Source organism: Ovis canadensis, chromosome X (assembly GCF_042477335.2).
Source record: "Ovis canadensis isolate MfBH-ARS-UI-01 breed Bighorn chromosome X, ARS-UI_OviCan_v2, whole genome shotgun sequence".
Classification (NCBI taxonomy): domain Eukaryota; kingdom Metazoa; phylum Chordata; class Mammalia; order Artiodactyla; family Bovidae; genus Ovis; species Ovis canadensis.
Genome location: NC_091727.1, coordinates 130,894,833 through 131,039,011, shown reverse-complemented (window position 1 = coordinate 131,039,011; position 144,179 = coordinate 130,894,833). Strand labels below are relative to the sequence as shown.

Genomic DNA, 144,179 nt, shown 5'->3' with positions numbered 1-144,179 from the left:
ATTGGCTATGATAGCTAAAGTTAAAGTTTCTGGCCATTGTCTGTAGGGGATGGACACTGATGCCAGGGGTATGGAACCAGGAGTCAACATATCCCCAGGTAGAACAGCCCTCTTTGCCTGGTGTCCCAGTGAGTGTTCCAATAACTACCGGGGGCAGTACACGAATTAGAACATTACCCCTATTCCTAATGGAAAAATGTTCTGTGGTCCAGTCTGCAATGTAGACAAGCATATAAATGAAAGGGGCTTCTTACACTCAATTTGGATCATTTTTATACTGATTTGGAAAAGCCACATGGGCACTGTTGCTGAATAAATGCACCTTCAATGTCCATACATGCCTACAGGAGAACCATGTGGATTTGTATCAGTAATACTGAAACAAGGTTGCCCTGGCTAGCATGTTTCTATGAGGGGGTTCAAATTTGTTAGCCATGGCCATGGAAGATTTTCTGTCCCCATACGGGCTTTCCAGGTGGCACAATGGTAAAAAATCTGCCTGCCAAAACAGAAGATGCAAGAGATGTGGGTTCGATCCCTCGGTGGGGAAGATCCCCTGGAATAAGAAATGATAACCCACTACAGTATTTTTGCCTATGAACCATGGACAGAGGGGCCTGGAGGGATACAGTCCATGGGGTCTCAAAGAGTCAGACATGACTGAGCTACTGAGCGTGAGCACAGCATATGTGGATGGAATGACAAGCCTCATACAATTCATTCAGCTGCTGCTGCCACTTGACTCAAGCGGACCATGGGGATATTTACCAAGATATGGTGCTAGATTCAGAGGTCATAAAGCTCATCCCCATCCCTGCACCTGTCAGGGTACCAGGAGTTCCACCCCAGATACAAAGATTCTTGCTTTCCTTCCATGGCCACATTATCTGCCTATTTTAATTCAGTAGTCAGTACCTTTCCCATTGACCACTTGCACCCAGATATATCTGGATGTTCCAGGAGGTCCATGGGCTGTGACACAATGGTAGAACTTTCAATGGTCCATGATATCACCTACTGCAGTCTGAATAGGCCAACACAAGTACAATCTAGATTTCACGAATTCTACCAATGGATCATTATCCTTGTGATCTGTGACCTACAATGTCCAATGACTAAAGTCAGGAGATAGTAAAAAGCAATAAGCTGGAGTCACTTTCACCTTGTTGTATGACTAAGGCCAGTGAAGGGGAAAAAAAGAGGAATGATTGGGGATTGTCAATGTGGAATCACTGATAAAGTGAACTGACATCTGTGTCCTAACATTTCCCAAGAAACCATTCCCTTTAGAAAGGGAATGTTCCCGGAGAATTCCCTGGTGGTTCAGTGCTTAGGACTTGGCTCTTTCACTCTTGGGCCTGGGTTCAATCCCTGGTCAGGGAACTAAGATCCTGCCGGACAAGAGGTACCCACCCTGCCCCCCCAAAAAAAAATAAAAGAAAGGAAATATCCCCTTGCTGGGAACAGCCTTGTATAGTGACCATAAAGTCTGATTGTAATGGCTAGTCTGGCAATATTCTAGCAAGATAGCCATGCCAGCAACGTTTTATAGTGAAAACTCTGATAATCCACTCCTTGATGATACCAGCAGCTAGAGCCTGAAAATGAGCATAGAATACCCAGTAATTGTCATGCCCATCAGTGCATTGTTGAGACTCCTTCACCATGAATGGCTTACATTGAAAGTGGCCAAAAACCGGCAGAACTTAGATTCAAGTGTTACTAGGGGCTTGCCAGAATCTGCTACTTATAGAAGAGTAACAATTTCATAGACAGAACAGGTTTCAATGGCTATTAGGTGCTAGTTCAGGTCAGTTCACTTCAGTTTCTCAGTCATGTCTGACTCTTTGTGGCCCCATGGACTGCAGCACGCCAGGCCTCCCTGTCCATAACCAACTCCTGGAGTTTATTCAAACTCATGTCCATTGAGTTGGTGATACCATCCAACCATCTCATCCTCTGTTGGCCCCTTCTTCTTCCACCTTCAATCTTTCCCAGCATCAGGGTGTTTTCAAATGAGTCAGTTCTTTGCATCAGGTGGCCAAAGGATTAGAGTTTAAGATTCAGAATAATCACTTCCAATAAATATTTAGGACTGATTTCCTTTACAATGGACTGGTAAGATCTCCTTGCAGTCTAAGGGACTCTCAAGAGTCTTCTCCAACCCCACAATTCAAATGCATCAATGCTTCTGTGCTCAGCTTTCTTTATAGTCCAGCTCTCTCATCCATACATGACTACTGGAAAAACCATAGCTTTGACTAGATGGACCTTTGTTGGCAAAGTAATGTCTCTGTTTTTTAATATACTGTCTAGGCTGGTCATAACTTTCCTTCCAAGGACCAAGCATCTTTTAATTTCATGGCTGCAGTCACCATCTGCAGTGATTTTGGAGCCCCCCCCCCAAAATAAAGTCAGCCACTGTTTTCACTGTTTCCCCATCTATTTGCCATGAAGTGATGGGACCAGATGCCATGATCTTAGTTTTCTGAATATTGAGTTTTAAGCCAACATTTTCACTCTCCTCTTTCACTTTCATCAAGAAGCTCTTTCGTTCTTCTTTGCTTTCTGACATAAGGGTGGTATCATCTGCATATCTGAGGTTATTGATATTTCTCCCAGCAATCTTGATTCCAGCTTGTGCTTCATCTAGCCCAGTGTTTCTCATGATGTACTCTGCATATAAGTTTAAAAAGCAGGGTAACAATATACAGCCTTGACACACAACTTTCCTGATTTAGGACCAGTCTGTTGTTCCATGTCCAGTTCTAACTGTTGCTCCCTGACCTGCATACAGGTTTCTCAAAAGGCAGGTCAGGTGGCCTGGTATTCCCATCTCTTTCAGAATTTTTCACAGTTTGTTGTGATCCACACAGCCAAAGCCTTCAGCATAGTCAATAAAGCAGAAGTAGATGATTTTCTGGAACTCTCTTGCTTTTTCCATGATCCAGTGGATGTTTGCAATTTGATCTCTAGTTCCTCTGCCTTTTCTAAAGCCAACTTGAACATCTGGAAGTTCACAATTCATGTACTTTTGAAGCTTGGTTTAGAGAATTTTAAGCATCACTTTACTAGAGTGTGAGATGAGTGCAATTGTGCAGTAGTTTGAGCATTCTTTGGCATTGCCTTTCTTTGGGATTGGAATGAAAACAGACATTTTCCAGTCCTTTGGCCACTGCTGAGTTTTCCAAATTTGCTGACATGTTGAGTGTAGCACTTTCACAGCATCATCTTTTAGGATTTGAAACAGCTCAACTGGAATTCCATCACCTCCACTAACTTTGACAAAACATCGTCCACTGGAGAAGGGAATGGTGAATCACTTCAGTATTTTTGCCTTGAGAACCCTATGAACAAGATGAAAAGGCAAAAAGATAGGACACTGAAAGATGACCTCTCCAGGTCGGTAGGTTCCCAATATGTTACTGGATATCAGTGGAGAAATAACCCCTGAAAGAATGAAGAGATGGAGCCAAAGCAAAAACAACACCCAGCTGTGGATGTGACTGGTGATAGAAGTAAAGTCTGATGCTGTACAGAGCAATATTGCATAGGAATCTGGAATGTCAGGTCCATGAATCAAGGCAAATTGGAAGTGGTCAAATGGGAGATGGGAAGGGTGAACATAGACATTTTAAGAATCAGCAAACTAAAATTGACTGGAATGGGTGAATTTAACTCAGATGACCATTATATCTACTACTGCAGGCAGGAATCCCTTAGAAGAAATGGAGTAGCCATCATGGTCAACAAGAGTCTGAAATGCAGTACTTGGATGCAATCTCAAAAAAGACAGAATGATCTCTATTCGTTTCCAAGGCAAACCATTCAATATCACAGTAATCCAAGTCTATGCCCCAACCAGTAATGCTGAAGAAGCTGAAGTTGAATTGTTCTATGAAGACCTACAAGACCTTCTAGAACTAACACCCAAAAAAGATATCCTTTTCATTATAGAGGACTAGAATGCAGAAGTAAGAAGTCAAGAAATACCTGGAGTAACAGGCAAATTTGGCCTTGGAGTACAGAATGAAGCAAGGCAAAGGTTAATAGAGTTTTGGCAAGAGAATGCACTGGTCATAGCAAACACCCTCTTCCAACAACACAAGAGAAGACTCTACACATGGACATCACCAGATGGTCAACACCAAAATCAAGTTGATTATATTCTTTACAGCCGAAGTTGGAGAAGCTGTATACAGTCAGCACAAACAAGACCAGGACCTGACTGTGGCTCAGATCATGAATTCCTTTGCCAGGAGCCAGTGTGAGGAATCCCGCCCGTGGCAAAGGTCATGAGGAGGGAGGCTTGACATTACTCAAAGGCGGGATCAAGCCTCAGGGTTCGCCCTGGACATTCTCGAGCATCTACCCCCAAAACCAGTCTGCCTACCTTACTGCATTATGCTTTCACCTACACTTCCGACATTATGGGGGGCTATCCCCCACCACTTCTCTCTGAAAAGGAGTTAACTTAGGACTCCAGTTAATAAATCTCCTGGGTGTGACAAGAGTGTTTCAGTCCACAAGCTCCTCTGATGGCTCTCTAGCCTGCCTGACAGGTTTGTCCGGCCACATGTGATTGTTCACAGCCTCCCAACCGTGAGAGGCACAAGATGCTATAAACTTTCTAAAAACAGATTCTTTTGAGAAGTTAGAAAATTATTAGTATAGTATTAGCAAGTTAGTTAAAAATTATACCAGTGGAGGGTTTCATTGTTGAGCCAATATTTGCTGCTAAGCCTCCATATCCCTTGCCCCTCATACACACTAATTGATATAACTAGTATATAGGAGAAATAAGTATTAACCTTGATATTAATCACGTTAAACCTTAGGCTAAATTCTTTGATTATAGCCCACTGCATCTTTGCCCTGTAGGAATGCAACTTTATCTGGTGCCTTCAGAGGGTGGTGCCTGACTTAAGAAAAATCACCTTTGGAGAAAATAAGTTTTTTAGTTGACTAATCATCATCAGAAAGGGTCATAAAATGTTATCAGGCCTCTTGGCCAGAAGATGATGTAAATCACCTGAGAACTTTGTATATCAGAAGAAAGGCAGAAAGAAAGCATGGTTTCAATAAGGGTCAGGACTGCTGACCCCGCGTGACTTTGTATCTTCCATTTATCTCTATGTATAACAAAAAGTATAAAAGTGGACCTAGAAAATAAAGAAACGGACCAGTTCCTGGAAAGACTGGTTTCCCCCGTGTGGTCTTTTCTCGTTCTCTTCTTTTCTGGCTGAATTCCCATCTGGAGCACGGAGGCTTGCCAAGCCTACAAATTTTGCCTGGGCTTCTAAGATCTGAATGGGGGGGCACTTTGTGTCTCCACTCCTTCGGGAGACCGGAAAGACGCCTGTGGCCTACGTAAGTGGTGCAAACCCCTTGTCTCAGGGTTTTATTGGTTCTCCATGTAAACCAAGTTCTTCAGCCTCTTTTCTCCACTAATTTTCCTACTATACTATTCTTTTCTAATCTCTCTCCATATCTTTAATTAAACAATTTTCCTCTAGACACCGACTTCATCCCCGCTTCGAATTACTCTGGATCCATGGGGGCTGGACCCCAGCACTCCTTATTGCCAAATTCAGACTTAAATTCAAGAAAGTAGGGAAAACCACTAGACCATTCAGGTGTGACCTAAGTCAACTCCCTTATGATTATACAGTGGAAGTGAGAAATAGATTCAAGGGACTAGATCTGATAGACAGAGTGCCTGAAGAACTATGGATGGAGGTTCATGACATTGTACAGAAGACAGGGATCAAGACCATGCCCAAGAAAAAGAAAGGCAGAATGGTTGTCTGAAGAGACCTTACAAATAGCTGGGAAAAGAAGAGACAGGAAAGACAAAGGAGGAAAGGAAAAATATACCCATTTGAATGCAGAGTTCCAAAGAATAGCAAGGAGAGATAAGAAAGCCTTCCTCAGTGATCAATGCAAAGAAATAAAGGAAAACAACAGAATGGGAAAGACTAGAGATCTCTTCAAGAAAATTAGAGATACCAAGGGAATATTTCATGCAAAGATGGGCACAATAAAGGACAGAAATATTATGGACCTAATAAAAGCAGAAGATATTAAGAAGAGGTGGCAAGAATACACAGAAGAACTGTACAAAAAAGGTTTTCACGAACCAGATAATCACGATGGTGTGATCATTCACCTGGAGCCAGACATCCTGGAGTGCGAAGTCGAGTGGGCCTTAGAAAGTATCACTGTGAACAAAGCTAGTGGAGGTGATGGCATTCCAGCTGAGCTATTTCAAATCCTAAAAGATGATGCTAGTAGACACTAGAAGTAGCCACCAGATGGCAGCAGAGAATGGAAGTAGTCTCTGCCAGCAGTGGGCAGAACTCAGTCAAATCGCTTGCTCGTAGGTAACCCAATGGAGGCCTATTGAGCTCATTCAATTCTGGTGGCAGGGCCACTTGCCCAATCTGATAATAAATCACCCCCCATGAATTCAGATAGACAAAGCCCAAGGGCTAGTGAAAATACAGCATGCCTGCTCTTCAGGAGCATTTTCTAGGGCAAGGATGACAGCTTTTAATTTAGCCCATGGTACCAACTGTTGCTCCCTTCAGTGAGTTCTTTATGACTGGCATTGAGGCTGAATGACTGCTGATGCCCAGAGTCACTATTACCTTTTATTTTGGCCAAGATGCCAGTAAGCCAGGGTCAAACATCCTTGGGGGCTTCTTAGAAGTGTGGTCACCAAGTAGCTAAAGACTTACCTTGTGATTGAATAAACATAGGTGAAATGGCCCTTAAAGAAGTAGCCCCAACCTTTCCATATTAACAAGTCATAGCTATAGGACTAGACTTGCCTCTCAAATGCATTTTCATTTAATAAGACTGTTGTACTTTCTCAACCTTGTTAGGATCTCCGTGGAACAAAATCCAAGATAGAGATATCTAGATGTGCTGTTACCTGGTAGTCCTAACTAAGGCTTTCATTCTCCACAAATGCCCAGTAGCAGATGAGTAGCTGTTGCTCAAATAGGGTGCAGTGGATGGCCCTGTCAGAGAGGCATCAAGTTCAGGACTCCAAGAGGCACTTCCAGGTGGAGGTAGTCTCCCTTGCTAGCTCTAATCAACCTACTTATCAGCAGCAGACACCTACAATTCTAGGGGACCCTTGGGGTTTTATAGGCATCAAATGTAAGGTTTCTATCTGCTACTCCTGGACTCCATTAAATTTGCTAGCTTTTCTGTTCAATGTATACACAGGGCACAAAAACTATCTAGGTGAGACATATTGTCTCTATAATACCCAAACAGTCAAATTGAGGTAGGAGATAGTATGCCTCTGGGCTGGACACCTGGTGTTTGTTAAGTGGAGTAGAATTCAAGCTTTGTTCTCACCCAGACACTCCAAAGACAAAGCTAGAGGCAAAAGTTGCTGCTGCTGCTGCTGCTGCTGCTGCTGCTGCTGCTGCTGCTGCTGCTGCTGCTAAGTCACTTCAGTCGTGTCCAACTCTGTGCGATCCCATAGACGGCAGCCCACCAGGCTTCCCCATCCCTGGGATTCTCCAGGCAAGAACACTGGAGTGAGTTGCCATTTCCTTCTCCAATGCATGAAAGTGAAAAGTGAAAGGGAAGTCGCTCAGTCATGTCTGACTCTTAGCGACCCCATGGACTGCAGCCTACCAGGCTCCTCTGTCCATGGGATTTTTCAGGCAAGAGTACTGAAGTGGGGTGCCATTGCCTTCTCATTCAGGCTACCTAGGTTCAATCCCTGGGCAGAGAACTAAGATCTCTATTCAGGACTACTCACTCCTCTCCTTTTGAGATCAAAATTCTGCTGGTTTTCTTTTTGGGCTTCCTTAGTGGCTCAGTAGTAAAGAATTCACTTGCCAATGCAGAAGACACAAGAGATACAGGTTTTGTCCCTGGGTCCGGAAGATCCCCTGGAGTAGGAAATGGTAACCCACTCCAGTATACTTGCCTAAAAAATTCCATGGATAGAGGAGTCTGGTGGGCTACAGTTCATGGGGTCACTCTTCTTTTTAGGTAGTAGCAAGCCATAGGGTGAATGACTCTAACTTTACTATTTTGGAGATTGGTCAACCCACATGGATCCCTAGAATTTGACTTGAGTGGCTGGTCTCTATATATTATCAGGATGAATGACCCACCCCTTGGCGTTCATGCATGTTAGCAACAACAGTTTTCACTCTGGCCCTAGATGCACCAACTGAATCTCTAACACTCCCGCCTTTTAGCAGATGTGTTCTCAGATTTCCCTCGTTTGCCTCATAGCTGCATCTTACAGATGTGCACCTTACTACTCTGTATGGCATCATGTTGTAAGTATAGGTGGCCGTTGTGCTGCAGCAAAAAGCCAATTCTGACTCCAGGTTGGAACTGTTTTCCTTGACTTGCTTTTCATTGCCTTTGTTATTATAATCATGCATAATGGCCTGCCTTTAGAGAGTCCTGCACCACCAAACTGTTAAACCAAAGTGTCTTTGTTCAGAACCCTGTCCACCTGTAGATGGCAGGAAGGAAGAAATTAACACATCCCCTACATTTCCCACCAGAGGCTTGCCATTCTAGAAGATATTTGCAACTGGTTCCAAATAGGAAAAGGAGTATGTCAAGGCTGTATATTCTTATTTAACCTATATGCAGAGTACATCATGAGAAACACTGGGCTGGAAGAAGCGCAGGCTGGAATCAAGATTGCCAGGAGAAATATCAGTAACCTCAGATATGCAGATGACACCACCCTTATGGCAGAAAGTGAAGAACTAAAGAGCCTCCTGATGAAAGTGAAAGAGTAGAGTGAAAAAGTTGCCTTAAAGCTCAACATTAAGAAAACTAAGATCATGGCATCTGGTCCCATCACTTCATGGCAAATAGATGGGGAAACTGTGAAAACAGTGGCTGACTTTATTTTGGGGGGGCTCCAAAATCACTGCAGATGGTGACTGCAGCCATGAAATTAAAAGACATTTGCTCCTTGGAAGAAAACCTTTGACAAACCTACACACTATATTAAAAAGCAGAGACATTACTTTGTCAACAAAGATCCATCTAGTCAAAGCTATGGTTTTCCCAGTAGTCATGTATGATGTGAGAGTTTGACTATAAAGAAAGCTGAGCACCAAAGAATTGAAACTTTGGAACCATGGTGTTGAAGAAGACTCTTGAGAGTCCTTTGGACTGCAAGGAGATCAAACTACTCAATCCTAAAGGAAATCAGTCCTGAATATTCATTGGAAGTATTGATGCTGACGTTGAAGTTCCAATATTTTGGCCACTTGATGCAAAGAACTGACTCATTGGAAAAGACCCTGATGCTGGGAAAGATTGAATGCAGCAGGAGAAGGGGACAACAGAGGATGAGATGGTTGGATGGCATCACTGACTTGATTGACATGAGTTTGAGCAAGTTCTGGGAATTGGTGAAGGACAGGGAGGCCTGGTGTGCTGCAGTCCATGAGATCACAAAGAGTCAGATACAACTGAGCGACTGAACTGGGCTTCCCTGGTGACTTAGACATTAAAGAACCTGCCTGAAATGCAGGAGACCTGGGTTCAACTCCTGGGTCAGGAAGATCCCCTGGAGAAACGAATCAGAGCAAACAAGTTTGTTAATCACAACAATCAGCAGTAGTATCAGCCTGGCAGCATCAATTTCCCTGCCCCCATGATCCACAGTGTGACACTCTGGGAGCACATGGTGGCTAGAAACACTGGTTTGCACAACAACTGCGAAACTAGGGCCAAGGGCCAAGTGACGTTCTATAGCAAGTAATTAACTGGCCAGTCACTATTCTCCAGAGAGTGAGTAGTTGTATAGCCAGTCATACTATGAGGTCATGTCAATAATGCTCCTTTATTCTCCTTAGTTTCAATTCAAAGCCTCAAGATCCACTCCCAAATATGTCCTTGGTTTGTGCCAGTGTATCTGAGCCTGAAGTGAAGTTGCTCAGTCGTGTCCGACTCTCTGCGACCCCATGGACTGTAGCCTACCAGGCTCCTCTGTCCATGGGATTTTCCAGGCAATAGTCTTGGAGTGGACTGCCATTTCCTTCTCCAGGGGACTTTCCCAACCCAGGGATCGAACCCGGGTCTCCTGCATTGTAGACAGACACTTTACCGTCTCAGCCACCAGGCAGTTTTCTACTTCCTTTGATTGTAAACTCTCCTCCTAGAGCAGGACCTTCACCTCCCTGCTCTGCCTGTCATGAGAACCAGCCTTGCTTAATGGGCTTGGAGCCAATGAAAGTGTGGAAGTTCTATGTGTAGTTTGGCAAGTATCTTGTGTTGGTAATACATCTGCAGGGCCTCCAAACATGAGGAGGCTGCTCTGCTCTAGTTAAGTCAGAGGGATGGGTATGGGAGGACTGTTTCTAGAATGATAAGGAAATCTGGTAGTTTAAGTTTCTCAGGTTCTTGCTGTAAGAAATAAAACTTAAAGTATCCATTTTCAAGGACTACTAAACTTTGAGTGACAGCCTGCTGATGTAATAGTAAGGGATACTAGTGTGGAAAAGTCTGTGCAAACAAAGGGAGAGTAAAATGCCTAGGATTTTCACAGGGGTTCATTCTATTGGTGAATCAAAAAATAAGAATGGGAATAAGTGTGCAGGATAGGTAATAAATCTAGGGTAAAGACTGTTAACCTTATAGTTGACTACGGGAAGATTGTTAACCCATTCAGTTCGCTCAGTTGTGTCCGACTCTTTGTGACCCCATGAATCGCAGCACGCCAGGCCTCCCTGTCCATCACCAATTCCCGGAGTTCACTCAAACTCATGTGCATCGAGTCCGTGATGCCATCCAGCCATCTCATCCTCTGTCGTCCCCTTCTCCTCCTGCCCCCAATCCCTCCCAGCATCAGAGTCTTTTCCAATGAGTCAACTCTTCGCATGAGGTGGCCAAAGTACCGGAGTTTCAGCTTCAGCATCAGTCCTTCCAATGAACACCCAGGACTGATCTCCTTTAGAATGGACTGATTGGATCTCCTTGCAGTCCAAGGGACTCTCAAGAGTCTTCTCCAACACCACAGTTCAAAAGCATCAATTCTTTGGTGCTCAGCTTTCTTCACAGTCCAACTCTTACATCCATACAGGACCACTGGAAAAACCATAGCCTTGACTAGACAGACCTTTGTTGGGAAAGTAATGTCTCTGCTTTTGTTAACCTGTAGTACTCAGCAAATGATGAACTGGGGGAAGGACTTGTGTGCCAAGAAGATAAATTGCTCCTTGTAATGACTCTGGATGTGCCTGCCCATCAGACACCCAATCTTGCAAGACTGTTAGTAAGGCCTCGCTTCCCATTGCACTTCATGTCTCTAAGTCCATTCCTTGGGTTTGGGTCAGTGGGTTTTATTTCCCACACTTGCATGCAAATCTCCCTATCGAAGGTCTTAAGGTCTTACTATTTTTCATGAAGGCCCTGATTTGGACATAAAAGATCTGTTCAAGTTATGCACCCCATGCCATTTGACAGCTCTACTTCTCTTACTGGTAGCTGCTGATCCTGGTTTTCAGCACAGCCTGCCCTGCTGTGGCCAGATAAGGATCTCTTTAAGCCTGGCCACAGAAGCCTTTTAGATTTGACAAGAATTTAGGGTTCATAATAGGCTGACCCCAGTCTGTGTTTTTTTCTTCTCATCTCTATTTTTGGTGACTTTTAAAATTATATATTTATTTAGACTGTGCTGAGTCATCATTGCTGCAAGTAGGCTTTTTCTAGTTGCAGCGAGAGGGGACTACTCTCTAGTTGTGGTGCATGAGCTTCTCCTTGTGGTGGCTTCTCTTATTGCAGAACACAGACTTTTGGGTGCTCGGGCTCAGTAGTTGCAGTTCTCCAGCTCCAGAGCACAACGTCAGTAGTTGTGACACATGGGCTTGGTTGCTTCAAGACATGTGGGATCTTTCCAAACCAGGGATCTTCCCAGTCCACAACCAGTGTCCTCTGCATTGCAAAGTGGATTCTTAAACACTGAACCAGCAGGGCAATCATATTTGTAGTAATTTTTATTGAAGTACAACCTACAGAAAAACAGTGAACAAACCACAAGTGCATATGCAGCTCAATGGTTTTTCACAATGTGACCACATCGGTATAGCAGCACTCAGAAAAAGAAACAGCGCATTGCCACATCCTAGAGTCCCCTCTCATGTCTGCTTCAAGTTACTAAACCTTCCAAGAGCAAACACTAATCTGACTTCTCTCTTCATGGATTAGTTTTCCCTAGTTTTGAGCTTTAAAAGGGGTTTTACTATACAGTCTTTTGTGACTGATCTCTGCTGCATTTGTAAGAGTTATCTAATTTTTTGTGTGTGAGTAGTTGTAGCTTGTTCATTTTCATTGCTCCACGTTATTCTCTGATGTGAATATACCACAATTTATCTAGAAATTCTATTTTTCATATGCATTTGGAGGGTTAAAATTTGTTTGCCTACTGTGAATAGTGTTGATGTGAACACTCATATGTGTGTTTTGGTGCATATATGCATAAAATTTTGTTGGATAAATAAGAGTAAAACTGTTGCATCATAGGTTATATAGAAATTCACATATATTGATGTTGTCAAATAAATTTCCAATGTGGTTGTATCAACTTTCATTTGCATCACTTCTCCACATTCTCACAAAACCATGATATTTCTATCATTTTTCATTTTACCTATTCAAGTGTGAAAGTAAAAGCATCACAGTATGCTTTAATATTCATTTCCCTGATCTTCATGAACAATGAGGTTGAAATCCTTTTCATTTGTTTATTAGTCATTTGTATTAGCCATTTTTTCTGAAGTACCTGTTTGTCTTTTCCCATTTTTTCTAATGGATTGTTTGCCTATGTTTATCAATTTTTAGGAATTTTTAATGTATTCTGGATATAATTCCTTTGCTGGACACATATAACACTAATAAACAGTCCCATTCTTCTATTTAATAATGCGCTGGGGGTTTTAGGTCAAGTAGCCAAGAAAAAGAAATAAAAGTCATGCATATTGAAAAGGAAGAAATAAAACTACCTCAGTTTGCAGAAAACATGGTCTTATATTTATATATATGATTAAATGTGTTTACATACATGTTAAATCACCTGATTTCTGAAAAATGTGACACTTAAGTATAGTGAGGAAACAGTGGTCTTTTTTTTGGGGGGGGTGGTCCGTTGCTTTTCTCTTTCTTAATGATGTTTTTTGCTGAACAAATGTTAAGTTTTATACAGTCTTTTTTCTTTATTGCTAGCATTTTATTTCTGCTGTGACCTGTTACAGAAAATGTTGCCTACTGCAAAATCATGAAGATATTCCCTATGTCTTCTTTAAATTATTTTTTACCTTTCACATTTATATATGCAAACATATCCAGCTGACTTTCGTTCATAGTTTGAAAAAAACTCTTAATTTTTTGCAGTGGATATCCAACTGACCAAAATAAAAGACCACTGCTCCCTCACTGTACTTAAGTGTCACACTTGTCAGAAATCAGGTAACTTAGCATGTATGCATATGCACACACACTCAATCATATACATGTAAGACCTTGTCTTCTGCAAATAGAAAGAGTTTTATGATAGACACCCAAAGACTTCTACATCCTAACCCCCATAATCTGTGAATATATTACCTTGTACTGCAAAAAGGACTTCAAAGATGTAATTAAGTTAAGGATCTTGAGTGGGGAGATTTTTCAGGATATTGCAGATATCCTGCAATACCTGAGTTGGCCCAGTGTCTTTGTAAGGAAGCGTCCTTGTAAGAGACAAGGTGATGTGACAATGGAAATAGAGGTTTGAAGATACTTTCTGGATGGCTTTAAAGACGGAAAAAGAGGCCATAAGAAAAGGAAGGTAAAATATGCAGTTCTAGGAACTGGAAAAGACAAGGAAACGGATTCTTTCTAGAGCATGGCCACCACTGATACATTGGAGGAGCATGGCCACAACTGATAACTTGGTTTCATCCCAGACAAACCCATTTCAGAATTCTGACCTCCAGAACTGTTAGATAATAAATGTGTGTTGTTTTAAACCACTAAAATTATGGTAAATTTTTTATAGCAGGTAACAGGACACTAATAGGTCCCTGTTTCTCCATCATATGTAGAAACAGAAGGAAATTAACAGTTTTTCTACATAAACTATTCCTGAGGAAAAAGAAGAGGTGGGAACAATCCTCAATTTTTTCCCCACTCTGCACAGCTTATGGAATCTTAGATTCCCAACCAAAGATTGAACCAGGGCCCTCAGCAGTGAAATCGCTGAGTCCTAACCACTGGGATGCCAGGGATTTCCCAATTCTCAACTCATTAAATGAGGCCAGCATTACCATGAAATCAGATAACAAAAGTCATGACATGAAATGAAAATTGAAGTCTGATATGACTCATTAATTTAAACATATTTTATGGAGGAAAATGGATATATGTATATGTATCACTAAGTCCTTTTGCTGTCTACCTGAAACTATCACAATATTGTTAATCGGGTATATGCCAACATGGGGCTTCCCAGGTGGTTCAGTAGTAAAGAATCTGCAATGCAGAAGACCAGGGTTCAATCCCTGGGTCAGGAAGATCCCCTGGGGAAAAGAATGGCTACCCCACTCCAGTATTCTTGCCTGGAGAATTCCATGGAGAGAGGAGCCTGGAGGGTTACAGTCCATGGGATTGCAAAGAGTCAGACACAACTAAGCAAGCACACACACACACTCCAATATAAAATAAAAAGTTTTTTTAAAAAAACATACATCAGTAGAATAAGCCTACAATATATAACAAGAATAATATGCTATGATCAAGTAGAGTTCATTTCAGGAACAGAAGTGTGGCTTACTTGCTTCCCTTCCTCCAGATACAAGTCATCATGTGGCTCCCTCTACCATGAGCATAGGCTGACAGTGAACAAGGTAGAAAATCAGAAACAGGGTTAGCAGTGACATGCCTCAGTGTCACAGAGCAGAGTCAGAAATGTGAAGCTAAGAGATTTAAATATACTTTATTCCAACTGCTTACTAAAGCATATTTCATTCAAAGGAAACAAGTACTTCAACTAATCTGCCTTTCTTTTGAAACATAATTAATGAATGTGGAAAAAAGGTGCTGCATCAAAAGAATTGCAATCAGAATTCAACCAGAGACCAGGAGTTTTATTAAGGAGTTTGTCCCTTATGCATGTAGCAATGGGGAGCCATTTATACGGTTTGACTAGTGATGTAATAAGTTAAGGGGCTTCCCTGGTGGCTCAGCAGTAAAGATTCTACCTATAATGCGGGAGCCTCAGTAGACGTGGGTTTGATCCCTGGGTCGGGAAGATCCCTGGAGGAGGGCACAGCAGCCCACTTCAGTATTTTTGCCTGGAGAATCCCATGGACAGAGGAGCCTGGTGGGCTACAGTCCGTAGAGTCACAGAGTCAGACACAACTGAAGCAATTTAGCACTGCACAGCAATAACTTATAAGCTTTCCTTTGGCATAGTAATTTCCTAAGTGGTGTTCAGATACCTAGGATGTATGTAAATGATCCATTGGAGACCAGGAAAAAATGTATTAATATTTCCATTATATTCATTGTATCTCACAATTCATTTGCTTCAAAACTTGTACATTTATAATTTACCTTCCCCAAATTTCCTCAGTATATGTAGACATATTACACATCTTTTCAGTTCAGTTCAGTTCAGTCGCTCAGTCATGTCCGACTCTTTGTGACCCCATGAACCACAGCAGGCCAGGCCTCCCTGTCCATCACCAACTCCCGGAATTCACCCAAACCCATCTCCGTTGAGTCAGGGATGCCATCCAACCATCTCATCCTCTGTCATCCCCTTCTCCTCCCGCCCCCAATATTTCCCAGCATCAGGCTCTTTTCCACAATACTGCAAAAATATTTATTGGAGAGGGGTGCATAATCAAAAAGGTTTACAAATTTTGGCTCTACAGAATCCAAGATCACAGAGCCCTCACACTATGGCGTGTCATCTGAGGACACAAAAACAAGGGAGGGGATGAATTAACTGGTGACTCAGCCTCTCAGCAGAGGCTGCCAGTGGCTCTGACAACATCTTTGATCAGACCTTACATTTGCAATCATATATTCAACTCCTCTCCAATACCCTCACATACACACATGCTCACAGTGATGGCAGACAACCAAATTATTTTGATGCAAGTATCACACACCTCCTGCCTGTAAACATCCAAGTTAAATGTTTCCCCTCCCAGGGTGAGATGGTCTAGTCCGGTTGTCATAGAGACCAAAAGTACCTCAAGTCTTTATGGTTGACAGCAGTTTTCTACACCAACTAGATACTGCAAATTCATCCTCAGAGGCAAAATTTTAATCTCCACCTCAGACACCTGAACCCCTCAATCCAATAAATTAATGAATAAACATTAGAGAAAACACTAGAAACTTACCAGGGTACATGCATTAGAGGAAAAATATTTCTATATAAAAATTTAAGGAAATCGCTTTAGATAGAGAGCTTGAAACATTTGGCTTTCCTATCAGACATACATCTGCATTCTAGTCCCAGTTCAGCATACATTTACAAGATGTCCATAACATATGCTGGGCCTGAAGGGAATGTCAGAAGTCAGTCAATCTGAATTCCATTCTCATTTCCACCAGGTATCTATCTAATGATACCAGTTTTCTAAGAGAAGGATAATAAAAGTAATATCGGAGATACTTTTCCAACTCCCTGTGTTAACGCAAAAGATACAAAGAGACCAAAATAGCCCAACTTCTACTTTTCAGGAGCCTGGAGCAAAAACAGGGTGTTGGGAGCAAAAGCAGGGTACTGTGCATGCCTGCTGCATGTAACACCACCTAAGTCACCCCTCCAGCCTGACCCCTGGACACTCCTCTACCCTCATCCCATATAAGGAACAAGTTTGCCCCACCCCCACCCCAAGAGATAGGGAACAAGGGAAACTTCCCAATAAAGCCTTGTTTGAAGTACTTGTCTGGCATTTAGTCAACTTCTGTTGATTGGGGAAGGCCAAGAACCCTGGTCAGTCACTGAGTGCAGTAGCAGCAGCAACTCCAGAGTATTTACCATGTGCAGGGTATGATGTGAATCATCTCATTTCAGACACTCACTGCTTCAGGACTACATTAAAGATGTGTGCATGTTAAGAATGGGGGGAAGGGAGCTAGTTTGAGATAAGCCCAAGCCACGGTCTATAGTGGGATTTGGAAGTCAGGTTAAATAGTGCACACTCTACCTACAGGGCATTAGAAAGCCATTGGGGGATTTTGACAAGGCAGTGACTAGATAGAGGGTGATTGCACCATGACATTGTTTCTTCTCAAGCAAATAGAGTTAGTGGAAATGACCACATTTAGCACTGGGGTTTCAGAGTGAAATCGCTTGGTCGTGTCCAACTCTTTGCAATCCCAGGGACTATAGCCTACCAGGCTCCACCGTCCATGGAATTTTCCAGACAAGAATACTGGAATGGGTTGCCATTTCCTTCTCCAGTGGATCTTTCTTACCCAGGGATCGAACCTGGGTCTCCTGCATTATAGGCAGACAGTTTACCGTCTGAGCCACCAGGGAAGCCCAGGGGTTTCAAAGCAGTATGCTAAATATCAGTAGTGAATCTCATGGGTCTTTCTAACTATCTGACACTCAGTGTCCAAACTGAAAATGACAGGGCACACCTCACATATGGAGTGGTCATGGGTGCATGTGTCTTACAGCAAGGCAGTGGAAAGCTCAGGTCTATGATGCCATGGCAGGTTCATGTCCACTCCTGGTATACAAAACTTGGTGCAGCTTGTTTTCTGCTCCATCTGATTCAGCTGAGATTTGCTAGCTGGTAGTACCTTCAGAGTCTGTTGACATATGAGAAAGGCACATCTCCACCCATCCCCCCCCCCGCAGGAACCCCTGTTTTGTGCTTTGGAGTCAGAGGCACTGGACCTGTACAGACTTGGGATCTATTCTCTTCCTGGTCTTAAGACCCTAAAAAACCCTAGCTTAGAAGTTTGATGATCTTTCATCATGAGTGTCACTGCTAGGTGCAGACTTACTGAGAATTCTACTTTGCTTCTTATATACCATTGTCATTTTCTAGGTCTCTGTTTTGCTCCCCACATGCTATCAACTGCCGGGGTCCAGCCCCCGCAGGATCCAGGGGAACCTGAAGGAAAAACAGCGTCGGCGGATGATTTAGAGAGAGATAAGGAAAGAATATTGTAGATAAGAAAGTAGAGGAGAGAAAGAGGCTGATATTCCTTGGTTTACATAGAAAGCCAATAAAACTTCGAGACAAGTTTGCCCTGTTCATGGAGGCCACACGTGCCTTCCCGGTCTCCCGAGGGAGTGAAGACGCAGAACGTCTTCCTGTTTAGGTCTTAGAAACCCGGGCAGATAAGTGAACACAGGGAACCTCTATGCTCCAAGAGATCAGCCTGAAAAAGAAAGTAAGAGAGAAAAAAGAGAAAAAAGAAAAACACAGGGTGACCAAGCTTCTTCAAGTGAGGCCCATCGTTTTTATTTTTAAAAGGGTCTTTTATACTTTTACTTGTACATAGAGGGAAATGAAAGATGCAAAGTCATACAGAGTCAGCCCAAACATTATATCTGTTTTGTCTTTATCGAAACCAGGATTTTTCTGCAAACCTTTCCCATAAACAATATTGTGTACATTATCTTCTGTCCTTGGAGGCCTGTGAACATTTTATGACCCTCTTTTGATAAAGGCTTCTCAACCAGAAAACTTATTTTCCCTTGAAATGTTTTTTCTTATATATCTAATCTATGTCAGCCTCAAAAAGTATTAAAGAGAGTTACATTCTCAGGAAGCAAAGGTGCAGTGAGTTACAAGAAAGAACCAATTAGCTCAAAGTCTGATGTGGTTAATTTCAAGGCTACACTTGTTTTTCTTACTTTCCAACTATGTTAACTAATGCACTCCCAGGTGCACAGTGGATAAGAGATATGGGAACTTAGCAACAAGCTTTGGCCCAATAATGAAATCCTACATTAGCACTACTCTAATAACTTTTAACTCTTTGAAAGGCTCTATGTTTTAGGCTTTCTGTGCCTCTCACAGTTGGGAGGCTGTAAATAATCATATGCGTAGCTGCAAGAGTCTGGTATATCTGCCAAGCAAGCTAGAATGCTAACAGAGGGGGTTTGATCTTAAATATTCCTCTCATGTTCAGGAGACTTATTAGCTATAGCCCTAAGTTGATTTTCTCCAGAGAAAGGTGATCAGGAATAGCCCCTTGTTAATGTCAGAGGAGTTGGTGAAAGTTATGAAATAGTAAAACAGACAGATTCTGGTTTTGGGGTAGATGTTCGAGAAAGCCTAGGGAGCCTGTTGAGTTCTGAAGCCTTGCTTAACAGTTCTCTTCCACATGAGTTTTGTCATGGGTGGGATCTCCCGTGGTGGCTCCCAGCAATCAACTCTAGTAAATATCTAGTAAGAAGATAGTATAGATGAAAAGGCATAGGATTGATATCAGGAAGATACATTGGTACCTTCCTATTTCTTTGCAAAGCATCTCCTTCAAGATCTCCAGTTGCTAAATTATGTCTACCTGAAAAATGACACTGCCACATGATACTCTGTTTTGGACCTTCCTAATATTTCTTACCAGACAAGATTTTTCATATCTCTTTCTCCTCTCAGATGCCTGAATTGCCAAGACTTCCCATATGGGCATTTTTACTAACAGGAATTCTTGGATGAGAATCACAGGGATAACTTTATATTAGGGACTTCTGGAAGGGAAATTAAGTAAACCACTTATAAACTAAACCCTGGTAATAGGTACTGGGCTAGATGCCCCTTTGGGATAATAGTTTCAGTTCAGTCCAGTTCAATCACTCAGTCATGTCCGACTCTTTGCGACCCCATGAATCGCAGCATGCCAGGCCTCTCTGTCCATCACCAACTCCTGGAGTTCACTCAGACTCATGTCCATCGAGTCAGTGATGCCATCCAGCCATCTCATCCTCTGTCGTCCCCTTCTCCTCCTGCCCCCAACCCCTCCCAGCATCAGAGTCTTTTCCAATGAGTCAACTCTTCGCATGAGGTACTGGGCTAGATGCCCCTTTGGGATAATAGATTAAGGCAGGCATTGATTTACCCATTTCATACCTGAGAAAACAGAGTCTTAGAGAGAGGATAAATGGTCTGCAAAATGCTACACGGGTGTTAAGTGTAAAAGCCAGAGTACAAATTATTCTCCGGTTGTATTTGTATTGGTGCAGCTTAGGGAGTGAAGAATGAGCAAAATTTCCAGAAAGTAGAAAGTAGAGTTGCTAGTATCCTTGCAACTCTAGGACCCTCTGGCTGAGAGATTTTATTGCAAACAGCAGAAATGACTCCTCAAAGACACAGGATTCCATCTAATTGAAAGGTGATACTGCCACTTGGTCACTGTGGGCTTCTCACAAGTGAAGAGGCAAAAGAGAGAGCTTTGAGTAGAGTAAATTATAGTGTCATGAATTCCTGCCACACAATGGAGGCTAGAATAAATATGGATAGAACTCAGGTTATTTCTTAGGATGCTTTTTAACACCACTATGACCAGTGTTAAAAGTATGATCTATCTGGTTCATTTAACTCAAGCACATTGGAGATTTATCCCGGGGATATTACTACTATGATTGTGCCTATAGATGGAATATGAGAACCTTAAGCTGGACCTCAATATATTTAATTTCTAACCATCAAACTCTGCATGCACTTGTAATTATACCAAGTTTTCTTTGATTCCTGGACCTAATAATTTTTTCCTTAAAAATAGTTAAAGAAAAAATGATGTCAAATGGCAAATAGGGAGTCCCAAGAATCTGTTCCTGCACAGAAGCAATTATTAAGATGCCAGAACTGTCAGAGTCAAATTTTTTGAACTCTCATTGTTGTCCAGTCACTAAGTCATGTCTGACTCAACAACCCCATGAACTGCAGCACACCGGGCTTCCCCGTCCTTCACTATCTCCCAGAGTTTGCTCAAACTCGTGTCCATTGAGTTGGTGATGCCACCCAACTATTTCATCGTTTGTTGCCCCCTTATCCTGCCCTCAATCTTTCCCAGTGTCGGGGTCTTTTCAGTGAGTTGGCTCTTCGCATCAGGTGGCCAAAGTATTGGAGCTTCAGCTTCAGCATCAATCCTTCCAATGAATATTCAAGGTTGATTTCCTTTAGGATTGACTGGTTTGATCTCCTTGCTGTCCAAGGGACTCTCAAGAGTCTTCTCCAGCACCATAATTCAAAAGCACCAATTCTTTGATGTTCAGCCTTCTTTATTGTACAACTCTCACATCCATACATGATTACTGGAAAAACCATAGCTTTGACTATTTGGGACTTTGTCAGGAAAGTGATGTCTCTGCTTTTAATACGCTGTCTAGGTTTGTTATAGGGCTTCCCTTGTGGCTCAAATGGCAAAGAATCTGCCTTCAGTGCAGGAGACCCAGGTTCAGTCCCTGCCTCAGGAAGATCCCCTGGAGAAGGGAATAGCAACCAACTCCAGTATTCTTATCTGGAGAATTCCATGGACAGAGGAGCCTGGCGGGCTACAGTCCACGGGGTCACAAAGTGTCAGACACAACTGAGCAACTAATACAAACACACAGGTTTGTCATAGCTTTTCTTCCAAGGAGCAAATTCTTTTGATTTCATGGCTGCAGTCACCGTCTGCAGGGATGTTGGAGCCCAAGAAAATAAAATCTGTCACTGTTTCCAGTTTTGAACTCTGGATTCTGAAAAAAAATAACTTACAACAAACAGAAGACTGCTTAGTATGGAAAGAGGTTTCAAATTTCAGGAAATGAATGTTGTTGTGTCACCCACATTCCACCACATTCCATGGTAGATATGGGAATGACAGACTGAGTTCCTGGCACAGGTTGTTGGTACAGAGGGGAAATATGGACCTTTTTCTCACAGAATAATAGTTGTGCATTTGACCTTTCTGACAGTTTTCTGAGATGTCAGCTCGTAGACTTGCCTTTGTTTTGCTCCCCACTTAGAACTCTCTTAAGACTGGGACAGTTGGTCAAAAGCATTTAAAGGCATTTAATACCCACAGTCACCTGAGGCAAGGGACTGGACATTTGTTTTTGTTGTTGTTGTTATTGAGTTGTAAGAGTTTTTTATATATTTTAGGTATTAACACCTTATCCAGTATATTTTTTGCAGATACATTCTCCCACTCCATAGGATGCCTTTTCATTTTGCTGATTTTCTCTTTCTCTTGCAGAAGCTTTTTAGTTTGATGTAGTTTCACATGTTGATTTTTGGCTTTGTTGCTTGTGCTTTAATGTCATGTCTGAAAAAAAATCATTGCCAAGACAACGTCAAGGACATTTTCCCAAAGTTCCTTCTAGGAGTTTTATGGTTTCAGGTCTTGTGTTTAAGCCTTTAACCTATTTCAGGTTAATTTTGTAAGTAGGCAAAATAGGGATCCAGTTTCATTTTTCTACCTGTGGTTATCCAATTTTCCCAGGACCATTTATTGAAGAGACTATCCTTTCCTTATTGAGTATTCTTGGTTCCCTTGTCAAATATTAATTGACCATACACACGGGATTTATTTCTGGGCTCTCTATTCTGTTCCACGGATCCATGTATATATTTTTATGCCATAATCATACTATTTTGATTACTATAGTTGTGTAGAATAGTTTGAAACCAAGAAGTGTGATGCCTCTGGCTATGTTTTTCTTTTTCAGGATTGCTTTGGTTATTTAGGATCTTTTGTGATTCTATACAATTTTAAGATTTTTTTTTGCTATGTCTATGGAAAACAACATTAGAATTTTGACAGGTTTGGTTAGTATGGACATTTTGACCATATCAGTTCTTCTAATCCATGATCACAGGATATCTTCTAATTTATTTGTCTTTCCTTCAATTTCTTTCATCAGAGTTCTATGATTTTCAGTGTACTGATCTTTCACTCTCTTGGTTAAATTTATTCTTAAGTATTTTGTTGCTTTTATGCTATTGTAAATGGAATTGTTTTCTTTATGTTCTTTTCAGATATTTTGCTGTTATTGTATAAAAATGCAACTGACTTCTATATGTTGATGTTATATCCTGAAGCTTTATTGCATTCGTTGATTACTCCAACATTTTTTTTTTTTGGTGAAGTCTGTAGGATTTTCTCTATGTAAGATCATATCATCTACAAATATTCACAATTTTACTTCTTTATTTCCTATTTGGATGCCTCTTATCATCTTGCCTGATTGCTCTAGCTAGAACTTCCAGTACTAGTAATATGTTGAATAAGAGTAGAGAATGGAGCACTTTATATAGTTATGGAGAATGTTCCATACGCACTTGAGAAGAATGTGTATTCTGCTGCTGTTGAATAGAATGTTCTTTATATACCTGTTTAGTCCACTTGATCTAAAGTAAGGTTCAAGTCTAATGTTTCCTTGTTTAATTTCTGTCTTAATGATCTGTGCATTATTGAAAGCAAGTTACTGACACCCTCTAGTATTATTGTGTTGTTGTCTATTTCTCCCTAATATCTCTTCATATATTCTTAATATATTTAGGGATTCTGATGTTGGGTGCATGCATATTTACATTTGTTAAATCTCCTTGATGAGTCAACCTCTTAGTCATTACATAATGAACTTATTTGTCTTCTGTTAATCATTTTTGGTATAAAGTCTATTTAGTTTGGTGTCTTATAGCTTCCCACCCTTCCTTTTGGTTTCCACTTGCATGGAATATCATTTGCTATCCCTTTTCTTTTAGTCTAAGATTGTCCATAGAGCTGAAGTGAGTCTTTTGTAGGCAGTATATAGTTGGGTCTTGTTTTTTAATCCATCCTGCCACTCTATACCTTATGACTGAAGAATTCAATCTATTTATGTTTAAAGTAATTATTGATATGTAAGGACTTATTAATGCCATGTTATTGTTTTCTGGCTGTATTGTGTTTCCATCATTCCTTGCCCCCCCCCCACTTTCTGTCTACTTTTGTGAGTTGGTGCTTTTCATGTAGTTTATTTTTCTGATTCACTTCTCTTTATCTTTTCTAAAGCTATGATGGGTTTTTGCTTTGTGGTTTTTAAGGCCTAGATTTCTTCTATTTTTCTTAAAAATGTATTTATTTACTTTTGGCTGTGCTGTGTTGTTGCACAGGCTTTTTTCTAGTTTCAGAGAGTAGGGGCTACTTTCTAGATGCAGCATGTGGGCTTCTCATTGTGGTGTCTTCTCTTGTTGTGAAGTTCAAGCTCTAGGTGTGCAAGCTCCAGTAGTTGTGGCATGAGGGCTCAATAGTTGAGGTCCCCAGCCTCTAGAGCACAGGCTCAGTAGCTGTGGTACATGGACATAGTTGCTTCATGGCATGTGGGATCTTCTGGGATCTGGAATCCATGTCTCTTGCATTGGCAGGCTGAGTCCTTACCACTGAGTCACCAAGGAATCCAAAAACCTCTTATATTTTAACAGTCTACTTTAAGCTGATAGTTACTCACTTTGCACACACAATAGCTCTCCCCTTTTATGTTTTTGATGTCACAATTTACCTCTTTTTATATGGTGCAGTCATTAACAAATTAGTCACTATAATGACACCTTATATTATTTTCCTTTAAATTTTATACTATAGTTAAGTGATTGATACATCATCATATCATTGAATTAGAATTTTCAAAATTTAACTGTATATTAACTTTACCACTGTGTTGTATATTTTCACATGTTTTCATGCTAACCATTAGTGTTTTTTCATTTCAACTTGAAGGCAGGCCTCATGGTGATGAACTCCCTCAGCTTTGTCTAGGACAGTCTTCATTTCCCTTTCATTCCTGAAGGACAACATTGACAGATAGAGTAGTCTTGAATGGCATTTTATTCCTTTCAACAGTTTGAAGATATAATTCCACTCTCTATTGGCCTGTACAGTTTCTTTTAAGAACTATAGTGATTCTTTAGTGGATATGCCTGTGTAGGTTACAATCTTTTTTACTTCCTGTTTTTAGAATTTTCTGTTTGTCTCTAACTTTTGACAGTTTTATGTTTCTTAGAGAAGGTCATTTTTGATTGAGATAATGGGGTGATCTATTAGCTTCATGAACTTGGACATCCAAGTTTTGCCCCAGGTTTGGGATGTTCTGAGCGATTATTTCTTTAAATAAACTTTCTTCCCCTTCTCCTTTTCTTCTCCTTCTGGAAATTCAATTTTGCAGTGCTCCTTAGATCGCATAGGCTTTCTTCACTCTTTCATTCTTTTTCCTTTGTTCTCCTCTGACTAAGTTATTTTGAAGTTCCTGTTACCGATTCTATATTTTGTTTGGTCTATTGTACTGATGTCCTCTATTGCATTTTTTTGTTTCATTCAGTGAAATCTTCAGCTCTAATATTTCTGCTTGGTTCTTTTTTGTGTTTCTTTTTCTTTGTTAAATTTCATTTTGTTCATGTATTATTTTCCTGATTTCATTGAATCGTCTCTAAGTGCTTTTTGTACCTCATTTCATTTCCTCAAGATAACTATTTTGAATTTTTATCAGGTAAATCACAATCTCCACGTCTTTGGGCCTGGTTACTGGAAGATTATTATGATCTTTTGATGATGTCATGTTTCCTTGATTTGTCATGCTCTTTGGAGTTTTCTATTGCTGTGTTTTGAATTTGAAATAGGAGTCACCTATTCTAATCTTTAATAACCGTCTTTAAGGGAAAAAACTCTTCATCAATCCTGCTAAAACTCTGAAGCTTTCTTAAACCTTATATGGATATGCCTCCTCCCCATGCTTTTTGTTCTCTCTTGTGGCATAATTTTTAATCTTGTATGTCTTCATTCCATCTTACAACAAACCAGGCTGGCTGCTGATAGCCTATTTTGGTTTTTTGTTTGTTTGTTTGTTTTGTCTGCATGGCATGTGGGATCCTAGTTCCCTGACCAGGGTTTGAACCTGTATCCCCTGCATTGTAAGTGCATCTTAACCACTGGACCACCAGGGAAGTCCCTGATATCCTCTCTTTTGCTTTCTCATAAGTGGTGCTAGAATTCACATTTGTGGTTTTTTTTTTTTTCCCTTGCCATAGTCCATCTTCTGAGCATACTCCCTGTCTACCAGGACTTACTTTTGCTTTTACCCTTGAGAATATGGACAAGCAGCTGGTTTCATACTGAGATAGATGACGACTGGGCACTCGGGACATTGGGAGTGCCTGCAGGCCAGGAGGGGGGTTCTTCCAGTGAGGTTTTCCCAACAGAAAAAATCCTGTGTGTTTGTAGTTGATTGATTTCCAAACAGAATATCAAGAATGCCAATATTATCACCAAATGTGCTTCATTCTGAGGCCTCTGCTCTTAGGTGCTACCTCACTGAGTGCTCACATGACTTCTTCATTGTGCACACACAGTGAAGGAGAAAGAGAACAAGTTCGCTGGTCTGTTTTCTTGCTCAGTCACTTCAGTCGTGTCCAATTCTCTGCGACCCCATGGACCACGGCCCGCGAGGCTCTTCTCTCCATGAGATTCTCCAGGCAAGAGTACTGGAGTGGGTTGCCATTTCCTTCTCCAGTGATACAGTTTTCTTATAAGAACACTAATCCTATCAAACTAGGGAACTGTCCTCCTGAGCTTATCTGACTGTAGCTATTTCCCAAAGGTCCCATCTTCAAGTACCATCACACTGAGAGTTAGGGCTTCACCATATGAATTTAGGAGGGAAGACAAATACTCATAACGTTAGGCAACATTCAGGTAAGTGTCACATGAATTCTTTACATAATGACAACTTACTAGATTTACCACTAAAAGGAGATTACTAAGGAGTATTGGCAGCAGCAAGCACAAAAGTATATAATGGGTCTATTGTACATACTTTTAAAAATTCATGGCTTTGGTTAAAGAAATGATGGGACAAAATGAATAGGTAAGTTTGAATCTCAAATTAAACAGTGAATATTCCAAAAAGCAACAGTTAACTCTTACTACAAGTCATTACTTATAGTGCCCAGAAGTAAATTTTAAAACCAACTGCCTATCTCTATATTGTTACTTATCTGTCTAGTGATATATTTATCTTGGCATGGATGCCTTATAGGGTTTTCTGAAAAGTAAACTAGTTGCATGATCATGGATTGGAATGGTTTAACTATTTTTAAAAAGCAAATGTTGATACCTAAAAAAATTCATGTTAAACCTCAGTTGCAGCTAAGTGTATGAGCCCCACCTAGAGTAACCTTCAAAACAAGAAACTTCTAAGGAGTACTTTTAAGTGAATAAAACATTGATCAATAGACAATGAAATCATTTTAATGGTGCATGAATAGTCCAATGGAGAAAGGGAGTAAGTAAAATTTTGCTATGTAGAGTGAAATCAAATTTTAAAGAATTAAGGAAGAGGGATTTCCCTGGTCGTCCAGTGGCTAAGACTCCATGCTACCAATGCAGGGCCCTGGTTTCAGTCCCTGGTCAGGGACCTAGATCTCACACGCCACAGCTAACGAACATGTGGGCTGCAACCAAGACTTGGTACAGCCAAATAAATAAATAAATAATTTTTCTAAATTGGAGGTTTACATTGCTGTTTTGCTCTCTGTAATACAACAACATGAATCAGCCGTAAGTATATGTATGTATACACACACACACACACACACACACACACACACACACATATATATATATATATATATATATATATAATATACACATACATATACCCCCTTCCTCTTGAGCCTCCGTTCCATCCCCACTTCCTCATCCTATCCCTCTAGGTCATCATAGAGCACTGGGCACCAGGCTGGGCTCCCTGTATTATATAGCAGCTTCCCCCTAGCTATCTATAGTGTATATATGTCAATGCTGCTCTCTCAGTTTGTCCTACCCTTTCCTTCCCCTGCTGTGTCCACAAGTCCATTCTCTACATCTGCTTCTCTATTCCTGCCCTGCAAATAGGTTCATCAGCACCATCTTTCTAGATTCCAAATATATAATTAATATACAATATTTGTTTTTCTGACTTACTTCAGAAAGTAAGTATAACAAGCTCTAGGTTCATCCACCTCAGTTTAGCACATTTATTCTTTTTATGGCTGAGTAATATTCCATTGTATATATGTACCTCAACTTCTTTATCTCTTCATCTTCATCTGTTGATAGACATCTAGGTTGCTTCTATGTCCTGGCTATTGTAAATAATGCTGCAATGAACACTGAGGTACTGGTACCTTTTTGAATTGTGGTTTTCTCAGGGTATATGTCCAGTCGTGGGATTTCTGGGTCATATGGTAGCTTATTCCTAGTTTTTTGAAGAATCTTCATACAATACATATTCTTTAAAAGGGAGGACTCATATGTACAACAATTTACCCTTTGCACAACATATGTGTATCTGCCTCAGTTCACCCTTTGTACTAATCAGATACACTATTACCCTATGTTAAGTATACTCTGATATCAAATTTTTTAAGGAGATGCAGACCATAGTCTCTAAAATTAAGTAATTCAGGAGAGTTAATTAACAAGTTGAAGCCTCCCTGCTTTGATTAATCTTGATTGAAGACCAATTGATCAACATATTCTCTTCTGTCATTCATTGTTTATTACCCTTGCTCTTGACCAACATTGCAGCTGGTTTAAGTCATTACCTTTTGGGACAACCCAACATGTTATCTTTGAGGGGTTTGAGCCCTTTGTTGCCCTGCCATTACAAGTCACTTTTACTGTAATTGTTGTCCATTCACTGCTATCATCAGACATGGAATAACTAAAAGAGATCCCAGTGGGTCATCTGAGTGAGAAATATATTCTATCCTGCCTCCATTATGAAGCAGAAGCTCTAACTTCTCATGATAATCAGAGAGAGTTATGCCCACTAGTAGAGTAACTGCTTTCTTTGCTTTCTCCTCTATCAAAATGAGAAGCCTAAAGTTACCACTGGTAGTTGTAGTTTCAGGTTAGGTAGAACCCTTAATGTGTTTCCTGGTGGAAGCATTCCCCATGAGAAGCAGATTTGTGTATGTAGAAATAAGAAATACAAATTCTGTAAGTGAGTCATGGAGTTGGTTCCCAGACATGTATTCTAGATATTAGAAATACAATGCTACATATAATTTGTTGATATCTAAGTAGATATTATTCATTGTGAAAGACAATATCCCAACATTGCAAGGTGTTTTCCTCTGTCTGGTGCCTTAGCTGTGCCTTTAACCAGCCATTCAATCAGTTAATCTTGAGGTCTATGGTATATTAGAGGACCAGTGCATCCTTGTGGTCTTGTGGCCATTGCCACACCTTCTTCACCATAAAATGGATCCCTTGAATCAGGCATTTTGTAAATGTCACATTATGATGCCGGCAGAGAAAGCAAGCTAAACTCATATCTGGATAAGGTGTCAATTTTGTTAAGAGCAATTCGCACTATCCTCCATGGCAGAATGGTCTGAAATAATCAACTTGCCACCAAGATGCTAGCTTGTTTTGGTAGATACTCCATGTTTTTGAGCCGATGTATAGCATCCATCCTTACCATCATGGCTATTCCACTTATAGGCCCATTGTGCAAACACTGAGGTGGCCAAGGATGGAGGCTGGCTGACATGGACAGGACAAGTCAGCAATCAGGTTATTCAATGTTAGGCATCAAATATGTCTGCCACACCTGGACTCAAAGGTGTCTTTGCTAAATGGAGTCACCAGTCTCATATCCATGACATTGCCAGCAGCAACAGCAACATGTATTCCATCTCACACATACATTATGTCAAAGCCTTTGACTGTGTGGATCACAATAAACTGTGGAAAATTCTGTAAGAGATGGGAATACCAGACCACCTAACCTGCCTCTTGAGAAATCTGTATGCAGGTCAGGAAGCAACAGTTAGAACTGGACATGGAACAACAGACTGGTTCCAAATAGGAAAAGGAGTATGTCAAGGCTGTATATTGTCACCCTGCTTATTTAACTTACATGCAGAGTACATCATGAGAAATGCTGGACTGGAAGAAACACAAGCTGGATTCAAGATTGCCGGGAGAAACATCAATAACCTCAGATATGCAGATGACACCACCCTTATGGCAGAAAGTGAAGAGGAACTAAAAAGCCTCTTGATGAAAGTAAAAGAGGAGAGCGAAAAAGTTGGCTTAAAGCTCAACATTCAGAAAACGAAGATCATGGCATCTGGTCCCATCACTTCATGGGAAATAGATGGAGAAACAGTGGAAACAGTGTCAGACTTTATTTTGGGGGGGCTCCAAAATCACTGCAGATGGTGACTGCAGCCATGAAATTAAAAGACACTTACTCCTTGGAAGAAAAGTTATGACCAACCTAGACAGTATATTCACAAGCAGAGACATTACTTTGCTGACTAAGGTCCGTCTAGTCAAGGCTATGGTTTTTCCAGTAGTCATGTATGGATGTGAGAGTTGGACTGTGAAGAAGGCTGAGAGCCGAAGAATTGATGCTTTTGAACTGTGGTGTTGGAGAAGACTCTTGAGAGTCCCTTGGACTGCAAGGAGATCCAACCAGTCCATTCTCGAGATCAACCCTGGGATTTCTTTGGAAGGAATGATGCTAAAGCTGAAGCTCCAGTATTTTGGCCACCTCATGCGAAGAGTTGACTCATTGGAAAAGGCTTTGATGCTGGGAGGGATTGGGGGCAGGAGGAGAAGGGGACGATCGAGGATGAGATGGCTGGATGGCATCACGGACTCGATGGACGCGAGTCTGAGTGAACTCTGGGAATTGGTGTTGGACAGGGAGGCCTGGCATGCTGCGATTCATGGGGTCGCAAAGAGTCGGACAAGACTGAGCGACTGAACTGAACTGAACAAGTCAATCTAATTGGCAGAACTGAATTTATCATTAGAATTCTAAATGCAATTAGGAAGATAGAATGGAGGTTTAGCTAATCAATCCACAATATTTACTATTATTTATTAGAAATGTATGTATTTTTACCCATAAATACAATTAGCTTATTATTTTGAATTATCTTTATAAGATTTGTGTTAAGGCTATGCTAGTTTCATAAAATTAATTGAATCTCTACACGTTTGTACAGGTATTATATCTGAACTAAGCATTATGGACTATGAGGGGTATGCCTTGACGTATGCCTTGAGGGGTATGCCTGCTTCTTGTCCATATAATTTTTGTGGCCTAAGAGTTGTTTTTAAGTCTTATGGCCTAAATTGACCCTGATGACTTAGAATTATTTTCATCCTGGTGGTCCAAGGGGTGGTATAAGTCTTTTTTACAGGCTTATGGTTTGTTTAACAGTTCATTGTTTCAAAAACAGACTTGGCTTCAGTCAGCAACATGTGCCAATAACCACACCTGCACTTCTTATGAAGATGTAGCTTTCAGATTTGCCATACATTGTTTTCGTTTTTTCTTTCTTGCTTCCATATGTCCCCATTTCTTTAATGTGGATTAACTTGAGGTTGTCAGTCTTCTGTGGAAAAACCACATTAAGGTAATCTTTGACCTGAGTATTTTATTTAATACTAAATTAGTCTGATTTTCCCATGATATATTTTAATAATTTGAAACATTTAAATGGGTATTTGTCCTTCCAAAGATCTCTCAATTTTATTTTTTTTTACAGTTTGAGGTTGAGATCCAGCTGGGTTTTCCAACCATAAACTATTCCAGTTTATTTCTTAAATTTTTATTGGTGTATAGTATGGCAACCCACTCCAATATTCTTGCCTGGAGAATCCCATGGACAGAGGAGCCTGGAAGGGCTACAGCCCATGGAGTCGTGAAGAGCAGGGACATGAATGAGTGGTTAACACTTTCACATTTTATAGCTGATTTTCAAAATTGTGTTAGTTTCAGGTGTATAGCAAAGTGAGTCAAAATCATTACAGAGTATTGAGTATAGCTCCCTGTGCTTCCTGGATAGCTCAGTTGGTAAAGAATCCATCTGCAATGCAGGAGACCCTGGTTCTCCAGTGGGAAGATCCACTGGAGAAGAGATAGGCTACCCACTCCAGTATTCTGGCCTGGAGAATTCCATGGACTGTATAGTCCATGGGGTCTCAAAGAGTCGGACACAACTGAGTGACTTTCACTTCACTCCCAGTGCTATACAGTAGGTCCTTATTAATCTATTATATATAGAGAGAGTATTGTGTATATGTCAATCCCAGTCTCCCAATATTCCCCTTTATTTCTGCTTGCAAACCAGCTAATTCTTTCTTGAGCTATTCTTGTCAATTGAATTACTCAAGCTCTTCAGAGAAACAGAACCAATAAGATATATATATATATATATATATATATATATATATATATGTATATATTATAGATAGAGAGGGAGAGAAAGACAGAGAGATGGTGACAGAGAGAGAGAGAAACACACACACACAGAAATTTATTGTAAGCTTATGCTATTATGGAAGCCATGAAGTCCCTCCATCTGCTATCTGCAAGCTGGAGGACCAGGAAAGCCAGTGACATAACTCAGTCTGAAGGACTAAGAATTGAGGGGCTGATGGTGTAATTCCCAGTCTGAATCCCAAAACTTAAGAACCAGGAGTGCTGATATCCAATGGCAGGGGGAAAAAAATGATTGTTTTGTCAAAGCAGAGAGAGTGAACTGCCCTTTCTCTATCTGTCCGTGCTATCCAAGCCTTCAACAAATTGATAGATGCCTACCTACATTGGTGATGGTAGTTTTCTTCACTCAGTCTCCTGATTCAAATGCTAATCTGTTCTGGAGACTCCCTCACAGACACACTCAGAAATAAAGTTTTATCAGCTATCTGGGCATTTCTTACCCCAAACAAGTTGACACATAAAATTAACCATCACACCAATCAAAGCCAGCAGCTATTGACAAACACTGCCATCACTATGACAAACAGTACTAACATCTTATTTTCTAGATTCTTCCCCATATTTCCCCACTAGCATTGCTTTCCAATCTATTGGAGTTACAAATTCCTTAATTATATATGCTGAGTCTACTGCAAGTTACAATTTCACCACATTTTTGCCATTGAAAAATCCTACCACAAAACCACTTAGCCAATGTTATATTTCAGAGTTTTGTTGTGGCAGTACTCTGCTTCCAGTACTAGTTTTCTGAAGTAATCAGGTTATAGTAAGCTAGGGCTTCCCAGGTGACTCAGTGGTAAAGAATCCACCTGCCAAGCAGAATTTTGATCCCTGGGTTGGGAAGATTCCCTGGAGAAAGAAATGGCAATGCACTCCAGTATTCTTGCCTGGAAAGTCCCATGGACAGAGGAGCCTGGCCAGCTACAGTCCATGTGTTTTGCAGAGTTGGACAGGACTTAGTGACTGAGCACGCACACACATACAAACGTATGTTAACAAATAGTCCTATCATCTCAGTAGCTTAACAGAACAAAAGTATGCTTTTAACTCACACAAATTACACTATGGATTCAGGTAACTCTCCAGAGTTATCAGGTTTCTTTGAATTTGAGAAGCTATAGCATCTGAACACAAAAAAACGGTGGTAAGAGAGTTGTATATTACCAATTAAGTGTTTTTACCTGGAAACAAAAGATATCACTTCTGTTCATAGCCCCTTGGCCAGAACTCACAAGGTGGCCCTTACCAATTACAAGAACACTAGGAAATATATCCTTGCAATTCCTTGGACAGAGGAGCCTGGTGGGCTATGGGGTCACAAAGAGTCGGACATGACTAAGTGACTAACACACACACGCAACATGCATAAAATAGAAGAGAACCAAATATTTTTGAGCTTTCGTAATGTATACCTCAGATACTACCAGAAGCAGTATAGCTTATAGGTAAAGAGCACATCTGGAGTCACAAACCTTAAAGTCAAGCCCTAGCTTCGCTATTTGCCACCTGACAAATGGCTTAAACTCTGAGTCTTCGTGTAGATAATAATACCTATCTAACTGGATGGGCTTGCCTGGTGGCTCAGTCAGTAAAGAATCTGCCTGCAGTGTGGAAAACCTGGGTTCAATCCCTGGGTTGGGTAGATCCCCTGGAGAAGGGCATGGCAACCCATTCCAGTATTCTTGCCTGGAGAATCCCCATGGACAGAGGAGCCTGGAGGGCTGCAGTCCATGGAGTCGCAAAGAGTCAGACATGACTGAGCAACTAAGCACATCTAACTGGATAACTTTATCTTAAATGATACTATGCTTATACAATGCTTGGCACAGTTCCTGGCACACAGGAAGCATTGAATCAATTGTTCTATATGCTGCAGGGTGCACAATGACATGGTGATCCACTTAGCTGTGATTATGACCATTAACAGCTGCAGCAGATAATCCCACTGACACCATGGCAGTACCACTTGTAACATACAGATTATGACAGTTCTCTGTCATTTACCAGTTTCTGACAGACTGGGAAATTATTGACACCGTTGCAACCTCTGCAATAGACTAAAGACTATGATGATTGGAATGTATTGACAAGAAGAAAATTAATGTGATAGAGGCTATTTCATTTTGCTGAAACATCATAAATTTTGTAGAACGGTGGTCATTTACTATAATCAGGACCTATTCCAAAATTACAAGCTAAAATAGAAATTTGAAAAGGAAATACATAGCAACAGCAAGCAAATAACCCTAAAGAGCCTCTCAAAAGAGCTGTTTGTATTATTCTTTTATCTGGCTTCTGCAAATGCTATATTACCATACCTCCTAAGTAATTTTATCCAACCGTTATCTGTCAGCAATTAGGATTTCTTTTAAATTAGAACCAATCCTTTTAATCACAAAGTTTTAATCACAAAGTTTAATCACAAAATGTTGACTGTGGTTTTCAAAATAATAAAGTATGTTTAACAATACAGAGCTCAATAAAACACTATATCTGAAGATGAATACTTAAAAGTACATTTTTGTGACTTTAATGTAAAGTATTTTAAAAACATAATTTACTTTGATTTCATCATTTTAATGTTTTAAATTTTGTGTAGGTTTTAAATGTACATAAAATTTTAGAAGAGAAATAAACATATAATTTATCATTAATAGATAAATATTTATAGTCAATATTTTACTGGAAAGAGCGCATTGTTTAAAGAGTATGGAAATCACTCTTCTAAGTCCAAGTTTTTAAAGTGTGTTCCTCAAAATGCCTCTGAAATACCAAATGATCTACGGGTGATTTCAAAGAAAAAATCATGTTTATTGCATCCATTTCACAAAGATTATATACAATGATGGAGAAAGAAATGGCACCCCACTCCAGTATTCTTGCCTGGAGAGAGGAGCCTCGCGGGCTACAGTCCATGGGGTCTCAAAGAGTTGGACACGATAGAAGCGACTTAGCATATGCAATAATAAATAAAACTTCATAATTCATATTATTGGAATAATGTTTGGCCCTTTTGGTGGAAGAAGTGTATACTACAAATAGAAATTTTTCTGTGAAATGACTCTAAATTAAACATGTTTTATATTCATGTCACTGAATATTCAGGTTTATGCAATGTATTAATTTTTCTGGGGCTTCCCTGGTGATCCAGTGGTTAGCAATTCACCTTGCAATGCAGGGCACACTGGTTTGATCTCTGATCCGGGAAAATTCCACATGCCTTGGGGCAACTAACCCCATGCACCACAACTACTGAGCCTGCACTCTAGAGCATACAAGCCACAACTGCTGAGCCCAAGCACCACAGCTACTGAAGCCCGCGCACCCTGGAGCCCATGCTCTGCAACAAGAGAAGCCACCGCAATGAGGAGTCCATGCACCACAGCTGACAGTAGGCCCTGCTTGCCACAACTAGAGAAAGCCCAAGCACAGCAATGAAGACCCAGCACAGCCAAAAAACAAAAATATATTTTTACTTTAAGATGATACGTTAATTATAAGTTTTAAGCTTATATTAATAATAAATAATAAAAATATTTTTTCAAATATATATCCATATCAAATTAAAAGTTTTCAAATTTGTATATTTCTTCAAGCTGTGATCAAATGTTCTTCCAGAATTATAAAATTAGCATGTGTTTACTGAAAACAATGAAATTAAATAATATGTTGACCTTATAAAAATATATATAATTTCACCCCTTTTCCTTCTTCACCTGCAAACTCCAGATAACCTTCTATGCATTATTCCACACTTTTTCATATTCAGTGTGTGTGTGTATGTATTTAGCTCAATATATCATGAATATTTCTTCTTCATTAACATAGATACAATTCTCTGTAGTACAGAAAAGAGAAGAGATATCTTCTAGCCTTGTCATGTTGTTGAGAGCTTTGATTAGTCTTATAGGATGGGAGGAGAAAATGCATAAAAGGTACACGAGCAGTCTGGCGATATTCCAGTGAAGCTCAGTATCCTTGAGACTCGCACTTTCCCTGCAGTTCAGTTATTAATAATATGATCATCTTCCTCCTGTTCCTCTGGCCTAACTAATATCCAACAACTTGGAGGTGAGACAAAATGACAGCCAATGAATAACAAATTATGATGCTTCAAAACTGGGTGGGAGGCAATTTTATAAGTAATTTTAATGGGCATCTTCTTGACTACTAAAGGAGTTAGGATACTTTTCCTATCATTATTTCTTTCTTTTTTTGTTGTTTCTTTTTTTTAAATATAAATTTATTTATTTTAATTGGAGGTTAACTACTTTACAATATTGTATTGGTTTTGCCATACATCAACATTAATCCACCACAGGTATACACATGTTCCCCATCCTGAACCCCCCTCCCTTCTCCCTCCCTGTTGTTTCTTTTTATAATATTTCTCTATTCATTTATTTATTTTTGGCTGTGCTACGCATTCATTGGCTCATGAGGGTGGTGAGCGAGGAATACTCTCTAGTTGCAGTGCGTAGGCTTCTCATTGTAGTGGCTTCTCTTGTCATGGAGCATGGGTTCTAAAGCATGGACTCAGTAGCTATGGCACATGGGCTTAGTTGCTCCACAGCATGTGGGATCTTCCTGGATCAGGGATTGAACCTGTGTCTCCTGCATTGGCAGGCATATTCCTTACCACTGAGCCACCAGAGAAGTCCTGATTATTTATTTTTCTTCTTTTTTTGGTCATGCCATGCAGCATGTGGGATCTTTAGTTCCCCAAGCAGAGATTGAATCTGTGCCCTTTGCAGTGGAAGTCCTGGAGTCTTAACCACTGGACTGCCAGGGAATTCCCTGCATTCCATTTTTAAAAAGAGGAATCAGGAGAGTTTAGGTAACTTGGCCAAGATAAAACAAATAGTAAGTAGGAGAATGAGAATTTAAATTTGTGTTAGTCAAATTAAAAGCTAGCTTTGGCTCAGATGGTAAAAGAATCTGCCTGCAATTCAGGAGACCCAGGTTCCATCCCTGGGTCAGTCAGATCCCCTGGAGAAGGGAATGGCAACCCACTCCAATATTCTTGCCTGGAGAATTCTATGGACAGAGGAGCCTGGCAGACTACAGTCCAGGGGATCACAAAGAGGCGGACACAAGTCAGACACGACTGAGTGACTAACACACTTCAATTTCTAGTTAGTTAAATTGGATGCAAACTATCAGTTCAGTTCAGTTCAGTCGCTCAGTCGTGTCCGACTCTTTGTGACCCTATGAATCGCAGCATGCCAGGCCTCCCTGTCCATCACCAACTCCCAGAGTTCACTCAAACCCATGTCCATCGAGTCAGTGATACCATGCAGCCATCTCATCCTCTGTTGTCCCCTTTTCCTCCTGCCCCCAATCCCTCCCAGCATCAGTCTTTTCCAATGAGTCAACTCTTCACATAAGGTGGCCAAAGTACTGGAGTTTCAGCTTTAGCATCATTCTATCATATCTATCTATAGATAGAGAATATATATATGTGTATATATATATATATATGTATATTTTGGTGATGCTTGTCTTCTGAGATGTGGTAGGGATGAAAGTGAAAGATCCCCAACCAAAGAGAAAAGATGAGTTACAATTTCTCATAATTCTCCAGAATATAGGCGACTTTGGAAAAGGATAAGGGTACATGAAATAATTTCAACAGCCTAGGGTACCACTCGATGCAAAGAACTGACTCATTAGAAAAGACCCTGATGCTGGGAAAGATTGAAAGCAGGAGGAGAAGGGGATGACAGAGGATGAGATGGCTGGATGGCATCACCGACTCTCTGGACATGAGTTTGAGCAAACTCCTGGATTTGGGGATGACAGGGAAGCCTGGCGTCCATGGGGTCAGAAAGAGTCAGACATGACTGAGTGACTGAACTGAGAGGGGTACCACCAAAGAAACTGGTTCCTCCAGAAAACTGTGTCTGGTTAGAAAAGGAATAGCACGACCTTAACCATGTGTTACCAGATGTTACAACAGCACCAGCACAGATCAGTGATAAGATTTTTATCCAAGCTATTTTGTCTAATAGTACTGTTTACCACTTCCATGGTCTTTTAGCATTTAGAGCCATGATTCTCAAACCTGAGTGGGCATCCACATCACCTCAAAGTGAAAGTGAAAGTTGCTCAGTCGTGTTGACTCTTTATGACCCTATGGACCACAGTCCATGGAAATCTTCAGGCCAGAATACTGGAGTGGGTAACTTTTCCCGTCTCCAGGGGATCTTCCCAACCCAGGGATCGAACCCAGGTCTCCTGCTTTACAACAGGATTCTTTACCAGCTGAGCCACGAGGGAAGCCCAAGAATACTGGAGTGGGTAGCCTATCCATTCTCCGGGAGAACTTCCCGACCCAGGACTCAAATGGGGGTCTACTGCATTGCAGGCAGATTCTTTACCAGCTGAGCTACCCAGGAAGCCAATACATCAACTATACCTCAATAAAAAGCTCTTATGCTTTTAATGGATTTTATCTTCTTACTAGGTGGTGCAGTGGTAAAGAACTGACCTGCCAATGCAGGTTTGATCCCTGGGTTGGGAAGATCCCCTGGAGGAGGGTATGGCAACCCACTCCCGTATTCTTGCCTGAGAAGCCCATGGACAGAGGAGTCTGGCGAGCTACAGCCCACAGGCTGGCAAAGAGTAGGACACGGCTAAAGTGACAACACACACGGACGCAATATACGTGAAAGTGATAACATGGGTCGCCTGTGTACGTGCGTGCTAAGTCGCTTCAGTCCTGTCCGACTCTGTGACCCTACAGGCAAGAATCAGAGAAGGCGATGGCACCCCATTCCAGTACTCTTGCCTGGAAAATCCCATGGATGGAGGAGCTTAGTGGGCTGCAGTCCATGGGGTTGCTAAGAGTCGGACACGACTGAGCAACTTCACATTCACTTTTCACTTTCATGCATTGGAGAAGGAAATGGCAACCCACTCCAGTGTTCTTGCCTGGAGAATCCCAGGGACAGGGGAGCCTGGTGGACTGCCATCTCTGGGGTCGCACACAGTCGGACACGACTGAAGAGACTTAGCAGCAGCAGCAGCAGGCAAGAATACTGGAGTGAGTTACCATGCCCTCCTCCACGGGATCTTTCCGAGCCAGGGGTCGAACCCGCGTCTCTTATGTCTCCTGCATTGGCAGGCAGGTTCTTTACCACTAGCGCCACCTGGGAAGCCCCCATTTACTTTCTGTCGCTGGCCCAAAGGGGACTTCCCTGGTGGCTCAGATGATAAAGATTCTGCCAAAGGCCCTGCTCCTCTCCCACCCCTCCCCCAAAACTCTGAGCTTTGACTACTTGCTTCCGGCTTCCAGCCCAGTTTCTCTTCACCATAGCCTCTGGGCACCCTCCCTACTAGAAGAGTCACGAGGGCTCCTCCCCTCCCTCTGGTTACTTTGCTTTGGAAACCGTGGGGACCAGAGCTTTTCCGGCTTCTCCAATCCGGGCATTCCAGCCGGCTCTAAGTAAGAGAACCCACCGCACAACCACGTGTGTTACTGCCTAATAATAGTTCCTGGGATACAGAAGCCCGCTTGGCGAGGGCCAGGGCCAGAGAGCCGAGGCACACATGTGTAAAGTCTTTGTAGCTTCGCGACGGGGCGGAGCCTTACCAGCCCCCTGGGGCCGAGTAACCTTTAAGGCTCGCGCGCGCGGTTTCTTATTCTTTTAGCTTAGGACCCAGCAAGCTGACTTTTTAAAGCGAAGAGGGTACGCAGTTACCCAGCAATGTCTGGTGAGAAGGGTCAGCCTCAGACCCATCCCAGGCTGGGGTCAATATGCCGTACCCGGAGAGAAATGGGACTGTGGTCCCGGGAGTTGTGGTCCGAAGGGTCGGTGCCTTAGGGCGCCAGTCCTGGATCCAAAAGGTTCTTGAGCAAGTAAATAGATTCACCTCGCCAGTGGGTCACCCCATCGGAGGTGGTTCCTGTCGTAGTTTTGGCCTCCAGAGATACCTGTTAGAGGATGAGCCACGCGACGTGGCACCTAAACCTCCGCTTTACTGCTTTGATGTGACAATCTCGGACGGGGTGTGCCAGGAGAAGTGCTACCTGGACCCCAGCCTGAATTCTCTCGTATATAAAAATATTCTCAAAGTTGGCATAGAAGTGAGAATTTCCAGAGTCTCATGCATTTACAATGAGAAAAGAATAGGCCAGGGAATCTTGTGCATAAATAACGTTCTCTGTGGGGAGTTGCTGGAGTCTCTCTACAAACTCCCTTCAGAAATAGTGCGCACCGAGAGGTCCCCGAAAGACCTTTAAGAGGTGGAAAAAGTCATTACCTGCCCCTGTGGAATAACGAAGATCCGTATGGAGATATCTGGCTAAACAATAAGCAACCAGAGGAGCACAATTTTAACAGTAAGTAATTGGAGAGAACGCCGGAGGGGTTAAAAAATAGTTTTTAGGAATTCACATTAATGGAAAAGGAAACGAAGGTGTTTGGGTCTTGTTAATTATAAGCCAGGAGTGGTAAGAGACAAGCTTCGCAGGATGACGGAGAGACGGTCGGTCGCTTAATGAAATTTACACAGCTTGTGTCTTGGGTTGATTGTAGAAAGGGGCCATTTCGGCAAGTGTCTTGCATGTGGTTTAAATTTAATCTGACGAACGTAGTCTCCTTGCAGTCAGTGTTCCTCATGTGTTTGTTATACGTTTGACGGAGTGAAATTCATTTTAGTTGTATCCCCATTCCAGCCGTGGAAGTAGTACTTTCTGTGTTGTTGGAAAGCTTTGAATTTGGCATAAAAGTTGTAAAAATTTGGGGTTTGCCTTTTTAAACTTTGATTCAAAAAAGGATGTTCCGTGATTTATTCCTTAGTTTACATTTAATGAAATGCCATTTTTATACCGTTAACTGTAGCAGTTTCGTAAATACTGTGTTTGGAATGTGTGATTTTTGTGGAAAAGCTTGAAATTCTCATTTTTGTGTTTATTACTTACCACGAACAAAACTAATCTAAGTTCAGTTTCGTAAGAAGGAAGTTAACCTGATAATGCTGGCTCCTTAGTCACCAGCCACTGCTCTAAAATACATTTTTATCTATAAGAGATGTAAATGAGCAGAATTATAGGTATGTAGGTATATGGAATAGAGAAGGCAGTGGCAACCCACTCCAGTACTCTTGCCTGGCAAATCCCATGGACAGAGGAACCTGGTAGGCTGCAGTCCATGGGGTCGCACAGAGTCGGACACGACTGAAGCGACTTAGCAGCAGGTATATGGAAAGGGGAAGAAATAAAGTGCAAAAAATAAAGGCGAAAGTACTGGAGCAAGAAAGATAATTTTCTGCATTTACTGCTTTTCAGGTTTTTTTTTTTTTTTTAAACGTTGCAGTAGGAATGCTATGATGTGTAACAGCAACAGACTTGAAAAGATAATTGAGATGAAAATATGCAATTGAAGTAATATCCAGTTATAAGAAAAAGAAGATGGCTGTAGAAATGTGTAGCTAAGGATGATTTTAAAAACTTAAACTTTAAAAAGAAGATACTCATTTCAGGGATGAAATAATGAAATTATTTTTTTTAATCTCAAGCATGGAATAAAGCACTAATGCATTACTACTCTGTTGAATATTTTTATTTTTAGAATTGAATGTACAAATGAAAAATTGGTGCTCTAGAAGAACTGAGAATAATAATTTGTAAAATGTTATTTAATTTCTCTGATTATGAAAGTAATATCTATTCATTATTTAAACCATATTTTTCTTGCAAAAGGCAAGGTCCATGTGCTAAAAAATCCAAACTTTATATTTAAAAGTATATTGTATTAAAAGTGTAAGACCCAAGTACAGTAAAGTGTTAATGACAAACCTAGAAGTATTGGTGTTCTTTCAGGTTTGTTGTATGTTTGAAGTTTTTAATGATAAAATGTCTGTGGGAGACGGCAAGGGTGGGATGATTTGGGAGAATGGCATTGAAACATGTATAATATCATATGTGAAACGAATCGCCAGTCCAGGTTCGATGCATGATACAGGATGCTTGAGGATGGTGCACTGGGATGACCCAGAGGGATGGTACGGGGAGAGAGGTGGGAGGGGGGTTCAAGATGGGGAACAAACACGTGTACACCCGTGGTGGATTCATGTTGATGTATGGCAAAACCAAAATAATATTGTAAAGTAATTAACCTCCAATTAAATAAATTTATATAAAATAATAATAAAAGGTTTGGATGGAGTAAAAGACCCTTCTTACTTCCTCTTATGGCTTCAACTTTCCACTCAAAATGGGGAAAAGTGATTATATTACATTTTATGATTTGTTATTTCTACTTCTCTCAAGTGTCTTTAACACACATCTTTTTATACACTTTTCTGTAGTGGGGGTGTACCATAATTTATATAATCATGCCCATTTTAATGGGTAATTTATAGTTTTAGGCAGTTATTAGTTTTTCAGTTTTGGATCCAGTTCTGAACCTCATTAGGATATGCCTGTGTTTGTTTACTATGTTCAAATATTTCTGTTAAATGGACGGCTTCCTAGCAGTGAAATTACTGGGTTAAAGAGTATTTGAATTTTAAAATGGGTATTGACAAAGCGGTTTCTGAAAAAGTGGGTTCTTACCTGGAGAATCCCAGGGACGGGGGAGCCTGGTGGGCTGCCGTCTCTGGGGTTGCATGGAGTCGGGCATGACTGAAGCAACTTAGCAGCAGCAACATATTTAGTAGAGTGCCCATTTCCCCATTTTATACTATTGTTTTAAATTATATCTTTTTTTCTATTTAATTTATAGAATTTCTTTGCTAAGGGCAGTAAGTTTTTACCTGCTGTATATTGCAAGTTATTTTCTTCCACTCTGTCCCTCTTCTCTTAGATTTGTTGTGTGATTTTGTGCTGTTTAAACTTTTCTATTCAGTATACTGTGTACACAGTAAAATAGAAAAATCTTAAAAATACAGCTATATATACATCTGTGTAACTATCCCCCTAGATCAAGATACGGAGCATTTCAGGAACCCCCAAAGTCTTCCTCTTCAGGTTCAGTATCCTATTCCAAAAGTAAACGATAATACGTCAGAGACAGCTTTTTAAAATGCAAGTTAGGAGAATTCCCTGGTAGTCTAGTTGTTAGGACTCCACTTCCACCGCCCAGGTCCAGGGTTCCATCCCTGGTCAGGGATCTAAGATCCTGCAAGTAGAGCATGCGGGCAAAAAGTAAAATGGAAGTTAGACTGTGCCACTCTCCTGCCTAAACCACTCCCCAGGGTTCCCCATTGCACTTAGACAAACATCTAGACCACCCACCAGGATCCACATGGCCTTATGGCGGATGCAAACTCTTTCTCTAAAGAGATAGTAAATCTTTTTGTCTTTTTGAGACCTATGGTTTCTGCTGCAGCTATTGAACTTTTATGGAAAGCAGCACAGAAAGTGTGTAAATGTATGGGTTATTTTATTAACAAATCCTGGCTGCTGCTGCTGCTAAGTCGCTTCAGTCACTTCTAACTCTGTGCGACCCCATAGACGGCAGCCCACCAGGCTCCCCCGTCCTTGGGATTCTCCAGGCAAGAACACTGGAGTGGGTTGCTATTTCCTTCTCCAATGCATGAAAGTGAAATGTGAAAGTGAAGTCGCTCAGTTGTGTCCAACTCTTAGCGACCCCATGGACTGCTGGCAGCAAGCTGTATTTATCCTGATGACCGCAGTTTGCGGAGCCCTGCTGTACACAGCTGCAGCCTTCCTTACTTCTCTCCTGCACCATGTTGTTTCAGCATACCGGCCGCCATTTTTCCACCCCGCCCACCAGCCGCCTTTTTAATTTTTTTTTTTTCCCCTTGCCGTTTTCGGTTCAGACACTAAAGAGTCTGCCTGCAGTGCAGGAGACCCAGGTTCAGTCCGTGGGTCAGGAAGATCCCCTGGAGGAACTGGGAACCCACTCCAGTATTCTTGCCTGGAGAATACCATGGACAGAGGAGCCTGGTGGGCTACACTCCATGGGGTCGCAAAGAGTCTGACACGACTGAGCGACTAACACACAAGCTTTAAACATCCAAGCTTTATCCTGCTGCAGGGACTTTGTGCCTGCCTTTTCCTCTTTTTGGAAAGTTCTTTCCCATCCTCAGGTTTCAACTCAAATAAAACATTTTAAAAGGGTTATTTAAATATGTATTCCCTCCCCTTTTATGGTTATTGTGTGTGAGTTGCTCAGTTATGTCCAACTCTTTGCAACCCCATGGGGTGTAGCCCGCCAGTCTCTTGTCCATGGGATTCTCCAGGCAAGAATACTGGGGTTGGTAGTCATTTCCTTCTCCAGGGGATCTTCCTGACCTAGGGATCGAACCTGGGTCTTGTGCATTGCAGGTGGACTTTTTACCATCTGAGCCACCAGGGAAAGTAGAGAGTCCGCCTGCAACGCGGGAGATGCAAGAGACCCGGGTTCAGCGCCTGGTTCGGGAAGATCCTCTGGAGAAGGAAATGGTTATCGACTCCAATATTCTTGCCTGGAGAATCCCGTGGACAGAGGAACCTGGAGGGCTACAGTCCATGGTGTCACAAAGAGTGGGACACGACTGAGGGACTAACACTTTATTGTTATTACACCACTGTAACAGAATTGATAACACTCAGAAATTATTTTGTTTTCTTTCTCCTCCCTCTAATGTATAAGATCCTTGGGGGTAAGCACTCGTGTTTTGTTATTTTTTTTTTTCACTGCTGTGGTCTATTTTTTTTATAGGCAGGAAAATGTGTGGCACATAGTAGGCAGTTGAGAAGTGTTCATTGAATAAAGGAATGAATGAAATAGATTACATTCATAGGTTTTCTGATGTTGAACCACTACTGTTTCTACTTGGTCATGCTTGTCATTGTTATATCTATATATTCAAGTGAATTTGATCCATAAGTTTTGTTATATTTTAGGAAAGTACTATTTCAGTTCAATTTTGATACCAGATTAATTAATATTATTCTAAAGAATGAGTTAGGAAGCTTGCCTGTTTTTCTGAGCTTAGAGAAATAACGTGTTCTTTGAAGGTTTGGTGGAATTTACCCCCAAAACTATTTGAACCTGGGACCTTGGGTGAACATTGGGAGTTCGGAAAATGATTTTCTTATCAATTTGTGAGAAAGTAGTAAAACCAGTAACGCTTCTTTTGAGTCCATTTTTGAGAATTTACATTTCACTAGGAAATCACATTTCACCTAAATCTCAGAGCTGTACATAATCTACATGTTTTAATCTCTATCTTGTCAGTTACATCCCCTGATATGTTCCTAATGATCAAGTCTTCACCCTTTTTCATGATCAGCCTTGGCAGAGGTTTGTCTACTTTCTTGTTATTCAAAAATAAGACTTTTAGCTTTACTAATTAAAAGTCTGTATCAGGGAGATGTTTCTACTTTATTTGTACTGTCATCTTTAATTATTTTTACATCCTTTGTTCATTTTTTATTTTTATTTTTGGTACTTCCTTCTAGAGTTGAATGCTTGGTTTATTTATTCCCTTCTTTATTTCTTCCAAAAGCTTTAACAGTTCTGAAATTTCGCACAGTTACTGATTTTGCTGTATACCCCAGGTTTTGAAGTATAGAGATTTTATTATTACTCATTATTCATATTTTCTGATTTTAAATTTGAGTTTCTGTTTACCCTGAAAAGTTTAGAAAAAGTTTGCTGATTAGCTATGCAGTTCCTTGTTATACCAGGTTTTAAAATTTTTTTCATTAAAACATTCCATATCCTTATTTTAAAATCTATTTTATTTGCCCATTTCTTTGAGAGGAATATTGATTTCTCTTTATGAAGGTGATTTTTTTCATTTCTGCTTATATTTCTAAAAGTTTTAGGTTTAGATCTTTCCGTAATACGCAAAGTTTCATAATGAGTATATCTTGGTGAATTTTACTCTTAACAACATAGAATTTCTCTTAGTCCCTTTTTGCCTCAAATTATATTTTGTCTGATAGTACTGTTTACCACTTCCATGGCCTTTTAGCATTTAGAGCCATGATTCTTAAACCTGAGTGTGCATCCACATCACCTCAAAGTGAAAGTGAAAGTTGCTCAGTCGTGTCCGACTCTGCGACCCTATGGACCACAGTCCATGGAAATCTTCAGGCCAGAATACTGGAGTGGGTAACTTTTCCCGTCTCCAGGGGATCTTCTCAACCCAGGGATCGAACCCAGGTCTCCTGCTTTACAACAGGATTCTTTACCAGCTGAGCCACAAGGGAAGCCCAAGAATACTGGAGTGGGTAGCCTATCCCTTCTCCAGCAGATCTTCTGGCTGCAGAACCTGGGTCTTCTGCACTGCAGGCAGATTCTTTACCAACTGAGCTATGAGGGAAGCCATATGACCTCAGAAATTCAGATTGCTGGATCCTGCCACCAGTTTAAGATTCTCAGTACATCTGCCCTAGAATTTACATTTGTAACACATTGATTCTTCTGGTGCAAAGGCCACACTTTGATAACCACTGGCTTAGTGTAAATTTCTTTGCTCATCACTTTATTTCCATTTTTTAAAAAATGGTTTTTGCCATACATTCACATGAATCAGGCATTGGTGTACGTGTGTTCCCCATCCTGAGCCTGCCTCCCACCTCCCTCCCATCCCATCTCTCAGGGTCATCCCCATGCACCAGCCCTGACCACCCTGCCTCATGCATCAAACGTGGACTGGTGATCTATTTCACATATGATAATATACAAGTTTCAATGCTGTTCTCTCAAATCAGACTTGTTTTAGGTTTCTCTGTATAGCTAAGCTTTTTCTTTTTTACCCAAATTCTTTTTCTTTCAAGAGATGAAGTTAATCGTTAAATTTTATGTAATTAATGATGTTTATACTTATTCTTGCAGTCCTACTTTATTATATGCTATGCATTATTTTTTTATAAATTCATTTATTTTAATTAGAGGCTAATTACTTTACAGTACTGTATTGGTTTTGCCATACATCAACATGAATCCACCATGGGTGTACATGTGTTCCCCATCCTGAAGCCCCCCCCTCACCTGCCTCCCCATACCATCCCTCTGGGTCATCCCAGTGCACCATCCTCAAGCATCCTGTATCATGCATTGAACCTGGATTGGTGATTCGTTCACATATAATATTAGACATGTTTCAGTGCCATTCTCCCAAACCATCCCACCCTCGCCCTCTCCCACAGAGTCCAAAAGACTGTTCTATACATCTGTGTCTCTTTTGCTGTCTCACATACAGAGTTATCATTACCATCTTTCTAGATTCCATATATATATGCGTTAGTATACTGTATTAGTGTTTTTCTTTCTGGCTTACTGCTCTAGTTTCATCCACCTCATTAGAACTGATTCAAATGCATTCTTTTTAATGGCTGAGTAATACTCCATTGTGTATATGTACCCCAGCTGTCTTATCCATTCATCTGCTGATGGACGTCTAGGTTGATTCCATGTCCTGGCTATTATACGCAGTGCTGTGATGAACATTGGGGTACATGTGTCTCTTTCAATTCTGGTTTCCTCGGTGTGTATGCCCAGCAGTGGGATTGCTGGGTCATAAGGCAGTTCTAATTCCAGTTTTTTAAGGAATCTCCACACTGTTCTCCACAGTGGCTGTACTAGTTTGCATTCCCACCAACAGTGTAAGAGGGTTCCCTTTTCTCCACACCCTCTCCAGCATTTATTGGATAGACTTTTGGATAGTAGCCATGCTGACTGGCATGAGATGGTACCTCACTGTGGTTTTGATTTGCATTTCTCTGATAATGAGTGATGTTGAGCATCTTTTCATGTGTTTGTTAGCCATCTGTAAGTCTTCTTCGGAGAAATGTCTATTTAGTTCTTTGGCCCATTTTTTTGATTCAGTTGTTTATTTTTCTGGAATTGAACCACAGGAGTTGCTTATATATTTTTGAGATTAGTTTTTTGTCAGTTGATTCATTTGCTATTATTTTCTCCCATTCTAAAGGCTGTCTTTTCACCTTGCTTATAGTTTCCTTTGTTGTGCAGAAGCTTTTAATTTTAATTAGGTCCCATTTGTTTGTTTTTGCTTGTATTTCCACTATTCTCGGAGGTGGGTCATAGAGGATCCTGCTGTGATTCATGTTGGAGAGTATTTTGCTGATGTTCTCCTCTAGGAGTTTCATAGTTTCTGGCCTTACATTTAGATCTTTAATCCATTTTGAGTTTATTTTTGTATATGGTGTTAGAAAGTATTCTAGTTTGATTCTTTTACAAGTGGTTGACCAGTTTTCCCAGCACCACTTGTTAAAGAGATTGTCTTTTCTCTGCATCTGGTCCCATCACTTCATGGGAAATAGATGGGGAAACAGTGGAAACAGTGTCAGACTTTTATTTTTGGGGGGGCTCCAAAATCACTGCAGATGGTGACTGCAGCCATGAGATTAAAAGACGCTTACTCCTTGGAAGAAAAGTTATGACCAAACTAGATAGCATATTCAAAAGCAGAGACATTACTTTGCCAACTAAGGTCCGTCTAGTCAAGGCTATGGTTTTTCCTGTGCTCATGTATGGATGTGAGAGTTGGACTGTGAAGAAGGCTGAGCGCCAAAGAATTGATGCGTTTGAACTGTGGTGTTGGAGAAGACTCTTGAGAGTCCCTTGGACTGCAAGGAGATCCCACCAGTCCATTCTGAAGGAGATCAGCCCTGGGATTTCTTTGGAAGGAATGATGCTGAAGCTGAAACTCCAGTACTTTGGCCACCTCATGCGAAGAGTTGACTCATTGGAAAAGACTCTGATGCTGGGAGGGATTGGGGGCAGGAGGAGAAGGGGACGACCGAGGATGAGATGGCTGGATGGCATCACGGACTCAATGGACGTGAGTCTGAGTGAACTCCGGGTGTTGTTGGTGATGGACAGGGAGGCCTGGCGTGCTGCGATTCATGGGGTTGCAAAGAGTCAGACATGACTGAGTGACTGAAACGAACTGAACTGAACTGAACCTCCTTTGTCAAAGATAAAGTGTCCATAGGTGCATGAATTTCTCTCTGGGGTTTCTCTTATGTTCCATTGATCTATATTTCTGTCTTTGTGCCAGTACCATACTGTGTTGATGACTGTAGAGCCTGAAGTCAGGCAGGTTGATTCCTCCAGTTCCATTCTTCTTTCTCAAGATTACTTTGGCTGTTTGAAGTTTTTTGTATTTCCATACAAATTGTGAAATTATTTGTTTTAGGTCTGTGAAAAATACCATTGGTAGCTTGATAGGGATTGCATTGAATCTATAGATTGCTTTGAGTAGTATACTCATTTTCACTATATTGATTCTTCTGATCCATGAACATGGTACATTTCTCCATCTATTAGTGTCCTCTTTGATTTCTTTCACCAGTGTTTTATAGTTTTCTATATATACGTCTTTATTTTCTTTAGGAAGATATATTCCTAAGTATTTTATTCTTTTGTTGCAATGGTGAATGGGATTGTTTGCTTAATTTCTCTATTTTTTCATTATTAGCATATAAGAATGCAAGCAATTTCTGTGTGTTGATTTTATATCCTGCAACTTTACTATATTAATTGATTAGCTCTAGTAATTTTCTGGTGGAGTCTTTAGGGTTTTCTATGTAGAGGATCATATCATCTGCAAACAGTGAGAGTTTTACTTCTTTTCCAATCTGGATTCCATTTTTTTTTCTTTTTCTGCTCTGACTTCTGTGGCCAAAACGTCCAAAACTATGTTGAATGGTAGTGGTGAAAGTGGGCACCCTTGTCTTGTTCCTGACTTTAGGGGGAATAATTTCGATTTTTCACTATTGAGGATAATGTTTGCTGTGGGTTTGTCATATATAGCTTTTATTATGTTGAGGTATGTTCCTTCTATTCCTGCTTTCTGGAGAGTTTTTTTTTTTTTAATCATAAATGGATGTTGAATTTTGTCAAAGGCTTTCTCTGTATCTATTGAGATAATCATATGGCTTTTAGTTTTCAATTTGTTAATGTGGTGTATTACATTGATTGATTTGTGGGTATTGAAGAATCCTTGCATCCCTGGGATAAAGCCCACTTGGTCATGGTGTATGATCTTTTTAATGTGTTGTTGGATTCTATTTGCTAGAATTTTGTTAAGGATTTTTGCATCTATGTTCATCAGTGATATTGGCCTGTAGTTTTCTTTTTTTGTGGCATCTTTGTCAGGTTTTGGTATTAGGGTGATGGTGGCCTCATAGAATGAGTTTGGAAGTTTCCCTTCCTCTGCAATTTTCTGGAAGAGTTTGAGTAGAATAGGTGTTGGCTCTTCTCGAAATTTTTGGTAGAATTCATGTGTGAAGCCGTCTGGACCTGGGCTTTTGTTTGCTGAAAGATTTCTGATTACAGTTTCAATTTCTGTGCTTTTGATGGATCCGTTAAGATTTTCTGTTTCTTCCTTGTTCAGTTTTGGAAAGTTGTACTTTTCTAAGAATTCGTCCATTTCATTCAAGTTGTCCATTTTATTGGCATATAATTGCTGACAGTAGTCTCTTATAATCCTTTGTATTTCTGTGTTGTCTGTTGTGATCGCTCCATTTTCATTTCTAATTTTATTGATCTGATTTTTCTCCCTTTGTTTCTTGATGAGTCTGGCTAATGGTTTGTCAATTTTATTTATCCTCTCAAAGAACCAGCTTTTGGCTTTGTTGATTTTTGCTATGGTCTCTTTTGTTTCTTTTGCATTTATTTCTGCCCTAATTTTTAAGATTTCTTTCCTTCTACTAACCCTGGGGTTCTCCTTTTCTTCCTTTTCTAGTTGGCTTAGGTGTAGAGTTAGGTTATTTAGTTGACTTTTTTCTTGTTTCTTGAGGTATGCCTGTGTTGCTATGAACTTTCCCCTTAGCACTGCTTTTACAGTGTCCCATAGGTTTGGGGTTGTTGTGTTTTCATTTTCATTCATTTCTATGCATATTTTGATTTCTTTTTTATTTCTTCTGTGATTTGTTGGTTATTCAGCAGCGTGTTGTTCAGCCTTCATATGTTGGAATTTTTAATAGTTTTTCTCCTGTAATTGAGATCTAATCTTACTGCATTGTGGTCAGAAAAGATGCTTGGAATGATTTCAGTGTTTTTGAATTTACCAAGGCTAGATTTATGGCCCAAGATGTGATCTATCCTGGAGAAGGTTCCGGGTGCACTTGAGAAAAAGGTGAAATTCATTGTTTTGGGGTGAAATGTCTTATAGATATCAATTAGGTCTACCTGGTCTATTGTATCACTTAAAGTTTGTGTTTCCTTGTTAATTTTCTGTTTAGTTGATCTATCCATAGGTGTGAGTGGGGTATTAAAGTCTCCCACTATTATTGTGTTATTGTTAATTTCCCCTTTCATACTTGTTATCATTTGTCTTACATATTGCGGTGCTCTTATGTTGGGTGCATATATATTTATAATTGTTATATCTTCTAGGATTGATCCTTTGATCAGTATGTAGTGTCCTTCTTTGTCTCTTTTCACAGCCTTTGCTCTAAAGTCTATTTTATCTGATATGAGTATTGCTACTCCTGCTTTCCTTTGGTCTCTATTTGCATGGAATATCTTTTTCCAGCCCTTCACTTTCAGTCTGTATGTGTCCCTTGTTTTGAGGTGGGTCTCTTGTAGACAACATATATAGGAGTCTTGTATTTGTATCCATTCAGCCAGTCTTTGTCTTTTGGTTGGGGCATTCAACCCATTTACATTTAAGGTAATTATTGATAAGTATGATCCCATTGCCATTTACTTTATTGTTTTGGGTTCGGGTTTATACACCCTTTTTGTGTTTCCTGTCTACAGAAGATCCTTTAGCATTTGTTGGAGAGCTGGTTTGGTGGTGCTGAATTCTCTCAGCTTTTGCTTGTCTGTAAAGCTTTTGATTTCTCCTTCGTATTTGAATGAGATCCTTGCTGGGTAGAGTAATCTGGGCCGTAGGTTATTTTCTTTCATCACTTTAAGTATGTCTTGCCTTTCCCTCCTGGCCTGAAGAGTTTCTATTGAAAGACCAGCTGTTATCCTTATGGGAATCCCCTTGTGTGTTATTTGTTGTTTTTCCCTTGCTACTTTTAATATTTGTTCTTTGTGTTTGATGTTTGTTACTTTGATTAATATGTGTCTTGGGGTGTATCGCCTTGGGTTTATCCTGTTTGGGACTCTCTGGGTTTCTTGGACTTGGGTGATTATTTCCTTCCCCATTTTAGGGACGTTTTCAACTATTATCTCCTCAAGTATTTTCTCATGGTCTTTCTTTTTATCTTCTTCTTCTGGGACTCCTATGATTCGAATGTTGAGGCATTTAACATCGTCTCAGAGGTCTCTGAGATTGTCCTCATTTGTTTTAATTCGTTTTTCTTTTTTCCTCTCTGATTCATTTATTTCTGCCATTCTATCTTCTGCTTCACTAATCGTCTCTTCTGCCTCCCTTATTCTACTATTTGTTCCCTCCAGAGTGTTTTTGATCTCATTTGTTGCATTATTCATTATATATTGACTGGTTTTTAATTTCTTCTAGGTCCTTGTTAAACCTTTCTTGCATCTTCTCAATCCTTGTCTCCAGGCTTTTTATCTGTGATTCCATTTTGTTTCAAGATTTTGGATCATTTTCACTACCATTATTTGGAATTCTTTCTCAAGTAGATTCCCTATCTCTTCCTCTTTTGTTTGGTTTGGTGGGCATTTATCCCGTTCTTTTACCTGCTGGGTATTCCTCTGTCTCTTCATCTTGTTTATATGGCTGTGTTTGGGGTGGCCTTTCTGTATTGTGGCAGTTTGTGGAGTTCTTCTTATTGTGGAGTTTCCTCGCTGTGTGTGGGGTTGTACGGGTGTCTTGTCAATGTTTCCTGGTTAAGGAAGCTTGTGTTGGTGTTCTGGTGGGTGGAGCTAGATTTCTTCTCTCTGGAGTGCAACGAAGTGTCCAGTAATGAGTTATGAGATGTGAATGGGTTTTGGCAGCCTGTATATTGAAGCTTTGGAGAAGGCAATGGCAACCCACTCCAGTTTTCTTGCCTTGGAATCCCAGGGACGGGGGAGCCTGGTGGGCTGCTGTCTGTGGGGTCGCACAGAGTCGGACACGACTGAAGCGACTTAGCAGCAGCAGCAGCAGTATATTGAAGCTCAGGGCTGTGTTCCTGTGTTGCTGGAGAATTTGTGTGGTATGTCTTGCTCTGGAACTTGTTGGCACTTGGGTGATGCTTGGTTTCAGTGTAGGTAGGGAGGCGTTTGATGAGCTCCTGTCGATTAATGTTCCCTGGAGTCAAGAGTTCTCTGGTGTTTTCAGGATTTGGACTTAAGCCTCCTGCTTCTGGTTTTCAGTCTTATTTTTACAGTAGCCTCAAGACTTCTCCATCTATACAGCACCTTTGATAAAATATCTAGGTTAAAGTGAAAAGTTTCTCCACAGTGAGGGACACCCAGAGAGGTTTGCAGAGTTACATGGAGAAGAGAAGAGGGAGGAGGGAGTTATAGGTGACCCAAATGAGATGAGGTGGAAGGAAAAGAGGAGAGAGCAAGCTAGCCAATAATCACTTCCTTATGTGCGCTCCACCGTCGGGACTGCTCAGAGATGTTCACAGAGTTATACAGAGAAGAGAAGAGGGAGGAACACGACAGAGGTGACCAGGAGGATAAAGGGGGGAATCAAAAAGGAGAGAGACAGATCCAGCCAGTAATCAGTTCTCTAAGTGTTCTCCACCATCGGGAACACACAGAGAGATTCAGAGAGTTGGGTAGAGAAGAGAAGGGGGAGAGAGGAGATAGAGGCGACCTGGTGGAGAAAAAGGAGAGTCCAAAGGGGGAGAGAGCAGTCAAGCCAGTAATCTTGCTCTCAAGTAAAAATGGGTACTGAAGATTGGGTTCTTAAAGGTACAGAATTGATAACCAATACCTAAAAGCAAAGATTAAAAATCTAAAGTAGAGGTTGGATTTTCAAAAAATACAATATTAAAGAAGAAAAAAGTCACAAACATTATAATATATATATATATATATATATACATGAAGTCTGCTTTAAAAAATAGGGTCTCTTTTTTTTGCAAAGTAATAGTAGGTTATAAAAATTAAAATTAAAAGAGTAATAGAGGGCTTAAAATTTTAAAAAAATTAAAGAATGATAGTAAAAATATATCTAGGACTTTCTCTGGTGTTGTTGTGGGCAGTGTGGGGTCAGTTCATTTTTGGATAGTTCTTTGGTCCGGCTTATATTTCTCAAGATCTGTAGGCCCCTTCCTATGTAGTGGGTACTAACTACAGGGTTTTAATCTATTGCACCTGTCACTTCCAAGGAGGTTCCCTCTGTTTTAGCTTCTTCTGTTTGCTGGTCTCGTCAGTGTCTGATTTCCGCCCTGACACAAGGGGGCGGTGGTGGGCACTTTTTTAGGCTCACTTGTTCAGTCGTGCTGTGGGGAGGGAGGGACGCTGCAAACAAATAACACTGGCTTGTGTTCGCAGTGTCTCAGCCACACTGGGTTTGCCCCTGCTCACGGCGTGTGTGCTTTCCCTGTCTACACTGCTTAGGCTCTAGGTTGCTCTGCCAGGAACTGTCTGAGGCCAGCCCTGCGTTGTATGCACGTCCCAGGTCTAAGCCGCTCAGGTTCAGGCACCTGGGTGGTCCTCAGAGACACAGACTTGGTCGGGCCTGTGTTTTGTGCCCTTCCCAGGTCCGAGCAGCTCAGGTGACCAGATGTTTGGCGAGCACAGTCACTGTGACTTATCGCCTCCCTTGTCCCTGTTGCTTGGTTTTCTGGGTGTGCAACCGGCGCACCTTTTCAAGTGGATGTTGACCGTCCAGTATCCCAGGAAGTCTTAGTTAGTGACGAAGCCTTCTTGCAGTTCGGTAGATAATGCCTCTCTGGGGCTGCGATTGGCCCCTTCTGGCTCTGGCTGCCCTCGCCTACCTGTCACCATAAGGGGGATGGTCTGCAGCCGCCTAGCTCTGCTCAGTCCTTTGTTCTGTGATCGGGCCTGACGGTGTCTTAGGTTAGGGCTTTTCACGTAGCTCTAGTCAGTTCTTTGTTCTGTGCGCAGGCCTGGTGGTGTCTTAGGTTAGGGCTTTTCTAGTGGTAGCTATCCCACAGTCTGGTTTGCTAGCCCAAGTTAGTTCCCTCAGATTGCCCTCGGGGCATTCAGACCTGGTCTGTTCTCTAAGCAATGCAGCCCGCGCCTCGCTGCCCAGCCCCTGCTTGCTAGTGGCAGTTACAGGCATCTGTGCTGCTTCTCCACTGGGGGAGTTACCGTGGGCATGTAATCTGTGGGGTTTGTTTTTTTTTTTTAATTTTTAGTTTTTTATTTTTTAAATTTTAAAATCTTTAATTCTTACATGCATTCCCAAACATGAACCCCCCTCCCACCTCCCTCCCCAGAACATCTTTCTGGGTCATCCCCATGCACCAGCCCCAAGCATGCTGCATCCTGCGTCAGACATAGACTGGCGATTCAATTCTTACATGATAGTATACATGTTAGAATGTCATTCTCCCAAATCATCCCACCCTGTCCCTCTCCCTCTGAGTCCTGGGAATGCAAACTAGTACAGCCACTATGTAGAACAGTGTGGAGATTCCTTAAAAAATTGCAAATAGAACTACCTTATGACCCAGCAATCCCACTTCTGGGCATACACACCGAGGAAACCAGAATTGAAAGAGACACATGTACCCCAATGTTCATCGCAGCACTGTTTATAATAGCCAGGACATGGAAACAACCTAGATGTCCATCAGCAGATGAATGGATAAGAAAGCTGTGGTACATATACACAATGTGGGTTTTAATTTATTTGTTTTTCCTCCCGGTTATGTTGCCCTCTGTGGTTCCAAGGCTCACACAGACTCGGCAGTGAGTGTTTCCTGGTGTTTGGAAACTTCTCTTTTTTAAGACTCCCTTCCCAGGACAGAGCTCCATCCCTACCTCTTTTGTCTCCCTTTTTGTCTTTTATATTTTTTCCTACCTCCTTTCGAAGACAATTGGCTGCTTTTCTGGGTGCCTGATGTCCTTTGCCGGCATTCAGAAGTTTTGTGGAATTTACTCATCGTTCAAATGTTCTTTTGATGAATTTGTGGGGGAGAAAGTGGTCTCCCCATCCTATTCCTCCACCATCTTCTATCTTGTCCATGCATTATTTGTTTTAACTATTTGAAAACATTTTTATCTTAGTGATTTAGGAGTAATATATTTTTATTCTCTTCAATGTTTTAGCATAATTATTTGAACGTGCATTTGATGTCAATCTCCAGAATTATTTAGAGTTTTTAATATTCTCCTGTGCAAGATGTTTAGGACTCTAGTTAATTATGATGCATTTTGGCATACTGCTACATTGGATTTTAAAGTATTTGATTTAGGATTTTTGCCATCATAAATGTTTGGGATTTTTAGTTCTCTTTTTTACTATTTGTTATAATTTTTAAGATTTATCTAAGTTTATCAAATGAATTGGTACAATTTTTATACTTACTGTGCTCTAGAACAACTGAAGAGAAAGCTATTCTTTGAAAATTGTTAACCATGTGAATCTGGTCCAGTTTGGAAGGTCATTATTAGGAACTTTTTCATTTTCTTCCATGGTTATTGATCTGTTCCAGTGTTCTTCTGTTCCTTAGGGCAACAATATCGGTAATTCATATGTTTCTAGAAGACTATCAATTTCATTGCTGTTTTCATGTTTAGTGCTATATAATCATATAATCTTTAAAATTATTTTCTCTATGTTTATAGGTGATCACATTCTGGGTGTTATCTCTTTGTTTGCTTTCTTCCTGATTGCACTTATAAGGTTTTACTTTTTTATTAATTTTTCCAGGGAATTGGACTTACCAGTCATACTGTTTTCTAATTCATTATTTTCGGTTTTTATCTTTATTCTTCTTTATATTCCTTAGACTTACTCTTTTGAAGTGGTTCTCAATGTAATAATAATATTAAGGCTTTATTTTCTTTTTTTAAACTCTCCTTCTGAAGTATAGAGTGGAGTTTTCCAGAGGCTGCATGTCAAGGACATTGAAACAGACTGAATAAATGCCAAAGAAAATATTATTTATCCAGCTGTATTCTTTTAAGCTAGATACTAAAGAGATCTGCAGAAATGTAAAACAATACCACTCTTCCCACTACATTTTTGATTTTGAACAATGTACTCATTTTTCAAAAATATATCTTTTTACTATGTATAACAGATTTATTTTGTTTTAAAAGAATTAATTAAATATTTTTATTTCTTAGTTTTACTATGTAATATGGTAAGTATTGGTAAATATTACCCACATAAACAGAAGCTTATTGAGGTCTTCAGTAATTTCTTAAGACTATAAAGGGGTCCTGGGACCGCCAAGTTTGAGAAACACTATTGCATTGTTTATTAATTTTTATATTGAATATGTAGTCTATTATTTTCATTCTTTCCTTTGATAAAGAATCCACTTATTTATTTCTATGAATTTACATGGATTCACCATTGTCTATGTAATTTCTTTTTAGATTTTAGAGATATGTATATTCTATGAAATTAATGAGGTTTTTTTGTTGTTGTTTTTACCCAATCTGGGAAAATGTTCTCCAGACAGATGTCATCATGGCTGTCTGGACTCAACTGTAGCAGAAAAAGTAGCTCTTACAACTCTGGTTTTATAAAAGTGTGTAGCTTTTGAAGTTATTCCACTTGTAAAGGAGGTGTATGTGCCTTCATTGGTCAAGAGTGTTCCACATACACTGTAGGTAATTCAGAAGTGAGGGACGATTTGCTTCACCATATTAAAAAGGAAATTACTTAATTGTGTCATATCAAATACTAGTCTCTGTGATCCTGGACTAGTAATGTTTTGGGAGAATCTGGAGGGAAATTTATACAAGATACCTAATACTGAAAATGGGGTGGGTATTAATGGTAGTGTTGTAATTATAAAAGACCATTTAAACTCTTACTGAAAACAAATTATGAGAATACTTTTAATACCAAAGTTGGGTTGGTGATACATTATATAAATAAAAATGGAAGTGGAGGATGCCTTAGAGAAATAAATGAAATGTTTGAACAAATACCAGTTCAGGTTTTAAAAGCTGGGACTGTAGGCTATGAGAGAAAAATGTGGAGAAAATTGCAGATGGAATCCCTCTTAGCCCAAGGAAGAATACAATTAGAAATACAAATTAATCTTTTAAAGATGATGAATAGCTTTTAAACAGTTTTGGCACTTACCAACAGGCTTGGAGATTAAAACATTTCCAAGTAAATTATATGGCATATAAAAATGTAATAAGTGCTATTGGTATGTAGAAAAATAAAATGGGATGGAGATAAGGGGATTAGTTTTCTATGGGGGTGGGGAGTTAGAGCTAGCATCACTAAGAAAGTGACCTTTGAGCAAAACTTGAAGGAGAAAATGTCACTCAGATATCTAAGAGAAAGACATTCCAGACCCAGGGAACAGCAAGTGCAAAGGCCCTGATACAGGACCATGTCTGGAATGTTTGGGGAAAATTGAACTTACACATATGAGACTAAGGTGGGGGCAATAAAGAAATATATCATGAAAATTCTATAAATTAAATGTGTAAGTGCTTAGTAGTCGGAAAATATTCCATGGTGTTGAGTTTTTTCTTAAGGAAGGTAAGTTTTGATCCGAGTATTCCAGGAAGTAATTACACAGTTTGACAAAATAGAGAGTATTATAGATGGACAATTCCATCTAAATGTGTCAGTTAACATAGGTATTTACCTATATTCCAGTCACATAGTAAATCATGGGTATGTGTGTGTGTGTGTATTGTCACCCTGCTTATTTAACTTAAATGCAGAGTACATCATGAGAAACGCTGGACTGGAAGAAACACAAGCTGGAATCAAGATTGCCGGGAGAAATATCAATAACCTCAGATATGCAGATGACACCACCCTTATGGCAGAAAGTGAAGAGGAGCTAAAAAGCCTCTTGATGAAAGTGAAAGAGGAGAGCAAAAAAGTTGGCCTAAAGCTCAACATTCAGAAAACGAAGATCGTGGCATCCGGTCCCATCACTTCATGGGAAATAGATGGGGAAACAGTGGAAACAGTGTCAGACTTTATTTTTGGGGGCTCCAGAATCACTGCAGATTGTGACTGCAGCCATGAAATTAAAAGACGCTTACTCCTTGGAAGAAAAGTTATGAGCAACCTAGATAGCATATTCAGAAGCAGAGACATTACTTTGCCGACTAAGGTCCGTCTAGTTAAAGCTATGGTTTTTCCTGTGGTCATGTATGGATGTGAGAGTTGGACTGTGAAGAAGGCTGAGTTCCGAAGAATTGATGCTTTTGAACTGTGGTGTTGGAGAAGACTCTTGAGAGTCCCTTGGACTGCAAGGAGATCCAACCAGTCCGTCCTAAAGGAAATCAGTCCTGAATATTCATTGGAAGGACTGACGCTAAAGCTGAAACTCCAGTACTTTGGCCACCTCATGGGAAGAGTTGACTCATTGGAGAAGACTCTGATGCTGGGAGGGATTGGGGGCAGGAGGAGAAGGGGACGACAGAGGATGAGATGGCTGGATGGCATCACTGACTTGATGGATGTGAGTCTGAGTGAACTCCGGGAGATGGTGATGGACAGGGAGGCCTGGCGTGCTGCGATTCATGGGGTTGCAAAGAGTCGGATACGACTGAGAGACTGAACTGAACTGAACTGACACATATATATATATATATGTATTTAACCATTATTATTAAGGTTACTGTTTATTGCTAAGTTTTGTATGTGAGAAGTATATAGACTGGCTTAGCTTGTGAGAAGGAGTTGATTTGGGTCTGCTCTGGGTACCATTTTTAACTAATAAAATAGAATTTTGAAATTACTATGACATGTTTTTTCTTTTTTGTATTCTAGATACCAAAATAATTTCCCTTTCTCACCTTGAGATGATGTGGTCTAATACAAAGAATTTTCCTCCATTGCTTGTGAGAATCTTATATAAATCAAGACTGCAATACTATAGAAAACCTGATAAAAAGATGATTGAGCCATACCAAGTATGAATTGTGATAAGATGTTATATGTTAATTTATCAATCATAAATTATAACTTGCAGACCTGATATCTTCATTAGGATAATTTACGTTTAAATAACATGTTAAAAGTTCAACTTAGTAATGTAAATAATGAACATTAATATATATTTCAGGGTATTTTTCTATATAGTTTCTTATACATAAAGGAATTATTTCTGTATTAGTGCTCTTTAGTTTCCTTGATCCAGCTAGTCTCCTTCATACCTTTTTCTGGATCTTCAATGTTTTCCTTTTTTACTGAGATTTCTATACCAGCATATAAATATTAGTAATATATAGTCTCTGTGGGCATGCTCACTTGCTTCAGTTGTGTCCAACTGTTTGCAATCCCATGGACTGTAGTCCTCTGTCCATGAAATTTTCCCAGCAAGAATACTGGAATGGGTTGTCATGCTTTCCTCCATGAGATCTTCTTGACCCAGGGGTCAAACCTGTGTCGCCTGCATCTCTTACACTGCAGCCAGATTCTTTACCCCTGAGCCACCATGGAAGCCCACATATATAGTATAATTTTCCATTTTAAAAAAGGAAAACAATCTTTGACGTCAGGATACCTGTATTCTCTCTCTCCTTCTGGCAACTCCTTGAAGCAGTCTACACTAGTTGTTTTCACTGCCTTGCCTCCTGTTCACTTCTCAACACAATTAATTTGGCTCTTTTCTTCAGCTGGTCACTCACTATAGAGACCTTAATTGTCAAATCTATCTGACACTTCTGTTATCTTGACTGTGCATATGATGCTGATTTCTGTCCCATTTTTTTTAAACTTAACATTTTACTGTATTTCCACATTATCAAAAATTATTTTGAGTGCTTTGCTAAGCTTTTATAATAAAAGTCATACATACTTCTAGGCAATTTGCAAAGTGTATAAAGATATATAAAGCTGATAAATGATACCAACCCAAATCCTACCACTCAGTGAGAATCACTGTTAATATTAGTGTGTTTTATTCCCCCATTTTGTATGTATAGATCATATATATACATACATGTATGTATCTCTCATATATGCATATGTCTGTGATAGCATATCTATGTCATATATACCACATATATGCATATGTGCATTCCTATCATGTATTTGTTGTCATTTAGTTACCAAGTCATGTCCAAATCTTTGTGATCCCATGAACTATGGCCTGCCAGCCTCCTCTGTCCATGGGATTTCCTAGGCAAGAATACTGGAGTGTGTTGCCATTTCTTTCACCAGGGGATATTCACGACCCAGGGATCAAACCCGTGTCTTCTGCACTGGCGGGTGGATTCTTTATCGCTGAGCCACTAGGGAAGTCCCCTATCATATATTACGTATAACTATGTCATATATCATTGGAGAAGGCAGTGGCACCCCACTCCAGTAATCTTGCCTGGAAAATCCCATGGATAGAGGAGCCTGGTGAACTGCAGTCCATGAAGTCTCTATGAGTCAGACACGACTGACCGACTTCACTTTCACTTTTCACTTTCACGCAGTGGAGAAGGGAATGGAAACCCACTCCAGTGTTCTTGCCTGGAGAATCCCAGGGACATGGAAGCCTGATGGGCTGCTGTCTATGGGGGGTCACACAAAGTCGGACACGACTGAAGTGACTTAGCAGCAGCATTTTCTCAAATTTCTAAAAGTTCTTCATTCATAACTTTTCATCATTACAGAGTCTCTCATATTACATCATAAATTATTCAGTGGTTCTCCTATAATTTTGCTTCCTCATTCTTAAAAAATAAAATTTGAACACCATGTAGGTTAAAGTAACAAATATGCATTTATTAGGTAAAAATATATGTTTTACTTTTTTTTTCCTAGACCTTTCTGGAAGTCGCTGGCAGCTCAAGCACAGTGTCTGTGATTATGTGGAATACCCTGTGTCCTGAGTGGTACAAAAGTCTGCATGTTGGTTTAGTTCTTCTGCTTCAAAATTATTCTGTTAAAAAGAGTTATCCATTCAGGATGCAGCCTCTTCCTGTGGATCCACAGATCAAACTAATTTCTACAATGGGTTAAGTATTCAGTGAATTTGTTATTTTATCAGTATTTTGTTTGCATAAATTTGCAAAGTACCATATCAGTCAAAAGAACTTAAAAATTACTGAAGCTGTTAGAGCCTGACAAACCTTTAAATTCCTTTATCCATAAAAAAAATTTTGAGCAATCACTTAATAAGTGTATTTATTCATTTATTAAGGAAAAGCATCTGAGATTTTTATTATTGATTAATGAATGAGTGCCACTTTGGATTTACTTATTTTTCTTTTCTTTCATTTTTGTATTAAAATATTAAATTAGTGACTCGAATATAGTTTTTGTTACTTCAAGGTGCCATTTCAAAGGGCTTTTGTCAACATTCTATTTTGAAATAATTTCGAAATTACACAGAAGTTGAAAGAATAGTATAAAGAACTCCTGTATGCCCTTCACACAGATTCAGCAGTTGGCAACATTTACTTTATCATTTCTCCACAATAGATAGATAGATAGATAGATAGATAGATAGATCTCACCTCTGAACCATTTGAGAGTAAGTGGCAGCCATCATATATACATATCGCTTTACCTCTAAACACTTTGGTGATATTTTACTCTCTATTTCCTAAGAATAAGAACATCCTATTACACAGTCACAGGTCACAGTATAGTTATCAAAACTAGGAAATTTAAAGTTGATATAATAATGTTATATAACTTATGATCAGTATTCAAATGTTGCCAGTTATTGTAATCTTGAAAGGACTCTTCCTAATTAGTATTAAAATCACAGTATTGATATCTTGGCATCATCCTTAATATTTGGGGAACATTAGAATTAATATATTAAGTGATTGCTTAAGGTATGGATATGACTTCTTTGAATTTCCATTTTTGAAAATTGTAGGACACGTCAGTCAACAGTTTTAAGCACTGTTTGTGGTTTGTCATAGTTTTATACTGGACCTATATTTCTATGTATTCTGAACTCCCTAGCTGACCTATTAGGGTTAATTACATAAAGAATGTTCAGCTAATGTAGCCTTTGTTCACTGTTTACTGAAACATATATTTAGGACAATTTTGTATGATTCTGTATTAGTGTCTACCGGCTATAGACATCAATCTGGCTGGGTGAACAAGATATTAATTAATTTGATACGACTAGTCCATTATCACTAGTCCATTACTCTTTATCATAGGAGAAGATAAACTGATTGCTGTTGATATTTAATTAAGAAAACGTAGTGAAAGCTGGCAAGAGGAAGCTAATTCTAAACGTGTATTATTGTGTCTGCCAATTTATAAATTCTTTCCCACAACCATGCATCTCCAAGTGACAAAATTGCTTTTTAGTGAAAATTGAGACCTTCTTTGTCAATAGCAGATAAGGTAAGTGACTTCGTTGATGTCATATAATTGATCACTGGCATAGTGAAAATTGAAACCTAGTTCTCCTGACACCTAACCTAGTGTTCTTTTTACTAAATACAGTGTTTTCTGATATAAAGAAAATTAACTTCAATCACAGTTTCTATGTGGCTGTGGACAAATCTAGAAATGAGTCTGTACTAATAGCTGATTCTAAACCTTAAAAACATACGGAAAGTGGGACAATAGACAGCATGTGGTCAGTAAATAATAGTTATTAAAACATAGCAGTGAAAGTGAATTGAGCTCTATGCTACCTCTGCTACATAGAATTATAGGGCCAGATTTTCATAATATAAACTCTCTTTTTAAGATATGCTGCTGCTGCTGGCACTTCAGTCGTGTCCAACTCTATGCGACCCCATAGACGGCAGCCCACTAGGCAAAGCTATTTATACTTTTAACTGAATAATTACAAATATAGAAATCATTTTTAAAATGGGAACTTTAATGAGAACATGTTTACAATGCACCTTTTAGTCTTTAGAACAATTTTACTTATCAGTGTTAGCATCAGTCTCTGTTATCCCACACCTTTTTAATAAGTAACAGGACTTTTTCCCTCTTCATCAAGGGTCAGTGAGCTATTTCTATAAATAGCTGAATAGTAAATATTATAGGATGTATAAGCAGTATAGTCTCTTTCACAACAACTCAGCTCTGTCTTTATTGAGTGAAAGCAACCAAAGATAACGTGTCAATGGATGGGCATAGCTGTATTACAGTAAAACTTTTATTTGCAAAACACAGGCAGCCATCTACAAGCCATAGTTTGCCTAGTGTTCTTGTATAAGTGGATCTCAATACTACTGATACATTAGCATCATTTGGGGAGCTTTAAAGATCCATGACCATGAATTATTAATACTTATTTTTAGGAGGGGACCACACATTGTTGTATCTCTGAAACTCCTCAGTTGGATTCTAATGTACAGCCAGGGTTGAAAACTATTGATCTATGATTTTTAAAAATCTCAATGTGATTAATCATCTTTTAAAGGGAAAAAAAAGCTCTATAAACTGTGGTAGGCACAGGGAACACAAAGATAAGTAATATAGAATTCTACCCTTAGAATTAATCTAACACATAGATAGAGAACCTGTGGACACAGCAGGGGAAGGAGAAGGTAGGACGAATTAAGAGAGTAGCATTGAAACATATACATTACTCTGTGTGAAAAAGATAGCTGCTGTATAGTACAGGGAGCTCAACGAGGTCCTCTGTGATGACCTAAGGAGTGGAAAGTGGGGGATATATGTGTACTTATAGCTGATTCATGTTGTTCTACAGCAGAAACCAACACAACAGTTATCCTCCAATTAAAAAAAATAATTAGCCTAACAGGGTAACAGATACGTAAGATGAACAAATTACATGAACATGAAAGACTGCTGACAGTAAATGGTAAGAAAAAAGGATGACTGGAAGGGGAGAGGAAAGGAACAGAAATGTAGTTGAGGAAAGAGTGAATGGTCTGGAGAGTAGGAGAATGGGTTGAATTGGAGAAAACGTAAGTAAGGGTTAGGGATAAGAACAGGGTAGTTTAAATATTCTGAGAGAATACATGAGAAAGAGTATGCAATGAGGGCCAGTTTGGTCAGTACAGAAATAAGGATCTGTGATACTATCACTGCCTGCTAGGTGTTGATGTTGGAACACAAACCGTTGGGGTAATTTAGCTTGGTTTATTTTTTCATGCTTACACACATCATTGTAAGTTATAGAAACTAATGTAATTTTAAAGAAACTAAATAAATGGAAGCTTGTGAAGATGAAAATTCTGTTGTAAAAAAAGGACATATTTGCTGGCAATGTCTGATTTTTGTATATTGCCTTTTTGTTTATTGTTCTGTCCTGTCTTATACAAAATAGTGTTCAGTTCACATGCACAAATGATAAACCTTTTAAAGTCTTGAGATTTTCAGACTGTATTACATAATACATATTGAGGTAATAACCTTAAGTGTTTAGGGTTTGGGGTGAAGGAAGTTTTTAATTCATTTGAAATCCTAGCATTTTAGAGTTGGGAGGGACCTTGAGTATAACTAAGTAACTATGGCTATGAAAGTGGTTTGTAAAATGCAAACTATTTTCTAAGCACAAGGTAATACCATGTAATATAAACTTTCTTCACTCATATATGAAAAGGTAAAAGAGAATTTTGTAGTCACATGTTTGGTAAGAGGCAAAATGAGAAAGCAGTCATCTTCATTCTGGTTTAATCTTTGTTTGCTACATAGCAAATCCTTAGAAAAATATTGACATTAAAGAAATAAGAAAGCCAGATAGTTCTATGACTATTAAAGTGAATCAGAGGTTTAAAATAATCACACACACACCCACCACCCACCCACCAGGCAGGTATCATTGTATAGGCAAATTCTAGCAAACATTGAAGGAATGTGTCATTCCAAAATTTCCAGAGAATAAAGAAAGAAGGTATACTCTCTGACTTATTCTTTGCTACCAATATAACCTTGATAATCAAAACCAAATAAGAATTTTATGAATGTGGAAAACTAAAGGCTACCTTTAGCTATGAACATATATACAGATATACAAAATTGAAGGTTAGCAGACTGAATTGTTATATGTTTAAAAAAAGTGATTACACATTGTGACTAAGTTGTATTGTTTTCCAGCAATGCAAAGTTGATTTTACTTACAAAAACAGACAAGTGTCACTTCTACATTAATAGATTAAAGAAGGTTGTCCTAGCAGAGCCATAAAAGTCATTTGCTAAAATTTTACACACATTCATAAATTTTAAAAAGAAAATAGCAAGAAAAGGAACTTTCCACAACTGATAAAGGATGTTTGCAAAACAAAATGAAAACAAACACAACTCTTAAGGGGAAAATTTAGAAACACTCCAAAATTTTTTTGGGGGGCCATGCCTTGTGTCATACCAGATCTTAGTTCCCCAAACAGGGATTGAACCTGAGCCCTCTGTAGCAGAAGGGCAGAGTCTTAATGACTGGACTACTGGGGAAGTCCTGAAACACTCCTTTGTAAAATGGGGACCATTGATGGTCTTTTATTACTATTTCTGTTCAATGTTGTACAGGCTGCCCTTGCCAATGTGGGGATGCGTGAGTGCCTGTGTGCTCAGCTGTGTCTTGATTCTTTGCGACCCCGTGGACCTGCTAGGCTTCTCTGTCCTTGGAATTTTCCAGGCAAGAATACTGGAGTGGGTTGCCATACCCTCCTCCAGGGGATCTTCCCAACCCAGGGATGAAACCCGCATTGGCAGGTCAGTTCTTTACCACTGCACCACCTAGTAAGAAGATAAAATCCATTAAAAGCATAAGAGCTTTTTATTGAGGTATAGTTGATGTATTGGCCTCCTGGGTAGCTCAACTGGTAAAGAATCTGCCTGCAATGCAGTAGACCCCCATTTGAGTCCTGGGTCGGGAAGTTCCCCCAGAGAAGGGATAGGCTACCCACTCCAGTATTCTTGGGCTTCCCCAGTAGCTCAGATGATAAAGAATCCTGCAATGCAGCAGACCTTGGTTCGATTCCTGGTTTGGGAAGATCCCCTAGAGGAAGGCATGGCAACCCACTCCTGTATTCTTGCCTGGAGAATCCCATGGACAGAGGAGCCTGGCGGGCTACAGTCCATGGAGTTGCAAAGAGTAGAACACAGCTGAGCAACTAGGCACAGCACAACACAGTTGCTGTATTGCTGTACAGTATGTTAGTTTCAGGTGTCCTACATAGTGACTTGACATTTGCATACATTACAAAATGATCACCATAAGTCTAGTGACCACCTGTCCCCAAAGAAAGTTATAATGTTTTTATAAAGTTATTATAACTTCTTATTTTGTATATTACATCCCCTTGGCTTACTTATATAACTGCAAGTTTGTACCTCTTAACTCCCATCATCTATTTCATCCCCCAACCCCTGGCAACAGCTGATTTAGTCTGTGTATCTGTGAGTCTGTTTTTATTTCGCTTGTTGAATATATTTTAAGATTCCACACATACGCGAGACCATATGGTATTTATATTTCTCTATCTGGCTTATTTCACATAGCATAATATCCTCTAGATCCATCCATGTTTCAAGTAGCAAGATTTCATTATTTTTGATGGCTGAGTAATATTCCAGTGTGTGTGTGTGTATGTGTGTGTGTGTGTGTGTCACACACACCACATCTTTATCCATTAGTCTGTCAATGAACATTTAGGTTGCTTCCATATCTTGACTATTGTAAATGACACTTCAGTGAACACTGATGTGCATGTACCTTTTTGAATTAGTGTTTTTGTTTTCTCAGGTAAATAGCAAGAAGTTAAATTGCTGGGTCATATAGTAGTTCTGTTTTTAGCTTTTTGAGGAACCTCTAAATTGTTGTCTATAGGGGCTGCATCAGTTTACAATCCCAACAGTGCACAAAGGTACCCTTTCCTTTACATACCTGCCAACATCTGTCATTTGTTGTCTTTTATGATGATAACCATTCTAACAGGTGTGTGGTGGTATCTCATTATGGTTTTGATTTGCAGTTTCCTAATGATTAGTGATGTTGTGCATCTTTTCATGTCCATTGGTCATCTTTGTGTTGTCTAAGAAAAATAAATATCTATTTAGGTCCTCTTCCCAGCTTTTAATTTAGTTTTTTTCTTTAATATTTGTATAAATTCTTTGTCTATTTTAGATATTAACCCCTTATTGAATTATCATTTGTAAATACCTTCTCCCTTCAATGGGCTCTCTTTTCATTTTGTTGATAATTTACTTTGCTTTGCAAAAGTTTGACGAGGTCATATTTGTTTACTTTTGTTTTTTTCCCTTGCCTGAGGAGACAGATCCAAAAATATATGCTAAGATCAATGTCAGAGAGCATACTGCCTCTGTTTTCTTTTCAGAAGTTTTAGGGTTTCAGGTCTTGCATTTAAGTCTTTAATCCATTTTGAGTTTTATCTTTGTACATGGTGTGAGAAAGTAGTCCAGTTTGATTCTTTTGCATATAGCTGTCCAATATTCCCAATGTCATTTATTGAAGAGGCTATTTTTCCCCATTCTTGCCTCCTTTGTCATGGATTAATTGACCATATAAGCATGGATCACCAGGGCTATGTGCTTAGGGGTGCCTCCTATGTGGGTTGTGTGAGCCCTCCTATTGTGAATGACTACTGTGGACATGCTGGTAGGCAGGGCAGCCCCTGGCCTGGTTGGCTGCCAGACCCTACCTTGTATGGAGGCTGCTGGCCACTGGAAGGTGGAAGCCAGTCCCTGGGCAAGGGATGGGATTGTCGAGTGCGTCCATGGCTAGTGCCAACCTGCTGGTGGGTGGACCTGGGTTACTGCAGGGCTAGCTGCTTGGAGAAGGAAATGGCAACCCACTCCAGTGTTTTTGCCTGGAGAATCCCAGGGATGGGGGAGCCTGGTGGGCTGCTGTCTATGGGGTTGCACAGAGTCGGACACGACTGAAGCGACTTAGCAGCAGCAGCAGCTGCTTGGTATGGAGGTGTCCCAGGACTGGTGCTGACCAGCTGGTGGGTGGGTAAGCCAGAAACTTCTGCCATAGGGCAAAGCCCCAGTCATACCTGACCCACAGACTCTGCTGTGGACCTTCAAGGATGCAGCAGAGAATGGGGGAGAGGCTGCCCTAGCAGTTTCTTTCACCTTAAGGACACCTCTCTTTTCTGTGTCATCCCTAACTTTAACTCTTGAGAAAACGCTAAATATTGGAGGATCAGAAAGAGGGCATCTGGTGTATTGAGACACCCATTCACATTTTGATAAGTCCCCCAAGGTGCACCTCGAGGTCTCTTGATGTTTTCCATTTGAGGAACGGATCCAGTTCTAGTTCAGGGCTTTCTCCCTGTAGACAGGACACCCAGTTTGCAAGGCGCTGCTTTGCACAAATGTCACAGGCTTAGTGGGACCTGGAAGTCACATTTGGGGCATTCTTGCCATTTGGTTTTTTTAATTTCTGGGTATCTCTTTGCCATTTGCTTTTTTGGGGTAACTTCCTGCTGGCGTGATTTGGTTTGGTTTGTTTGCTTTGAGTACACAGATATTTTGTACTAATCGCTTCCTCTAAGGTTCCATCTCCAAGTCCCCTAGGAAAAATCCTAAGTGATTGGTAGACCTATGGTTATGATCCAATGAGGAGAAAAAAACCTGATAAAACTTTAAGAAAGGCTTTCTAGGGGGAAACTTGCATTTCTGTCTTTGAGATGTAAATGTTCTATGTGATCTTCCTAGGATATTCTGTGTTTGTGTGTTTGTATGTATGTGTTTTGAAAACTCTGACCTTTTGGACAAAGGTCACAGGTCTGATGGAACTGGGAAGCCATGTTAATGTGACTCTCTGGCTGGAGAAGGCAATGGCACCCCACTCCAGTACTCTTGCCTGGAAAATCCCATGGATGGAGGAGCCTGGTGGGCAGCAGTCCATGGGGTCACAAAGAGTTGGACACGACTGTGCGACTTCCCTTTCACTTTTCACTTTCATGCATTGGAGAAGGAAATGGCAACCCACTCCAGTGTTCTTGCCTGGAGAATCCCAGGGACGGGGCAGCCTGGTGGGCTGCCGTCCATGGGGTCACACAGAGTTGGACACGACTGAAGTGACTTAGCAGCAGCAGCAGCTGGCTGGCTAGGTTTTGGTTTATTCTGGTTACTTTGGTAACGCACAGACATCTGGTACTAACTGCTTCCTCTAAGGCTTCCTCTACGTTTTCTTGTTTCTTTCTCCTCAGATCCCTGCAAACAGGCAAGTGGCTGTGGAAGCAATTGAGGAACTCTGGCCAGAGTTACTCTCTGGTGTGTTCCAAAGGCCCTGCAGCCCACTGTGCCATAGTATCTGCTACCCAAGCAAGTGAAGGCTCTCCTTTCCTTCTGCCTTAAGTAGAGAACCAGGCCAATTAAAATTGTGCAAGCACAGGTCAGGCACTTAAAAGCCAGTAGGGTGCCTACTGCTTGAAGACTCCCTTGACAGGATAAGGGGGATCACAGAATGGACCAGGCTACTAGGGTATCCACCCCCAACAAGACAACTTCCATGCAATGCCAGATACATCTGGTTCAAGCATAACACTGAGCCCACTTTTCCCTGGCCGCTGCCTTCCTGGCAAGACTATGAGGTGGATTCCTCAGCCTATCTTTTCTATTACCTTCACCTCTTTCCCCCTTGGTCCAGACTGATTTACAGGAGGCTAAGTGTTGCCTCTGAGCCTTCCCAAGAGGCTTTCTTCCATAAGCTAGAAAAGGAAAAGTAAACCTTTCCAACATAGGTAAATTGGTATGTCAGTCCTTCAGTTTCATTGAGGTAGCCACACAATTCTTTTTTTTAAAAAAAAGGAAAAACAAAACTATCCTTGTTTTACAAATGTAATCTTTACAGGACCAGAAGGGTGGCTCCAAAATTAATCCCAAACCCACCAATCCTTTTACCACTTCCCAAATCCTCCATGTTTATCTTAAGAGGCTTGTAACTATTTTCTAAAAGGGGAAACAAAGTCATCCTAGGAAGAACTTGCCTGTATCTTTGAGATGCAAGTGTCCTATCTGGTCTTCTCAGGACGACTCATCTCTGCTGTCTTTTAAAATGTAAATTTTAGAAGGAGTAAACTAGAAGTTGGCTTGTCCAAGGTAAATAGAAATCCTAAATGCTTTTTCTGCAAATATTTAGCCATCTAGCCAAGTGAATTTTACTTGTTTCATCTGTCAGAAACCCAATTTTAATGCAACTTCTTTTGTAAACTGATCGGTTTTACATTGCTGAACCTGACTCAGGACTGAAATCTTAAAATAAGAACTGAGGTCTCTCTGTGTGTGTATGTATCTTTGACTTTGGATAACATTGCCTTGGTTGATTTGTAAAAGAGCTGTATTTAATTAGCTTAAATAAAAGTAAGTGCTTACAAACCAAACAATTCAAAATACAAAAGAAATTAAGCTAAGTGAGTTTCAGGCTCACATGAGCTGGGAAGTATTTAGAATCAAATTAATATCTGAAATTAATGTTTGTTATTACAAATTTTGTCAGCAAGGAAAGGAACTTGCTATGAAGAAACTTTTAAGGACAGAAAATGTAAATGAAATAGAGTTTTCGATAAATTCTATTAAGGGTAATAGTGGCATAGTGGTAAAGAATCTGCCTGCCAATGCAGGAGATGCAGATTTCATCCCTGGCTTGGGAAGATCCCCTGGAGGAGGAAATGTCAACCCACTCCAGTATTCTTGCCTGGAAAACTCCATGGACAGAGGAACTTGGTGGACTACAGTCCATGGGGTCGCAGAGTTGGACACAACTGAGCATACAATATTAAGAGAAAAAAAATGACATTATATTCCTATATCATCCTATAAAAATCAATGCCAGACATATCAAATGCTTAAACATGAAAGGCAAAACTTTTAGAAGAACTTATAGAAAGTATGTTTGCCTTTAGGATAAGGAAGCATCTTTTGGATAGCACAAAGAAATGGTAACCATAAAAGAAAGATTAATAATCTCAACTACATTAAAATTAAGAACTTGTGGGACTTCCCTGGTGGTCCAATGGCTGACTCCACGCTCCCAGTGTAGAGGGCCCAGGTTCTTTTCCTGATCGGGAAACTAGATCCCACAGGCCACAGCTAAGAGTTTACATGCCACAGGTAAAAAAGATCCTGCATGCTGCAACTAAGACCCAGCACAGCCAAATAAATAAACAAAATATTTTTAAAAGGATAAAACAAATATTAAGAACTTTTGTCCATCAAAAGACACCCAAAAAAATTCAAAAACTGGGTGAAGATATTTGCAATAGTATAATCAACAAAGGTATTCAGTATATATAAAGAACTAATACAAATAAGAAAAAGACAATCCAGTAGAAAAAATGTTCAAAAATATTAGGAGGTATTTCACTAAAGAGGATGCATAAATGAATTATAGGTATATGAAATGTTGTTGAACAAAATTAGTAGTAAGAGAAGTACAAAATAAGACCACAACAAATTGCCATTTTGTATCATTAGATTGACAAAAAATAAGAAAGTTAGGAATTTCCCTGGCTGTCCAGAGATTAAGACTCTGTGCTTCCACTGCAGGGGTCACAGGTTCAGTCCCTGGTCAGGGAACTAAGATTCCATATGCTGCATGGTACAGCCAAAATAAATAAATAAATTTAACAGAACCAAAATTTGGAAAGGATGTGGCTCAATGGAATTCTTGCACATTGCTGCTGAAACTGTTAATAGTTTAATATTTAATATTTAGTAAATATTAATAAATATTTATAATATTAATAAACTAAGTGAGGAGTTAATAAATACTACTTTAGAATAGTTTGGAATTATCCTATAGAGTGACTTCTCTGGTGGCTCAGACAGTAAAGCATCTGCCTACAATGTGAGAGACCCTGGTTCGATCCCTGGCTTGGGAAGATCCTCTGGAGAAGGAAATGGCAACCCACTCCAGTACTCTTGCCTGGAAAATCCCATGGACAGAGGAGCATGGTAGGCTCCTACAGTCCATGGAGTTGCAAAGAGTCGGACACGACTGAGCGAATTCTTCATCGTATAGAGTGGAACATTTGCATATTTTATAATCCAGGTTTTCCCTTCTGGATATAATACCTTAGAAAATATTTGCCTGTGTGTACAAGATATGTCAAAAAAAAATTCATAGTGACTGTTCATTATGACAAAAGCTGGAAATAACCCATATGTCCAGCAATATGATGAAGAGTAAATAGAATTGTAGTATATCAACACCCTGAAACATTATTCACAGTAGAAATGAGAAAAAAAAAATGCTACGTGCAGCTGCATGAATGAATTTTAAGACCATAATTTTAAGTGGGGAAAAAAGTAGCCCTAGAATAGTACATTATGGTATTACTCCATTCATTTAAAGTTCAAAAACAAATCCAAATAGTGTACTATTTGGGCAAAAACACTTAAGTGATTTTTTTTAACCTTTTAAAAAATTTAAGTATATAGTAAAACACAAAGATGAGTGGATGTGATAATGTCAGAATAGATAGAAGAAAGCTATTGAAAATGATCTAGTTCTTAGGTTTAGTGGTGGACTCAAAGCATTCAATCTGCTTTTTGCTGTGTGATATATACATGTGTATATTATTTTATATGTATATCATATTAAAGTAATATATTTCTTTTTCAGAAATCTGCCTGAATATTCGAGATCTTCCTAATATAATTATCACCCCAGAAAAGAAGGTGAAACCAGAATGGAGATTGCCAAAATTAAATCACCGTTTTGTTATGAGGTAAAATAGATTCTTGTAAAATATCTCAAATATTAATTTTCACTGTTACTCACTGAAACAAGGTATTATAATTTGCTCAAAATCTACCCCAAATTATGGTGTAGCAGTTAAATAGATATGCATTTTCATTCATATTTGTAGAATGCTCTTTTGCTATTTAAAAATAAAATATCTATTTAATAATTTTTCTTCTTTTAGATGAGAACTGGATAAGATGCCAAATAATTGTATCTGTGATGTTATTGGAGTTTTGGTTTTTGTAGGAAGGGTCCAGCGGTTAAAAAAGAAGGGTAAGCTTATGATATTGAAAATCATAAAATGTATTTCAGTGAATAATTCTGTGTTCATATGTACATAATCCATTGTCTTCATCTATTCTAATATTCTATCCATATAGGTAGCCATGAAGATTTTTGGTCATATTGCTGGATTCACATTGCTGACTTGACTTCAGAACAACCATTTATAGTGGAGCTGTTTTCAACATCTCAGCCAGAAATCTTTGAACATATTTACCCAAGTACTCAGTTAAAATATTATTAACATTTTATATTTGGAAATGGGAGCAATAACTGAAAAAAAAATAGTAGAGTATACTAACTTACAGAATGCCATGATACTGAGCTAGCAAATTCAAGCAGTCTGATAGCACATATAAATTTTTTTCTATATTAATATTATAAGTGGTATTGTAGATATTAACTGTCTTCTGGTTTTCTATTCAGAATTTGGGATTGAAACTAGTTTTTCAGAAAACAGGTGCTCTTATTAATTCTCACTTTTAGCATTTTAGACATAAAAGGTTGAAATTCTGTGAAACCAAAGCATAGACTTTGTATCCATTTGGAAACTGAATTAATAGACCCCATTTAAGACAATGAAGACTTTACTAATGTAGAATTATCTGGTAGAGGATTGGGAAACTATGTAATTAAATAATGACAGTGGTAAGTATGATGTCATTTGAGTATGAAATTAATATTAGGTTAATGGTGTTATACCACCTGGTCAATATTTTACTTACTTTGGTGTTGATTTTTCCCCTTATATTTATTCATATACATAGGTATTTTTTCCACTACTTTTATTTATTTCAAGACATTTAAGTATGTCCTACTATGTATTTTATGTAACAACTTAGTCTACAAACCTATTTTGATGAGGAAAAATATATTTAATACTTTCTTATAACAACTTCAGTGAAATTTTTCCTTGTTTGAATTTGTCACATAAAGCTATTTTAGATGCGGTGAGCTGTTTTCCAAATGAGTATATGAATGAAATACGGATTGTTAAATGCTTGCCAAAATTGGGGAAATTCCCAGTCTTGACTACATATATTTTTTTTGATCAGCAACAACATAGAAATGGTAGAACATCAGGAGACCTAGAGACCATATACAGGGCTCTTCTGCTACCCCTTTATTCTCTATTGTAAAATGGTATTACCCACTATTCAGATATTACCTCATTAAAATCCACCTTATGCTTGTGAGATTAAAATTTTAAAATATATGTATATGAATAGAACTAAACATTACCCCAACTATGATTGGAGGGGAGAGCAGAAAGAGAATTTTGACCAAAACCAAGGTATGGGTTTCCAAGGTAAGTGGGGCTATGACCTTTCATATAACTTCTCTCAGGGCATAGATGGTTGATAGTGATGATCGCTCATGACAATTTAGATGGGTTTTATGGCCAGATCCCTCTCTCTGTTTAGCCACTATAGCTGTTTTAATAGCTAACTGACACATGTTTTGGCAAATGATCTTTCACAGAAATTTTGCCATGTAGTCACATTCTATTTCTTACGGAAACATGAAATATATCTTTTAAGAAAAGTCTATATGAAGCTTCGTGAGATTTACTCTAGTACAAGAGTTGGCAACAATCACTATTCATTTTCATCTTTTGACCAAGAGTGAAGGAAAAAACTGTGAAATAAATGGTGAGTATTAAGGAAGCTTGAGGCCTATGAAGAACATAACTAAGGATCTTCTGGAACAGTACCAGAATCCTTTGGTAGTAGGGCATCTATTTTACTTTGTATGTGTGTGTGCTCAGAATCACAGGCTTTGGCGATACATGGTGCTGTGGAAGGCCCATGGTGTGTGCATGCTGGGGCACCACTGGCCCCGGGCCACCTTTTTTACTTTTCATTAAGGAGAGTGAAGAACTAAGGGGAAAACTTTTTTGCTGCTTACTATATATTAGTTGCTCATAGATGTTACTTAATTTTGTACTTACAGTTACCTTTTAAACAGGTGATGTTTTTACAAATTTATGGGTGAGGATATAAAGGTCAAGAGAGATTTTAAACAGCTAGAAGGTGTTAGGTTCAAATGTCTTATTTTTAGCAACCATGAACTTAGAATTAGAGATTTCTTTAGTATTCTTATGTCAGCATCTTTAATCATGAATACTCACATCTTTGTATAGTTTTTGAAATAAATGAAAAACAATATAAAGAGAATTATTCTTAGTCATTTGAACAGATTTTATTTCTTTTCATTGCTCCAAAATAAAAAACTAGTAAATGAGAGATACAGGAAATAAATTTATAGATATTATCATGCTCCAGGGAAATATTTATTCTCAAATGAGAGCTTACTGTTGATAGGAAATTGCAAGTATTTATATTTATTTCTTCATTTCCTGATTTGTAAGACAACTGTTTTGGCACATAGTAAGTTAAAATTTTAAAGATATTTTTGCATAAGTAAACTCTTCCTAAATAACCTGATAGTTACAAAACAGTTGATAAATTTTGAAAGTGGTTGAAATCTGAAGACATGATAACCTCATTTTCAAGGATTCTTTTTAGTCTATCTAGTTGGTGAGGAAAGCCAACAGAAAAGAATACATGGTAGAAGCCCTGTCTTTGAGATTTAAAGTCTAATTGAGATAAACACAATTAAAACACTTGCATAAACAAGTTCACATTAATAGTGTGTAGCCCTATCTGATGGAAAGAGTGAGAGTAATTTCAGGGATCAGGTTAGATTGGGTTAATCAGTGAAAACATGGAGAAGCTCAGTTTTTTTTTTTCTCTGTAGGAAATAACGGTTCACACTCAGTTGTGTGGCCAATTAAAAGACTTTCACTCTTCAACTGTCCAGCAAGCAGGGCCTTCATTTATGTGCAGCTGCTGTATTAATACTTCCTAAAGGAAAAGTGTTAGATCCTTGTTGCTCCAAGTGTGGTCAAAGGGCTAACAACAGTAGTATCACTAGTGCTAAGATCTCACTAAGCAAAGAATTTCAGGCCCCACAATAAAACTACTGTATCTGAATTTACATTTTACCAATTATCCCGTGATTCCTGAGTTCAGTAAAACTTGAGAAGCACTCTGTTAGATTGTGATCTAGGTATTTCCCTTTGAAATGCATAAATAATTTCATAAATATTTTCTTTTCCTTCAGTGACATATTTCATGTGTACACAGCTGAAAGTTGTCAGAAATGATGATCAAGTACCTAAACTGCTTTACCTCACCACTACAAATGAGAGTCACATGTTTATTACTGGTAAGCAATTTCTTTGTATATATTTAATTGGAAATCTAATATATTTTCTCTTCATTAAATTAAATTTTCTATTATAACATTCAACCACAAGATAGGCTTATTTTGAACTCCTTCACTATAATATTGGTTTAACAAAGAATATGTGTGTGCGTGTACACAGTAGTTGCTCAGTTGTATCTGACTGTTTGCAACCCCATGGACTAGCCCACCAGGCTCCTCTGTCCATGGGATTCTCCAGGCATGAATACTGGAGTGGGTTGCCATTGCCTTCTCCAGGGGATCTTCCTAACCCAGGGATTAAACCTGGGTTTTCTGCATTGCAGACAGATTCTTTACCATCTGAGCCACCAGGAGGCCTCAATAAAGAATATACAGCCTATGAAATCTATTGCTTCGAGATGATTTACAATTCAAGCAACAATTTTCTGACTTTCTGAAGAATTTTATGTCCTTCAGTTAACTTTAATTCCTGCTTAATGTTAAGTTAGATAATCATAAATGGCTTCACAGATTGAAGACTGTTTGGCCCTGTATCACAATAAGGATTCAACTAACAGTAGTTTTAAACTGTTAAAATGAAAATGTATGTTAAATTTTGGTCCTCAGACTTGCATTTTACTTACATAGCAAGCAAAGTCTCACTGCTTATCTACAAGTTTATTTTTTTTCCCATTCTCTCTGATAATGTGGGCAAAAAAATCAGATGAGTGAGAGAGTACTGTGAAATGTTTTACTTACTAGAATGCTACCATCTTGGTAATTAGGAAATTTGTCAAAGAAGAGTCCTAGGAAGGATGTAATACACATCTTTGTTTATACCTCATTTTATAAATATGAGTAATATCAGATCTAATACATACTAATAATATCAGATGTAAATGACACTTAAGTACATTTCAAAAGCATGAGTTTAAATGCTGAGCTATATTCACAGAAAATTTAGTTCATATGTGCTATCATACCTTCAGGTTAATACATAAAAATTGGTTTCCTAAGAAGATGCTAACCAGTTGGATAGTTAGAAAAGTCCAGACTATTAGTTTTCTTTTTCTTCTGGCTTTTTTTTGATATCCTACAGACAGCTACAGTGTAGTCCACAGAAACTGTAATATGTTCGGTTTCCTTCTAGAGTTAGGATTTATTTACCATCTTTGATAATTTTATATGCATATTCAGTATAATTATGTGCTACATAGTGAATAAGTTGACTTCTTTTCTTGGTGACATAAGATTGATCTTATATTAAAATGTTTTTATACACAAAAAAGTCCAGGCAGTTTACTACAGTGATTTTATTTTCTCCTTATTTTTACCCTTCATGCAATGAGGTCATAAAGGCCAGCCGTATAACGATGATGCCAAGGTAAAAAACTTTATTCAGTGGGTTAAAGCGAAGAACGATTCTGGCGAAGTGAAGAATGCTGTTATGGGTGGATATTACCCCTATCCGCCAGTGCCGGAGAAATTTTCGAAGTATAGTAGTTCTCTTAAAGGTACTGATGAAATTACTAGTCGTTTATGATTACATGCTATATGTATGCTATATGCCTTGTCATTTAGTCATCTTTATTCTTTAATTTGAGTAGACCAAAGTGTAGCAATACTCACTGTTAATAATTTGATCTTTATCAAGATATAAAAACATATGTCCCATAAAGGTGGATATTTTTATTTTATTAGACTGTAAGAAAAAAGGAATATAGACTGACTAAATGGAGATAATATCTTGATTTAAGGTCTTTGAGATAAAATCTGAGTTGGTAGATCCCAACTCCTATAATATTATTTAAATTAAACATATGAAAGGATACATTGGACAATTTGATATCAAGATACAACTATATTAGGCCACTTTATGGAATGATACATAGATATCCCTTGGTATCTATAGGGGATTGGTAAGGAGCCCCATGGATACCTAAATCTGCAGATGCTCAAATGCCTTACATAAGGGATATACAGTGATTACAGTTGGCTCTTTGTATCTGCAGGTTTGCAAAACTTACAGATATGTGTATTGCAAAACTTGTGGATGACTGTGTATTGGATATAACACGGTTGAGGCTCCACCTGTAAATAAAAATGATATCAAAATTAGTGAGATTCAGAATAAGTACTGATGAGAGACAATGTTAATTTATTTTAGTAGAATTAAAATATGATAGTTGAAAAGTTTAGCATATATTCTTTTTGAAAAGCTGTGGGATAATTGCACAGGTTTGGAAAAAAAAGAAACTTTGAAATACTGATCTATCATCAGCTAAATATTGGCATCCTTCTATACTTCATAATGCCAGCAATATGTAGTATATGCTATATACAGAATATAGAAAATGTTAACATCTGTGCTTCTATGCAATGGCTAAGCAACACTTTATAGTTTGAAGTATGATATATAAATTACATTCAATATGTGAAATTTCTGTTTCAGATTAAGACACCAGACTAGAAGACTGTATCACGATTTAACTGAAATATATTTTGCCAGTTTTACCAACATCACCTAAGGGGATGCCACATATAAAGTCTCATATACTTAAGTTATTAGCAAGTTTATAATTTTCATGTTGTGAAATTACATTGCAAATCTAATTCTTATTTTTCTCATTTCAGTTCTTTAATACTTACAATTTCCTTGGAATTACTCTTTTGCAGTTGCATCACTTTTGACAGCTATAAGTGAAGTGAAGGTGGAGATTGAAGACTTGCAGTATAGGGAACAAAGGCTCACTGCAATTCAGGGAATAATTACTGTTATAAAGTATGTCCCGCATCTCAGTGCAACTAAAAGTGCCTCAGCATCTGAAACACTACGGGTATGGTGCCAGAGAATTAATAGTATATCTCTGAAAACACTCTGATTGTAACCACAATTGGTATTATATAGTTTTTTAAATTTAAATTTAGTTATTTTAATTGGAGGCTAATTACCTAACAATATTGTATTGGTTCTGTCACACATCAACATGAATCCACCATGGGCATACACATGCTCCCCATCCTGAACCCACCTTCCTCCCCGTGCCATCCCTCTGGGTCATCCCAGTGCACCAGCCCCAAGGATCCTGTATAGAACCTAGACTGGCAATTCATTTCTTATATGATATTATATATGTTTCCATGCCATTACCCCAAGTCATCCACCCTCTCCCTCTCCCACAGAGTCCAAAAGACTGTTCTATACATCTGTGTGTCTTTTGCTGTCTTGCATACAGGGTTATCGTTACCATTTTTCTAGACTCCATATATATGTGTTAGTATACTGTATTGGTGTTTTTCTTTCTGGCTTACTTCACTCTGTATAATAGGCTCCAGTTTCATCCACCTCATTAGAACTGATTCAAATGTATTCTTTTTAATGGCTGAGTAATACTCCATCGTGTATATGTACCCCAGCTTTCTTATCCATTCATCTGCTGATGGACATCTAGGTTGATTCCATGTCCTGGCTATTATAAACAGCGCTGTGATGAACATTGGGGTACACGTGTCTCTTTCAATTCTGGTTTCCTCATTGTGTATGCCCAGCAGTGGGATTGCTGGGTCATAATGAAGTTCTATTTCGTTTTTTAAGGAATCTCCACACTGTTCTCCATAGTGGCTGTACTAGTTTGCATTCCCACCAACAGTGTAAGAGGATTCCCTTTTCTCCACACTCTCTCCAGGCATTTATTGCTTGTAGACTTTTGGATAGCAGCCTTTCTGACTGGCGTGAAACAGTACCTCATTGCGGTATTGATTTGCATTTCTCTGATAATGAGTGATGTTGAGCATCTTTTCATGTGTTTGTTAGCCATCTGTATGTCTTCTTTGGAGAAATGTCTATTTAGTTCTTTGGCCCATTTATTGAATCAGTTCAGTTCAGTTCCTCAGTTGTGTCCGACTCTTTGTGACCTCATGAATCGCAGCATGCCAGGCCTCCTTGTCCATCACCATCTCCCGGAGTTCACTCAGACTCACGTCCATCGAGTCCGTGATGCCATCCAGCCATCTCATCCTCGGTCGTCCCCTTCTCCTCCTGCCCCCAATCCCTCCCAGCATCAGAGTCTTTTCCAATGAGTCAACTCTTCGCATGAGGTGGCCAAAGTACTGGAGCTTCAGCTTTAGCATCATTCCTTCCAAAGAAATCCCAGGGTTGATCTCCTTCAGAATGGACTGGTGGGATCTCCTTGCAGTCCAAGGGACTCTCAAGAGTCTTCTCCAACACCACAGTTCAAATGCATCAATTCTTTGGCGCTCAGCCTTCTTCACAGTCCAACTCTCACATCCATACATGAGCACAGGAAAAACCATAGCCTTGACTAGGCGGACTTCAGTCGACAAAGTAATGTCTCTGCTTTTGAATATGCTATCTAGGTTGCTCATAACTTTTCTTCCAAGGAGTAAGCGTCTTTTAATTTCATGGCTGCAGTCACCATCTGCAGTGATTTTGGAGCCCCCCCAAAAATAAAGTCTGACACTGTTTCCACTGTTTCCCCATCTATTTCCCATGAAATGATGGGACCGGATGCCATGATCTTCCTTTTCTGAATGTTGAGCTTTAAGCTAACTTTTTCACTCTTCTCTTTCACTTTCATCACGAGGCTTTTTAGCTTCTCTTCACTTTCTGCCATAAGGGTGGTGTCATCTGCATATCTGAGGTTATTGATATTTCTCCCGGCAATCTTGATTCCAGCCTGTGTTTCTTCCAGTCCAGCGTTTCTCATGATGTACTCTGCATAGAAGTTAAATAAGCAGGGTGACAATATACAGCCTTGGTGTACTCCTTTTCCCATTTGGAACCAGTCTGTTGTTCCATGTCCAGTTCTAACTGTTGCTTCCTGAACTGCATAAAAGTTTCTCAAGAGGCAGGTTAGGTGGTCTGGTATTCCCATCTCTTTCAGAATTTTCCACAGTTTATTGTGATCCACACAGTCAAAGGCTTTGGCATAGTCAATAAAGCAGAAATCGATGATTTTCTAGAACTCTCTTGCTTTTTCCATGATCCAGTGGATGTTTGCAATTTGATCTCTGGTTCCTCTGCCTTTTCTAAAACCAGCTTGAACATCAGGGAGTTCATGGTTCATGTATTGCTGAAGCCTGGCTTGGAGAATTTTGAGCATTACTTTACTAGCATGTGAGATGAGTGCAATTGTGCGGTAGTTTGAGCATTCTTTGGCATTGCCTTTCTTTGGAATTAGAATGAAAACTGACCTTTTCCAGTCCTGTGGCCACTGCTGAGTTTTCAAAATTTGCTGGTATATTGAGTGTAGCACTTTCACAGCATCATCTTTCAGGATTTGAAACAGCTCAACTGGAAATCCACCACCTCCACTAGCTTTGTTTGTAGTGATGCTTTCTAAGGCCTACTTGACTTCACATTCCAGGATGGCTGGCTCTAGATTAGTGGTCACATTATCATGATTACCTGGGTCGTGAAGATCTTTTTTGTATAGTTCTTCCGTGTATTCTTGCCACCTCTTCTTTATATCTTCTGCTTCTGTTAGGTCCATACCATTTCTGTCCTTTATCGAGCCCACCTTTGCATGAAATATTCCCTTGGTATCTCTAATTTTCTTGAAGAGATCTCTAGTCTTTCCCATTCTGTTGTTTTCCTCTATTTCTTTGCATTGATCGCTGAAGAAGGCTTTCTTATCTCTTCTTGCTATTCTTTGGAACTCTGCATTCAGATGCTTATATCTTTCCTTTTCTCATTTGCTTTTCACCTCTCTTCTTTTCACAGCTATTTGTAAGGCCTCCCCAGACAGCCATTTTGCTTTTTTGCATTTCTTTTCCATGGGGATGGTCTTGATCCCTGTCTCCTGTACAATGTCACGAACCTCATTCCATAGTTCATCAGGCACTCTGTCTATCAGATCTAGGCCCTTAAATCTATTTCTCACTTCCACTGTATAATCATAAGGGATTTGATTTAGGTCATACCTGAATGGTCTAGTTTTTCCCTGCTTTCTTCAATTTGAGTCTGAATTTGGTAATAAGGAGTTCATGATCTGAGCCACAGTCAGCTCCTGGTCTTGTTTTTGCTGACTGTATAGAGCTTCTCCATCTTTGGCTGCAAAGAATATAATCAGTCTGATTTCGGTGTTGACCATCTGGTGATGTCCCTGTGTAGAGTCTTCTCTTGTGTTGTTGGAAGAGGGTGTTTGCTATGACCAGTGCATTTTCTTGGCAAAACTCTATTAGTCTTTTCCCTGCTTCATTCCGCATTCCAAGGCCAAATTTGCCTGTTACTCCAGGTGTTTCTTGACTTCCTACTTTTGCATTCTAGTCCCCTATAATGAAAAGGACATCTTTTTTGGGTGTTAGTTCTAAAAGGTGTTGTAGGTCTTCATAAAACTGTTCAACTTCACTTCTTCAGCATTACTGGTTGGGGCACAGACTTGGATTACTGTGATATTGAATGGTTTGCCTTGGAGATGAACAGAGATCATTCTGTCGTTTTTGAGATTGCATCCAAGTACTGCATTTTGGACTCTTTTGTTGACCATGATGGCTACTCCATTTCTTCTGAGGGATTCCTGCCTGCAGTAGTAGATATAATGGTCATCTGAGTTAAATTCACCCATTCCAGTCCATTTTTGTTCGCTGATTCCTAGAATGTCGACATTCACCCTTGCCATCTCTTGTTTGACCACTTCCAATTTGCCTTGATTCATGGACCTGACATTCCAGGTTCCTATGCAATATTGCTCTTTACAGCATCGGATCTTGCTTCTATCACCAGTCACATCCACAACTGGGTATTGTTTTTGCTTTGGCTCCATCCCTTCATTCTTTCTGGAGTTATTTCTCCACTGATCTCCAGTAGCATATTGGGCACCTAATGACCTGGGGAGTTCCTTGTTTGGTATCCTATCATTTTGCCTTTTCATACTGTTCATGGGGTTCTCAAGGCAAGAATACTGAAGTGGCTTGCCATTCCCTTCTCCAGTGGACCACATTCTTGGGTCGTTTATTTTTTCTGGAATTGAGCTGCAGGAGTTGTTTGTATATTTTTGAGATTACTTGTTTGTCAGTTGCTTCATTTGCTATTATTTTCTCCCATTCTGAAGGCTGTCTTTTCACCTTGCTTATAGTTTCCTTTGTTATGCAGAAGCTTTTAATTTTAATTAGGTCACATTTGTTTATTTTTGCTTTTATTTCCAATATTCTGGGAGGTGGGTCATAGAGGATCCTGCTGTGATTTATGTCGGAGAGTGTTTTGCCTATGTTCTCCTCTAGGAGTTTTATAGTTTCTGGTCTTACATTTAGATCTTTAATCCATTTTGAGTTTATTTTTGTATATGGTGTTAGAAAGTGTTCTAGTTTGCTTTTACAAATGGGTGAAAAGTTTTCCCAGCACCACTTGTTAAATAGATTGTCTTTTCTCCATTGTATATTCTTACCTCCTTTGTCAAAGATAAGGTGTCCATAGGTGTGTGGATTTATCTCTGGGGTTTCTCTTTTGTTCCATTGATCTATATTTCTGTCTTTGTGCCAGTACCATACTGTCTTGATGACTATGGCTTTGTAGTAGAGCCTGAAGTCAGGCAGGTTGATTTCCTCCAGTTCCATTCTTCTTTCTCACGATTACTTTGGCTGTTCGAGGTTTTTTGTATTTCCATACAAATTGTGAAATTATTTGTTCTAGCTCTGTGAAACATACCGTTGGTAGCTTGATAGGGATTGCATTGAATCTATAGATTGTTTTGGGTAGTATACTCATTTTCACTATATTGATTCTTCCAATCCATGAACATGGTATATTTTCCCATCTATTAGTGTCCTCTTTGATTTCTTTCACCAGTGTTTTATAGTTTTCTATATATAGGTCTTTAGTTTCTTTAGGTAGATATATTCCTAAGTATTTTATTCTTTTCATTGCAATGGTGAATGGAATTGTTTCCTTAATTTCTCTTTCTGTTTTCTCACTATTAGTGTATAGGAATGCAAGGGATTTCTGTGTGTTGATTTTATATCCTGCAACTTTACTCTATTCATTGATTAGCTCTAGTAATTTTCTGGTGGAGTCTTTAGGATTTTCTGTGTAGAGGATGATGTCATCTGCAAACAGTGAGTTTTACTTCTTCTTTTCCAATCTGGATTCCTTTTATTTCTTTTTCTGCTCTGATTGTTGTGGCCAAAACGTCCAAAACTATGCTGAATAGTAGTGGGGAGAGTGGGCACCCTTGTCTTGTTCCTGAGTTTAGGGGAAATGCTTTCAATTTTTCACCATTGAGGATAATGTTTGCTGTGGGTTTGTCATAAAAAGCTTTTATTATGTTGAGGTATGTTCCTTCTATTCCTGCTTTCTGGAGAGATTTTATCATAAATGGATGTTGAATTTTGTTAAAGGCTTTCTCTGCATCGATTGAGATAATCATATGGCTTTTATTTTCTAATTTTTAATGTGGTATATTACACTGATTGATTTGCAGATATTGAAGAATCCTTGCATCCCTGGGATAAAGCCCACTTGGTCATGGTGTATGATCTTTTTAATGTGTTGTTGGATTCTGATTGCTAGGATTTTGTTAAGGATTTTTGCGTCTAGGTTCATCAGTGATATTGGCCTGTAGTTTTCTTTTTCTGTGGCATCTTTGTCAGGTTTTGGTATTAGGGTGATGGTGGCCTCATAGAATGAGTTTGGAAGTCTCCCTTCCTCTGCAATTTTCTGGAAGAGTTTGAGTAGAATAGGTGTTAGCTTCTTAAATTTTTGGTAGAATTCATCTGTGAAGCCATCTGGACCTGGGCTTTTGTTTGCTGGAAGATTTCTGATTACAGTTTCAATTTCCATGCTTGTGAAGGGTCTGTTAAGATTTTCTATTTCTTCCTGGTTCAGTTTTGGAAAGTTGTACTTTTCTAAGAATTTGTCCATTTCATTCAAGTTGTCCATTTTATTGTCATATAATTGCTGATAGTAGTCTCTTATGATCATTTGTATTTCTGTGTTGTCTGTTGTGATCTCTGCGTTTTCATTCCTAATTTTATTGATTTGATTTTTTCTCCCGTTGTTTCTTGATGAGTCTGGCAAATGGTTTGTCAATTTTATTTATCCTCTCAAAGAACCAGCTTTTGGTTTTGTTGATTTTTGCTGTGGTCTCCTTTTTTCTTTTGCATTTATTTCTGCCCTAATTTTTAAGATTTCTTTCCTTCTACTAACCCTGGGGTTCTTCATTTCTTCCTTTTTTAGTTGCTTTAGGTGTAGAGTTAGGTTATTTAGTTAACTTTTTTCTTGTTTCTTGAGGTATGCCTGTATTGCTATGAACTTTCCCCTTAGCACTGCTTTTACAGTGTCCCACAGGTTTTGCATTGTTGTGTTTTCATTTTCATTTGTTTCTATGCATATTTTGATTTTTTTTATTTCTTCTGTGATTTGTTGATTATTCAGCAGCGTGTGGTTCAGGCTCCATATGTTGGCATTTTTAATAGTTTTTCTCCTCTAATTGAGATCTAATCTTACTGCATTGTGGTCAGAAAAGATACCTGCAATGATTTCAATGTATTTGAAATTACCAAGGCTAGATTTATGGCCCAGGATGTGATCCATCCTGGAAAAGGTTCCGTGTGCACTTGAGAAAAAGGTGAAATTCATTGTTTTGGGGTGAAATGTCCTATAGATATCAGTTAGGTCTGACTGGTCTATTGTATCATTTAAAGGTTGTGTTTCCTTGTTAATTTTCTGTTTAGTTGATCTATCCATGGGTGTGAGTGGGGTATTAAAAGAAAGAAAGAAAGTGTAAGTAGTTCAGTCATGTCTGACTCTTTGCAACCCTGTGTACTGTAGCCTACCAGGCTCCTCCACCATGGGATTCTCCAGGCAAGAATACTGGAGTGGGGTGCCATTTCCTTCTCCAGGGGATCTTTCCGACCCAGGGATCGAACCCAGGTCTCCCGCACTGGAGGCGGACGCTTTAACCTCTGAGCCACCAGGGAAGCCTGGGGTATTAAAGTCTCCCACTATTATTGTGTTATTGTTAATTTCCCCTTTCATACCTGTTAGCATTTGTCTTACATATTGCAGTGCTCCCATGTTGGGTGCATATATATTTATAATTGTTATATCTTCTTCTAGAATTGATCCTTTGATCATGATATAGTGTCCTTCTTTGTCTCTTTTCACAGCCTTTGTTTTAAAGTCTATTTTATCTGATCTGAGTATTGCTACTCCTGCTTTCTTTTGGTCTCTATTTGCATGGAATATCTTTTTCCAGCCCTTCACTTTCAGTCTGTATGTGTCCCCTGTTTTGAGGTGGGTCTCTTGTAGACAACATATATAGGAGTCTTGTATTTGTATCCATTCAGCCAGTCTTTGTCTTTTGGTTGGGGCATTCAACCCATTTACATTTAAGGTAATTATTGATAAGTATGATCCCATTACCATTTACTTTATTGTTTTGGGTTCGAGTTTATACACCCTTTCTGTGTTTCCTATCTAGAGAAGATCCTTTAGCATTTGTTGGAGAGCTGGTTTGGTGGTGCTGAATTCTCTCAGCTTTTGCTTGTCTGTAAAGCTTTTGATTTCTCCTTCGTATTTGAATGAGATCCTTGCTGGGTACAGTAATCTGGGCTGTAGGTTATTTTCTTTCATCACTCTAAGTATGTCCTGCCATTCCCTCCTGGCCTGAAGAGTTTCTATTGAAAGATCAGCTGTTATCCTTATGGGAATCCCCTTGTGTGTTATTTGTTGTTTTTCCCTTGTTGCTTTTAATATTTGTTCTTTATGTTTGATGTTTGTTAATTTGATTAATATGTGTCTTGGGGTGTTTCACCTTGGGTTTATCCTGTTTGGGACTCTCTGGGTTTCTTGGACTTGGGTGATTATTTCCTTCCCCATTTTAGGGACGTTTTCAACTATTTTCTCCTCAAGTATTTTCTCATGGTCTTTCTTTTTGTCTTCTTCTTCTGAGACTCCTATGATTCAAATGTTGGGACGTTTAACATTGTCCCAGAGGTCTCTGAGGTTGTCCTCATTTGTTTTAATTCATTTTTCTTTTTTCCTCTCTGATTCATTTAATTCTACCATTCTATCTTCTACTTCACTAATCGTCTCTTCTGCCTCCCTTATTCTACTGTTTGTTGCCTCCAGAGTGTTTTTGATCTCATTTGTTGCTTTATTCATTATACATTGACCCTATTTTACTTCTTCTAGGTCCTTGTTAAACGTTTTTTGCTTCTTCTCAGTCCTTGTCTCCACGCTGTTTATCTGTGATTCCATTTTGTTTTCAAGATTTTGGATCATTTTCACTATCATTATTTGGAATTCTTTATCAGGTAGATTCCCGATCTCTTCCTCTTTTGTTTAGTTTGGTGAGCATTTATCCCATTCCTTTACCTGCTGGGTATTCCTCTGTCTCTTCATCTTGGTTATATTGCTGTGTTTGGGGTGGCCTTTCTGTATTCTGACAGTTTGTGGAGTTCTCTTTATTGTGGAGTTTCCTCACTGTGGGTGGGGTTGTACTGGTGGCTTGTCAAGGTTTCCTGGTTAGGGAAGCTTGTGTTGGTGTTCTGGTGGGTAGAGCTGGATTTCTTCTCTCTGGAGTGCAATGAACTGTCCAGTAATGAGTTATGAGACGTCAGTGGGTTTGGAGTGATTTTGGGCAGGCTATATATTGAAGCTCAGGGCTGTGTTCCTGTGTTGCTGGAAAATTTGCATGGTATGTCTTGCTCTGGAACTTGTTGGCCCTTGGGTGGTGCTTGGTTTCAGTGTAGGTATGGCCGTGTTTGATGAGCTCCTGTTGATTAATGTTCCCTGGAGTCAGGAGTTCTCTGGTGTTCTCAGGATTTGGACTTAAGCCTCCTGCTCTGGTTTTCAGTCTTATTTTTACAGTAGCCTCAAGACTTCTCCATCTATACAGCATGGCTGATAAAACATCTAGGTTAAAGATGAAAAGTTTCTCCACAGTGAGGGACACCCAGAGACGTTCACAGAGTTATATGGAGACAAAAAGAGGGAGGAGGGAGTTAGAAGTGACCCGAATGAGATGAGGTCGAATGAAAAGAGGAGAGAGCAAGCTAGCCAGTAATCACTTCCTTATGTGCGCTCCACAGTCTGGACCACTCAGAGATGTTCATGGAGTTACACAGAGAAGAGAAGAGGGAGGAAGGAGAAAGAGGTGGCCAGGAAGATAAAGGGGGGAATCAAAAGGAGCAAGACAGATCCAGCCAGTAATCAGTTCCCTACGTGTTCTCTACCGTCCGGAACACACAAGAGATTCACAGAGTTGAGTAGAGAAGAGAAGGAGGAGGGAGGAGATAGAGGCGATGGTGGAGAAAAAGGAGAGTCTAAAGGGGGAGAGAGCAGTCAAGCCAGTAATCTCGCTCCCAAGTAAAAATGGGTACTGAAGATTGGGTTCTCAAATGTACAAAATTGGTAACCAATACCAAAAAGCAAAGATTAAAAATCTAGAGTAGAGGTTGGATTTTCAAAAATACCATATTAAAGAAAAGAAAGTCACAAAATTATAAAAAGTATATATATATGAAGTTTGCTTTAAAAAATAAGGTCTCTTTTTTTGCAAAGTAATAGTAGGTTATAAAAATGAAAATTAAAGGAGTAATAGAGGACTTAAAAATTTTTTAAAAAATGATAGTAAAAATATATCTAAGACTTTCTCTGGTGGTGTTGTGGGCAGTGTGGGGTCAGTTCATTTTTGGATAGTTCCTTGGTGTGGCTTATATTTCTCAAGAGCTATAGGCCCCTTCCTATGCAGTCAGTACTAACTACAGGGTTTTAATCTATTGCACCTGTCACTTCCAAGGAGGTTCCCTCTGTTTTAGCTTCTTCTTTTTGCTGGTCTCTTCAGTGTCTGATTTCCGCCCTGACACAAGGGTGGACACTTTTAGGCTCACATGTGTCGTGCTGTGGAGAGGGCGGGATGCTGCAAACAAATAGCACTGGTGTGTGCTTGCAGTGTCTCAGCCACGCTGGGCCTGTCCCCACTCACGGCACATGTGCCCTCCCTGCCCACACAGCTCAGGCTCTAGTTTGCTCCGCCAGGAACCGTCCGAGGCCGGCCCTGGGCTGCATGCACCTCCCAGGTCTAAGCCACTCAGGTTCAGGCACTCGGGTAGTCCTCAGAGGCGCAGACTCGGTTGGGCCTGCGTTTTGTGCCCTTCCCAGTTCTGAGCAGCTCAGATGACGAGGTGTTCGGCGTGCGTGGTCGCTACAACTTATCGCCTCCCCTGTCCCTGCCGCTCGGTTTTCTGGGTGTACAACCGGCACACCTTCTCAGGCGGATGTTGACCATCCAGTATCCCAAGAAGTCTTAGTTAGCAATGAACCTGCTTGCAGTTTGGTAGATAATGCCTCTCTGGGGCTGCGATTGCCCCCTTCCAGCTCTGGCTGTCTGTCACCGGAAGGGGATGGTCTGCAGCCAGCTAGCTCTGTTCAGTCCTTCGTTCTGTGAGCAGGCCTGACGGTGTCTTAGGTTAGGGCTTTTTGCGTAGCTCTAGTCAGTCCTTTGTTCTGTGCGCGGGCCTGGCGGTGTCTTAGATTAAGGCTTTTTGCGTGGTAGCTATCCCACAGTCTGGTTTGCTAGCCCAAGTTAGTTCCCTCAGATTGCCCTCGGGGCATTCAGGCCCGATCCTTACTCTAAGCAGTGCAGCCCCTGCCTCCCTGACGTCTGCCCCTGCTTGCTAGTGGCGGGTGCAGGCGTCTGCGCTGCTTCTCCGCTGGGGGAGTTACCGTGGGGCACGTAATCTGTAGGTTTTGATTATTTATTTATTTTTCCTCCCAGTTATATTGCCCTCTGTGGTTCCAAGGCTCACACAGACTCAGCAGTGAGAGTGTTTCCTGGTGTTTGGAAACTTCTCTCTTTTTAAGACTCCCTTCCCGGGACAGAGCTCCATCCCTACCTCTTTTGTCTCTCTTTTTGTCTTTTATATTTTTTCCTACCTCCTTTCGAAGACAGCAGGCTGCTTTTCTAGGTGCCTGATGTCCTCTACTGGCATTCAGAAGTTGTTTTGTGGAATTTACTCAGCGTTTAAATGTTCTTTTGATGAACTTGTGGGGGAGAAAGTGGTCTCCCCATCCTATTCCTCTGCCATCTTAGGACCCGCTCCTGTGTCTTGCTTTTTAATCCATCCAGCCACGCTTTTTTAATCCATCCATCCACTGAATCTTTTGATTGGTGAATTCAATCCATTTACATTTAGGGTGATTATTGATAGATGAGGATTTAGTTACTGCCATCTTATCTTCTGTTTTCTGGTTGCTCTGTTGTTGTTGTTCAGTTGCTCGGTCCTGTCTGACTCTTTGTGGCCCAATGGACTGCAGCACGCCAGGCTTCTGTGTCCTTCACTACCTCCTGGAGTTTGCTCAAACTCATGTCCATTGCTGCTGCTGCTGCATCAGGTAACCAAAGTATTGGAGGTTCAGCTTCAGCGTCAGTCCTTCCAATGAATATTCAGGGTTGATTTCCTTTAGGAGTGACTGATTTGATCTCCAAGGGACTCTCAAGAGTCTTCTCCAGCACCACAGCTCGAAAGCATCAATTGTTTGGCACCCAGCCTTTATAGTCCAACTCCCACATCCATACATGACTACTGGAAAACCGTACATAGCTTTGACTAGATGGACCTTTGTTGGGAAAGTGATGCCTCTGCTTTTTAATATGCTATCTAGGTTTGTCATAGCTTTTCTTCCAAGGAGCAAGCATCTTTTAATTTCAGGGCTCCAGTAACCATCCACAATGATTTTGGAGCCCAAGACAATAAAGTCTGTCACTGTTTCCATTTTTCCCCATCTATTTGCTATGAAGTGATGGAACCAGATGCCACGATCTTAGTTTTTTTGCATGTTGAGTTTTAAGCCAGCTTTTTCACTCTCCTCTTTCACTTTCATCAAGAGTCTCTTTAGTTCTTCGCTTTCTGCCATAAGCAGGATGTCATCTGCATATCTGAGTTGATATTTCTATTCCAGCTTGAGCTTCACCCAGCTCCTCTTTTTACATGATGTACTCTGCATATAAGTTAAATAAGCAGGGTGACAATATACAGCCTTGACCTACTTCTTTCCCAATTTTGAATCAGTCTGTTGTTCCATATCCAGATCTAACTGGTTGCTCCATTATTTCTTTTTCATTCTTTTTTGATCTACCATTTGGTTTCCTGGTTTTCTCTGATGTTTTTATCAGTTTCTTCCTCTTGTTTTTGGCTTTGGTGGGTCTTCATTGCTGAACTTGGGCTTTCCTTAGTTTGGCTAGTGGGGGCCACTCTTTGTTGTGGTGTGTGGGCTCTCATTTTGGAGGTCTCTCATGTTGCAGGGCACAGACTATAGGTGTGCTGGCTTCAGTAGTTGCAGTGTATGGGCTCAGTAGCTTTGGCTCACAGGCTCTTGAGCACAGCCTCAGTAGCTGTTGGGCACAAGCTCAGTTGCTCCATGGCATGTGGGATCCTCCTACCCCAGGGATTGAACCAGTGTCCCCTGCATTGCAGGACAGATTCTTAACCACCAGACCACCAGGGAAGCCGTCCTGCATTTTTTTTCTTCTGTTTGGTGTCTCTGCTTGTTGTTAACTTGCTAAGTCATGTCTGACTCTTGGTATCCCCACCAGCTGTAGCCCACCAGGGTCCTCTGTCCATGGGATTTCCCAGGCAAGAATACTGGAGTGGCTTGCCATTTACTTCTCCAGGGTATCTGTCTTCTCAACCCAGGGATCAAACCCTCATCTCCTTCTTGGCAGACAAATTCTTTACCACTGAGCCACCAGAAAAGTGTCTGCTTTAGATTTATGTTTTAAGGTTACCATAAGGTTTGTATACAACATCTCACAGATGAAAGTCCTTTTTCTGTTGATAGCATCTTATCTTCATTTGCCTATATAGACTATGTCCTTTTCCCCATTCCTGTTCATGTTTTTGTTTCTCAAATTATCTTTCTTTATGTTGTGAATTTGTTACCAAATTGAAGTAGCTATGGTTATGTTTTCCTCTTTTCTGCTTTAACCTTTATGCTATAATAAAATGTTAAAAAGCCTATTTTTATGTAGTTACAGTTTTATGATTCTGTCTGTTTATTACCTTACTCAAACTTTCATGTACTTTTTTGCCTTTTTGTTTCTGGTAGAAGAACTCTTCTCAGCATTTTTTGTAAGGCATAGCTTTTGTTTATCTGAGAAACTCTTTATTTCCCATTCATATCTGAATGATTACTTGCTGGATAGAGTATTCTTGGGTGACAGTTTTTATCTTTCAGTATTTAGAGAATGTCATTGCACTCCCTCCTGACCTGTAAAGTTTCTGCTAAGAAATCTGTTGATAGCCTAATGTAGGTTCCTTTGTAGGTTAGCATCCTTTTTCCCCTGCCTTTGAAATTCTTTCTGTGTCACTGACTTATGAAGACAAGTTTGGTACAATGCATCTTACAGAAGATCTTTTTGCATTGAGGCAACAGTTGTTCTCCTAGCTTCATGGACTTGTATATACAGTTCCTTCTGCAGACTTGGGAAAGTCTCAGCTATTATTTCTTTCTTCTCCTTGCTCCTTTCTCCCTCTCTTTTCCTTTTGGGATATCCATTACCCTAATACTGCCCTTCTTAAAAGAGTCAGCTAGTTTTCTTTGCATTTACTCATTTAAAAATATATTTCAATCCTCTTTTCTCCTTGTATCATCTATTTCTATCTTCAAGCTCACTAATTCTCTCTTCCATATGGTCTGCTCATTTCCAGTGTTTTGTAATGCATTCTTCAACTCATTTATTAAGTTCTTCAGCTCCAGAATTTCTGATTGGTTCATTTTACTTTCAGTGTCTTTAGTAAAGTATTCCTTGTGTTTATTAATTTTATACCTGAACTAATTGGTATCCTGATTTATCCCATAGCTCATTGAATTTTATGATAGCTATTCTGAATTCTCTTATCCGTTAGATCACAATATTCTGTGATTTTTAATATTGGTTTCTTGAGAATTGTCATTTTCTTTTTGTGGTGCAGTGTTACTGTGGTTTTTCATGGTGCTTAATGAGGTGTTACTCTGCTGGCCCATTTCAAGTGGCAGACACCTTTCTTATTTTTCTTGTTGTTGTTTTAGTCGCTAAGTCGTGTCCGGCTCTTTTGAGACCCTGTGGACTGTAGCCCGCCAGGTTCCTCTGTCCATGGGATTTCCCAGGCAAGAATACTGGAATAGGTTGCCGTTTCCTTCTCCAGGGAATCTTCCTAACCCAGGGATCAAACCTGTGTCCCCTGCATTGCAGGCAGATTCTTTACCATTGAGTGACCAAGGAAGCCCCTTTCATTTCTAGGTAAAACTTTTTGTTTATAATTCAACAGATTAGGCCTTTCTTTTATCTTCCAGTAGGTGGTGCTATAGCACAGGTTTTTGGTTTCTCTTGCCTGCACTGCCTCTGGTTATATTTGACAGCACTTTCCACTCTTAACCACCTCCATCAGAGGTATCTCCCAGTGCCTTCGTTGTTACTGCTTATGCTTCCAGGGTCGTTGGTGCTGTGCTGCTGGTGGTGTGGCTGGTGTCACTGCCTGGGGCACCAGGATGGTGGACAGTTCTGCCATGTCTAGGATTTCCTGAGGCGCAGACTTTCCCACTGCAGGTTGAGGGGTAGCCCAGGTGGCACAGGAACCCGGCCATGTTCAGTGTTGTCAGATGAGGACTCTGCAGCTGTAAGCGAGGGGAGAGGTCAGAATTACGGGTACCCCCCCGGCTAGAGAGGCAAGGTCCCAGACCCTACCACTGCCATCCAGTTAATCTGTGGCTGTTGGGCACCGCTGAAGCCAGGAGGCCAGAGTTGTATCCACTGCTTACCTTGTTGCCATCGAGTTCTCCGGGACTGCAAGTTCAGCTGCCATGGCTTGGGGGTCCAGGATTATAGGCACCAAGTCCACTGTTCCCCAAATTCCACATACTCTGTAAGTCTAGTCCACCCACCTTTACATATACAGCTATGTTGGAATCTCCAGTGCTCTGGTATATTGGGCAGAAGCACTTTTGTTAAGTTGTGGATGTTCTACTGGTTGTAGATAGGAGAGGGACAAAGAGAGCATCTTCCTTTGCCTTGATGCTGATATCACTCTGTTCAATTTTAATGAAACTAATGATACAGTCCCCAATTAATGTTTCAATTTACTATTTTTCAACTTTATGATGGTGTGAAAGCAATACAAAATCAGTAGGAAACAGACTTTAAATTCTGAATTTTGATCTTTTCTTGGGCTAGTGGTATGCAGTACTATACTCTCTTGTGATGCAAGGCAGTGGCAGTGAGCCACACCTCCCAATCAATTATGCAGTCACAAAGGTAAACAACTGATACACTTTTAATCATTCTGTACCCAGACAAGCATTCTGATTTTCACTTTTAACATGGTATTCAATAAATCACATGAGATATATAGTGCTGCTGCTGCTGCTAAGTTGCTTCAGTCATGTCCGACTCTGTACGACCCCATAGACGGCAGCCCACCAGGCTCCCCCATCCCTGGGATTCTCCAGGCAAGAACACTGGAGTGGGCTGCCATTTCCCTCTCCAATGCATGAAAGTGAAAAGTGAAAGTGAAGTCGCTCAGTCATGTCTGACTCTTAGCGACCCCATGGACTGCGGCCCACCAGGCTCCTCCATCCATGGGATTTTCCAGGCAAGAGGACTAGAGTGGGGTGCCATTGCCTTCTCCGTGGTGCTCTCTGGTAGACAGTAAAATGTAGTCAAAGTATATCAACTCATTCAAAATTTAGCACTGAGAAATAAAATATAATAAATGGGGCATTAAAACTTACTTGTGTTCTCTTGGTTGTATTTACTTCATAAAGCAAGAAAGTACACCATATCAGGGTTATATGAATCCTTAAAAGTCATTATCAGTGTCCCCTAAGAAAGGAGAAGGCACTGTTGGAATGACTTTCCTTGTGCATGCGTGCTCAGTCGTGTCCAGCTCTTTCCACCCTCCTCGGTCCATGAGATTTTCCAGGCAAGGATACTGCAGTGGATTGTCATTTCCTCCTCCAGGGAATCTTCCTGACCCAGGGGTTGAACCCATGTCTCCTGCATTGGCAGGTGATTCTTTATCACTGAGCCACTGGGGAAGACCATAGGAAAGACTACAATATTAATTATAATACTGTTATATCGATGAGGGCATGGCACACTATACAATCTATATGACTTTTATCTAAGGCCAATAAGTTGATGAAGAGTACAACTTATTGCCTCTGACATAATTTTTATAATATTCAGCTACTATCCACCATATTTAACATTATTGTCTTAGCCATCTGTTCCCTTTCTTTTCTCAGGCATCCTTTGATATTTCTTATGCTTTAATTTTTCATCTCTTTTTTTGCTTTCTCAGTTGGTACCCGTAGACATTGATACCTCCACTTCTGTCATTTAGGCCCTCACCTTTAAGACACTTAAGGCATACAAATGAATGATTGTATGTTCTGGTAAAAATTTTCTAAGCCACTTAAAAGAAATTCTATACAATATAATTTTAATGATGCTGTCAGAATTTGGAAAACTAGTTCTAATTTGTTTCAGATGAAAAAAATCACTTTATAACACCATGTATTTTAAAGTATATGCTTCTGTGTGTGCTCGGTTGTTCAGTCATGTCTGACTCTGCAAGTCCATGGACTGTAGCCTGTCAAGCTCCTCTGTCCATGGAATTTTCCAAGCAAGAATACCAGAGTGGGTTGCCATTTCCTACTCCAGGGTATCTTCCCAACCCAGGGATCAAACACACATCTCCTGCATTGGCAGGCAGATTCTTTACCACTGTGCCACTTGTGAAAACCCTATTTAAAAGTATATATATATATATATACTGTTTAATGATCTCAAAATTCATGTAATTTAACTATTTTTATTTATTTAAATATCTCTCAGAGTTGATGTTATCAGTTTATTAATTTTCAGAAATAAACCATTTTCAATACTCAGAAAAAAGTTTTAATTACAACTATAAAACATGTTTTTATTTCCTGGAGTTCTTTAAAAGTCTTCCTTCATGAAAGCTTGTTCTTTGCATTCATTAAGAACTCATTCAGAAAATGAAGAATACTGCTATTGTAACAGACATTTCTATTGCTGAAGTAAGTTGAGCAGTATTATATAGTATTCTACAACATGACACTTCTGTTTTGCTTTATGCTTTTAGTTTTGGAACTACAACAGCAGAAAATACTCATCATAGAAATATAGTGAAAGGTTTTAAGAAGGAGGTCTTTGTTATAAGCGCAAGTTTCTCTCATAGCTTCAAAATAAGATGCTTCCTTTTCACTTATTTTTCTTTCAATAAACAATTATTGAATGGCTATTCTGTGGAGATACTAAAATAGATAAAGTCTGTGTTTTTATAGAGCGAATAGAATCTGGTAGAGGAGATAAACTGAAAAGGCAGTAATTTTAATACAATGTGGTGAGTGGTATGATAATGTTTATTCTTAGTGCTATGACAGCATATATAAGGATTAGTGAACCTTGAGTAGAGATCAAGGATAGCTTCTTATAGAAAATAATGCTACGAGCTAAATTTTGAAGGCTGAATAAGCGTTAACCAGGCAAAGGAAAGGGGGGATAAGGTTTTTCTGGCTGAAGGAAAAACGTGACGTTTTGAAGCAGCATGAGGCTTATAGAAAACTCTGAAATGAGGTTGGAGAGTTAGGCCAGTTTGTTTTCCAGAATATTTGAAGAAAGCAAACATGAAAGGAGGCCATTGAATAATTTAATTTATATTGTAGAGAAGGAAATATATATATATATCCATCTTTAGTGTCAACAAATTTAATAAAAGTTGAATACTTTCTTTTGTGTAATACTCCTTAAAAAAACATATAACTCTATTTCAGTATTTGAATTATGTTAGTATGGATATTTGTTCATAATTTGAATGTGTTTTCCAATTTGAATGCATTACATTTCTAATACATTACTTTCAAGAAACTAAACCTATAAACTTTCTAATTGTATTGGATTAGAGTAAATTCCAAATGGAACCAGTTTTCCCATTCAAGTCTGTTTTTATAACTGTTATCTTTTTTTAATCTTTTGCAGAATTCCTGTACCTCAACCAGAAACTTCTTCACAAACAAAAGGAAGTAAAGCAAGCATGCCAAGCTCCTCCCACTGTATGTTGCTTTGATAATGATGATGATTTGGGTTGTGCCTACCACTGGCATAATATAAGTACTTTAAATAGATATGTAGCTAGTTATTTTTATTTCTATTTTTATTTCTATTACCTTAAATCCTTGTCAAAAGTACTAGTCCCAAATTGTTCTGAATTTTGCACCAGTACAACACTTAATTCCCCGAGAAAAATGAATGCAAAAAAGCAAAATGGCTGTCTGAGCAGGCCTTAGAAATAGCTGTGAAAAGAACAGAAGAGGAAAGCAAAGGAGAATAGGAAGGATATTCCCATTTGAATGCAGAGTTCCAAAGAATAGCAAGGAGAGAAAAGAAAGCCTTCCTCAGCGATCAATACAAAGAAATGGAGGAAAACAATAGAATGAGTAAAGACTAGAGATCTCTTCAAGAAAATTAGAAATACCAAGGGAGCATTTCACGCAAACATGGGCACAATAAAGGACAGAAATGGTATGGACCTAACAGAAGCAGAAGATATTAAGAAGAGGTGGCAAGAATACACAGAACTGTACAAGAAAGATCTTCACGACCCAGATAATCACGAAGGTGTGATCACTCACACTCACCTAGAGCCAGACATCCTGGAATATGAAGTCAGGTGGGCCTTAGGAAGCATCACTACGAACAAAGCTAGTGGAGGTGATGGAATTCCAGTTGAGCTGTTTCAGATCCTGAAAGATGATGCTGTGAAAGTGCTGCGCTCAATATACCAGCAAATTTTGAAAACTCAGCAGTGGCCACAGGACTGGAAAAGGTCAGTTTTCATTCCAATCCCAAAGAAAGACAATGCCAAAGAATGCTCAAACTACTGCACAATTGCACTCATCTCACATGCTAGTAAAGTAATGCTCAAAATTCTCCAAGCCAGGCTTCAGCAGTATGTGAACCATGAACTTCCAGATGTTCAAGCTGGTTTTAGAAAAGGCAGAGGAACCAGAGATCAAATTGCCAGCATCTGCTGGATCATCGAAAAAAGCAAGAGAGTTCTGGAAAAACATCTATTTCTGCTTTATTGACTATGCCAAACCCTTTGACTTTGTGGATCACAATAAACTGTGGAAAATTCTGAAAGAGATGGGAATACCAGACCACCTGACCTGCCTCTTGAGAAACCTGTATGCAGGTCAGGAAGCAACAGTTAGAACTGGATATGGAACAACAGACTGGTTCCAAATAGGAAAAGGAGTACGTCAAGGCTGTATATTGTCACCCTGCTTATTTAACTTTTATGCAGAGTACATCATGAGAAATGCTGAGCTGGAGGAAGCACAAGCTGGAATCAAGATTGCTGGGAGAAATATCAATAACCTCAGATATGCAGATGACACCACCCTGATGGCAGAAAGTGAAGAACTAAAGAGCTTCTTGATGAAAGTGAAAGAGGAGAGTGAAAAAGTTGGCTTAAAGCTCAACATTCAGAGAACGAAGATCATGGCATCCAATCCCAGCACTTCATGGCAAATAGACGGGGAAACAGTCTAAACAGTGGCTGACTTTATTTTTCTGGGCTCCAAAATCACTGCGGATGGTGATTGCAGCCATGAAATTAAAAGACGCTTAATCCTTGGAAGGAAAGTTATGACCAACCTAGACAGCATATCCATTTGACCCATTTCTGCAAAATAAGCTTTTGGGATTTTGATATGGGTTGCATTGAGTCTGCAGGTAGTTTGAATAGTATTGATGTCTTAATAATATTAACTCTTCTAGTCCATGAACATGAGATTTCTTTCTGTTCATTTTTAGGTATTCTTTAATTTATTTCAACAATGTTTTGTAGTTTTCAGTATAGAAGTCTTTCACCTCCTTGCTTAAATTTTATTCCTAGGTATTTTCTTCTTTTAGTTGCTATTTTAAATGGAATAGCCTTTTAAATTTTCTTTTGAATCTCTTTACTTGCTATAGGTCTATGGAGAATTTTTTTCCTTTTTTTCTTTTGAATGAGTTTCGGTAATTTTTTTTTGCTTTTATGAATTTGTTTCATCTCAGTTTTCTAATTTATGGTGTATGATTGTTCATAGTATTCTATTTTAATCCTTTTTATCTCTGTAATGAATCACACTGTATTTCTGAATTTAGTTATTTATGTCTTCACTCATTGGGTCTGTAGAGGTGACGATTATCAATTTTGTTGGCCTTTACATAGGATAAGCTTTTGGTTTCTTAGATTCTATTATGTTTTTTATTCTCTATTTCATTTATATTTACTTTAAGTATAATTACTTCTGTCACTCCTAGTTCCTTTAAGTTTAATGTTACATTATTGAATGATATCTTATTTAATATCAGTATTTATGTTATAAATTTCCCTCTGGTCACTACTTTCACTGAATCCTATAAGTTTTTATGTTGTATTTTCATTTTTGTTCATGTACCATAATACTATACCTCAGGGTTGGTTGGTTGGTTGTTTTTTAACTTGTGTGAACAGAGGCAACTCAGTCACTCTATATGTCAACCTGCTCATCTCTGAAATTGACATCGGGCTTCCCAGATGGCTCAGTGGTAAAGAATCAGCTGCCAGTGCAGGAGATGCGGGTTCAATCCCTGGGCCGAGAAGGTCCCCTGGAGGAGGAAATGGCAACACACTCCAGTATTCTTGTCTGGGAAATTCCATGGATAGAGGAGCCTGGTTGGCTACAGTCCATGGGGTGGCAAAGAGTTGGATGGGACTCAGCGACTGGCATGCACTCAAAAGGGATGATAGCATTCCTTTATTTTTTATTTACTTCATAAAATTAGCCTAAGACTTTTTTTAATTTTACTTTATTTTACTTTACAATACTGTTTTGGTTTTGCCATACATCAACATGGATCCACGAAAGTACTTTTTAAACTGTAAATGTTTCTCAGAGTTGTCACATTTGTATAGCATCCCTCTACAGAAAAAATCTGGAAACTAAGTAAAAATAATCAGTTAATTCTTATAGATTATGTGAGTATAAACCCTTGGATGTGTTACCATATAAATGATTGGTTTAATTTTTTACTTTTTTTGAATCTATATGATTTTTATAATATTTTGCCCAGGCTTATAGATAATTGCCTTTAATTTCTCTTTATTTTTTCTTGGTTATTATCAATATTTAAAATATATTGATAACTTTTAGCTATTCGGAGCAAGCAAACCTTAAAGAAACTGATAATTAAATTTAAACAGTCACAATTGTTAAAAAAAAAAAAAGAGAAATGTAACTAGAGTGCGAGCAAAAGATCAAATCTTATTCAGTTGGTGTAGTGTGTAGTGTCCCAAACCCCCAACATGGCATTTCTGTTAACAAGATAGTTTCTCAAGAAGTGTCCAATACATGAAGTTGATAATGGTTCTTCCTAATTTACAAAACTCTTTTACGTTTTTTCTTTTTTAAATTGAGGTATAATTAGCATATAATATTATATTAATTTCAGGTGTACAGCATAATGATTTGGTATTTGTATGTATAGCAGAATGATTACCACAGTAAGTCTAGTTAGCATTCATTACCATACATAGTTAAAAAATTTTGTTTCCTGGTGATGAAAAAGATCTACTCTTAGTAAGTTTCAGATATGCAGTCTGGTATTAACTATAGTCACCAAGCTGTACATTCCACCTCCATGACTTATTTATTTTATAACTTTTGACCCACTTCACCCACCCCCTCACAAACTCTTGTTTCTGGCAACCATCAGTCAGTTTTCTGTATCTGTGAGCTTATTTTTTTGACTGGTCTTTTTTTATTGCACATATAAGTAAGATCATATAATATTTGTGTTTGTCTGACTTACTTCACTTAGCATAGTGTCCTCAAGATTCATCCAAGTTAAGATTTCCCTTTGACTGAATAATATTGCTTTGTATATATACCACATTTCCTTTATACATTCATTCATTGATGGGCACTTAGGTTGTTTTCAGGTCTTGGCTATTGTAAATAATGCTACAGTGGACATGGGGGTATATATATCTTTATGAGTTAGTGTTTTTTATTTCTTTGGATAAATACCCACTAGTGGAATTGCTGGATCATATTGTTTTTCTATTTTTATATTTTTGAGGAACCTCCACACCGTTATTCATAGTGGCTGTACCAATTTACATTCCCACGGTGCATAAGGGTTGACTTTTTTCCACATGCTCACCAATACTTGTTTATTCTTATATTTTTGATAATATCCATATTAACAGGTATGAGATGATACCTTGTGGGTTTTATTTGCATTTTCCTAGTAATAATGTTAAACATCTTTTTATGTACCTGTATGCCAACTGTATGCCTTTGGGAAAATGTCTATTCAGATCCTCTGCCCCCTTTTTAATCATATTGCTTATTTTTGTTTACTGAGGTAAACAAATTATTTATATATTTGGATATTAATCCCATATCAGATATATGATTTGCAGTCATTTTCTCCCATTCAGTAGGTTGCCTTTCCATTGTGTTGATGGTTTCCTTTGCCATGCAGAAGCTTTCTAGTTTTACATAGTCCCCTTTGTGTTATTATATTTTGGGTTTAATGAATGAATTGGATCTATATGTGTTTACAAGGTTACTAATGTATTCCCAGATATATTTCATGTTAGTTTTGGAAATTATTATGTGTGTAAATTCAAAAGTACATATTTTGTGAATATATAGCTAATTTGTGTATGCAATTTGATTGTGTTAGGTATTTTGAAGATTACAGAGTTTAACATCTTATCCTTTGTATCTGGTAACAGAAATAAATGAGACATATACTGAAAAGCTAGCAATGAACAGTGATAGTACTACTGAGATCATAAGACATTATAAGTAGCTTCTGACTTACACAGTCCTTTAAAGTCCATTATATGTTTGCTACCAAGCACAGACCTGATCACTGACTGGAATACCCTGTGTTTTTTCCAGTCTTATAGATCTTGCACCAGTATGGGGTCATTGAAGGCAAGCAGGAAAGAGGCAAAGGAAATAGCTCTTCCCACTCCCATATGCCTTCATATACCCCTACCTGTCACTCTTATCCACACAATGAAATGCTTAGTGTAGATTCAGTGAAGAAACAAAATCACCACACATACACATTTATACAATGACCTTTTTCAATTCACAACCTAAATATGGTCTTCTGAAATTTTTCTTCATTAAAATATATATCCACTCTCATCAGGAATAAGGGTAAAATGATTCACTAAAATAAGAATGATTACTATAATTCTGATAAATAATTCTATATATATGTATAATTTTGCTAGGTAATTAAGCTGTATCTTAGTTATGTGCATATGTGCGTGCTCAGTCATTTCAGTCATCTCTGACTCTTGGTGACGCTATGGACTGCAGCCCACCAGGCTCCTCTGTCCATGGGACTCTCCAGGCAAGAATACTAGAGTGGGTTGCCATGCCCTCCAGGGGATCTTCCCAACCCAGGGATCGAACCTGGGTCTTCTGCTTTGGAAGTGGATTCTTGACCACTGAGCCACCAGGAAGGCCATCTTAGTTATGTTTTGTGCCTAAAGCATAATGTGTTTTGTATGGTAATATTAGTAATATTCAAGCTAAAAATTAAAGAATTATAGTATATGATTTTCCATTTTTAGAAAAACCTGAACTCTAGATACATTTTGTCTCTTTCTTAATTATTGCCCTTGAAATCTTAGTATTCATAACCAGGGACTGCCAATATCTCCTGTACTGATTTCATACCCATTTGTATTAATTTTGAAACATAATTACATATTATATGTAACACAGTTACAGTCCCAAGTTAATAAATTAAAAAACAATTCATGATTTTTTTCAGAAGATCTTTTTCACGTGAGCATTAAACCTTGCCAGTTCTTAACACTCAAATGAGAATATAAGCACAGAAAATAGACTATCAGACTTATTCCTGACAGTGTGAATTAGAGGATTTTTTTTCCTATGGAGTAGATGAAATTATTTAATTTTTCAAAATTGGAATGGCCTATAACTTGTTCTTTGCATAATATATTTTAGAACAAATCAGTCAGGAATTCTCACTATATTGGGTTGTAATATCTACTTATTGCTGATCTGATTATGTACTTTTATTGGTTTAGATAAGAGGAATTCATTTCTAGAAGATAAAGGGATTAGATCCATTGCCCAATCTCCAGTTTAGTCCTATTAGAGTTTTCCTCTTGGCTTTTATTGAGTCTTTTCCTTTTCACATGTGATTATATGTTCTGTCCTTTTTGTTATCAAGTGGTAGGTATTATAAGGAAGTTAAGTGTGTTCATCAACTAAATTTTGAGAATTAAAAAGAAACTCTTTTGTAATATTGCAGTATTTGAAATTCCTGGTAAGAAGTTCAACTTCTTCATCTTCTCTCAAAATTCAGTCTAGTATTTTACCTCGTAATAAATGTTCAGTCTCTGTCTAGGGTTAAGAAACCAAGAAAGTAGTCTAGGGATATGGAATAAAGTCCAAAAGCAGAAGTGATATATTAACCACACTGAAACCTTGCTGTTGAAACACCCTTCTGTCTCAGCAAGGTCTTTTATATTAGGAAAATAATGAACTCCAAGGCACGAGCAGCATACAATGAAGCAATTCAGCAACCTTATTAAACTTAGGAATGGAGTTCTGAAAAAACAACTTGGTTCAGGTTGTCTGAGCTAGCAGAACTGACAAAGTGAGAAGATCTGGCTTTTTAACTGATTCTACTCTAAGTCTTCAGATTCCAGTGTATATTATTCAATTAAAATGTTACTTTACCAAACTCCTTAGTTCAGTATCTGGTACATAATAGGTGTTGCTGAGTGAATAACTATCACAGTGTGTAAGAGATAAATTATATTCTGCCTTAGAAACTAAATACGTTAAGCAAGTTGTACATAAATGATAAATGGACTTGATGACAGAGAACAATCAAGAGTTGAAGTGGTCTTTCAATTTAGTGCCCTCTTTGTTTTTCATATGTTATTTATATCTGAAAGGAATATCCTATACATGGTCCTTTTGAAAGAGTGTTATATCCAAGAAATAGACTATATTTTGTATTTGTTCAGGGTACTTTTAGCAAAAGTTAACAAAATTTATTTTAAGCTTACCTTCCACAAGTAGTGAGGAGTGGTTCAATCTCTAAATGTTCATATTCTCATGAATTTGACTTAACTTGAATTTATCACTGAAAATACAAGGAATGTTTGTTTGTTTAAGAGCATTTAGGAAAGATAGAAAAAGTATAAAGAAGATAATTAAAAATCTCATTAATTCCAGCAACAGAGAAAACAATATTTTTTTCTTTGGAGTAAAAGTTTATTTTGAAGGTGAATTTTAGTTCATTCCTCACTTTAATAAGATTTATCTTTTGGACATTCAGTTTATGTTTTCTAGGCAGCTGTTTGATTTTTACAGTTATTTAAGCTATTTCTTATTAATCTGCTTCTTTGTACTGAATTACCTGATTTCATTAGTTTATAGGTCAGTTGTGTTTATCTCATTGTTTCTTTAGCAGGTCGAGAAAACGCCATAGCTTCATAGTGAGAGCCAAAAAAACTATAAGTGATAAATGGGAAAGTCAGCTGTGGAAAGACAAGAAGTTCAGCTTGATAGATCACCTGCATTACAGCCAGGTTTATCCTGAAAGTATTCCACGAAAATTTAGTTTCGAGCACAGACATCTTCTTGGTCGGCAGTTTAATTCTCAGCCTGCAAAATACATACCCTCAGAAGGAAGGGTCCCAAAACTTGATAATTTTAAGAGCGCCCGAAGCCTTGGACATTCTGAATTAACCATCTTAGGTAAGTCGCATGTTCTTTTCTTAGAATATTTCTGTCTCCTTGTGCTTTGTTGCTCAGTCATGTCCAACTCTTTGCGAGCCCATGGACTGGAACCTGCTAAGCCTCTCTGTCCATGAAATTCTCCAGGCCAGAATACTGGAGAGGGTTACCATGCCCTCCTGCAGGGGATCTTCCCAAGTCAGGGATCCAACCCAGGTCTCCCACATTGCAGGTGGACTCTTTACCATTTGAGCCACCAGGAAAGCCCTTGTGAATGTTATTTACTTGACATAATTTAAATACAGATGATATGATTTTGCTTAAAAAAAAAAACAAACGCTCCACCTCCACCTATCCAAAAAAAAGTTAAACCCAAAGAGAGCTCCTGTTTGGCTCAAACCAAAGGAATGGGAACACATCCTAGAATACATGAAGCTTTAATTGTGGGCTTTTAAATATTGGCAAATCCTTGGAAAGTATTTGAGGAGAGAAGACTGGGAACCAAGGGAACTTTTCTATCCCCTGACTGACTCTAAAATCGATTCTCTTCTCCTTTAGCCACCACTTTCTTGCTCATCTTCTCTGCCTCTCTTTCTCGGTGCATCTGAACCACTGAAGGGTAAAATGTCAGTTCAAGAGAAAGGGATAATTAAGAGAAGATCCTATGAACTTCTGTCTGTTTAGCCTGTGAAGAAAATAAAATTCTCAAGTAACTTAGGTTGAAAAGAAACAAGCTACTGAAAAAAAACTATCTTGTTTTTTCTCTTTTCTTGGCCATGCCACACAGCATGCAGGATCTTCGTTCCCTACCAGGGATTGAAACCGAGCCCCCTACAGTGGAAGCTCGAAGTCTTAACCACTGGACCACCCAGGAAGTCCCCAAACTATATTGTCTGATAAGTGACAATAAACTTATTTTCTTAGGTTGTTCTAAACTGACATGTAGCTATGGAACTTATAAAAATTTAAAGTCAACACATTTTTAAACTTCATTTTTAAATTTTGTTTCTCGTGAATGAAAAATGTGCACAAAAATTAATTATCTAGAGATACTCTCTAGATCAAGGGAAATTTTTTATTTGTACTTGAAAGGAAGATCTGATTACCTTAAGTGAAAGAATGATGAAATGCCATTAGCAAATTAATTTAATGCCTGAAAGAAAATGTATTTCATAGATTTTTATATCTCTAGTACTGGAATGAATTACCTTGACCTTTATCAAGATTCCTTTTTCCCTCTTACTCTCTCCCACTCTTCTTCCCTACCTCCTCACATATAAATATTACATCCATGTGATTGTGTCTATGTATATAATTTATGAAAAGTATGAATTCCCACTGACTGTTAAGACAGTCTCAGATCTAAGTTTCAAATGCTTCTTTTTATTAGACTGCATTGCTTGGTCTCTTTGGGTAGTTTATCTATCTTAGTTTTATATCCAGGAAATAATAATTACAGCAGAGATTTCCCATACAAGAAGTAACCATGAAAATCATGAGTTCATTTGCAGTCATAGAAATTGAATATTTTTCTTCTTTTCAACATGTTACTGATCCTCTAAACATTTCAGCTATCTTATGTATCACCGAAAAGCAAGAATCAGATGTAAAGGAGGCTAATTTGTTGTTATACTTAACCAGCTGTAATTCATGTTAGAATTGGACTGCTTTATATCCTACCATTTTTCAAGGGCGTAAGTGGATTTACAGGGATAAAAACATTGAAAAATAAGCTACATGTGGATTAAATAAAACAGAACATTTTAAATAAAACAGAAAAAGTAAGTATTACTAGGTGCCTGTAAATAACAAATTACCAGCATTCAGTAGGAATTTTCTGTGAGTTTTCTTGCAGGAAGGGAGAAAAGGGATTGTTCCTGATGAGGTACTTAGTTTCAAAGATAAAAGAAGCCTGGATATCTTCTAGTCTTACGTACTGGATAGGTAAAAGTCAGGCCATGATTAGAAATCATGTCTTAATCCTTTACCCTTATAATGTCCCTCCCCCTTCTTTCTTCCCCCTTCCCATAACAACTAGTTTGTTCTCTATATCTGTGAGTCTGCCTCTTTTTTGTTATACTCACTAGTTTGTTTTATTTTTTAGATTCCACATATAAGCAATATCATATAGTATTTGTCTTTCTCTGTCTGACTTATTTCACTTAATATAATGCTCTGCAAGTCCATCCATGTTGTGGCAAATGGCAATTTTTTATCTTTTTTATGACTGAGTAGTATTCTATTGTGCATGTATACCACTCTCCTTTATCCATTCATCTGTTGATGGTCACTTATCTTGCGTCCATATCTTGGCAGTTATCAGTAATGCTGCTGTGAACATTGGGGTGCGTGTATCTTTGCAAATTAGTGGGGGGTTTTTATATATATAGCCAGGAGTCATATGGTAGCTCCATTTTTACTTTTTAATGATGGCTGATCCAACAGGTGTGAGGTGATACTTCACTGCTCTGCTGTTTTAGTGTGAAAGCAGTCATAGACAATGTGTAAGTGAATGTGCCTAACTATGTTTAACTAAAACTTTATTTATAGACAGTTGAATTTGAATTGCATGTAATTTTCATGTATCACGAAATATTCTTTTTTTTCCAACCATTTAAAATGAAAAACAAGTTTCCTAGGCCATGGATTCTTCAAAACCAGGTAGAAGCTACATTTGATCCCTGCTCCCAGCTCATAGTTTGCTGACCCCTATTCTAGATCCCTGTTTTCAGATATAACTGGCTAAACCAATGAAGGCAGATAAGTCTGAATGATTTTTAAAGTTCTTCTGACATGAAGAGTGTACAGCCTACACTGATACTACCTTCTAGTAGTTTATTATCCTTCAGCTTTATCTTGCTGATCTCTAGAGGGCCCAGTAATTTTGAAGTGTCTTATTTTGGGAGCCAGAAAGGTTATTCAGACCATAATCCCATTACTTGGTTGTTAGCTTTGACTGGTCTAGGGTGAATCATTATTGAAAATACTGCACAGAATTATTAATCTTCCTTCCCACAATTCCAATGGCTCCCAACAACCAGTTGGGTACTGTGGCAATATCAGAAACCTATCCCAAAAGTACCAATTCTTGTGTTAATAATTCTCGTTACGCCATCTTACTTGACTCAAATAAGTAGATAGTATGTGCTAAAATCTCAGCTCATTGCCTATTACATAATAACACACTTCAAAGAGAAGATATTTGAATGAAGTAAGATGAAATTTTCAATACATTTAGCCCAAGTATAAGCTTTTTAATCTGTTCGTCAATTTTAAGAATTATTTCTCACTTAAAATATTAAGAAGATACTTCTCAAAAGCTTGATTGGACTCAAAGATGGCATTAGTACATCATTGATTCTGCAAACACTAATTTATTAATAGTTGCTCATGAAATGCTATGAGTCAATTAAAGTTTAAAAGTTCTCTCTTCAGTTTGCATTTGACTTAGACAATGAGGAAAATAATTACTCAGCCAACCTTTAGTAAACCTCTGAAAGCCATCTGTTTATCTCTTGGATATCAAGAGATACAAACTCCAGTAACAATAGGTGTAATTTAAGGAGAATGTTAAGATAGTGTTTTGTAGACTTTTTAATCAGGATTTTTTGTTGAAAAATTTTGTATCATTCTTTTCCTTTTCTGAAAAATGGATTTAAATCATCACAAATTGTAAATAAGTAGTTGCATTAACTGTAACATCAAAGTAATGTAATATGCTGTAGTTACATGGAAATCATAAGGCTTTACTTATCTTGATTTTTTTCTCTTATTAAAGCAACCAAGCAGAGCAACATAATTCCTGCCCTCCTTGGCACTAGCCTGCACGCTCAGGACCAATTATTTGTAGCCCTGAGGTATGCCTCCTTCCGTGTCAAAGGCTACTTGAACCATTAAAATCTGAGTAGAACTGGATTCCCTCACTCTTGGTTTCTTCACTGGCTGTATCCTTAGGATATCCTATTCCACTGACATGCTTCTCATTCTTGTATCCCAAATGGAGCCGCACACTGGATTGTATGGGTTACTGTTGCTACCCCTTAATTCTGTCCCTTATTCCATTGCATAATAAAAGTAATTTAATCCTTAAACCTTAAGTACCTACTATCAGATTTCATCAGTGTAAGACACACTTTTTTCCCCGTATGTTAACATCTTTTAAAATGGATATTGATCTTACAGTTGATGCCATGCCTTTGTTTAATTGGTAGTATTTTTTTCCTTAGTGGTGTATAAAATAATGATCATCTTAAAAAACAATGATATTTTAGATTTCATAAAATATAGCATATACCAAGTACTATGCTAGGTGGTGGGATCCTACCCAACACGTACACACACAAACACACAGACTTTCATTGGAAAAGGAATACATTGATAACGAAGAATTTGAGAGGAAGATATATGAATTGCATACAATATACTTTACAAAAGAGGAATATGAGCTTATTTGTTTGATTTTCTATTTCCCTCTAATTTTTAATATAATCCACATGTATTACCACACTTACCTAAGTAGTATGTTGTAAGTTACCTAAGTAACACATAAATTGTCACCATTGAAGTGCATTATACCTGTACATTGTGGGGAGGATATTTGTGTTCATCTCTTTTGCTATTGTGAATATGGATGAATTCATATTTGAATACAGTGCACAAATGTCCTAAAGTCTAATTAGTTGAGAATTGTACATTGAAATGTGCACGTATACATTCTTTTACTCAATTCCACAAATATTTACTGAGCACCTAAGGCATGCTCAGTGCTGCTCTGGGGACTGAGGTTACATGAGTTAATGCAAACGATAACAGAGCCCTGTGGTGAAATGAGGTATGGCGATCAATGCTAGAAGAAAGGGGTTAGAGAGTGCTGTCATTGAAAATGGCTAAATTTTAAATGGAGTGGTCAGGGAGGTCTCCCTAAGAAAATAATATTTCACCAGACATCTAACGGAGGTGAAGGACCAAGCCGTGTGTTTATCTGGGGAAAGAGCATTCTACGTACAGGAACATCAAGTACAGAGGTCTTGGGCATATTTACTTATACATTTGCACTCTGAACTCTAGTTCAGCCAAACAACTCATGACGAATTCTACCAGTAATGTTGAAGCTAAACTCACAGTATTCTATAATTTAGAAAGCAACTCATAATAGTATCAATGACACAATGATAATAAAGCTATCTTCCTAAAAATCGAGGTTTCCAACTTGATATTTTCTCAGTTCTAAAGCACTCTTTCTCTTTTTTTACATTTGCAAGTTGGAATGCATTTTATGGTCAATGGGTACATTTAATGCAGTGTTTTCTTTTTATTAAAAACCCATCATGTAAGAAACGAATCGCCAGTCTATGTTCGATACAGGATACAGGATGCTTGGGGCTGGTGCACGGGGATGATCCAGAGAGATGATATGGGGTGGGAGGTGGGAGGGGGGTTCAGAATTGAGAACTCATATACACCCGTGGTGGATTCATGTCAATGTATGGCAAAACCAATACAGTATTGTAAAGTAAAATAAAGTAAAAATACAAATTTAAAAAAATAAAAACCCATTATTAAATGGATGGTATGCCTTAGATTTGGTATTAGAATCAAGGAAATAGGATAGGAGTATGTGCACACTGACATGAGTTTTGCAGCATTGCTGAGTTATGAGGGAGTAATAATACTGAATTGGAATCCACAGTAAATTCTAGATGGTATGACTATTTTAGTTTATGAATACCAGATTTTAGTAATCCTTAAAAAGCTTTAAGTAGCCCTTAGTTATTTGTTAAGTTACAGCTATGTAACTTAGTGTTGTTGACCCATAAAAAACAAAGAATGGACTTCTGTTTCTGGATCAGTTTACAGCTTAACTGGAAGGACTTGTTTACATACCATTGGCTCATGCTCTATACTTAAGAATTGCTATGGGATGAATAGGGCAGATACTGAAGTCATAGAATCTATAGGACTTGCTGACTAAATATCAGGGAAGAATGAAAGGGAAGAGTTAAGGGTAACTTCTAAGTTTCTGGTTTGAGTGTCTGGGTGGAATTCAGAGTTGTCAAGCTGTGCTCTGCATATTTTTCCTTGATCCAGTCAAGATGGTTTCCTTACTCTGGCCTGTACTTTTGGCTTCTTCCTGCCCTACCTGAAATACCCTTCCCTCTGTTTATTTAAATGCTGCTCATGCTTGAATACCCAGCTGAAACCCTTGCCTGTCAGAAGTCTTTTTAATCCACCCTAGTTGACATTGACCCTCATAAAGAGACAACAGACATAGGTCAGGATGCATGGTGGTGGTTCCCCCAAGCTGCAACCTTTTCTAGCCCTAATGGTGAGTGACTGAAATTTTTCTTGTATGTTTGAGGACAAATGGAACCTTGGTACTTCCATCCCTGGCCTTGCTTGAGTCTTATATCCGTAAGTCCAAAATGGCAGTAAAAGAACCAGTAGTTATCTCTGAATTCTCCTGTCCTGTAATGGTGCGTATCATAAATGATGATGAAAATTCTCTACATGTCTTCATTTTTGTGACTAGGCTGTTCTCTCAATATTAATATTTAAGCCATCCATCAATATTTAAAAGATTTGGGACTGTTATTTCCAACGATGATGCTAGATTGCTCTGAAGTGTCTCCTCTTTCAATCAGTATAATGTATTTATAAGCATTTGCATGGCAAAGGGTTTAGTCCCTTTGCCCAGTTTTGAAAGTTATTTTTTACAGTTATGAAGCTATCTGGCACACGTGAGGATCAGACCATCAGATCTGGCCTCATTAGCACCATGTTACTAACTACACTTTTAATAATGTGTGATTTTTCTGTAACAGGTCTGAACCATGAGAGAGCAATCAATGTAGCTTTCCTCCCCATGTATTCTCTACAAGATGCCCGAACATCTCAAGTAGACACATTATTAACCTGCATGCGTTACAGCTGTGTGTATCCACAGGCATCAACTGGCAGTGAAATAATTAGAAGTTCAAGAGTACTTGCAGGTGAGACAATCTCAGGATCTTTGCAGTCAGAAAATAAAATCAATTAATAATGCAAATGGTCCCAACCTTAAGATGTTACTATATAAACAGTTCTAGCTTTAACATTTGATACAGTTTAAAGAATTATTTGGTAAAAGTACCCAAAGATAAATGAGAATATATTTTAAAATAAAATTGGATAGATTAATGGTTTCTACTCCAGGCAGGCATTAAGAATGTTCTTTTATAATACATTTCTAAATGTAAGTATTCACTAAACTGAAGTGGTATGCATATGGAACAGTGCAGCTTTTACTCCTCTCTCCTTTTAATTCGGGCAAGACAGTTTGTCCTTTCACCTTATAATTCCCCGAAATCTCAGTGCCCCCATACTGTGTGCTTAGTCACTCAGTCATTACCGACTCTTTGCGGCCCCATGGACTTTGGCTGCCAGGCTCCTCTGTCCATGGAGATTCTCCAGGCAAGAATACTGGAGTGAGTTGCCATGCCCTCCTCCAGGGGATCTTCCCAACCCAGGGATAGAACCCAGGTTTCCTGCATTGCAGGCAGATTCTTTACCATCTGAGCCACCAGGGAAGCCCAGGAATACTAGAGTGGGTAGCCTATCCCTTCTCCAAGGGATGTTCCTGACCTAGGAATCAAACTGGGATCGCCGCATTGCAGGTAGATTCTTTACCAGCTGAGCTACCAGGGAAGTCCCATACTATAGTGCAGTACAGTTGTTTTCTCTTATAAATAGTTATTCAAGTGCTATGCAATAAATTCCTTGAGGACTGCTAAGCATGTGTGTAATCCCAGTAGTGAAGCCCTTCAACCAACGAATTGTTTAGGCTGCTATATAACATCCTGAACTTTAAATCATTTTTATATATGAGTAAAATGACATGTCCAATTATAATTATCCTATTCACTTTCTTCTGTCATTTCTATTTCCTAAGCATGTGGTAACGTTTCTAGCCATTTTAATTGAGCTTATATGAATATTCCCTTTAAAAAAGCACTAAAGAAACGCCTTATTATCTTGGGATTTTATGGTGGGTCTTTCTAAGCTGATGAAACTCCTGAGTGCATGTTGTTTTTAAACAAGTCTTAGGAGTTGTGCCTGATGATGAAGTAACTTTTGGCAGTAACAGTTACTGCAAACTGAACTTCCCTGGTGGCTCAGATGGTAAAGAAACTGCCTGCAATATGGGAGACCCAGGTTCAATCCCTGGATTAGGAAGATCCCCTGGAGAAGGGCATGGCAACCCACTCTAGGATTCTTACCCAGAGAACTCCATGGACAGAGGAGCCTGGTGGGTTACAGTCCATGGGGTCACAAAGAGTTGGACACAACTGAGCAACTAACACCTCACTTCAAACTGAACTTAAGTATCCAATTTTGTAAGAGATAAGGTTCTTTATTTTTCCCACAATCCATTTTAAAGATGATATATTAACTTGCAGTATTACTTCTTACGGGGCCTCCCGAGTGGTTCAGTGGTAAAGAATCCACCTGCCAATTCAGGAAACACAGGAGATGCGGGTTTAATCCCTGTGTCAGGAATATTCCCTGGAGGAGGAAATGGCAACCCACTCCAGTATTCTTGCCTGGGAAATCCCATGGACTGAGGAAGCTGGCAAGCTGCAGTCCATGGGGTTGCAAAAAGTCAAGCGCAGCTGAGCATGCATACACATTACTTCTTACGTTTCAGCTCCTTAGACTGTCAGTAACCCCGGATTTGGTAATTAGGGCCCTAATCTGCACTTGAAATCTCTATGGAACTCTTGCTCTTGCTTTACTGCAGTATCCACTTCTGTCATGTTTCTTCTGCTGTCTGTGTATGCTATTAACAATGTAAAAAAACAAAGACAAAATTCATAGTTACCCACTACTTGCTAGTGCCAACATTCTTCCAGCAGTCACTTAACATGATCATGTGAAAATACCTGGTACCATTCTGCTAGAGCAGTTAATATTTGGGACATGAAGGGCAAGAATCACTAGAAGAGAGAAGGGATATAATCAAAAGCAAGGTAATTCATTTCAAACATGGAATACCATATTTTTCATGGCGTAATGATAGTGTCCATTTAGCTCTCTGCAAAGCATTGTGCCTGGACATTTTACATAAGTGACATCTATTCAAAAGCAGAGACATTACTTTGCCGACTAAGGTCCGTCTAGTCAAGGCTACGGTTTTTCCTGTGGTCGTGTATGGATGTGAGAGTTGGACTGTGAAGAAGGCTGAGCACCGAAGAATTGATGCTTTTGAACTGTGGTGTTGGAGAAGATTCTTGAGAGTCCCCAGGACTGCAAGGAGATCCAGCCAGTCCATTCTGAAGGAGATCAGCCCTGGGATTTCTTTGGAAGGAATGGTGCTAAAGCTGAAACTCCAGTACTTTGGCCACCTCATGGGAAGAGTTGACTCATTGGAAAAGACTCTGATGCTGGGAGGGATTGGGAGCAGGAGGAGAAGGGGGCGACTGAGGATGAGATGGCTGGATGGCATCATGGACTCGATGGACGTGAGTCTGAGTGAACTCCGGGAGTTGGTGATGGACAGGGAGGCCTGGTGTGCTGTGATTCATGGGGTCACAAAGAGTCAGACACGACTGAGCGACTGAACTGAACTGGACTGAATAACTAATCCTAACAAGAAGAGCCTTGCAAGGTAAACATTATTATCTCCTGTTGATAGATGATTAGACTGAAGATCAGAGAGATTTATCAGCATAGATAACAGCTAGGATTTGAGCACAGATCAATTTGGTTCCAAACATTTCCATTCTCTCCATAATTACAAATGGAAAGATACACAGATACAAAGAACAGACTTTTGGACTCTGTGGGAGAAGGTGAGGATGGGATGATTTGAGAGAATAGCATTGAAACATGTATATTACCATATGTGAAATACATGGCCAGTCCCAGTTCAATGCAGGAAACAGGGCACTCAGAGCTGGTACATTGGGACAACCCAGAGGGATGGGATGGGGAGGGAGGTGGGACCAGGGTTCAGGATGGGGGACGCATGTTCACCCATGGCTGATTCATGTCAATGTATGGCAAAAACCACCACAATATTGTAAAATGATTAGCCTCCAATTAAAATAAATTAATTTAAAAAATATACAGAATAATGTAATGCAGTGGCTTACAGTATAACATTGGTATCATCTTTTCAACATTTTTATAAACTAGTTTTTTTTAATAATAAAAGCTATCCATGTTCATAATTTAAAAATTCAAATAATACCAAAAGGTACAGGGTAAAACTGAAAGTTTCCCTCCCTGCCTTTGAAGGTTCATCCCTTTCTACCAGCCCACCCACTCTCTGGAGATAACCTGTACTTAAATCCTTTAAGAAATTATTTTTACATTTGACAGTATATTCTTTCTGTCTCACATACATGCGCACACACGCACACATACAGTCTGTTCCCCTCTCTCTTAGATACATACATGGAATTATATTAAACATGGTTTCATAACCAACTTTTATCTGTTAACACTTGAATAGCTTTCATGCTAGTATCAATATATAGAGAGCTACCTCTTTCATTTTAGTAGCTATAAATACTCCACTGTGTAGCTATACTGGTATTTACTTAATTAGTCCCGTATTGATGGACATTTAGATTGTTTCCAAATGTTTTTTATACTGGCAAACAGTACTGCAATGAGTATCTATATCTATCTGTGTGTGTGTATGTATGTTGGTGGTGGTCAGTTGCTAAGTTGTGTCTGACTCTTTTGTGACCCCATGGACTGTAGCCTGCCAGGCTCCTCTGTCCATGGGATTTCCCAGGGAAGAAGACTGGAGTGGGTTGCCATTTCCTCCTCCAGGGGATCTTCCCGGATTAGGGATTAAACTCACATCTTCTGTGTTGACAGGCAGATTCTTTACCATTGAGCCACTGGGGAAGCCCCATGTGTATGTATATATAATCTATAATCTTTGTTCACTTATATATCTGTAAAATGAATTCTTCAGTCCAGTTGCTCAGTCATGTCCAAATCTTTGTGACCCCATGGACTGCAGCACGCCAGGCCTCCCTGTCCATCACCAACTCCCAGAGTTTACTCAAACTCATGTCCATTGAGTCGGTGATGCCATCCAGCCATCTCATCCTGTCGGCCCCTTCTCCTCCCACCTTCAATCTTTCCCAGCAACAGGATCTTTTCCAATGATCAGTTCTTCCCATCAGGTGGCCACAGGATTGGAATTTCAGCATCGGTCATTCCAATGAATATTCAGGACTGATTTCCTTTAGGATGGGCTGGTTGGATCTCCTTGCAGTCCAAGGACTCTCAAGAGTCTCCTCCAACAACACAGTTCAAAAGCATCAATTCTTCAGCACTCAGCTTTCTTTATAGTCCAAGTCTCACATCCATACACGACTACTGGAAAAACCATAGCTTTCACTAGACAGACCTTTGTTGGCAAAGTAATGTCTCTGCTTTTTAATATACTGTCTAGGTTGATCATAACTTATCTCCCAAGGAGTAAGCATCTTTTAATTTCATGGCTGCAATCATCATCTGCACTGATTTTGGGGCCCCCCAAAATAAAGTCTCTCACTGTTTCCACTGTTTCCCTATCTATTTGCCATGAAGTGATGGAACCAGATGCCATGATCTTAGTTTTCTGAATGTTGAGTTTTAAGCCAACTTTTTCACTTTCCTCTTCACTTTCATCAAGAGGCTCTTTAGTTGTTCTTCGCTTTCTGCCATAAGGGTGGTGTCATCTGCATATCTGAGGTTATTAATTTTTCTCGGCAATCTTGATTCTAGCTTGTGCTTCATTCAGCCCAGCATTTCTCATGATGTACCCTAGATATAAGTTAAATAAGCAGGGTGACAAAATACAGCCTTGATGTATTCTTTTCCCTATTTCTTAGATGTCACCAAATTCAAAATTTTGGTGTAAGTGAAAAGTGAAAGTGTTAGTCACTCAGTCGTGTCTGACTCTTTGTGACCCATGGACTATAGCCATGAGGCTCCTCTATCCAAGGATTTCCTGGGCAAGAATACTAGAGTGGGTTGCCATCTCCTTGTCTAGGGGATCTTCCCAACCCAGGGATTGAACCTGGGTCTCCTGCATTCCAGGCAGATTTGAGACATCAGGGAAGCCCAAAATTTTGGTAGGTATTGTCAAAATGTCCTTCAAAAAGGTTATAACAATTCACACTTCAACCAAAAGAAAGAGTGCCACTTGACTCACTCCCTTAAAAATACTAGATAGTATCAGTCTTGTTAATCTTTGGCAGATGATAGGCAAAATGTATTGTTATCATTATTTTCATTTGCAGTTCTGAATTATTTCTAAGGTTCAATATCTTCATATATTTATTGGCCATTTATATTTTTCTGTGAACTTTCTAGAACTTTCTATGCTAGTTTTTTTTTTCCATTTTTCTGAGTTCTTTTTAAAATTAATTTGTAAGCTCTTTCTGCATACTGAAGAAATTTAACCTTCATTGTGTGTTGCAAATACTTTTTTTATCAGTTTGAAATTTATTCAATGGGAATCTTGTTTTGATTTGTTAAGTAATTTTATTTTTATGTACTCAAATATATCAGTCTTTCATTTTTGTGGCTATCGATTTTATGTCAGACTCAAGAAGACATCACTCAGTCGAAGATTTTTTTTTTTAATTCACTGTTTTTTTTCTGATACTTTTATATGTTTTTTTACTCACATATAATTTGTATTGTGGTAAAATATGCATAACATAAAATTACCACTTTAACCATTTTAAAGTGTACAATTCAGTGACACTAAGTACATTTACAGTGTTGTGCAACCATCAATGTTAACCATTTTCAGAACATTTTCATCATCTGAAAACAGAAACACTATACCTGTTAAACAATAACTCCCCATTCCCCTCTCTCCTTAGCTCCTGATAACCTCTATTTTACTTTCTGTCCCCATGAATTTGCCCATTCTAGATATCTAAGTGAAGTAATGCAGTTTAGTCCTTTTCGGTCTGACTTACTAACTTGGTATAATATCCTCAAGGTCCATCCATGTTATAATATATATCAGAATTTCACTTCTTTTTACGTCTGAATGATCTTCTGGTGAATGTATGTGCCACATTTTTTTTAATTCATTCGCCTGTTGATGGACATTTGGGTTGTTTCCATCTGTTGACCACTGTGAATAGTTCTGCTATGTAAATTGGTATGCAAGTACCTGTTTAAGTCCCTGATTTCAGTCGTTTTAAGAATATCCCTAGGGTTGGAATTGCTGAGTCATATGGTAGTTCTCAGAGAAGGCGGTGGCATCCCACTCCAGTACTCTTGCCTGGAAAATCCCATGGATGGAGGAGCCTGGTGGGCTGCAGTCCATGGGGTCTCAAAGAGTCGGACACGACTAAGCGACTTCACTTTCACTTTTCACTTTCATGCATTGGAGAAAGAAATGGCAACCCACTCCAGTATTCTTGCCTGGAGACTCCCAGGGACGGCGGAGCCTGGTAGGCTGACGTCTATGGGGTCACACAGAGTCGGACACGACTGAAGCGACTTAGCAGCAGCAGCAGCAGCTTGGTAGTTCTATATTTAACTTTTTGAGAAACCAGCAAACCATTTTCCACAGCAGCTGTACCATTTTACATTCCCATAAGCAATCCATGAGGATCCCAATTTCTCCACATTCTCACCAACACATTATTTTGGGTTTTTTTTTGGGAGGGGGCTCTGCTTTTGAGTGTTTTCTTATAATAGCCATCCTACAGTGATATCTCATTGTGGTTCTGATTTGCATTTCCCTAACTACAAATGATAGCATATATTTATGAGCTCGTTGGCCATGTGTATATCTTCTTTGGAGAAATGTTGATTTAAGTCCTTTGCCCATTTTTGAATTGGATTGTTTGGGAGTGTTTTGTTTTTTTTTTTTTGCTTTTGTTAATATGGTTTCATTTTTATAGTTTAAAATTTTAATCCATTTGGAATTTATTTTGGTATAGAGAATGAGATGGGGGATCCAGCTTAATGTTTTTCCAAGGGATTAGCCGTAGTTCCCAAATCATGTTGAATAATACTGATAGGATATTGAAATTGCTATTATACTTTTAACTGTTAAGTACAAGAATATATGTATGTATATACACACATACACATCCCACCTCTTTGAAAGCAGTTTCCATTGATAAACATTTCAGAAGTGTAACATGGTATGAAAAGGTTTTAACACATGTAAGAAAATAATTCTGTTATCCTCTAGGTAATCCGAATTTCCAGTATTATGTTCAGAGAAAGGAATGACACACTATATTACAAGATAGGTTAGACTGTGCTGCAGTACAAAGCAATTCCAAAGTCTCAGTGACTTCACACAGTAAAAGTTTGTTTCTTGCTCAAGTCAAGTCTGATGCAATCAGTTATTAGCTTTCTCCCCAGCAGTGATTCAGGAATGTAGCCTGTTTCCATCCTGCTGCAGCTCCAACAGGAACAAATGACTTCTAGGGTTGTCTAGGCGAAGGAAGAAAGGGATGAAAGAAACTGGCTTGTAATTGTGTTGGACCAAAACCGCTACATTTCCACTCACATTTGCCAGAACTTATTTACATGATCTCCACCTAACTGGTGGATCAGATAGATGGTAAAGAATTTGCCTGCAGTGCAGGAGACCCAGGTTTGATCCCTGGCTTTTGAAGATACCCTGAAGAAGGGAACGGCAACACATTCCAGTATTCTTGCTTGAGAAATTCCATTGACAGAGGAGCCTGGCAGGCTACAGCCTGTGGGGTTGCAAAGAGTTGGACACAACTGAGCGACTAACGCTAACCTAACTAAAGGGAGGCAGGACTCTTTGTCTCCCATGTGACCATGAATAGGAAATGGAATGGTAAACACATGGCATTCCTTTGTCACACTCACCTTATGCATATATGATGTTCCTAAAAATATACAATTTTTGTAATTCTAACAATTTAAAACAAGATGTAGAGAAGCTCATTTTATAGGTAAAATCTATAACCCTCTTAAAACAATTCCTTTGTAATATAAATGATAACATTGTAATTTAATAGCAGGGTGTTTTTTAAAGCAGGGTATCTATTAGTTCTATTTACTTATTTACATGATAGCAAAAGTTGCATACAACAATAAGAGTGACGTTTATAGTATGAATTGCTTGGATTACATAAAGCACTTTTTATAGACAACTGTGTAAAAGCACATTTTATCTATTTAAAACTTTTGAGACACTTTGTTTTACTGCCCATCAAAACACATTTATAAATAGAAAAGAATCAGTATGGTAACAAGAGAAGCAATATTACATTTAACGAAAACCTCCAAAAATTTGTAATGTAATACCAGTTTTTCTGAAGTAGAAAAGGATGGTTGCTGACATTTAATTGTTACGTCAGCTACCAAAGTGCTTTTTCATGCATTTAATCCTCCTATGATGTAGTTACTACATGAGCAGATTGAAGCACAGAGAGGTTGTCATTTACACAAGTAGGCAGAGTCACCTAAACAGAAGACTGACTTATACATTTTGTTGCAGGTACTGGGTAACTCAGTATTTATAAACCACATGGTAACAATTAGAATTATTAAGGTTTGGGTTTCTGTTGTTAGCATCAAATCTGAAGATCTTAAAATCTTTCCAAAGCACCTGGATTAAAGTCCATTCTAATCAAAGAAGGAGAAAACTATATAGTACTAGCAAGTTTTTGTTTTTTTTTTTTTAATTTTGACTGTGCTGGGTCTTCATTGCTGCATGCGCTTTTCTTTAGCTGTGGAGTGGGGAAGGATGGCTACCCTCTAGTTGCAGTGCATGGGCTTCTGTTCTGGTGGCTTCTCTTGTTTTAGAGCACGAGCTCTAGGGCACAAGGCCTTCAGTAGTTGCTGCACATGGGGTCAGCAGTTATGGCTCCCAGGCTCTAGAGCACAGGCTCAGTAGTTGTTGCGCACAGGCTTAGTAGCTCTGCAGTAAGTGGGATCCGCCTGAATCAGGGCTCAAAGCCAGGTCTCTTGCATTGGCAAGTGGATTCGTTACCACTGAGCCACCAGGGAAGACCTAGCACTTTTATTATATCCATTGTGTGTTAGGGACCTTGCACAGTTTTAAATAATTCATCAGGGGCTTCCCTGGTGGCTGAGTGGTAGAGAGTCCACCTGCCAGTGTGGGAGATGTGGGTTTGATCCCTGGTCCAGAATGTTTCCACATACCTCAGAGCAACTAAGCCCATGCAGTGCAACTGCTGAGCCCATATGCCACAGCTGCTCAGGCCCACGTGCCTAGACCCTGTGCTCCACAACAAGAGAAGCCGCCACAGGGAGATGCCTGTGCACTGCAACTAGCCCCCACTCTGTGCAACTTAAAAACAAAGCCCATGCAGGAACAAACACCCAGCAGAGACAAAAATAAATAAAATTATTAAGGATTAAAAAAACATCCGATTCTGTGGCAGATGTGGCTTTCGTGTGAAGCTGATGAAATCTAAGCTTGAGGAGTTCTCACTTGCATAAATCCCTTCCGAGGCCCTTCTGGGGTTTTCTTGGAGGTATTTTTCTTTCTGTTTCATAAAGAGGGCCCCCCAATACTGTACCTTTTCAGGCCCCATAAAATGTGGATGTACTGCTAGCCTTTTAGCATAATTTTTTAGAGAAGTAGCACAAAAGGTTCAGAGCCCTTACTTTGATGCCAGACTGTCCAGTTTAGAATCACCCTGTGACTTTGGTTATTTTACTTAACCTCTAAATGTTTCAGTCTTCTCATAGTTAAAATGAAATCTTTGTCATGTGCAGTCACAGAATCTGTGATACAGTAGTTTAGTAGCGGTCAGGTAGTGTTCTGAAAGATATTCCTTAAATCCCATTTTACCCAAGAAAAGGAAGGAAAGAAAAACAGTACTCCCTCATGTTTGGCAGATTGACTCCGTGTTGTGGTACCCCTTTGGTGCTTTGTGGTTGTTTAGTCACTCAGTTGTGTCCAATTCTTTGCGACCCCATGGACTATAGCCTGCCAGGCTCCTCTGTCCATGGGATTCTCCAGGCAGGAATACTGAAGTGGTTTACCAGGCTGTCCTCCAGGGGTCTTCCCCATGCAGGAATTAAACCCGCATCTCCTACGTTGACAGGTGGATTCTTTACTACTGAGCCACCAGGGAAGCCCCTTCAGTACTTAGCCAGTTGTTTGTGGTCCTGTCTTAGCCCTCACTTCTGCTCTGCAGAGACTGATGGTTAGCCAGAGGTGAACAATGAGTGTTTTCTCAGGCCTTTTCTGAACATGCATCCAGCACTGGGCATATACGTGGCTACCTTGATTCCTTGAAATACACAGGAAGTCTTAAAAGCCAATAATACTCCCCCTACATCTCTTTTCCCAGCTCCTTTCTCTCCAGGCTTTTTGGTCTTATCTATTGCTTGTCCCAACTTTATCCCCTGCTCTATCTGCTCTGATTGATCAGTGCTTTTGCCTTAATATCAGTTCATTTCAGTTCAGTTCAGTCGCTCAGTCGTGTCCGACTCTTTGCGACCCCATGAATCGCAGCACGCCAGGCCTCCCTTAATATGCTTTCGGCAAAAGCCACTGGGAAAGCTACCCTAGTCGTGGGGGTGCTCCAAATTGGGCAAAACAAAAGCAGTTTCTTGCATCTGACCTTGAGGGAGCTGCCTAAGACATCAAAAGGACACAACCACATCTTTGAGAAAAAGGTCAGCATTGCTCCCTCTGATGCTACCAACCTGTACCAGGAGGGCAAGCTGCCATCTTCATGACTGTTGCTGATTTGGGGAGTAGGTGGGCAGTTCAAAACAAGCACACTCTTACCACAGTGCAGCAGAATCTCTATTCATTAATCTTTCACCAGGTTGTTGTTTTGTTCTAAATTCCAGAGTTCTGCAAAAGCTGATCTGAGCTTCTTGCCAGCTTCTAAGTTGCTTTAGTGGAGGGAGAGAGCCCTGAAATTCTGTACTCTGCCATTTTCATCAATGTCTCACCCAATCCCCTCTTGATAAAGGTGCTTAAGAATATCCAAAGCTAAGTTAGTTAATAAAGCTACTTCAAAGGAAATATACTTTAAAAGCAGCTTCAATTATTATTCTTACTTTGCTTTATGTCTTAGAAGTTTTGTAAATAATTGATAATTGAATTTCAAAATAGAAAAATTTATTCTTTGTATTTCCTTGAGGAGTACTAGGAAACTGTTTACTTGGCACCTAAATGACCTTGAAAATATGTAGATTTATTTAGTTAATTAATTATGGGGAGTACCAGCTTGTATCTTGACATTTTTTATAGCATTCGTTTGATGTATTCACTGTTATCTGCAGAAATTACTGTGACATAACTCGATGGATGTGTGTGATGAATTGGAGGGAAGAGGGAGAAAATCACAGACACTGTTAATTATAAGAAAAATCAGCTTTTGTGATACTTAATTTGAGTAAATATTTATCTGTTTTATAATACTTTCCATCTGCTTTAATTTTAGGTGACATTATCAAAGCAGTATCTAAAATGGATAGAGAACATGGCATCTGTGTCTTGGATATCTGCAGTTTGGGGAACAATAAAGCAGAAGTCTACTTGCACAAAATTTACAAACCAAATATAACTTCTTAAAAATTGGCAAATGAAATGACTAAAGGTTATAAATAAAGCATTGCTTTAAAGATATTCTGTTATTTTGTTGTGATTTCAATAACCGTTTTTCAGCAAGAATATTACATAAATTCTAAAGTGGTTTTCTGTTCATCTTGTGTTTGGAGCTAACACAGTTCATTTTAAATTCATTACTTGAAAAGGTCATCAAGCCCCAGAGGGATGGTACAGGGAGGGAGGAAGGAGGGGGGTTCAGGATGGGGAACACGTGTACACCTGTGGTGGATTCATGTTGATGTATGGCAAAACCAATACAATATTGTAAAGTAATTAACCTCCAATTAAAATAAATAAATTTATCTCAGAAAAAGAAAATTCATGTTACTTGTTTCTTTATGAATATTATCTTGACTTAGAATTTGTGTTCACTGTTCTATTTGTGAAAGTGTCCATCGTGACTGACTTTGCCACCCCCGGAAACTGTAGCCCACTGACTACTCTGTCCATAGGGTTCTCCAGGGAAGATACTGGGGTGAGTTGTCATTCCCCTCCCTGTGATCATCTTCCCTACTGGGGATGGAACCAGGTCTCCTGCATTAGCAAGCAGATTTTGTTTTGTTTTGTTTTGTTTTGTTTTGTTTTTACCATCTGAGCAACCAGGGGTGGCTATCTGTGTAGCTATTTTATTCTACTGCCTCAGCATTAAGGCATCCCAACTTACAAGAGTAACTTTTCATGTACATTTAGCATCCTTGCATTTTTAATTGGGTTATGATGGAATTCTCCCATCCCAGTTCTAACCAGAAGAAGTTTGTGGTCATAAGCTAACCATACTCTGACCGTGCTTAGCTTCTGAGATTGGACAACATCAGGCACAGACAGGTGGTATGGCCATAGACTACAGTGGAAAATTCTAAATTGCTAATTTGAGGATTACATTCCCCTAAAGCGGTCAACCTGCATTTCTTATAACTGAGGTAGTTTCTGTCATTTTCAAAAGCACATGTGGATTGTTATATTCCAGTTGCCTTGGCCTTTAGTTTGGTCAGCTGTACAATGAGCATACTGAATTCAGTTGGCGTAAGGTTTTCCACTCTATTGTGACTTCATACCCTTTGAATATCTAAATGTTTTGACCAGTGTGTGGTCTTTTGTTCTTAAAATTGTGTTTAAAGTTAATTAAAGTAGTGAATCCTCCTCATATTAAAATTTTGAATGTATTATTAAAGAAGTCAAAACTTGTCTCTTTCTGAATGTATTTGATGTCTTTCTTCCATATTTTTGACCTATAATAGACCTACATGTACTTGCTAAATGAGCCAGTATGATTCTTCCATATGGGTTGAAAACTGTTGTTTATCAAATAGAATCTGGGTTTTCATATTAAGCTATTAGAAACTTAAATAGGCAGTTCAGTTTTAGTGCCACATAAATGCTGGAGGAGCGAAAAGTTAATACTTAAGTAACTGTTGACTGAAAAACCCTCAGGCTGAGATTGCAAAATTACACACTTTAGCAGGTGTGATTTCTGTTCTCATATTGGATGAGAAATAGGAAATATTTTTAAGATTCAAGATCTTTAAAAACAACTTTCATGGCAGTTTATTTTATAGTAATGTTTCTGTCCAAATTTGGAGTTTTAACATCTGTATCTACACTTCCAGTTACAGAAAAATTGAATAGGTACTGTGGTGATTTCCTAAGGAAAATAGCAAACTATCACATCGGAAGACCTTATCTTCAAGTGACAGTAAGTGGTGATTCTTCCCCAAATCGACACAAATAAACTACTATGGTATCACTTTTATATTAACTGGTTTGTAAATTATAAAATATTACATAGTCTACCACAAGACCACAATCTTTCACTGAAGTTTCTAATTTTAGATGGTACATGAGATCTACACATTTAAATCCTTTGGTAAGTTATTAAGAACACCTTTATGTTCTGTCACTTTTATTTCTTTGTTGGACTTATCCTGCATTAATTTTATTCACATTAAGACTAGGTCTTTAAAGAAATTTGAAACCCTTATTTTGTGAGACTGGTAGCATTTGATGTTACTAAATCTAGCTAGGTACCCTCTACCAATATGGACTATCCATGCTGTGTCCTTACTCAGTTGCTCAGTTTTGTCTGACTCTTTCGACCCCATGGACTGTAGTCCATCAGGCTCCTCTGTCTGAGATTTTCCAGGCAAGAATACTGGAGTGGGTTGCCATTTCCTTCTCTAAGGGATCTTCCCAACCCAGGATTCGAACCTGAGTCTCCTGCATTGGCAGGCAGATTCTTTACCACTGAGCCACCTGAGAAGCCCCTTCAGAGCTCTAGGAAGCCAGTAAATGGTTTGTAGCCACTGATATGCTTTGATTGGATTCATAATGTTTTAGAGTGGTCACTGTCTCCTGGAAAGAGAGTGGAATATAAGGAGGTTAGCAGAGACTGCTAGCTGTATCCTAATACCTATTCTTCTCATAGAGTAACAGTTCTCTCCATTTTTAGCTAAGCAGATAGCTACCTAGAATAAAGAATACTATTCCTTCCTTCCTTTGTGGCTGAATATAGCCTTGTGACTCTTTTATTTGGCTTGGGCTAATATTAAAGTTAACTTACTTGTTTTAAGTGGTGCTGGGAAAAGTGGTCAACCACTTGTAAAAGAATGAAACTAGAACACTTTCTAACACCATATACAAAAATAAACTCAAAATGGATTAAAGATCTAAATGTAAGACCAGAAACTATAAAACTCCTAGAGGAGAACATAGGCAAAACACTCTCCGACATAAATCACAGCAGGATCCTCTATGACCCACCTCCCAGAATATTGGAAATAAAAGCAAAAATAAACAAGTGGGACCTAATTAAAGTTAAAAGCTTCTGCACAACAAAGGAAACTATAAGCAAGGTGGAAAGACAGCCTTCAGAATGGGAGAAAATAGCAAATGAAGCAACTGACAAAGAACTAATCTCAAAAATATACAAGCAACTCTTGCAGCTCAATTCCAGAAAAATAAATGACCAAATCAAAAAAATGGGCCAAAGAACTAAACACATTTCTCCAAAGAAGACATACAGATGGCTAACAAACATGAAAAGATGCTCAACATCACTCATCAGAGAAATGCAAATCAAAACCACAATGAGGTACCATTTCACGCCAGTCAGAATGGCTGCGATCCAAAAGTCTACAAGCAATAAATGCTGGAGAAGGTGTGGAGAACCCTCTTACACTGTTGGTGGGAATGCAAACTAGTACAGCCACTATGGAGAACAGTGTGGAGGTTCCTTAAAAAGCTAGAAATAGAACTGCCTTATGACCCAGCAATCCCACTGCTGGACATACACACCGAGGAAACCAGAATTGAAAGAGACACGTGTACCCCAATGTTCATCGCAGCACTGTTTATAATAGCCAGGACATGGAAGCAACCTAGATGTCCATCAGCAGATGAATGGATAAGAAAGCTGTGGTACATATACACAATGGAGTATTACTCAGACATTAAAAAGAATAATTTGAATCAGTTCTAATGAGGTAGATGAAAGTGTAGCCTATTATACAGAGTGAAGTAAGCCAGAAAGAAAAACACCAATACAGTATACTAACGCATATATATAGAATCTAGAAAGATGGTAACGATAACCCTGTATGCCAGACAGCAAAAAAGACACATGTATAGAACAGTCTTTTGGACTCGGAGAGGGAGAGGGTGAGATGATTTGGGAGAATGGCATTGAAACATGTATAATATCATATGTGAAATGAATTGCCAGTCCAGGTTCAATGCATGATACAGGATGCTTGGGGCTGGTGCACTGGGATGACCCAGAGGAATGGTACGGGGAGGGAGGAGGGAGGGGGATTCAGGATTGGGAAAATGTGTATACCTGTGGCAGATTCATATTGATGTATGGCAAAACCAATACAATATTGTAAAGTAGCCTCCAATTAAAATAAATTTAAAAATAAAAATAAAGTTAACTTAGTTGTTTTGAACATACACCAAGTTAGTCACCCAGCCCAGAATTGGAAGTTTGCTATGAATAATCAAGGAGTATCTGTATTAGATACCATTCCTGTATCTAGTAAGCCCTGTACTTCATCTATAAATGATAGGTTTGACATAGCTCTTATTCAATCATACGGAAAAATCAGATTTTTCTTGCTTAAGGGAAGTAATTCCCTTCTCTATGCCTTTATTAATATTACATACCTTTGCTAAGATTCTTGATATGTATTAAGGTACTTAATAAAGGTACAAGCAATAGGAAAAGTCCAATAGTATCAAATGTTTGAAACACAATAGTGGTTCTCAAACTTGGCTTCATATTGGTATCACCTGGGGAGTTTCAAAAATGACTATGCCAGTGTGTCACCCTCACTCCAAGTTTCTGATCTGGGTGTAGCCTGGACATCAAGATAGGTAACAGCTCCCCAGGTGATTCTAATGTGCAGGCAAGTTTGTACACCACTAAAGTTATATACCACTAAATAGGTATATAGTCCCATTTCAAGCTCTTGGTAGTTTTATTAGCGCTCAAGCTTTACCCAGTACATGGAACTTAACCTCCTATCTAAGTGCTATAGTTTCATTTACACTCGATGCAGCCTTCATCTTGAATTGTTCTGATAAGAAGGAAAAATTAAAACCTCATAGTTTTGAAACAACTTTCATTTTTGTAAGATTTCTAGCATGTCAGATCCAGAAAAGACTTGATAGGTCAATTCTAATCCAACCTCTTTCCCAGCATTTCTCATGATGTACTCTGCATAGAAGTTAAATAAGCAGGGTGACAATATACAGTCTTGGTGTACTCCTTTTCCTATCTGTAACCAGTCTGTTGTTCCATGTCCAGGTCTAACTGTTGCTTCCTGACCTGCATACAGATTTCTCAAGAGGCAGGTCAGGTGGTCTGGTATTCCCATCTCTTTCAGAATTTTCCACAGTTTATTGTGATTCACACAGTCAAAGGCTTTGGCATAGTCAATAAAGCAGAAATAGATGTTCTTCATTACCTCCAATTAAAAATAAAATTTAAAAAATAAAGTTCTTAAATTGAGTACATGAGAATTACCTGGAGAGCTATTTAAAATGTGTATTCCTAGATATTTCCCTCTGATTTTGATTCAGGATGACTGGTAGTAGGACCCAGGAATCTTCACTTTTGATAAATTTCCAAATGTTTCTACTGTAGGTGCTCACAGAGAAAATCTTAAAAACACTGAATAAATACTAGACTACTCATCCCCCAGCAAATTACCTTGAGTCAACCAGAAAATAGCACTGATGGGTATTTATTGTTCTAGGACTAATTTTACTTAACTGCAAAATTTTAAAAACAATTTAAAATTATCTTTGTAAGGTGTGACTCTGAAAATTATACAAGGAAACATAAAGGCACTCACATACAAGGTATATAATGTTGGCTACCATTTAAAGTCATGCGTTTCAACCATCAGAGCAATTTAAAATAGTTTAGCAAAGTTTTCTCATGAGCACTGCAACAAAGTGTTATGCAAAGTTGTCATTTAAAATCATATAATGATTTTCCTTTTAGAATCAATGTAATAACTGGTATAGAAGGTTAAATCTCTATAACTTTACTAATGAATTATCTGTTGAATTGATCACAGATGTCTATTAGCAATCAGCAGACTAATCATTTTGACAATAATACTTCGGTTTTCAGTTTGATAGTTTTTTTGTCTATTGAGCAGTCTTATATTATGAGTTTTGACATCAATATGATAGTGCTAATAGCAAAATAATAAACTACTTGCATTTACTCTGAAACAGATCATAAGCTAATACACAAGACCTTTAAACTTTTCAGTTCAATTCCATGAATAATTATTGAGTGGTTACTGTGTGTAAGTTGTTACTAATACCAGGTACGGTGAGGGAGGGGATACACCCATGAGTAATCAGCAGCTGTAAAAGGATAGAAAGGTTCATAATATTTGTATTGTGCATTTGCTGGGGTTTATCCATAAGTTTCTACTGCAGATTCCCTGAACTCCCTTCTGATGCTAACTGTTTGTTTCCACTTGCAGGGTCTACTCCCAATGCTAATACTTCAGATGCCCAGGAATGGACAAGTGGGGGAGTGGGATGGAAATAGCTTCATTGGGCATCTTCAACAATGTCTCCTATTTTCCTGTTTTCTGTTGTCCTGTCCTGTTGACTCTAGTGGTATTCCTTATTCCAGACTATTTCCCCTGGACTTCAGACTACCATTGTTTCTGCCTTCCTTTTGACCTGGTGTCTTTCTACTTCTCTGTCAGTCTGATACCTATTTGTCTGTTTTTTTTTTTACTCTTGGCCCAATAAGACTCCTGATATCTCTGTCTTGTTGTCCATTCATCTACTCCTTCACCAGCCCTTGGTACACATTGCAATCTACTTTTCCCAGCAACTTACCCAGACCAATCGAGCCCACACCAATGTATGCCCAACTGCTGCTAGTGTCCAGTGTGCTCTTGATTAAAAACAGCTTACGGTAAAGGAAGCAATGAAGTAAATAAAGCTATTTATATGTTTAAAATAACTAGAATTAAAAATTCTAGGACCTAGAGACATACAGAGTGAAGAAAGTCAGAGAAAATTATCATATATTAGCACATATATGTGGAATCTAGAAGAGTGATACAAATAGGTCAATCTATTTGCAAAGCAGAGATGGAGATACAGATGTAGGGAACAAACATGGACATCAAGGGGGGAACAGGATTGGGGTGGGATGAATTGGGAGACAGATTGACATATATACGCTACTATGTGTAATATGGGCTTTCCTGGTAGCTCAGTGGTAAAGAATCTGTCTGCCAATGCAGGAGATGCAGGTTGCATTGGGAAGATCCCCTGGAGAAGGAAATGGTAATCCGCTCCAATATTCTTGCCTAGGAAATCCCACAGACAGAGGAACCTGGGGGCCTACAGTCCATGGGGTCACAAAAGAGTCAAACATGACTTAACAACTAAACAACAACAGTATAAAAAATAGATACCTAATGAGAACCTACTTTTAGCGCAGGGAACTCTACTCTTCCTGACCTTAATGGGAAGGAAAACCAAAAAAAGAGGGGATATATGTGTACATAGAGCTGATTGATTTTGCTCTACAACAGAAACTAACACAATATTGTAAAGCAACTATACTCCAATAATTTCTTTTTATTCTAAATGTTAGGAGATAAACCTTGAATAATCTTTTGTTAGAGTATAAGACATGGGACATAAAAATTAATGGAATGCATCACATCATAGGTATCAATAAGTTGAGAAATATTTGAGTGCCCACCACTGGCAAGGCACTGTACTTCAAATGATCTCTAGTGACTGGAATAGGTCTCCCTTTCAATGAATAAACAAGGTAGCAGAAGATATTCCTTGGGGAGATTGTTAAGAAAAATTCCACAAAGAAATAAGACCAAAAAGGGCTGCAAAATCAATTCCACCAATGCCATAGCAATTAAAATGACAGATCTTAACTTACTTCTGCCTGAATTGGTTGACAGCATATTTCAGCAGGGCTTGGAAAACCAGTTTGGTGTTTTAGATAATCTGAGAGAGGTGACTTTCATTTTGTCACGTGGGCGTACCAAGAGTCCAGTTCCTCATTCCAATCCACTCCATGTTTATGAAAGTTCATTAGCTGGAACAATAAGAAGGAAAAAATGTCAGTGCAGGAAGTCATCCAATCCTGATAAGTTGACATGTAGAATAAAGTTGATGGTGTTATTCATCGCTAAGGCAGTCCTGATTAAGGGTTATACGTGTGTACAGTTGGAGGAGGGACAGGCAAAGGGGAATATAGCTAAGTAAAGTGAAATAGAGCTGATGTATTCAGAGCTTACATTGCTAGAGGTGAGATCAGTTACCTACTTGCAACTGAAATTTCAAACTTCTGCTTAGCAGGGACCTGGATGGACAAATGGTGACTGATAGTTGGAAAAATCAGCAGACATCTTAAATTTTATGCTCAAATGAATGAACAATGAACCAGGAGACGTCCAATTTTCAGCTGCTGGTAATTTTTACCTTTTTATTTAAAATCACAGCACCTTTTTCAATTAATGCCTATGTGACTGTGACTTACTACAATGAAACCAGCAACTACACTTCAGTAGAGACATGCGAATGTGGTGTTTATGGCTTAGCCTCACCAGTGGCTGATGCTATGGGGGTGGTAGGCATCCCTAAGAACAATAACTACCAAGCTTGTGACTACAACACTGAGTTTACCTATACTAAGAAGCCCTGGATTGCGCTGACAGAAAGAGGTAATTGTACATTTTCAGAAAAAATTCAAACAGCGGGCAGAAGAAATGCTGATGCTGTTGTGATTTACAATCTTCCAGAGACTGGCAACCAGACGATACAGATGGCAAATTTCGGTAAGAACCAATTCCCAAGGAGGATTAATGTCTTTGTTTATCTTAAAATGGTATTTCTATCTACAGTGGTTCTAGGATCTGGCAATGAGACTGTTAAACAAGTGTATTTTTAATTTTTTTGCCCGGCACTACTCTGAGTTACTATACTATTAATATTTGGAATAATTTGTTTTGAGAACAAAAGCAATTCAGGAAGTGGTTCCTGTTTTCCTTCATGATATTCTTAGCTCTATTAGGTTTCTCAGTGCATATTATATAATTGCTTTATGATAAATGTGCCTTTACCTGTAAACATTAAAGAAAATATAAATGTTTTAATTTCATTCTTAATTTGTACTTTTCATTTTGATTCAGGGTTGTATGTATTCAAGTATGCAGTAACTGCAAAACTGATTCATTATTATGATCAAACAGTAGCATGTTTTAAGTGTTCAAAATGTTTACAGAAATGAGAATTCAACTATCTGCTGTATGCATGTGAGATTTTAATATTTGTGGGACGAATACATATAAAACTACTCTGTAAGAAACATTATACATTTAAAATGGTATAGCTGAAATTGGATATCTCTGCAATTCACACCAAAAGTAAAGATTTCCCTTAAAAATGTTTACTTATGACTTAAGTAAATATAATTATCTAATATATTAACTTTGTAAAGGAATTCACCTCTTAGAACTACTGCTTTTATTTTATTTTGTAAAAAATGCCAGTTTCGAAATAAATGGTTTTAAACCAGTGAAGAAGTAGACTTCTGAAACAAGTCTTCTATACTTTAGGTGGATATACGTATTCTCGACCCCAGTTCAGTTCAGTCGCTCAGTTGTGTCTGACTCTTTGCAACCCCATGGACTGTAGCCTGCCAGGCTCCTCCATCCATGGGTTTTTCCAGGCAAGAATACTGGAGTGGGTTGCCATTTCCTTCTCCAGGGGGTCTTCCCGACCCAGGGATTGAACCCAGGTCTCTCTCATTATAGGCAGACGCTTTACCATCTGAGCCACCAGGGAAGCCTTGGCCAAAGGAAAAAAATAATTTCAAACAGTGAGATCTGGTTGAACGCAATATCAGGATAATTAGTATTCTCACCACCAAATTTTGTGTTTGAGAAAATTAATGTAAATTAAATCAACCAGATTTCAAAATTGTAAGAAAAAAATCAAATTTGTGTTGAGTAGTAGAATGATTGAAACATCCAGGTTGTGTACATACAATATGGCAATTTGGTACTAATGTTTGAAAACCAAGCTGCTTGTTTCTCTGGTTATTGAAAAACTAGGTAACATGGTCTTTAGTAGTACAAAATTGTTGTAAATGTACAAAACTCTACTTGCTACCTTTTATAACATATGCTGAACATCACCAGAACCCAAGTATTCACATTGTTTTTTCTTCTGAAGTTAAGAGTACTCCATAAGCATTCCCTGTGTTCCTATATTTTTACAGATGAGTTTTATTCTTATAAAAATAAAATGAGGCAGCTTTCTGTTGAAAATTAGGAGTTAAACCTCTTCTAAGGAACCTATGTGCTCTGTTTCAAATTAGAAACTCTTAAGTATTCAAGGTTTCCTTTTACATGGACACTCACATTCTGCTGTTTACTCCCCTGGTTTATTTAGCATAATTTTTTAACTGAAGTATAGTTGATTTACAATGTTGTATTTGTTTCCATGTGTACAGCAAAGTGATTCAGTTATATACACACACACACACACACACACACACACATATATGCTATATAGTAGGTCCTCATTGGTTATCAATTTTATATATAGTAGTGTGTATAGGTTATTCCCGAAATTCCTAATTTATCTTTCCTCCCCACCTTTCCCCTTTGGTAACCATAAGTTTGGTTTTGATGTCTGTGAGACTGTTTCTGTTTTCTAGATCCTCTGGTTTTCTAAAAGTATAAACAGCATCAGCCTAAACAGCAGTCATGTTTTTAAAACTTGCTTTGCAACATGAAGGGCCAACTACTGAAAAGCAGGTGCCCAGCTATTGAATTTAAAAGATTGCCAAAACAGTAAATCTCTCCAAAAGGCAGGCACAGTCATTTGAGTATATGTCTCTGAGTACAGTTTAAGAAACAAAGCAATTATATTTATCATATTTATCATTGAATATATAATACAAAAACATTTGTAAAAACTACAGCATTGCTCCTGTTTTAAAATAAGCACATGGGAAATGATAGCATTATCACAGTAATTGTAATAGTTAATATTTATTGCCATTTAATATATGTCAGACACTGTTTTAGGGTCTTTATTTTAACTAATGAATGGTGATCTTTAACACTGAATGATCCCAATCCCCAAAAATTAAAATTGCAATTTTGGTGTTTTGCAGTTATAAGACTTGTCAGCCAGTGTGTCATTGGAGTTCTTCCTTGCTAGAAATTTCTCTTAGATAGAAACTATTATGTAATGCAGTTGACAAACAACAAACATTAGGAATTGTGTGGCTATGAAAAGTCAATGATCAGCCCCTAGACCATTAAAAACTGAGTCATTATTATACAACATAAGCCAAAATTGTGTTTGTTTTTGCTATCTTTCATTAGTGTGTGTGTGTGTGTGTATGTGTGTGTCTGTGTGTTTTCAGGCACAGAGCATGGGGGAACAACCCCTGCTCCTTCTACAAAAGCTCTAGGCTTTACCTTCCATCACCTTATCTTTTATCAGCCCTGAAAACCACCTTTTCAGAAAACCACACTCTACCCGCCTCAGGGCTGTAGCACCCTTTCACTTCCTTGGTTCCCACTACCTCTTCATTCCTTCAGTCTCATTTTCCATGCTAGGCCTCCCTAGCCTTTCCATAATGCTGTGCCTCTTTATGTCTTATTGATGTCAACACCCTCCAACCAAAGGCTGCTAGGAACAGACCTGTAGTTTTAAAAGTTGGATTTATTACTTACTGCAGCAAAAGAGGAATGCATACCATCAAAAACAGTGGGGCTTTAGAAAGGATTTCTAAGATTTGGGCTTGCTTCAGATGACTCAGGGGAGGATTTATGGAAACAGGCCTTTGACCAGACATCCCAGTTTGCCTGAGACAGGAATTTCCTGGATTGTGGGTCTTGCAGTGCTAAAGCCAGGAAATTCTTGGGAAAACCAAGCTGAGTATGTCACTCTAGCTGGCATTGTTCTGGATTTGGATGCTGTCAGAAAGTAGGGCGTAATTCTGTGATTGGATTTCTAAATAAATCTTATTTGTAAGTAGGGAAGACTAATCTGAACTGGCAGATAATTGGTAAAGAAGTAATTGTCACTCATGTTTGTCAGGATGGGAGATGTTTGGTCATTTTTGTGCCTTGGATGCTGTTCATATTTTGACTGGATTCAGACATAATTACAGAATGGTCTTGTCTTTGTCTTGATTCATCATGGGTACAGAATGAACTTCTCTACTATTGATGCTCTGTGAAATTATTTATGCTCAATAAGAAAACACCAAGTCCTGATTGTTAGTACCAAGCCAGGTCCCAGATATCAGGGGCTGCTTGTCTCTTTCTCATCAACAATACACTATGTCTATGTCTATACTGCTGTGCAAATACATTGTCTCCCCCCATTTTATGTATCAGTGCTTCCCCACCCCCCTATACCCTGCCTTCAAAGTCCCCAAGAAGCCCAAGAGATGTTTCTGCACCCCTTACCTCTCAGGGTTTCATGATATGGATACAGAATGTCTTTACTCCTGGGCCCAGTTCATTCATAGCCCCCCTACTAGCAGAATCCTTTTTCTGATGGGGACAACTTCAGTCTGAGACGTGCTCTCACTGAGGAAGAATGGTGTATAGCCCAGTAAAGCTTTAATTCTAAGTTTCCCAGTTTGCAGTGTATTTGGATTTGCATTTTGATGCGACTGGAAATAGAAAGATATGTTTATGGTATCCTTAAATAATTATGTAACTTCTTAACAACCCTTTCCAAATAGTTTGGAGACAGCTATCTATCCAGTTGTCCCAGATGTGTAAGAAAAGGCAGGACTCCTCAGTTATTAATGCAGAATGAATTAATTAATTCTGAGTGAATACGTTAAGTATTGGCTTTCTGACCGAACAGGTTTTTTTGAAAGTTAAACATGCTATTAATAGGTTAATTGCCCTAAGAAGCAATTAGATTTGAATGTATTGTAGTTTATTTCAGCAAAGTCAGTAATTTGAGAGGGACAGAATGGTTCTTTATCTATTTGACTATGTTCAACGAAATGGATTACAGGGTGATGTCTATAGTCTTTCAGAATCCCCCAAACTCACCAATTCCCAAGCAGTTATGTGCATGGAAGGAAGAGTTTCATCAGAACAGCAAACTCACATGTTTTAGAAAAATGTTTTCCTAGAAATGAGGGGGTCCCTGATGGCTCAGACAGTAAAGCGTCTGTCTACAATGCGGGAGACCCGGGTTCAATCCCTGGGTTGGGAAGATCCCCTGGAGAAGGAAATGGCAATCCACTCCAGGACTATTGCCTGGAAAATCCCATGGACAGAGGAGCCTGCTAGGCTACAGTCCATGGGGTTGCAAAGAGTCGGACATGACTGAGCGACTTCACTTGACTTCACTTCATATAAATGAAATGAGAAAATGACAAAAACTTAATAAGGCTTAGACTCTGATACACACACACACACACACACACACACACACACATACACCCGCACACATATATATGGACTTCCCTAATGGCTCTGTTGGTAAAGAATCTGCCTGCAATGCAGGAGACCGGGGTTTGATCCCCGAGTCAGGAAGATACCCTGGAGAAGGAAATGGCAACCCACTCCAGTACTCTTGCCTGGAAAATTCCATGGACAGTGGAGCTGGGCAGGCTACAGTCCATGGGATTGCAAAGTGTCAGACATGACTGTGCGACTGACTTTCACTTCTATATATAAACTCATATATATATATATATGTGTGTGTGTGTGTGTGTGTGTGTGTGTGTGTGTGTGTTTAATTCAAGAAAACTAATCAGTTCCACTTCAAATGAATCTCAAATCTGCCTGGCACCATCTCCAAGACTTCATCCTCAGACCTCTGCAGTAACTTTCTAACTCATCTCCCTGCCTCTCTTGTTCCCATCTAAGCCCACTACCCACTCTGAAGCCAAAGTGGCTTTTGAGAAAAAACCAAACCACACCTTGTTTAAAACCCTTCAGTAGCTTCTCATGGCGCTTAGAGTACATTCAGACACCTTTCCATGTCCTCACCTGGCCATGAATCACCTGGCTCGTGCCCACCACTCTGACCTCATCTCCTCTCACCTCCCCGCACACCACCCCCTACACTGAGCTCCAGCCACACAGGGCTCTTTCAGGCCCTCAGTCCCAATAAACCATTCCCTGCCTTGAGCCTGAAAGTACTTGAAAGAATCCTCTTCTTTACACTCCTACATCTCATTAAGCATCAAGTCCTGTTGATTCAATCTCCAAGCATTGCTGAAATCCATCCCTTTTCCCACCTCTGCTGCTTCAACCCAAGCCCAGGCCAATATGATGCCTCACCTGCATGCGTGCTAGGTTGCTTCAGTCGCATCCAACTCTTTGTGCCCCTATAGACCATAGACTGCCAGGTTCCTCTGTCCATGGGATTCTCCAGGCAAGAATACTGGAGTGGGTTGCCATGCCTTCCTCCAAGGGATCTTCCCGACTCAGGGATTGAACCCATGTCACTTACGTCTCCTGCCTTGGCAGGTGGCCTCTTTACCAGCTGAGCCACTGGGGTCCTGGACCATGGCAATAACCTCCCAGCAGCTCTCCCTCCTACTCTCATCCCCCTACAGAGTCTTGTCTTCCACCCAGCAGTCAGAGTGATCCTGTGGAAAATGGAATTCAGTCCAAATCAGAATAAAACTCAGGCTTCATGCAGCTTCTATAAGACCCTGGGTGATGAGACCTGATTCCACACCCCTCTCCCCCACATTACTATGCCTCCGCCACTCTTGTCTTTCTTGTTTCTAAACCAAAAGAGCTAGCTTTTGCACTTGCTGTCCCCTCTACTGAAGTCATTTCTGTTTCATGTTTTCATATAATGCTGCCTCCAAAAATATAACTGTGTCACTAGTTTCTCGACATGGCAGCTAGAACGATCTTCTAAAAATAGAGGTCAGATCACATTGCTACTCTTCTCCAAACCAACCCCCGTTGGTTATTCTTCAAATAAAATCTAAACTTTACCATGCCTGAAAGGACTTGTATGATCTGGCCTCTGCCTGCCTTCCCAACTTAACACTGCCACCCACCCTGCCTAAAGCCTAACCGCTGACCCTCAAATATTTTCACCAACTCACAAAGCTTTTTCTGCGAGGCCCTTTGGGCTTGTTTTTCTCCTCATCACCATCATCACTACAATACATATTACTCTGAATCCCAGTTTAAAAGTGTCTTCTTCACAGAGATCTCCCCTGACCACATTAATTACAATCAAAACCGGGTGCTCATTTCTGTTGAAATCTCTTATAAAGTGTAATGACTGTCTGATTTGCTTATTATGCGTCTCTCCCACTTGATTGTAAGTTCCAGGATGGCAGAGAACATGTCACTCATTGTACAGAGCATAGTGCAGAGTCTTCACTAGTTGTTAAATGAATGAAAGGTTAAGAAACTAAAAAGCAACTTCCTTTTATATATGAAAAGATGGACAAGTTCAAATGAAGTTTAGGTGAATTCAGCAAACTATTTTACTCTAAAGTTGTTTTTATTTTTCCCTATGCAGGTAATACTTTCTCTTTTAAAAAAACAAAACACAAAATATAAAGTTCCCCTTGACCATTGCCCCCAGTCTCAGGCCTCTCCCAAAGATAACCATTGCTTCATTCAGTAGGTAACCTTTCAGGCTTTTTGTATTAATTATTGTATATATATATATATATATACCAATAGAAAATCCAAAATCAACTGTCTTTTATTTTTCACATTAATGAAGTTATTCTGCAAATTGCTTTTGTCATTTAACAGTAGGAACTGGAGTTATCTCCATGTTAATAAATTCATATTTAGGTTGTGTCGATTTTTAACTACTGCATAATATTTCATAGTGCAAGCACACTCATAACTTATTCAACCACTCCTCTATTAATGAACAATTAGGTTGTTTTCAACTTTTTTTATAGACAATACTCCAATGAACATAATTAATGCTGATACCTAAGGAAGCTAATGACATTGACCTTGCATCACTATTGATCTCTTACATCTGACCACTTTGGCAAAACTCCTATTTTATTTTCATAATTTGTTCTTGAATTTTCAGGATAAATGACCATTTTCTCTACAAAGTTTTGTCTTTTATTCTAATTGTACCTCTTCATTCTTTCCAGTGGTCTTACACTACTCTCTAGGGTTCCAGTAGTGATAAAATGTACCTCTTTGACTTGTTCCTGACTTTACTACAAAAATGCTCCCACTGTTCCACCAGTAAGTGTGTTGTTTGCGAGAAGTTTCTGGGAGACACTCTTTATCAAGTTTCAAGACTTTAGTAAGGCTTTTGAATCTTGGTATCCTTACTGGCAAGCTATAATATAAATACATATGTATAGGCATATATTTATGGGAACAATAGGTAAAAGGGACAGTTTTGTTTTTCTTCCTTTTTTTTTTAAGATATCATTGTATTGGTGCCTTTTTATTAACTGCACCACACAGGTTGAGGGGTCTTAGTTCCCCAACCAGGAATCCCACCAGCGCCTTCAGCAGTGAAAGTGCCAAGCCCTAACCACTGGACTGCCAGGGAATTCCCAGGTGCCCTTGATAAAAGGGTTGAAAACATTTTTGTTGCTTATACATATGACTTCAAGTTGAGTGTCAAATTGTAAGACACAAGTGAAATTTAAAAATATCTTGACAAATTAGAAAAAGTGTCTATTAAAACAAGATGAAGTGCCACAGAAAATAGTAAAGAATAATAAATATAGAGACAGATGTAAAATGGAAAAATCTTAAGATAAGTTTATAACCAAAATATTTGACAGTTACATTGTGCATGTGTGCTAAGTCACTTCAGTTGTGTCCGACTCTGTGACCCTACGGACCATAGCCCACCAGGCTCCTCTGTCCATGGGATTCTCCAGGCAAGAATACTGGAGTGGGTTGCCATGCCCTCCTCCAGAGGACCTTCCTGACCCAGGGACTGAACCTCCATCTCTTGCAACTCTTGCAGTGGCAGGTGGGTTCTTTACCACAAGTGCCACCTGGGAAGCCCAGTCACATTGTACCACAAGTTAAATAAAACTAGCATGATCATGAGATGCACCAGCAAGTATATAATATGTTAGGCCTGGAAAATACCATGGTTATGCTTGGAATTCACAAAACTCTGAAAATATCATAAGCCTTACTATAACCTGGCTTACAATAACAGGATTTTAGTACCTCTCTCATATTCTCACATAAATTCCCAAGTGTCTGTCTCTCTTTTTCTCCCCGCCCCCACCTCCCGCCATATAGACACAAACATACACAACTGCATAAGTTTATGCTTTTATAAGTGAGTTAAAGATACAGTACCTCTGAATGCTGGTTTCCAGAAAAGAAACAAAATGAGTAAATTCACTATGAGCTATTTAAAGGACATTTTATCTCCCCTTTCTCCATTTTAAAATCTAGGAATGTATTTTTTAGTCAAGGAATATTTCGTAAGTCTAAATATGTGCTTTTTGTTTATTGATATATTCTCTGCTTAACTCCTGTCCTCTTTCTCCTAAACTAGATGGAGAAATGCCTGAATAGCATTGCATACAATAGAACAGTTCCTCTTAAGTAAGCTCTTCATTTTCAGCAATCCTTGGTTCCTAAGTCCTCTTACCCTAGCTAGTTCTCTTCCATCACTCAAGCTTACCTTCCCTAGATAGCACGGACTTTATGTAAAGAAATTATATCCATTTCCATCTAAACTCACAAGTCTTATGTCCCACTCATTTAGGTAATTATTAGATATGCCAAAGCTACTTTAATAAAGTATCCCAGGGGGAACTTTACTAGTTGTCTCTAGAAACATGATTTAAACAAACAAACCTGATTTCTGATGATAATATCAGGACCTTTGACAGAACTGTGGAACAGGAAATTGGAGGAAATCATATTTCAGAGCATCCCTTATCACATCATACAAGGAGCAATGTACTCTACCTAACATTTTAGATTTTTATACATATCTTATATTTGTATCTAAATTTTAATGATATATATTATTATGTGATTTTCTAATGACTTTACATGCAGTGATACATAGTGATACTATACGGTTAAATAAATTGGTCTCTGGCAGTGATCAGTAAGTACATTGGCATCTCCTTAGTGGAAAGTACAAATAGAGGGAAATGAAAATGTGCTCAATAATTCACTTGCTCTTAATTTTTAAAAAATGATTGTCTCCATATCATTATCCCTAAGATCTGGAGCTCTTTTCGTTCAGTATTATACCTAATTCCTATTAAAAACTGGTTTTCCTTGCCCTTTATGAGGGCAGTTCTTAACAGTAAATATTCTATTAGCTCTGTGCTGCACATAGTGTAATTAATCATTTCAAAAATCCATAAGGTACAAAGTGTCAGTATTCATATGTCATATCTATGGAAACTGAGACACACAAAGGTTGGTTAACTTTCCCCTCATAGTCATAACAAGTAGTAGCTTACAAAACTAAGGTTTGCAATCCTAACATCAGAACCTTGCTTTTAAACAGTACACAATAATACCCTTCTGGTGAGCATACACAACACAAGGTGCCATACAAAATAGTACCAAAACACGATCATTGCCCTCAAGAGGAAAATGTAGTAGGGAAAACCGATATCTACACAACTAGTAAAAGGCAGAATATAAAAAGCACTATTCAGAGAAGTGTTGAGATTGTTGGAGCTGAAGAGGTTAAGAAATTATGAGGCCATAGTGTTGGAAAGGTCATCAATGTGGGTGCATGTTAAAGTTATAGAAGATGATAGCAAAGAACTCAAAGATCAGGAGTGGGAATATATAAGGAAGAGCTACCTGAGGAGGCAATTAGGAAGTGAACTATTTCTGTTAAGATTTCACAAGTTGAGCAGATCAGGATGATAATCATGTCCAGAGTCTAGTCACGACAGTGGAATAGAGACAAATGTCCCTGAGGTTGAATCACAAGGAGGCCAGACTGTTGGATGATGGAAGAACTTAAGGTGGAGAGAATGACTGTGATTCAAATGCCAAAGTCTTCATGTTTGTGGGGGAATGACTAGGAAGTTGGTCCATAAACAAATAGGGAGAGAAAGACTTGGAGGTGATAAAACCAAGTGCCCTAAGTCTCTTGACTGCCATGAGTTTCCAAGAAATGGGTTTTACTCATGATGGTGGGGGGAAAGTGGTCTAGAAACAACCATGTGGGAGTGAGGAGACCCCCTATATCTCTGAAATATGTGGGATACAGAAGGATGAGCTGTCTCTATTAAAAGTAACTGAAGGAAAAGTGGTGTCCTCTGGGGTAAGATGGGTCAGGGACCATAAGAAAATATCATAAGTTTTAGTATAACCCTCAGTGAAGAGGAAATGAGGGAATTTTACCAGTTAAGCATGTGTCATGGAACCAGAGACCTGGAAGACTCAATGAAAACTTTGGGGAAAAGAACAGTGGAAGAAGAAAGTAATGAACAGAACATAGGGGGGAGCACAGAATGAAGATTAAACAAATTAGCTTCCATCTGGGACAATAACTAAGGATGATATGAATGTGAGACCAGGAAGCATTAGTGTGAAGGTAAAGATGTCTCAGACAAATAGAGGACTTGGTTTACCAGTGTAAAAGGCTGGCAGTGTATATAAGACTTAAGAGAATTATTCACAAGAGAGCAGGAACTCTTGAAAAAGTTGAGAAGGGCAGAGCTGAATACAGTAAAGATGAAAATATAAAAGAATTGAGATCAGTAGGGTCCTAGAGCTGTGGCTATAGATTACAAGAGTGAAAGAGAGGAATGTTAATGTTTGGGCAGGGAGGGAGAGTACACTGAAGGTAATAGATGCTGAATGACCCGAAAGTAACCACCTTATGTTTCCAAATGGAACTTCTTTAAAGTCTTAAACCAGGTGTAAGTTGGGACTTGCGT

General features: G+C 39.0%; 1 protein-coding gene across 1 annotated transcript; it reads left to right on the top strand.

Moving 5' to 3' along the window:
• The first annotated feature begins 39,987 nt into the window (after positions 1–39,987).
• RADX (RPA1 related single stranded DNA binding protein, X-linked) lies at positions 39,988–124,781 on the top strand. The gene is given in 17 exon segments (XM_070291251.1): positions 39,988–40,012; positions 40,015–40,142; positions 40,144–40,201; positions 40,204–40,455; positions 40,458–40,622; positions 60,026–60,168; positions 62,015–62,207; positions 73,743–73,848; positions 74,047–74,138; positions 74,246–74,368; positions 77,274–77,378; positions 78,707–78,871; positions 80,034–80,194; positions 98,363–98,406; positions 105,899–106,185; positions 112,986–113,153; positions 124,599–124,781. Coding segments are annotated over 17 exon segments (2,346 nt in total). The 3' UTR covers positions 124,730–124,781.
• The last annotated feature ends 19,398 nt before the right edge of the window (positions 124,782–144,179 follow it).